The sequence below is a fragment of the Mastacembelus armatus genome, chromosome 11 (genome assembly GCF_900324485.2).
Source record: "Mastacembelus armatus chromosome 11, fMasArm1.2, whole genome shotgun sequence".
In the NCBI taxonomy this organism is placed as follows: domain Eukaryota; kingdom Metazoa; phylum Chordata; class Actinopteri; order Synbranchiformes; family Mastacembelidae; genus Mastacembelus; species Mastacembelus armatus.
The window spans coordinates 8,812,474-8,944,402 of NC_046643.1; the positions used below are offsets into that span (position 1 = coordinate 8,812,474).

At 39.9% G+C, this 131,929-nt stretch overlaps 2 protein-coding genes across 6 annotated transcripts; both read right to left on the reverse strand.

Annotated features, from left to right (window-relative positions):
- Nucleotides 1-38,133: 38,133 nt before the first annotated feature.
- Nucleotides 38,134-56,721, reverse strand: ptp4a2b (protein tyrosine phosphatase 4A2b). 3 transcript variants are annotated; one of them, XM_026300512.1, is made up of 8 exons: nucleotides 56,575-56,686; nucleotides 53,722-53,831; nucleotides 42,672-42,962; nucleotides 42,209-42,317; nucleotides 42,037-42,129; nucleotides 41,802-41,932; nucleotides 40,029-40,103; nucleotides 38,134-39,437 (listed from the first exon to the last, which is right to left on the reverse strand). In XM_026300512.1, exons 3-8 carry the CDS (start codon nucleotides 42,674-42,676, stop codon nucleotides 39,326-39,328), a joined length of 525 nt encoding a protein of 174 aa, XP_026156297.1. In that variant the 5' UTR covers nucleotides 42,677-42,962; nucleotides 53,722-53,831; nucleotides 56,575-56,686; the 3' UTR covers nucleotides 38,134-39,325. The 3 variants fall into 3 exon arrangements, with proteins under 3 accessions (XP_026156297.1, XP_026156298.1, XP_026156296.1); XM_026300513.1 differs by lacking the exon at nucleotides 56,575-56,686 and adding an exon at nucleotides 54,204-54,227; XM_026300511.1 differs by lacking the exon at nucleotides 53,722-53,831 and having other exon boundaries at nucleotides 56,575-56,721.
- Nucleotides 56,722-58,122: 1,401 nt separating this feature from the next.
- Nucleotides 58,123-105,584, reverse strand: col8a2 (collagen, type VIII, alpha 2). 3 transcript variants are annotated; one of them, XM_026300510.1, is made up of 3 exons: nucleotides 105,470-105,584; nucleotides 67,288-67,479; nucleotides 58,123-63,165 (listed from the first exon to the last, which is right to left on the reverse strand). In XM_026300510.1, exons 2-3 carry the CDS (start codon nucleotides 67,448-67,450, stop codon nucleotides 61,262-61,264), a joined length of 2,067 nt encoding a protein of 688 aa, XP_026156295.1. In that variant the 5' UTR covers nucleotides 67,451-67,479; nucleotides 105,470-105,584; the 3' UTR covers nucleotides 58,123-61,261. The 3 variants fall into 3 exon arrangements, with proteins under 3 accessions (XP_026156295.1, XP_026156293.1, XP_026156294.1); XM_026300508.1 differs by lacking the exon at nucleotides 105,470-105,584 and adding an exon at nucleotides 97,736-98,248; XM_026300509.1 differs by lacking the exon at nucleotides 105,470-105,584 and adding an exon at nucleotides 79,156-79,368.
- Between the last annotated feature and the right edge of the window lie 26,345 nt (nucleotides 105,585-131,929).

Genomic DNA, 131,929 nt, shown 5'->3' on the forward strand with positions numbered 1-131,929 from the left:
AAGAGCACAGTACACCCATTCTTTTTCATCTGATCTGACTAACGTTTGTTGGAATTTCATTTCTATTTCTCACTAAAATGTCATATTTGCCTCAAAGCCATTCTATAAATTAACTTCACATTTAATCTTTTTTGGAATTTTATTCTAGTTTAGGTCATAAAATTCAGAGAATTTCTGATATATTGTTTCTTGGTAGCAGGGGGAATAAATTCACTACAATTCTGAAAAGTAAAATAGAAAAATGTACTTTTGTACACTTGAAGTTACTGTCAAGCACTTGAACTACAAAATAGAAACACTGAATGTTTGAATTGAATACTGAATGATGCTATGTAAAAACAGCATTAGACCCACAGGCTAATAACTACTCTGTGTGGATATAGGGGGGAAAACTGCTGTATCATTCTGCTACTAAGGGTGTCCAGGGATGTCTTGCCACTATAATGATACAACATCACCTTTAGAAGAGGAAACACAGAGTCTTGGTGAATTGCAAAGTCAATCCTCTCTCCATTTTATTATTTAATTCCAAAAATAGATATGGGTCATACCAGCCAAAAGTTCCACTTTCTAATGAATAATTGTCACCAGACTTAATTAATTAGCTGATAGGTTAGACTGCCAGCCTCTCTCTCACTAAACCTCTCTCTTCTTTAAGCCTTTCCAGTTTCTCGCCCCCTGTCATATCTCAGCAAAGTCAGTCATGACTGCACATGCTCTCACTACCAATGGCCACATTTCAATCACCCTCACCTACCTCCCTCTGAACAGCACATTCATATTTTTGCTGAAATTCATATATTCAGTTCTTTCTCCATCATCCTGCCTTCCCTCATCATCCTTCTATTATTTCCTTACCACCCCCACTTGTTCCCCACCTCCTCATCTCTCCTCTTGACCTCTACATCCACCACTGCATCACCATGCTGTCAAAGCAAGCTACCAGCAGAGCAGGACTCATGATTAGGACATAGCCAGAAAGACTGGCCTGCAACCAGACTGGCTATCCTGGGCGGCCCGTGCTCAGATTAGCCCCTCCTCAGAGCGACACTGGAGCTCCCCTGTTCCCTCGACTCCAGCTGGAGAAGAGGAGATTAGAGCAGGAGGGAGGAGCAGATTGAGACACTTGACTGTGAAATTGGATAACAGATTACTCTCATTTGTCCTCTAACACTTGATATTAAGCAGAACTAAAAACATTAATCTGTTAAACTTCCAAATACATCTGTGATGCTTTGAAGGGAGTGTATGAAAGTGGGCGTGTCCTTGCCAATAGAAGGCATTGTTGTTTGTACTAGATGTGCTTATTTCTGCGGTTCTTCTTTGTTGTTTTTGCTGTTATTCAAGAGAAATCAAACATGAGTCAATGTCATAATAAGAGGTAAAGCCAAAGAACTCAATTAACACTGCATTACCCAATTGTCTGAATGTGATTTGATTTTCTTTTTGTGTTGACTATCATATATGACATGTACACATGGGTAGGTTACAAAACTGAAGTCCCAAGTTCAAACTCTAATAGCTGCAAGATGAGGGCAGGAGAGAGTGTGTCAGGGAGCTTCTGAGAGCAGACTGCTGCGCAACGACTCCTGCAGTCAACCCTGCCTCCACAGTGTCAGCCAGCCATGAAATGGACTTCTTTTGCATTTGAAGCAAGGGCCAAGGACAGCTGATCAGCAGAAAAAGAAATTTTGGATTATTTGAGGTTGGAGGTGGGCTTGAGGCTCAACAATTTCTCAAACATCAAAAACATGAAGTCCAACACTCTGACCCCACCTAGTGCCCCTGTGAAGCAGCTTTTTAGCATCAGAGGAATGGGAACTGACAGAGGGGAGATAATTAGGTATCATCATTGTTCCACATCAGACCAGAAGTACCTAGCTTGATGTCAGTGCAGATAAACAGAAAAGATGCGATTTGTCAATATTAAGGATCTAGAGATGCTTGCAGCCATTTTTGATGGAGCATACAACTAAGTAACAATAATGTTGTGTAATTCATTACTTTTGCTGCTAATACTTTAATGGTTTGTAATATGAAGATTTATCACCTGACCCTGCAGTTTCATTGTAGTGTACTGAGTCAGTGACAGTTACTGTGAGGAGACAAATTAAGACTCACCAGTTGTGTACGTCTTGAATAAATTTATAATAAGAAGAAAAGAGGGGAATAACATGGACTAAATGTGATGGAATAGACTGAAGAAGGTTAAAAATCAATATATTTACTCTACAGTAGTGGAAAAGATATGTAAATCATGTTGGATTTTAAAGTATGTTCTGTGATTTAAATGATAGAGAAAACGATTTCTTAAAGACTGAGACAGCTGACGCCATGGTGGAGTACTGAACTGTCAGCCATGAGGTCACAGTCACATGATCCTGACTTGTGTGGGCTCCAACATGCTCAGAAACAATGCTCATCAAGCCAGTTATTGCTGGTACTGTAGCAGGTATAGCACAAATGTGTTTGTCTGAATAATTGAGATAAACTCCCTGTACACTTTCAGTTTAGCAACAAAATATGTGACTACTTGGTGACCACAGCGAAACATTTGACAGTTCAGCTAAACCAAATATTTTCCTAAGGATTTGGTTCAGACCAAACCAAAAGATTAATGAATAGTCAACATTCACATTTGTGATACAGAGACAAAGCTCCAAAAAGAGATGTAATGGTGCTCTATGTCACTGGGATATGTACACAGGCAGTTTATTTGTTAACAGTGAGATTTTGTGTTTTTAACTTGTTCGACTGGTGCCAAATGGCCAAAAAAAAAAAAAAAAAAAAAAAAAAATCAATTATAAATAATTCAACAGGACAATTAAATAAAACTGAAATACGCATGTTAAAAATCACTACAAACAGGAATTTTCATTTCACTACTTAGTAATAATTTTTATTGATAAGAATATTCTGTATCTGTGTATTAATCTCTACATATTACATTAACAGCTTTAAGCCAGAGTACACCTACTGAACTCATGTTACTGGTGATGAGAGCTTAAAAAGCAGGAGCTGTTAACAAGAGATACCATGCTTTTCTGGCTTTCGATTCATTTTTAATTTCATATTTGAAAATTTTGTCACAGTTCCTCAGTGAGATACAAGTTGCATCAGGCCAAGAAAAGTAATACTGGCACCCATCAGCTAAGGCAGCTATTCACAATGTCAAAATGTCAAAACACATGCTTGCACCACACACCTCACCTCCCACGGGAGAAGCATCACCGCATCCACAGTGTTCTTCCCCTCCGCAAAAATTAATAGGAGGTGTCAGAAAAACGGCTCCTCATTTTCTGTGGCTAATGCGTTGAGCAATCACATCATGCTATAAAACTAGATGGGCGTCTCTGTGCATTATATATCCTGGCTCTATTTACAGAACAGTCACTGATTTCAGGAGGTCCAGAGGCCAAATCAATACAGATTCTTTGGTGGGATGAATCAATAGGGAGAAGCAAAGGTTAACGTGCCTCTGACTGCATGATGGCTCTGTGCAAGGATCTTGTACCCTTAACCTTTAGCATGGCATCCTTCACTCACAGCTCACAGACATCTGCCCCGGGTTAACCAATCACAACAGCATCTCCCTTGAGGTGTGACTAACCCAACTAACTTTTTATAATGGCAACATTCCAATTACATTAGAGTTCAATCTCCGACCACACTCAAACTCTTATTTCTAAATTTGGCACTGCACGTTTTATCATTATTGCACTGCCAATGCTGTGTAGCTCTACTGTTGATTACAGGTAATTTTGACAATGTATGAGTTAAACTGCTGTGATAAGAGCATGAGATAAATGAGTGAAAAGTGAAATTTAAAAATGGAAATGCACTTGACAGATCTCATAATGTAGATAATAGAACTAAATTTATATCATTATTTATAAAGGAGAGCTAGTGACTGGGGGGGGGGGGGGGATTTTTTTTTTAATTATTAGAGGAGCTGAAGAAAACCTGATTGGGGACTGACGTAGTGTATAGCTTAAAGCATGTAACATGACCTCTGCACTGACTTCTCTGTATTTCTTCATTATTGATTTGTATGTGCATGTGTTGATAGCAGGTTGTCATCAGTAATAACCATTAATGTATTCACCACTGGTACAATGCATAATTTTGTTGTTTCATTTTTCAATGACAATGAAGTCAAACTTGTAAACCTGGCAAAAGGCCTAATTCACTGCAATTGAGGGGAAACACAAAATGCAATGAATGATAGAAGAGAAGAAAAGAGATATATGCCTATATTTACAAAACCACATTTAGAGACATGATCTTTCCCGCAAACTAACCTAGCCCAATCCTTAGTGATGTCACATGATGAATGAAATTTATTTTTTAGTGGTTTGTAAAGGTTTTGAATTGATTGATCTGACTTGGATAGTCTAACCTCAAAGGCACCAAAGGATACATTTAGTGAAAAAGTTCAAATTTCTTTCCTCTGGAAAGTTGCCTTCAAATGGCAGGCAAAGTGGATGTCAACAAACTGGATTATAGCTTTCAGCCAAAGGAGACACACTTTGTGTAAAACTCAAGTAAAGCAAATTTGACATTCCAGCATTGCAGTTCCACCAGAATTAATTTTGCTAATGCATAATGGCCAGTTGTCCTATAATTCATTTGAATGCAAGTCTGGATAAAACACAATGTTTTAAAGGAAACTGATGTCCAGTCAGAGAATTAAGCAAAGCTTTAAAGTTTCATTTCAAAGGAGCAGAGGATTGTTGCAAATATGGCCAGAAATAAAGAACTCCCTACTTAATGTTATGCTTTTAATACCAACTTTGACTTTATTTCCAGTTGTCATACTTTAATACTAAAGTCTGAATTTAGGCAGAAGTCTAGGCTCACTCCTGTGACAACACAACTAACTCAAGCTAAATACAGTGGGTTGACTGTATGCTGTCAGTGCCACTGCACAATAGCTGAATATACTGTAAGTGGAGGCAAAACTGACTACATTCTGCTTTAGAAATGCATCTATTTCTGTAAATCTGTATTGGTATATCTGTGAATGTAACACAAAGTTGTGTCTATCAGCTATAGCATGCTCTATTTTCTTCTAGTGTTAATGTCACAAGACTTGCAGAGCATGCACATGGGAACACTAAATCAACTCAGTCATAGAAGTTTAATCCTGCTTTGCACTGACTCTCCATTGTCAAAGTGGCTCTGGATTCCTTGTAATCAAGTAGAAATTTGATTAATTTAAAATATTTTTAAAAATCAAAAATATTTTATGTAGTTTATATAAATAAATAAATAAAAGCAACTACTGAAACTTTGAGGTGTTAATCAAAGGCTGCTGGAAAAGCACATTAGCTGTCAAGGTCAGAAAAAGAAAGAATTAGACAGTTAAGAAGGCATACTACCTGTGCATGAGTCTTGGCTCGCAGCCTCAGCTTTACTGATGCAATCGAATGATTCTAAGAAGATTTCAGCTGAAAGGTTTAGATGGTTAGCAGCCTTTAAAAAGAACTTTGATGCACCGATACAAAATCTTCCCTTGATTTTTAAACGGTCCATTTTTTTTTTGAAAAAAAAAAAAAAGGAGAGAATATGAAGTATTTTGGTGTGCACTATATAAGTGTGTCAAGCAAAAAGCAGCTCCAGTCATGCAATCACAGAAAATAACACACCTAGAACTCACTTTGTTCCATATAGTCCTCGCTGTAAATTACCAAAGCATTCACCCATGATTATTCCCTTCTCATCTCCACTATGCAATGAAAGAGACAAACCTTCCCAGCAAGCGTATGTAAAACTGGTTACATACCTCAAGGGCAAATGCCACATGTGACCCTAAGTTACATGAAAGGGGAAATTGCATTAATGGGTTGTACACAATAATTTATTAATACTGTGATGGGTGGGCTGATTCAAGGCGCACACCACACAAAAAAAAAAAAAAAAAAAAAAAAAAATCAACATGCACAGTTCAATTCCTACCAGGGGGACTTCTCAGCATGTCATGCACTTTTCTCTCGCTGCAGGTTTCCTGCTTGTCTCTAGATTATCTACTGACCAATAAGGCCAAAATTCCAAAATATGAAAAAATACTGATGTATCAAAGACAAGTAGTTATTTCACATTGCAATAATTTGTTAATAACAGATATGGAACAAAGGTCTTGTCCAAAACCATATGTGACTGTTGAGCTCCATACTTCTCCGCATGACTGTGTTGTTAGTGTGTCAGTGTCAGAATCACACTCTGCATGTCCTTGGTCTCTATTTGCCTAGATAGTCATCCATTATGACACAGACTATAAAATGCTGGGTCAAGGTATTTCTGTCAATAATTAATGTGTGTCCAATTAGTGCAAGAGTGATAAAATATTGTAATCCTTTTCATCTGTTTTGTTTGCGCTTTTCATCTCCCTCTCATGCTGTTTTTCTTCAAATCACAGAGGTCGGGTTTTGTTAGAAGACTCATCTGAAAGTAAAGGGGAGGCTTGACTGGCTATACCCAAAAGCAACCAGCCTCTGACAGTATGAGTCAATATTAAACACCAGCCATCTAAGGGATGGATCGTGTTAAATTCAAGAGGCATACAGAGGGAGAGGAAGAGAAGAAGAAGAAATTAAGTGCCAGAACAAACAAACAGTTGAGATTTTCAAACCAAAGCTGCTAATGTACACCATCAAAGCATAGTTATGATGGGTGAGCAAACATCAACCTGTATGTTTCAGGCAGCAGGTAAAACCATATGAGTACAACCATATGACAGACTGTAAAAAGTCAACGGCAGTGCACTGGTGTTGCCATGGCGGTCACTGTGTATATACAGTATGAACATTTCAGTGTAGCTGTTCCATGTAAAAGACATCGAGCCGCGATGAAGCCAGCCATGAAATTGATCTTAACATTGAGGCCTTAAGAGCTCTTACAGACGTGGTAACTGCTCCTGCATGCACGTACGTGCACAAATGCAGCTGGAGGGACAAGAGAATGCCACAGAAGATGAAAAGAGGACCTGAGGATATTAGTAAAGCAATGAGAGCTGACCTTCCATGCTCAGGAAAGCAATATCCAACTGACACAGAGCAGAATGTAAATCCACAGCCTGAGTAATAACTAGGCAGCTTCAGCTGTGTGCGGTTTAGCTTACATGCACATTCCCATTTATTCAAGCATCTATTATATGGCTGATTTGGCTGTACTTTACCGCTGCCCGCATGCAGCTGATGGCTGCCAGAGACATTTAGGGGCTAATGAAAGTGCAATAAACCAAATGATTATCCACGTATGTAGATTGTGCATTTGTGGCTTTGCTGAGTGGATTAGCATTCCTAACATGCATACTTGCATAATATTTTCTTTGTTGGTTTATATGAAAACTATAAAGAGTTTAAATGTTGATATTAATACTGGGGCAAAAAATGGTTTTACTTGATAGATACAATTTGCCTGAAGATTAAAAAAAAAGAAAAAAAAGAAAAAAAAAAAAGAAACGCATTTACACGTCTCCCAGTCAATTCCTCTTTGTTTCCTGAAACCAATCACTTTAAATATCTTTACTTGCCCTCACAGACATGCTGCATTTATCAGATCAATATTTTCTATTGATTGTAACCACTCACAAAAACATATCAGCCATTACAGTCAGTCAATGTATGTAATTCACAGAAGAAAAAACATACAAATATACATATATATATGTTTTGTGCATAGCCATCACAGCTGTGCGCACACACACTAGGAATTCATTGGTGTGTTCATCAGCATTCTTCCCTTCTTCTTGTCTGCGGCATTGCCTGCCCAAGCCTCCCCACCAGAATAACACAGCAATTTTGCAAAAATACATTATTAATTTCCCGTCAGAAATGACAGCCGCCTCCTATGACAAGTCCTCCTCACATTCTACTTTTTCTTTTTCATTTCCTGTAGTGCACCTGAGACACAAGTACTTGCTCGCTGCTCCCCCCTCTGTGCTCTCGACCCTCTTACCTCCCACCTATGTGCCCACGCTGACATGTCAACTATGCACAAACACATGCTAAGTATGCAGAGTTACACACACAGACACTGACTCAATATCATACCTTGTTATGAGATACTGTGAATATATAGGAAAGCAGGAAACAAGCATAAAAACACAAAAACAAATACACCACAAGCAACTACGATAACACTGCTGTCGGACACAAAACCATTCTGAGATTGAGACGTGCTGGTTATCTTGTCTACAGATCACTAAAAACGTCTGTGACTCCGTCTTCAATCCTGAGCCTGCTGGTCTTTATCTCCGAGGCTCTTTTCAGATCTTGATTCCCTGTTCCAGCCAGGGACACTCAGGGCTTCATGTGATTTTGTGATAAAGAGGTAGCAGTGACAAAAGGTCTCCGAACACACCTAGTTTCACAGAAACTCCATATACTACAACGTATTTAGAAAAAATACTGTAGATATATTTAACACCAACCGACGTTGTTTTTTTTTTTACTATCGTGTTCAAACTAAGATTTCAACTGAGCAAAATTTCCTTTTGTCCTGCTGCACAAGTGACCCAAGAAATCACAACTGTCACTGTGAAAGAACCAAGCCAAGTTATAGAACAAGCTTGGTCAAGCTCAGGATTGATAGCCAGGTCAAACTCAGTTTCACTTCCTGAGAGAGTTCAGTGTGTCACATAAAGTTGAGAGATCATCCCTTCTCTGGCATCATTCGGGGTTAGTGTTTAGAAAGTAGAAGTTTCACAGCAATGACAAAAGAAAAAAGAACATGAAAATTTCTCCAAGCTCAGGAAACAATTCATGTCTTCCTGTTGACCCATGCTGAACAAAGGACAGAACCAACACACATTAATTAAGTGACTTTGCAGAGAAAAACAAGTTTAGCTTGTTGATCACTAATATTCGCACAGATGATTACCTTCAAAATGAATCACATATTTTACAACGGTGCGCAGATACCTAATAAACACTGAAGTGCATCAGAATAAAACAAACTACCCTCAAATCTGATTAATTACATTAGCTTACATTAGCACTGATTACCCTCCATCACAGCTGCTTAACACACAAGGAATTGTTGCTATGAAAATCTAAAACACTCCAGCAGTTCATGCATGACCTTTACTATTGAAATCTTTACCCCTCCTTTGCACTACATGTCTTACATGTTGCTGTTTGGTCACCACAGCTCCCTGGCTGTGCAGCTGTTCCCTGCACAACCTTGTACCTGAACTCAGGACATCAGCACTCCTCTGCACCAAACACTCAGAGACGTGACGTAGACTCTGGTTCATTTAATGCTCGACTTTCACATGTAACGGTCGAGTCCAGGGGGCACGTAGTAGTCAGCTATAGAGTTGCTTCATTATAATGTAGCAGATGCACATTTCAGCCAGGTATTTTGTTAAATATTAATTGAATTAGTTTGACCTTTTCACACAAAGCTCACATCAAACCAAATCAATAGACAGAAAAACAGTGTCAAAGTTATCAGTCTATACCAATTACATAGTTGAAACCTTTGCATCACTTAGAGAGCAAATGGATTGAAAAAGTGTGAGAACTTTATGAGAAGGAGTAAAGAACATATGTACTGAAGCACCAAAAATCTCCTCAAGAGATGTTACATAATATGCACAAATCTTTAATGTACTTGGTTTGTTTAAACTAATCACTGGAATATTATCTGAAAACTGGATAAATACTGAAATGGCAATTTATGAAATGGCATTGCCCTGTTCTGCAAAACATGCTGAGAGCAAAATAAAATAGGTGTTGAAAAGAGAATTACATTTTCATGTTTGTCAGAAATTGGGCCCATAATGTAGTTGTTAGGGCTGCAGTGCACAAGCAAACAAGATGACATGACAGCATCAGCAACCTCACAATAAAGGCAAAATCACACTGCCAGGATTTAATGTGACATGTATACTTCTGCGACTGCATCCTTCAAAATAAAACCATGAAACCACAGCCCACTAAAGTTTTCATCTAACAGGAAAAAAATAATTTGTAATGACATAATTTATGAATATAATAGTCGCCATAATGACATTTTATTGTGACACAAACAATAAAACATTTACCAATATGAAATATATGAATAGATCACTTGCATAAATAGATTTGTGGGTTACACGACCTTATGAATCACACTTACAGGATAATTAGGGGCTAATTAGTTGTCACTATTTGTTTATGACTCTTAGCCCACCATTTGACCAACCATCACAAGTCCCTTCTTTTGCATGTGTCACTGCATGAACTTTGTAACATGACTGAAGTAGAAATTAGATTTAGCCAGCTTGTTGCTCATTAGCATTGCGGTTGTGTGAAAACAAAAAACAAAAAACAAAAAAAAAACAACTAATTCCATAAAAGTTGTAAATATGAATTGACACAACCCACAGCAGTTTATGGGAATATATATATATATATATATAATTTTATAGGAAATCACTGTGGGTTGTGGCATTTATATTAATTCATTATTTATATCTCATTCAATTATTAGTATTCTGTCACTGGCCCCAATAGTGCTGTTGTGGCAAATTAAATGAAGTTTGCAGAAAGACACATACACACTAGCAATGTTGACAACAGTGACAGATCTTCATTAAAATACTAACGCACTGTTTATGCATAAACTCACTGACATGCACACATGCTCTGTTTATCAGAGGGTGTTTTGGGCAATAATGTGATTATTTGCAAGTGTAATGCGGTGCTGAATGTGATGTGTTGATGCGGGGGAGTATGAGGACAGCATGGGGAAGGCGTGTGCATGCTGTTACAAAGGGCCAAAAAGACAGGATAAAAATGGACAGAGAAAGGGCAAAGTCCTGATTGGATAATTGAGCATTTCTGTCTGGAGTTACGCCATAACAATAAATGTTCAAACACATTGCACAGGGTCCAACCCTCCTAAGGGACAGGACAATGATTGTTTATGGGCGATTAGGCAAATTGCTAACTAAAAATATGTGTGTTTAGGAACAAATAAAAAGTGAAAGAAGACTAATGGAGTTGTTAGGGCACATTTTCCAATGGCAAGTTACCATTAACGATTCTAAGAGTTTTAAATGACCTGAGGACAAATGTTTTAAAGATAACAGTGCAGCCCACAACCCGGACTGCCACATCCTTCTTCTCAGCATTTAGTTAACGATAAGGTTAGCATTATTTAAAACAAAGTTCACATGAGATCCTCTATTTGGCTTAAAGGCTGTGTCAGTAGGAAAAGCTGCTTATCCTTCATTGGGTAAAGGACTACAGAGTGAATCCAAAGGCCATTTTAATTAGTCAGGCGTCATTGCTAAAGATTCTTATCTCCACAGAAAAGGTCTCTTCATACAGCACTGCTAAAATATTTTAAAAATGTTTAATACATCTCCCAACAAAATATTTGTCCAACTATGGCAATATATGAATTGCAAATAAGATATAGCCTAGTAACACAGCATTGGGGCGACAACGTCACAAGAGGTGTGCAGCCATCCAAACATTATATTCACAATGCAAGACTAAAATATGCTGCAATAAAGGTGAAAAGAATCTAAGATGAAGTTTTGACACAAACCTTAAGAGCAGTGAGCATATTAATTGGATATATTCAACCAGTTCACACAGGTGAATTCCTCCCTGGGAAATCTCTGATGTCCAGGCTGGTAACACTTAAGGGACTTGTTATTGTAACTAATTATGCAACTGATTGGACACTCAATTTCCATATATTCTGAATGGCTATGCTTAAACCTTTCTCTCCTTGCTGAAATGAAATGGATTTAAATGAGGTGTAAAGTTGTTTTTTTTTTTTTTAAAACAGAAGTTTCAGTGTGTTTCCATCTTCAAACTCCAACTCATCACTTATTAAACTTCAAACAAATAGCAGGGAAAAATAAAACATACCTCAAGCCTTGCAATGATGTATAGAAATGGACCCTTAGATCATAGAAATCAAACAAAGGAAATGTTCCAGGCTTAGGAATATGTAGCAGCATTCATTTTATCAGTATTTTAAAAGGAACGGATACCCACTGTGTTACCTTGGGCTGTAATCATAGGGTGTTTTTTATTTTCCTCCTGCTCAAACTCAGGGCTCAGCTCTGTGCTACGACAGTACAAGCTCAAAGGATGCAGTATTATATCACTGAGGTGGCCATGAAACTATTTGAGTTAGGTAACAGTGAATTTAAAAAAAGAAAAAAAAAAAAAGGAGAGAAAGAGACAGTGACTAACTCTATATTCCAGTAGTATAATACAGTCATGAGAGATTATTGCTTACACTCTTAATTTAGATAAAAATAACATCTGTGAAAAAAATGGAAGTTTTTTTGTATTTACACAAAACTGAAATTTTAACAGTAAAAACCAACAAAACACCTTTAACAATGAAAGAGCTACTATTTTTTGTACTACAAATTATAAAACATGCAGTTGGGGGAAAAAAAAAAAAAAAAAAAAAAAGTTTGGTGTGAGTTACAAACATGACTGTCACAAAGCAGAGCCAACTCTTAATGCTATGGGGGAGGAAATTCCTCATCATGGCCTGAAAGCTCAACAGCCTGAACTGGAGGAATAAAGTAGAGACATGTCGATGCCGAGGTAAACTATATGTTGTGTACTGTATGTTTGATTTTTGTTGTTTTGGTTATTTATTTTTGTAACTAATACTCCAGAAATCACAGTCTGTCTCAAAATGCTTATGTGTATAAGGGCTACTCTAAAAGCCAGCCTCTGTATTATCCAGAGCATACGCCTTGGGTAAGGTGGGGTAATGTTATAAAAATGCAATGCAATATTAATGTGTGTGTGGGCAGCAGGGTCTGTTATAGCTGAGGTGTAGATGTAGATGCTAAGTCAAAGCAGCACAAGCCTGTGAGCCTTCACACACACTTTTTTTTTTTTTTTTGCCACTGAACAAAGTAAATCTTTTCACTGACTCCTTGAACAAGACAGAGAAGCCTTTGTGCAAGTATGACGCAGAACTACACAACACTAGACCTGAAGAATAATAAAGAAAGTATAAAAAGAGACAGAGCCGGAACACGGAGACACACTCACAAATCCGATACACTAATCCACGACCACTGCAGTCTTGACAGTAATGACAAGCCACTCAGTTTAGGTGAGCACACTCCTATAGGCACACTCAATATTGTGGCATTTTGACAAACAGCCTGCCAGAACTGGTCTGTCCACAGAGGGGGGACATGAGCCAGCAGAGAGCGCTCAGAGGCGGTGCTCTCCTCTGGGGATGAAATCTGCTCAGTGCCCTGGAAGGCTGCACTACTTCAAGGACAAGCCTGCATCTGAGCACGAGTGCTGCTTCTGTCAAGCTGAACATTCAACATTGTTGTGGACAAATCTATGACCCAAAATCTGTGTTTTCTGTTAGAGAGACCGTTATAAGCTGATGAAGCAGTTATCAGAAAATGAGGCTTTTCATCAGAGCTGTAATTTTACATAAACTGCTAATAGCAACTCTAGGAAGGCTGTGGTGTTCTTTATGGTCTCATCTCAACTCTGATTATGTGAATGTATTGTGTATGTGTCTTTGTATGTGTGCAGTACCTACTGATCTAACAATTATTTTCTATTTTTCCCATAATTGAGAAAACAAAAGGGAACATGGTGACCAAGAAAGAAACAGTAAAAGTAACTGATGTAAATGGGAAAACAAAAATTTGCTCCATTGGCTCAGCTGTCAACTTAACTGCAGGGTGTATAAAAAGGGAGAAAAATCACTATAATTACAATAATGCATGAAGTTGGATGATTATTTTCCATGCAAAAGTAAAAGTGCAACAAAAAAAAAAAACTGCAGAGCTAATGTATTAGCTGTAATGATTATCTTTGGTAAAATATTTGGATATTCTCAATAGCTCAGGAAAAATGAAATGAGATTCTTAAAAAATAAATCTAAATACCAGAAGAATCCATGATGAGACAGTTGCAAGTTTTTTTGGACAGTCAAAAAGTAAAAAAAAAAAAAAAAAAAAAGTCAACGTTTTCATGCCCACTCTCTTCCTTTTTGTGTCAATGCAGATCATTCTTGCTGAGTGCAGATATTTGGGCTTGTTTGTCATGGTTGAAGTGTATCACTCACTGGAGCTCGGTATCACAGGAATTAATGATGAATGGAAGAAGAGAAAGAATGAGGGAAATGCAGAGAGATGCAAAGAGATGAAAAAAGATGGACAAAAAAAAGAAATGTGAGATTAGGGACAAGAGACACTCATTTTGAGAGGAAAAATGATAAAAAGCATTGGAGAGAGAGAGAACTAGAAGGAATGGGAAACAGCCAAGAAGAGAGGGAGCAGCAGCTCCATAGATTAGATTCATGGTTTTATCTTGCCTGGTTGTTTTGTGGTGGAAAAATCATGGAACTCATTTGATTACAAGAGTCTCATTGAAAAACATGGGTTTTCATAAGTGTGCAGCCAAATGCTTCAATCACATCCACATGGCATTTTGCAACTGGGGTTTGTAATGAGCACTAACTTCCCATTTACATGATTCATCTCATCTGACGCAGTCCTGGTTATCTGACGCTATTAAGTGATTTGTGCTCATTTCCAAGAAATGAATCAAACTGGAGATTATGGTCAGCTTGGCTAAAAACAGAACGATAATGTCATGCATCTGTCCGTCACTCCGTCTATTGCCAACTAAAATATCTCACTAATTGAAGACTAAAATTTTGTGCAGTGAAATGTCTTTAACCATTGGATATGTTGCTATTAAATTTGATACAGACATTACTGGTGCCCAAGGAGTGACTTTGCTGATCCCTTGACAAGTGTCTCCTGCGGGTCAAACTTATAACTTATTCATTAAAATATCTCAACATCAACTGCATCCAAAATTTTAGTGCCACCATGAGGTCATCACTTTTAGTTCTGAGTTTTCTGTTAAGACAATCATTGAATGCACTGCCACATATGTTACTTTATGCATGAGCTGCAATAGCTTTTCTTCTAGCACCATCATAAAACTGTTATTTGTTCACTATTCTGGTTTATGACCAAATGCATTTGGAAACCGTATATTATTCCTAGTATTCCCAATAGTACTAATATCAGCATCAACTTTACGCTTGGTACTAATTAGAAGTTTATATGCCAACTTAATAAACACTGCACTCTAAACATACGCATGTTAACATCCTTGATGCCACTTGGATGGTATACACATCTGAGCAATATAAAACAGTGTTTGCTAAGCTCTGCTACTACTGTCAGAAGTCTGAGTGTACTAATGTTATTTTAGTTTTACTGATTTAAGTGAACTTTGTACTTTCTAGGTCAGTGGTGCCCCAAGGGGGATATACTGTACATTATGCTAGTTCCTCATATCAGTGAGCATCCACGCTGCTACAAAAATGTAGGCATCTGCAAGCATGTCGACCGTACATGCATTAGATCAACAGGCCAATGTGATTTCTAGTCCAAATCTGTAAAATACAGTCTAGCAAGTAAAGTCCTTTACAACCTAACACAGGATTACTGTTATTACTTTTTAGTTATGATGACTGGGAATTTATTTGTCAGTGTTTTTTACGAATTATTTTGGATCTGTTTAGCATTTTTTAAGAAAAAGACAAAACTATTGTTTAGTTAAAGTTACACATAAAAGGGACTTGAGCAAGATTTAGGCATTAGTTACACCAAAATAAGTGGCTTATAAAAAGTAACTACCAGCAAAGTACTGTCAACACTTGTTAGTTTTAATTTTGAACCCAAAACTGCAGTCATTTTCTTGAAACACCCGTCTGTCACCGGTTTCCATTACTGTGGCACTTTTAAGAGATGTGAAGATTTTTTTCTCATTATGCAAAGAGGTAAAAAACCGCCAGCCTCCAAGTAGTCACAGATCATTTTCCTGTTCAAGTGTTATTGTCTTCTTTTCACAATTTTAAGCAATTTTCTCTTTGAATGCTAGTGGAAATAATTTCTTAAATTAAGTCATCCACCTTTTCCTAGGAAATTATTTAAAAACCACTTTGATCTTAGGGACAAAACAGGTCACCATTCTTCAATGTAATAGGCAAGATTTAGACAAATTTTCACAAGTTATTGCAAAGGGTCTGATTTCTTCAAGAAATGTGATACTTCGGTTTTTCATTTTTAATAAATTTATAAACATTCCTAAAATGTTGTTTTCATTTTATTATTACATGGCACTGAGTGTAGATTATTGAGAAAAAATGAGTTTAAACAATTGTAGCATCAGGCTGCAACATAACAAATAGAAAAAAGTGAAAGGGGTCTGAATACTTTTTGAATGCACTGTATATTTGAGAAGCACTATCTGAACAAAGTGTATTTCTATGATCTTAGCAATGACTGACATGACATTTTCAGAATGTCATTCCATGTAAATGTTTTAAAACCCAAGTTATAACACAACTAATAAGAAAGCACTTGTGGTAAAGGTCATTTGTGTTGGTAATGCTGCAGAGATTTGGATTTCAGGATCACAGATGCCACTAATCTCAGGGATTTTACACCCAGTCTTTTCAGGCCCAAATCTGGTTTGCAGAAAAAAAAGCATTGTGAAGAATCTACTTGATGTTTTCTATTACTTTTGCTGCCCTTTGATCAGATTGACAAATGCTAAAAAGAAAAAAAAATATGAAAGTAAGAAAGAACAGGGTTAAAACACGTTCTTTGAATAATATCTACCTATTGTGGACCTTGTGAGTCAGTACAGTCACTGAGCATGTTGTGTAAGTATTGAGAAGGATGTTGAAATAGCCTTATAATAAAATAAAACAGTGAAGTAATGACACAGTATTACAGTAAAATATAAAAGGATATACCGGACATATATACTAAATATTCCAGCTGCTCACATGCTCTATCTGTGTAACATTTGCCAAAATGATCAAAACTAAAAGGTTCTGCTCTAACTGGCTTCAGCCCCCCCTGCACTGTATGGTTTGCCCTGGACACTGATCATACAGTTAGATCAGTTATTAACATGTCCACATCAGAAGAAAACAGACCTAAAAATAAGTCAAACAGTTTTCTTATTCCCAGTATATTAGTCATCAAAGGGACATTCAGGTAGATTCAGGCAGGGCAGCTACCCAGACTGAAAAAAAGTTTGTGCTCTTGTTGGTAGCATCATAAAATCTTTTTTTTCCATTGTTGCAGGGTGATGTCTAATTTGTGTGTGCATGAAAGTGAATATTGCCCTGATGCCTGGTTCTTTCCACTAATCATTGCAGCATGTTCCATTACCTCAAAGCCTACTGGGAAAAACATTCTGCTCAGGACACACTGCTCACCTGCCATCATAGTTTAGACCGCTCCTACATAGATGTCTCATAAGATGAAAATGAAATATGAGCATAATCAATATCAAGGTGTTTTTTCTGTCTCATGAAGAGTAATTATCATAGGCACATCTCGAGGAGAGTGTGATTTTACCAGGAAAACATGCTGTAGTTGTTAGCGTCTCTATGCACAGTCAAGCTAACCTATAAATCAAGTATTTATATCTCAGTAGTGGAGTAAATGAAAGGCTGCTCATATGTATATTTGTTCCCAACCTGTTAATGCAAACATGAATGTTTATGTTCATTTCCCCAAAGGCTGCTCTTATACAGGCTGCTGCTTAGAGTTAGTACAAAGTATTAAATCACACATACGTGGGAGATTTCTGTCCTCCCATGGGATACCATGAAACTCCTTTAGTTAGGACAGGATAGTAACCATTTCCTTTCGTCATATTTCAAGACTATGGATAATTTTGAAGGTCACTATCCTATAATTCAATTTCAAAATATAATTTAATACACAATAACAAAAGATATCACTCTAAAGTTGTGAAAGACTAGGTCTTTTTTCAGCAGTGCCTCAGCGTTACTCCTGTTGAGTTCATTCCATCAGTGAACTGCCCCTCTCGTCATTCCAATAACAATCTCCTGTGAATCTCTCACAATTCATATACTCTTTCATTTGGCTGTCTAGCCGTCTGGTGTCTACAGAAGCAATCCTTTTAAAAGCTTGTATCGGAGCTATATATAGCCAATGCAGCAGGGATGATTAAACACTGCCTGTGTGTCCCATGTTCCCCTCACACAGTATCCCTCATCCTGAACAGTGAATCCTTCCTTCCTTTCTTCCTCTCTTTGCATCTCCTCTCCAGCCATTTTACTGCACTAAGAATGGAACAGCAGCAGATCCAATGAGAAATGCTTGCCATTTGCAATGTAATGACGAGAAAGACTGAGTAGGAGCAGGCAACTAAAGACCCAGCATGATGGTGAAAACACACAAAGCTCCAGGCAATGCTAGAAGCTTTCAGCATAATCAAAAGTGACACCGCAACACCAGCATTATGGATATTTGATCACGGCCAGATATGTAACATGTGCACGCTCACAGGAACACACGCACATACCAATGAATCCAAGTAAGGAAAAAAAATAATAACATGCAGGTGCACATTCATACACACACAAGATACTTAACATTTAGCAACGCTCTTCAAAAAGTGTTTATTTACAGTCTTTTTCTGGCAATGTAGATCTACAACACCACCCACCTCATAAAAATGAATGGAATGGAAAAAAAGAAATAATCGAGGGGCATTTTGAAACATGTTTATACTCATTTTTACACACTGTCAGCAGTATTCCATCTCCATCTAATCAAAATATGTCAACCTTAACATTTCTGTGGTGTCAGAAGCATGGTGCTGTATTCTTTCTGCAGGAAAATAGCCAAAAAAAAAAAAAAAAACAGAAACAGGAATGCATTTTCCCCTGCATGCCATCAAGGCATTGTCATCCTTAAAAAAATTAAAAAAAAAAAAATGGAGAATTCACTGACAGTAAAGTCCATTTTTCCCATCTACCATCAGGAACAGAACCTGAAAACAAAATTCAATATGGTTGCCTGTGCCAGTGTCAAATCAGAATAGGGAGGTAATGCTGGCCATACATCATCATTACAGAGTCCCTGAGGGGGAAAAAAAGTCTGAATAATGAAACTTCTTTTTTGTACTTTGCACTGGTACACCTCATCACAAGATCACTCATCTCTCCCTACTGTAATTGTCTGAAGAATGAATAACTATATATAAGAATGACACACACACACATACATATATAGTGGGTACGGAAAGTATTCAGACCCCTTTAAATTTTTCACTCTTTGTGTCATTGCAGCCATTTGCCAAAATCAAAAAAGTTCATTTTATTTCTCATTAATGTACACTCAGCACCCCATCTTGACAGAAAAAAACAGAAATGTAGAAATTTTTGCAAATTTATTAAAAAAGAAAAACTGAAATATCACATGGTCATAAGTATTCAGACCCTTTGCAGTGACACTCATATTTAACTCACATGCTGTCCATTTCTTCTCATCCTCCTTGAGATGGTTCTGCTCCTTCATTGGAGTCCAGCTGTGTTTAATTAAACTGATTGGACTTGATTAGGAAAGGCACACACCTGTCTATATAAGACCTTACAGCTCACAGTGCATATCAGAGCAAATGAGAATCATGAGGTCGAAGGAACTGCCCAAGGAGCTTCGAGACAGAATTGTGGCAAGGCACAGATCTAGCCAAGGTTACAAAAGAATTTCTGCAGCACTCAAGGTTCCTAAGAGCACAGTGGCCTCCATAATCCTCAAATGGAAAAAGTTTGGGACGACCAGAACTCTTCCTAGACCTGGCCGTCCAGCCAAACTGAGCAATCGTGGGAGAAGAGCCTTGGTGAGAGAGGTAAAGAAGAACCCAAAGATCACTGTGGCTGAGCTCCAGAGATGCAGTAGGGAGATGGGAGAAAGTTCCACAAAGTCAACTATCACTGCAGCCCTCCACCAGTCGGGGCTTTATGGCAGAGTGGCCCGACGGAAGCCTCTCCTCAGTGCAAGACACATGAAAGCCTGCATAGAGTTTGCCAAAAAACACATGAAGGACTCCCAGACTATGAGAAATAAGATTCTCTGGTCTGATGAGACCAAGATTGAACTTTTTGGCATTAATTCTAAGCGGTATGTGTGGAGAAAACCAGGCACTGCTCATCACCTGCCCAATACAATCCCTACAGTGAAACATGGTGGTGGGAGCATCATGTTGTGGGGGTGTTTTTCAGCTGCAGGGACAGGACGACTGGTTGCAATTGAAGGAAAGATGAATGCGGCCAAGTACAGAGATATCCTGGAAGAAAACCTCTTCCAGAGTGGTCAGGACCTCAGACTGGGCCGAAGGTTCACCTTTCAACAGGACAATGACCCTAAGCACACAGCTAAAATAACAAAGGAGTGGCTTCAGAACAACTCTGTGACCGTTCTTGACTGGTCCAGCCAGAGCCCTGACCTAAACCCAATTGAGCTTCTCTGGAGAGACCTGAAAATGGCTGTCCACCAACGTTCACCATCCAACCTGACAGAACTGGAGAGGATCTGCAAGGAAGAATGGCAGAGGATCCCCAAATCCAGGTGTGAAAAACCTGTTGCATCATTCCCAAGAAGACTCATGGCTGTACTAGCTCAAAAGGGTGCTTCTACTCAATACTGAGCACAGGGTCTGAATACTTATGACCATGTGATATTTCAGTTTTTCTTTTTTAATAAATTTGCAAAAATTTCTACATTTCTGGTTTTTTCTGTCAAGATGGGGTGCTGAGTGTACATTAATGAGAAATAAAATGAACTTTTTTGATTTTGGCAAATGGCTGCAATGACACAAAGAGTGAACAATTTAAAGGGGTCTGAATACTTTCCGTACCCACTGTATATATATATATATATACACACAGACACATACATATACATATATATATTACATGTATGTACACACACACACGCACACACACACACGCGCACACACACACACACGCACACACACAAGCACACGCACACACACTTTTTCCTATTTCAAGTTCGAGTCCTCTACCAGAGGCCACAGTATCTTAGCTGCTCCTAGGACTGCACTCTTCTGGACAGAGATCTCAGATGTTGTTCCTGGGATCTGATGGAGCTACTCTCCCAGCTTGGGGGTCACAGCTCTGAGTTTACCACAGGGACCACTGTTGTCTTCTCCTTCCACATCTTTTTGGTTCTTCTTTCAGCCCTTGGTATTTCTCGGGTTTCTCATGTTCCTCCTCTCGGATGTTGCTATCACTTGGGATTGCTATATCTATCACTATGGCCTTGTTCTCCATTACTATGTCCAGTCAGTTAGTCATTACCAGTTTGCATCTGGAAGTCCCACAAGATGTTAGCCTGGTTGTTCTCAACCATCTGCAGGGGTGTTTTCCACTTTGATCCTTGGACTTCCAACCCATACTCGGCACAGATGTTTCTGTACACTATGCCAGTCAGTTGGTTGTGGTGTTCCATGTATGGCCCTGTCTGCATCTTACATCCTGCCTTTATGTGGTGGGTTGTCTCAGGGGCCACTTTACACAGTCTGCATCTGGGGTCCTGCCTCGTGTGGTAGACCCTACACACAGTGTATGTATGTATGTAATATATATATATATATGTGTATGTATATATATATATACATACACATATATATATACATACATACACACACACACACACACACACACACACACACACACACACACACACACACACACACACACACACACACACACACACACACACACACACACACACACACACACACACACACACACACACACAGTCAAGTTTGGACACTTTCTCATTCAATTCTTGTCCAAACTATATAACTACAGTATATATGTATATATATCCTATAGATGCCAGGGGTGGCATTTTGACAGTGTGACGGAAAGTACGATAGAGAGGGGGGAAAAAAAAAAAAACACTCTTGACATGGGAAGATAAATGTATGGCAGAGGTGGAAATGACTTCCACCTGATTTGATATGGAACGCTCTGCCTGTCCTTCTTAATCTCACAGACTAACATATTCATTGGCACTGTCAGACACACTGCTTTATAAGCTGAAGGTGGTGAGTGTTGCTACATAGTCTTTTCTGTATAAACCTATGTGCAACTTCTGGCATTTCCATACAGCCAAAGAGAGTGGGATACAGGTTGTTCAAACCAGGGCTTTCAGATTATGGAGGAGTGGATGTATTATTTGTATATTCAAACAATTAACATTTTGGAAGATGGCTCAGGTGCAAACACATTTCCACTCTTCAAAGTTAACACTGCAGCTGTATTACTGACCAAGTATTAGAGCTAATCCAACTGTCTGGCTGCAGGCATAAACAGATTCACATGAGACAAACTGCCTATATCTGTCTGTCTAAATTTTTCTGACACATACCCAAATTCCCTGCCTCTGCATTGAATGATGGGCAACTTGCTGCTCGTGATATACAGAGGATGCAGAGGCCCCAAATGACCTGGACTCTGCTTTGCTATGAATCTTTTATCACACCACCTCTGCAACTGTGGCTCCCACCACTCAGCCCTCCCCCGTTCTCCTCGCTTTTGCTTTATCGTCACAATGCAGAAATAACCATAAAAATGGCTCCAACATTAGAGAGCATTTTAACATTAATAAAATCATTAATGATGTAGCATTGGTGTCATTTCCATAAACAAATGACACCACTTACTTGAGCTCTACGAGTGAGCATTCAGGTCACATTGCGTTGGCCCGCTCTGGGATAGGATCTTAATATGCAAATTTGTTTTTAATGCAAACTACAGTTATGTGTCTGTTTTCCCATGTGGCTCAATTTAACATCAAGAAGCGACCTTTCAGTATGTTGGGCAGATGTTTTTCTTAAGCATGTGGTCATGCTTTAGGCATTGCATTTACACCTGGCAGAGATGTGATCACAATGTGAGTCAGACATATGTGTTATGACCAAACAATTACAATGCATTCTGAGTAAATTTATACTTTGCATTACCATTCATTTTCCTGATCCAACCGCAGAATCCATGATACAGATTATATATGCCATTTGACCCCATTTTACATATTAGGTCAAACTGTCAAAAGGCTAAAGTAGGATAATCCATGTGGAAACATTCAGATTTCATCTGCAAAACAAATACACATAGGAAGCTACAGTGAATGAACATCTGCTAATATAACTATATTTATTTGATGCCATTGATTTTTTTGTTTTGCTGAACTTGAAAGCTAATCATTTTTGTTAAAAACATGGCTTCCCTGTGCACACAAAGGATGAGTTATCTATCTCACTCATGTCTAATCAAGCAGATGCAGATATTTTCATCTGTACAGGTTGTATTGATGCTGTCTACATGACAACTATGAAATAAAGTGTTTTTGTAAGTTGCTATTCAAATATCTTCAAACTTACATGTATCTACACTGGTTGTGTGTTGGCTGCACAGTTGAAACAGCGTCTGCAAAAATGTATCAAGTGAACTCGAATGACACAGGGCTGAAGCTGCTGCTTTCACTACCTGGCACAAACAGAAAGTGCGAGCCTAAAGCTTGCATTAGAATTGGTAATTTTACTGCATTAGGCAGTAAAATTTCCCTGGAAACAGATATAATTTTTATAATCTGTCGAGAGAGTGTCAGTTTAGATTTGTTTTGGCAGGCACTGCACAAAATCTAAGCATTAATTCTATGCACTATACAGGACCCTCTATAATTACCACAATAAAACAAATATAGCATCTATACTGCATCCACTTTCACTACAATGCAATGCTTAGTGCAATGTGGAATCCAACCTGTCAGACTAGTAGATAACTCATTTTATTAACATTAACCAAACCTGTAATCTAAACCTTATCTGCAATCACCGTTACTGTTGTTCTGAAGTCTGATGTCCCAGCATCTCGTTTCTATTCTAGTCCTTTAACAAACTATCCGAGCAACACACGATTCTACGTGACTGCATGACATCCTACCTTCTACTTATAAAATTTTAATCCTCTTTCAAATGCGGCATCAAGCTGCAGCTTTTTAAAGTCTGTGTGAAGCATCTATTAATGAACACAAACATTCCTAAATGATCTCAGTTTTGTTGACAGTCTATAGCAGGATATTATACAGGCGTGGATCTATGAAACACTGTATGTTAAATAGATGCATTTTAATATGCATGGTATTTCAGACTTTATTTTCCCATCTGTTAGGTTTAGATGAAGGAGATGAATAACGTGTAGCTATAGGTTCAAACAGATAAACTCTGGACGATACACATGGTTAACAAAACCAAGCTCAGACACAATACAACTGAAGAAAATAGTTGCTACCCCAGTGTCAGATGATACAGCCGTGCGATACCGTTTAAAGAGGACCTTTGAAAAAAAGAAAACATAAATCAGGAACACGGTGGACTGGTCAGGGACTGGCAGCATGGTGGAAAAGTGGTTAGCACTGTTGCCTCACAGCAGAAGGTCGTGGGTTTGCAACCCAGCCTCTCTGTGTGGAGTCTGCATGTTCCCCCTGTGCTTGTGTGGGTTTTCTCCAGGTACTCTGGTTTCCTCCCACAGTCCAAAAACATGTATGTCAGGTTGATTGGTGACTCTAAATTGCCCATAGGAGTGAGTGTGAGTGTGTGAGGTTGTTTGTCTCTATGTGGCCCTGTGATGGACTGGTGACCTGTCCAGGGTGGACCCCTGCCTTCCACCCAAAGAGAGCTGGGATAGGCTCCAGCTGATCCCTGTGAGCCTGGTTAAGGAATAAGCAGGAATAGAAAATGGATGGATTTTACATTGGTAAAAGGATGCTGAGGTTAGAGCTGCCAGGAGAATAGGGTTAAATATAGGCAGATGATTTGCTGTGGCGACCCCTGAAGGGAGCAGCCGAAAGGAAAAGAAGAAGAAAATGGATGGATGGATGGTTAGGGACTAGCCTCTCTCTGGTCAGGAACTAAGGTAGAATAAAGAGGTGATGGCCCAGAAGAATATGGTGAATTTTCTCCCATGCGAAGGACTTCTGTTAAGATCCTCTCTTAATATGGTTCTCCTTGGCTGGAAAAAGGGTTAAGAGGAGGGAAAGTAAGTGAGTCACAAAATGACAAGCACGATAAAAAGTCACCCAAAGCCCACACAAAAACTGTATAAACACTTCCGCAACACCAACACATTTCACACGCTGTATTCAAATTCAAATGCCGCTTCTTAACCTCCAGTCATTCTTGACACTGCTGTCACTCCATCTTGTGGCAGTCCGGACAGAAGGTGTGGAGTTCAATTATCCCTACTCTTTACAGGAGGAGTGCAGCGACCTTGGCCACCCCAGCTTAGCTTTAAATGAATAACAGAAAGGGCTTTTATCTGAAATGTGAAACAGTACAGCACATGACAGGCAATTACTCTTGGTGATGTCAGTCTGTCAAGAGGTCACTCCCACTGCCATTGTTGTTATGCACTGCTCCTCCCGTTCACCCGACTTTTGATAGACATTTCTTTAGAGTTTAGGCCAGTGTTGCTGGCAGTTTGTGACTGTGCCTGGACAGAAACTCAATATGAGCCAGTACTAGTATGAATGAACTTTGAGAAGGAGACAGAGGGTGGAGGAAAAACTACAACGAAGAGGGAGGGAGTGAGACAACAGATTTAACAGTGGCACAGGCAAACGGATTTAAAAATGACTCCCAAAGACTTGAGGAATAATCTTTGTTCTGGGGATGTAGTGGAACCCAGCCATGGTTTATTCATGCCACTGTCTTTTAATTGCTATTTACATGCATAACGTATTATTCCACGGTTACCCTCGTTCAAGCCCTCCGAGACATGTCAGACTGCATGATGAAATTTTGAGTGACAGTGGAACACCATGGCTGATTTCAAAAGCACTGCATCATTTAGGAAAAGAAAGCCCTGCTGTTTTATAAATACAAACACAAGCAGGCGTCTTAGAAACTTACACAGCAGTGTCCTTATTTGAATTTTTGTCAATGTAACTCCATCCCATTTCCCTATTGGCCATCAGATTGCTGCTCATCTCTTCCATAAACAGCAGAGAGAATTTGCAAAAACGGGAGGAGTTCTTTTCCCCTGTGCCCCAATTAAAACCTCCTTTGGCAAAGTGGCAGCTTTTTATCCCGTGCTTTTCCCAATGTTTTTCGCCACATCTCTTAACAAACCGAAGGAAAGAAGCAGTGAAAGCAGGCTATTAGACACAGAGAGCCAAGTGAGGGAGGAAGGAGGGGAAGAGATAGGCTAGAAGACGCAAAGAGCAAGAAAGCTATTAGTCACGCATTAGTCAGAAATTATGGAATAATTTCAAATGTTAAAACTCCATATCTAGCATTCAGAGTCATTATTATAGAGTTTTGCTTGAACCTCAGGGAATGAGTGGACTGCTTATGTAGAACAAGAACAACTAGTGAATGAAGTGGAGTTCATAATGCCAAGAAACAGCTGTGAGACATACTTTAAATCGAGCTATTATAGAATACCATGAGTTTATACTGTGTCTAAGGAGAAGAAGTGATTTCTAGCTCAACATGTACATTGATGCTGTCTTGTGTTTTAAATACTGTAAAGATTTTGATCCAGTTGTAAGCTTACTGCTGATCCTGATAGATAGCACATACCCAGATGTTCATACTCACATCTTGATGCTCAAGCTTAGACCGGAACAGCTAATTTTAGTCGACTGATTTAACGCAAGCATATGCAGTTCCTGTCTATGTTTGATGCTTGCATGTCTCACACAGTTACACTTCAAGTACAGCCAACCTAAAATCCCTACATGTTTCTGCTGCTTTGATGAGAAGCAGTAAGCTGTGCAATGATTAGTTATGCTCATGGGGCTGGGATGCATGTTTTCTTTTCACCATCTCCAAGCTCTAAGCCTGCAGCTCAGCTTGTTGGTCCTCAGCATACAAAGTTTCCATCTGGACCAGACCATCAGATTCAATTACTGAGCACAAAACCCATAGCAGCACAAAACCCATAGCATTCAATAACAGATGGAAATAAATAATATGATTTTATATTAAAAGAAAGAAAAAGAAAGGGAGCACAAAGATAGTGGAATGGGCTCACAAGGTATTTTGATTAAAAAATATCCACTGATTGCTTTCTATCCCATTTCATTTTTGTATGATTTGCAGCCATCTCAAGACCTGAAAAAATAAAATAAAATAAAATAAATAAAGAGACTGGACCCAAATATCATTTTGCTCTGATGAACTTTTAGAATTGGACATTACTTTAATCAAGGAAATTACAAATTGGGTTGAAAGACATGACAAAATTGTCACCAGCCTTGTATATGGCTCCCTTATAACTGTGTTTTACATTGTAAATCTATCTGGAAACAGAATAAAATTTAAACATAACATTTTAAGAGATGCATCCCAAACTAAAGAAAATGCTTGGGTTCTTAGTGAGCTGAACAATTGAAAATCATTGGAGTATTTTTTGTATCATATTGCACTGAAAACACAAAAGAAGAAATGACAACCTTACACTTCCATGCAAAAAAAAATAATAAATCTCTATTGTGTGTGATGCATATCTCTAGCCTTTGCCTCAGAGCATCAGTTCTGACACACATTTGGAAACACACATCGAATTCATCAATACACAAAGGCAAATGGCCAAGGAAAATGTAACTTCACTTCCACATGTTTCATTGGGGTATGTGTACATGAATCACAAGAATCAAAGCCAGAATCTGGAGCTTCAAGGTAAACGAAGAGTCAAAATAAAATTCTGGGGTAATATTGGCATAAAAAAAAAAGAAATTCCAACATTTCTGAACTTTTTAGTAACCAACACTTGCAAATGTTGCACAGTAGCTCTTTACAACATGTAAACACTCCATCAATGTGAGACTGACATATTAATGACACTGATCCACAGCTATTTCACTTCAGCACAGATAAGAGAACTACCACTGCACCACATAAATGAAATCAGGGACCATATCTCACCCTGGTACAGGATGCATTATGAAATATAGAGGTGACGGTGCAAGCTGGGTAGGTACTGTGCTTGCACCAAAATGTGTGTGTTGCAGGGAATGTGACAGGACTGATCAGATAGCAGTGAATGCTGCAGACTGGATTTAGAGTCTACCTGATATAAAGGAGGAAGGGGAAGATTGTCTCAGATATTTATTGACTGTAGTGCTTGTAAAATCAGCGGTGGCGCTGCAAGCAGCAAAGAAAACTTTTGTGTTTCTGTAATTCCAAATGTGTACTGGATTGGGCACAGCCTGATGGAACGACGATAGCTTTCGTGCAATAGCCTGCAACACAACATTGTCTGAAGTATTGAGTTTCCTTCCACAACATGTAATCATATTCCAAGTGTGAACTGAGCATTCTCCTCAAAAGACTGTCCCTTTAAGCAACTGGTTTGCAGCTTGCAGATAATTATAGCTGTCAGAGCCTCACTTGATCAACTCATCAGCCAAAGCAAGCAAGCTCTTTGTGTAGGTTCTGCAAAGAGTATTTCAGGACATAAGAGCTCTGAATCCTGTAATTTAAGATTAGTTAATTCCACTTTAGCTTTACTAGTGCTGGGACAGGAGGTCAGACTGGAGACTCATGGAGAAAGACGAGTAAAGAGAATAGAGAATTTAACCTTTTCAGATACAGCTGAGAATGTTATAAAGGTAGCGTGAGAAAAAAGAAACAGTCCAGGATTGCTACTACTGTTGCTTTTCTGCTTGACTGAATGTAATGCATGCAAACTATGCACAACCCTCTGTGTGTACTTGCCTAGGGTAACGACACAGTTTGTCACCAGGAGTTTGTCCTAACAAGCCTTTGTCTGCAGTCAGACTGAGGCAAAGGCCTTGAATGGACAAGCAGCCTGGAGAGAGAGTCTGATTAGCTACAAGAGGCCAAGCCCCTGACAGACCTTTCCCAAGACCTTTTCCTGTCTTCCTTCTCTCTCTACTGGAGGGAGCTGAAGACAAAGCCATAGGTGCCTGGTCCCGAATGTAGAATAGTCATGTAACAGCAAGCACTGTGGGACTATGGAGCTTTATTTAGTAAAAACATTGCATCATGTGTTTTTCATTCATATAGCATGTAGATTTTCAAAGAGTCTTACAGGCTACTCCCAGTTTGACCCGCTCCCTGTAGTTAAACTATGTCCTGTTTGTTTCCTTGTTTGGAAAACTGCCCTCAGGATTTGCATGTCCTACACATCTCACCATCAAGGTAGCGCTCCACACATACATTTGAGGAAATACACAAAGAATATCATGAAGTCAAGTTCATCAGTTAGTCAACCTCTCGTCACACTCCGACTTCCTCTCCTATTACCTCAAACAACAGGAAACCTGTCATACATCTTGACAGTGGTGCATGTTTGCCAATGCAGCAAATGGTTGGAATACTAAATAGCTTTATACAATGCTTCTATATGGGGTCTGCCGCAGAAACAGGAATGAATTATACATGCATTTGGAGATCACTGTGAATATGTGTGTGGAGAGGCAAAGGGGGAGTGAAAAACAAAACAGAGAAGGTCAGAGGCCAGCTATGTAGAATCAGCTATCAATTATGTTGGCCTCCTATTCACTCACTCCTCTCTCTGTCTCAGGTGTCCTCTGTCAACTGTACTTGATTTTGGATGTATTACTGTTTGTTCCCTCTCACCACCTCCTTTGCTCAGTCCCTCTGATTGCAATCGGAGTTCCAACCTTCCGGCATTAAGTATGCAAGCCCTGCTGCATGCGGTGCATTCGCTAACAGCAATCAGTAAATGCCACCGCCTCTTGCCTTTTTAACACACTGAGGATAAAAAAAAAAAAAAAAAAATCCAGTGCATGGAAACAGGCTGAAAACTGAACAGAGATGGGGGAAAAATAAAAGCAATGAATATCAACAAATGCAGACATGCAGAAATGCAATTAGACACACAGACACCTTTGACTGTCTAATGCTTCGAATGAAGAACATCTGATTGAAGCACCTGTGACCTCATTACCTCACTACACAGCTTTAAATCTGCACCTCGACAACATAGGAGTTTAAATAAATTGCTTAAATTGTTTAAAGTTATTAAAACATGCTTTATTAAAATTTTACCTATGGGATATTGTCTTACACTCTGCAGACTTACGGAAGCAGAGGTGTGAGCAAACATTCTGACAAGGTTTCTTTCAAACCTCTTTTAAAAAGCGTAACGCAACAAAAAGCATCTGGTGGCTTTAGAGATTAAAGGCATTTTGCAGACAAACATGTTATCTGCTTCTTAATATTATCACATGCACTTTTATCTTGTGAAAAGCCAGATATCACTAATGATCAGAGGTACCACGAGAAGCTGCAGAGCTCTTACAGATGTCTTAATCTCACACACTGATGAGCTCAACATGTACCTCCGACTGTGCCAGCTACAGATGAGCCTACATTTAAATAACTTTGCTTCAAAGAGACACAGCTGAGTAGGTTAGTGCACTTTGTTCTTTAAGGTCTTTTTATTCACTGCATGGGGTTTTTTTTTTTTTTTTGTGAAAGCAAGTTACACAAGATGAAAGTTTCCTAGTTCCTTGATGAACAATGCTGTAACAGGTGGATCCTCTAAACTGCAGGAAAAAAAAAAAAAGGTCTGATGATGCTCTTTTCTTTCAAATCCATCCAGTAAATATGAAGTAGCCAGTTAGCTTATCTTTGCATAATGACTGGTAACTGGGGTAAAGTATTTGCCAAAATGGAAATGTCAAATAATGCCCTTCAAACACAACACCCTTATGAATGTTGCTGATATTTAGTGCTGTGATAACATTTCGTTGTTCATTTGATTGCTTAAGGTCTGATTAGCCCTTTTGACCTTTCGTCTGACAGTTTTGACCAACAACCATTCATCCATTAATGGAGAGGCTTTCATACTTAAGTGTCCTGCACTGCAATGTGGCATGCACGTTTCTAGAGGCCTAGCAGATATACCACTTTGATCTGCCTGCAACAGGAGAGTAGTAGGGACAATAGTGAGATCACCTCTCCAACCCCCTCTCATCCAGTTCCTGGCATATCACTCTGGCAGTAGTCAATGAGCAAAGCATTGTACTAGGAGTCAATAGAGGAAAAGGGCAGCACTGAAAAGAAAAGCATTACTCAGTCAATGATTTGACCATTACCGTGAGATTAGCATTACTTGAATCATGTAGTTCAGTGTGGAGTCTAAACAGGAAACTATCCCAGATACGTGCTCTGAAACAAGGTTGTAATTCAGCAGGAGCAGTGTTTGTTGTATGCTACAAAAAAATAGCTAATGCCTTTGTTCTGATTAGCTGTTTGACCCCAGAGATGGACTTGGCTCGCTCATTGTCAGAGAGAGACTGGAGGGGAGCGTTGGCATTCAGACCAGATTCTTTGGCAGCCATTTCACTCAGCAGGGATCATCTGCCAGAACAGATTACGCCAGGGATACTGACGCCATCTCTGGAGACTGTTTTGACAGCTGACCCAGAGAAGGTGATTTTTAATGGCAACACCAGTGTACCACTGAGGACTGGAGTTAATATAAAAAACTAACGCAGATTAGGTTTTATCATCCACATAAGTGTGAGAATTGACTATGGACACATCTAAATTAAATTAATCCTGGAAAGCCACCCTTGAAAATATACAGAGCACATTGAAACGTGCTTTAAGAACTTATTGGCAAAGGATGTTCAGTGTTTTCCCTATCATTACCCTCTCCAACACAACAGGCACATTATGGAATTAATATAATATATATGTACACTCATTTTATATCAGCAATGAATGAGCTTGTGTTCTGCACAGCTCTGCTGTTCCTACAAAGGGCATGGCTTATTCATGTATCATACACAAAGCAAAGTAGAGGAGGTGGGTTAGTGAGAGAAGCCAGAGGTGAAAGTTTTGTGCAGGAACAAAAAGAAGAAAAGAAGAAAAGAAGAAAAAAAAAAAAAAAGATGGACAAAACATTTTTGAAACATGACACTCACCCTCAATAGAATAGCTAAAAGAAAAATATCTGGAATCTATGTTCTTAATTGATAAATGGTTCAAATTATTTTTTACATCTGAGTAAATAATATATATTATTATATATAAATATATTTCACTTGACACTTTTGTCTTTTTTTTTTTTGTTACATTGTTTATTTCCAAAGCTTGTCTGATACCTGTTGAGGGAGAAAGACATGCTGTGGTAGCACAGGACGCCTCCTGCTAATCACAGAAAGGGACAGTGCTAAAGTTAAAAAGACAAAGATAAGAGAGAACAAAAGAAATCCTCACACCTGCCTACTGGAATATCATGACCCTAACTGCTAATGAATAGAAAGCTCAAACACAAGCAATTAGTAGCGCTGCTTACTAAACCAGCCACTTAACACATGCTGTGTCAGGATAGATTGGCCTTTCATGGCTGCTTTGGGGCTATTGATAAGGCTGCTGACAAATGCATTAAAAGGGGAAAAATGCTTTGGGCCTAACCAGGCCCCATTCTCTACTGTGCTTTTCTGTGCTGGTTAACCATTTCATTTGAAGCAAAGAAATAGATGAAGGATAGTCAGACGCACAGCAACCACACACTACTAATCTACAGTCTACTTGCTGCTTTAGATCTTGTCATTCACCAACTTTGGAACAAATGAAGAGGGTGGAGCGGTAAGCAGAGTACCTGAGGGGCAGAAATAGATTGCTGAATGAGAGCTATACAGGGTTACAGGGTGAAGCTGTGAAGTCCTGCAGAGCAGCAAATCCACAGGAAAAAAGAGGAAGATGGAAAGAAGCAGCTGGAGTTGAAGATGAGAGCTGGGCTGATAAGCAAACAGGTGAATAAAGATGGGATAAAGGAGGTAAGTGAATAGAAAAGAAGACTTCCATAGAGATAAGCCAGAGGGGATGAATAGTGCAGACAAACTAGCATGAAGAAGTAGAGATAGGCAGGGAGGACTTGGCACAGTAAAGGAAGGATAGAGGCAGCACCATGGTGAGATGCCTCATGGGAGGATGACACATATCTTACCCCCTGAGGAATAACGGAGTGGGGCCAGACAACCCTGCTGATTGACTGGCATTGTCTCAGCCTGTCATTCACAATTCACTCACACTCATCAAGTCTGGCTAAGCTCCCAGCAATGAAGCCAAGGGCAGAAAGCAGCATAGCACAATAAGATTCACCCACATAAAGGTGGCCTGTTGTAGGCCAAAAGACTTTGTTGCATAAATGAATCTTTTAAAATATGCACTTCTCCCCCCTCCTCAGCTATTTTTCAATAAGCATCCATGATATTCTGGCAAGACATCTGCGAGCCTATTGATATAAACAAACATTATATTTGGTGTCCTTGGAGTTTCCAAGGAAATTGCAGTTTTTATAACTTGTAAAACATAAATACTTCATGTGCCAAGTCAACCTGCACACAGCTTCTATTCATACAAACAGAAGCATATTTTCCTTGTTTCAGTCTCCCATCTGAGTTAGAGAAAAAAAAAAAACATGCTCCATTTCCCCTTCTTTCCTTGATCCATGAACACTAAATATATGCTTATTAATTATTGCACGACCAGTGCTGCTAAATCCAAACATCCTCAGTACAGTGGCAGAATGACTCACCAGATTGGTGCTGTCCAAGGTGCTGCCAGAGAGAATACATCACACTTCAACACTGCAGCCCACCTGTGGCATTTGAGGGACTGATGTACTTGTACTGCACTCTAGTGGTCAGCTCATGCGTTACTGTGCCGCTCATATAGGTCTCTGTCACCATCTGGTGGGGAGCAAAGACGTTGCTGTATTTAAACTCCAAGGCCTTAAAATATGATTGACAGAGGGGATGTGTGCTTTACCCGTCATTACAGCTGAACATTTACACTTGAAACATTCGAAGCATTTATGGAAACATTAACGTTCTATTGGAAGTGGTACTCTAAAACCTACTGAAGGACCCTGAATTGGAAGTTAAAAATGGAAGTGCTTAAATTGAAGTTTTTCTAATCCATTAAAAAAAAAAAAAAGACAGGTTTCTACATTTACATGTATAAATGGCTGGACAAAATTCACATTGCTGTTCAGTGCAATACTGTATTCTATTAATTGACGCCTGCAGTCTGAGTTAGACAATCAAGTGGATATCTCTTAAACTGTTCCTCTGTTTGTTTCCTTGGACAATGTTTTGATCTTGAGCAGCAATGACTACTGTACAAAAATAGATTACCTTTGAAAAAAAAAAAAAAAAATTCCACTTAATTTGAAAGCTACACCTGTTTTGACAGTCATGTGGGCATCTATTGCTTACAGACAAACCTGAAAGTCTCCATGAAGAAGCTGTTAGTTTAAGTCAAAGTGCTGAAAGTAGTTGAGGATTTAGTTGAATGTGCAGCACTGAAAAGAGGTGAACTGTGGGTGATAAATTCAGCTCTAAGTGTTGGCTCAATTCAAGTCCTGAAAGAAATACGTTCAACATACAATATAAAGTCCCTGTAAAAAAAAAAAAAAAAAAAAAAAAACAGCTACGAAAACGGGGATGTGGGGTCACAAACACAATTTTATAAATACTGAGGTCACAAGACTTACCCAGTGGGTCTGCGATTAGTCTATAAAACTGAAATTGTAAAATATAAATTCCCTCATGGCCGCTTAAGACACCAAATTCCCCTGACTTCAGTAATCTTGCATCAAGCTACAGTCCTGTTTGTGGGCCTCTAAAGCAAAATCAGTTCCCAGCTGTCAAAATTACTATCTGCAATGACATATTTGTGATTTGTACATCCCTATTCATTTATCCTTCAAGCAACACATCCTAATGTGACAAACACCCATTTCAAAAAGTCTGCTTCAACACTGAGTGAAAATTTCTTTGAGTGTGCACAGTCATAAAAGATGCTAAATCCCACTTTGAAGATTAAATGGTTTTGCTCTGAAGCACCAGAGAATGATATGCACCAGTGTAGCCTGTGGGGAGTTACTGTGCGGAAATATTCGGTCTGCATTAGACAGAGACAATTGATCAAAACAGACTAATTAATGTATGTGTTTTACATATATTCATTTCCGTATCAAATATTAATGAAAATAAATGTATTTGTTTTTCAAATGAGCACAAGGCTATCAAATATTTCAGACACGCCTCATTAAAGATACAGAGCCAAGAGCGAGCATGCATTTTTAAAGGGCCACGATTCACAATGGCATCTCACAAAGCTGGCTGCTTAGTATTGTGGCCTAGATGAGCCATGTAGAGGACGGAGTTGGAACAGATCAAGGTCTTCTATTGGAAGAGCCTAACCATCTTGCTCTTTTTCCCTAATGTTCTTTATAGCAAACATAAAAGGAAGCCTTGGGCTCTTGATGTCCAGTTAAAAGTCATTCATGTCACTCTTTAAAAGAAGCTTTACAGGATAAGTCCAGGCTTTACACAAAGCATTACCACAATTACACCACTGCCATTATTGATTCTTCAGCAGTGAATGTTCTCCACTCAGGGCACATGCAGACGGTTTTTAAACCCGTTTCTTATTTACATGAGCACAGAGAGGAAACGGTGTAAATGCTGTAATAACCTAAAGAAAGGCCAGCTAAACCGTGGAGCCATTCTTGCCAGTTTGATAGCTGCAACCTATTGCAACAGGCCCACATCCAAACATGCTTTCATAAAGCTCAGAACATCCAGTTATTAAAATTAGTCTAATTGTTCTACAAGTTCAATTATATTGAGAAGCAAGTTTAGACAGACAAACTTCTACCTCCAAAAACAGCCAGAGACTTCAACAGCTCTTAGGAAAAAAATAAAAATAACAGCATTGTGTGTTCATAATGGCAGGTTTGAATACACCATAGCCCAGTCAATACTTCACCACAGCCAGGACATCATCCTGCAACACATGAGCATTCCCAACAAATGAACAGCAACTGGTTTCACTTGCAGACATTTCAACTCAACAGCACACAGACTGGCACGGCAGTCAACACAAACAAACAACACAACAAACAAACAAACAAACAAACAAGGGCTTGCACTTACTGTTTGTCGATGTTAGGTAACTTTCCTCAGAAGCCAGGGGGTCCGTGCGCTTTGGAGTGAATCACCTGAGGCGTCGATTGAAAACGTCCACTCCGTTAAACATCACATGACTTTCATTCCAACTCACGAAAAATTCTTGTTTTTCTTTCTATCCAGATAGAGCAGAGATGGACAACGTTACTAAAAAAAAAGACCACGGTCCTTTTTTTCCCCCCCGAGTATCCCTGCCATACCTCCTGCTGATTACCCGGGTCAGGTGTGGTCATCCAATCAGAAACTGGAAAATACCAATTCACTGTGTCTTCCTCCCTTCCACCCTCATTCGAGATGGTATCTTCCACCTTTAGACGACTGAACACACCTGATCCAGGTAATCAGCAGTGGGTAGGTTCACCATACACAAAACATGCTGCACTTTTCTCAAGAAACAGTTCTTTATACAATTACAGAAACAAATTATTCATTACATCAATTCACCATTGTTGCATTACATTACATTTAGTACAGCTTGGCACTACTGCCTCACAGCATGGATTCATATCTACTAGCTGTAGGGAGTGTGCTATCCCTGTCTGTGTGGGTGTTCCTCAGATATGACCTGCCTCAAGTCAAGGTAACCCGAATACATAATTTTGCAAAGTTGACGTGATTGTTACAGTGGTTAATGGTATCCATAGCAACCAGCAGCGTCACTGTGTCATGCAGTATAATGCAATGAATATGACTGAGTGGTGCATGTGGCACAGCAAGAAAATAAAACATATTGTTTTTGAAATGTTTGATTCAATTACAGTGTCGGTTGACATCTCTTGGCTGACGACATCAATAAAAGCTAACTGGAGTCAAAAGTTAACAAATTTTATGTCTAATCAATGAAGCAAGATTGTGGATGAGAGCTACTTTGACTTATAAAACTTACTCAAACTTTGTTTAGTGCTCACAAGGAAAATCTGCTGGTGTGAACCAAGCCTCCTATAAAAGAGCTCTCAGAAGACAATACCTCACAATCAGGAATTGTTGATTTGTGTAAAGCTGGACACTTACAAAAATATGTTAGAGTTCATTCTCCATGTACACAGGTGTTATACAGAATGATGGCAAGGTACAGGTCTGCAAGCTTGTCTTGGTTTCAACCCATTATATAGCATGTGGGTTTGATCCTTGTCTTATTCAGTGTCATTAATCTACTTGACACCAATAACAGCACCACTAAGATCCTGTGAGCTCTTAGTGGTACCCTGTGGTACACGGCGACCATCTGCAGCTGTTGGTAAACCCTTATCTAAAGACACATTTCTGTATCAATATAAACCAACAGACTCCTGTTGTCTAGAATTCACTTATGTCACCTAGAGGATACATTTAAATCTCTTTAAGGGTAATTGGCCAAAGTGTTCTACAGCGCTGATGCTTACACAGTGGATGTTCTCTACTGTAACACTGAATAAAAAAAGTTGGACTAAAATCAGAGGCTTCAATATTCATAAATTGCAACGCTGACATTTGCATTCAAAGCAGACTATCCAGCAACACAGGATAATTTGTTTGTGATTCAGCTGCACTTGCAGTGACAACTGACATATTGTGTCAGTGCTTATTCAGTCCAAACAGCCAGATTTCATTATCATGTCAATTTATTATGGGACTTTTTTCTTATTGAACATTTGAAATGGTTGGATTCTGGATTAATTAGTAAAAAAAAAAAAAAAAAAAAAAAAAAAACACTCCCAATCTGATAGATGCCTTTGACTGCACTCCTTTCATTGCACCTTCCAATTGATAGTCCCCAGTCCCAGCCTCTACATAATTGTGTTGTCTATTTTTTGGCACATTGAGTGTTTTCTCACTTTCTTTTGCTATGACATGAGTTAAACAGAAGAGGGGGCTCTTTCAACTGCTTCAGGTAAATGAGTCCTGCTTACCAGTTGTGGATGTGAGTCATTCCTCAGTACCACACTGTCCTGTGTCTTCCACGTGGTGGTGAATCACTCGGCTGGAGCAATGATACATTAGGCAGGCTTTGACTGACAAGCCTAACAAGTACAGTGTTTTTTTGGAAACACTGGACATTTTTATAACAAAGTGCAAGGTATACAAAAGTGTATTGTAGCTCAGCTTTAAAAACAGGGTGAAATTATATTTTAGCCTGCTAGTGCAGACAGAGGTTTATAGCCATAGAAAAATATACATAAGGAACATCATCAACAACTCCCAAAATCATTCCCTCTTTTCAAACACGAACTTTCAAATCTCATTTAAATGTGATGCAAAAGAAAAAGAAGAGACATCTGCTTATTTCAATTTATTTATTTTTAAACAACCAATACGAATTGGGGATGTTCTCAAAATGGGTACATTGATAAAAAACTGACCTTTATCATTCTTGTCCACTTTATCTATCAGATTGGATCATAGGCTCTGGGTATGAGTTTAAATACGCATATTTGGGGAAGTCCTATTTTAGCCCCATTGGGGAGAATGAATGAAAGCAGAAGAAGTACCTGTTGTAGAAGATGTTACAATTTTCGTTTTTCTCTTAAGTACTGGATGTGTGTATGCATGCCTGTAGGATCCTCAGCAGGGCATCTTAGGCTGAGGTGGACTGATTATTGCACTCCAAAAAAAAAAAAAAAAAAGACATGGCTCTCAGATTTATAAAAAAAAAAAAAAAATTGGATAACAAAGTGTCCATATGCCTGACAAACCAAACCCTTCTATTCATAGCATTTTCTGTGAATAAATATTGCAGACATATTTAAACTCTGTGAACCCAAAGTGACTAAGAAAGTGAAAGGTTAATGGAAACCTATAATGCATTTTTAGGAGAACCTTTGTATTTTTGTGCAACAAAAAAAAACAAAAAAAAAAAAAATGGATAAAGTGTCCATATACCCACCAAACTAGACACTGCCATTCATAGCATTTTCTGTGAATAAATATTGCAGACATATTTAAACTCTGAACCCAAAGTGATTTAAGCAAGTGAAGCTGAAATGGAAATGTATACTGCATTTTCAGGAGAACCTTAGTTTAAAAAAAAAAAAAAAAAAAAAAAACGTGTGTCACATTATATTATGGCCTAATCATAATAATGAATGGAAATAAATCAGGACATCATGAAACATTACACATTTTGATCATTGTTTGTGTAAAAATAAAAATTCACAAAATGGCAAATGTTATTTCATGATTACATTAAAAGAAAAGATACAGGATGGACTCAAGTGGAAAAGTGGCCCGGTTGAGCAATATAAGCAGGAGGCGGGCCTATCTGTGTGCTTTGACCTTCCATTCATTGGTTCGGCTGGTGGATCTGCAGATCTGAATTCATTCATTCGATCACTCGCTCTCTGATCAATTAATCATGACTCAGTGTTGACAAATCATCACAATAATTACTGATAGCACTCTTCATTCTTTAATCTCCACTTCTTGGTAGATTTCCACTAGATGCACATAAAGATGCACTGACTGACAGGCAGCCTACTGCACACAGCAGATGGGGCCGTTGGAATCCTTGAACCGCAAACGCATTTTGGGTCTGTATTTCTCGAGGTAAAGAAGCTGTTTGGAGTTGAAGGCTCCACGTCTCTTCCTATAAAAAGCAGAGAAAAAAAAATAAAAATTATAGTAGAAAATGAAAACCATTAAGTGCTAAAAAGACAGCAAATGCATCTATTGTAACAAACCCTACAATTATTACTGAAATGATCTATATTTTAGATCCATCCATTCATTACCTATAAGAAGCAGGGTTACACCCTGGACAGGTCACCAGTCCATCACAGGGCCACATAGAGACAAACAACCTCACACACTCACACTCACTCCTATGGGCAATTTAGAGTCACCAATCAACCTGACATACATGTTTTTGGACTGTGGGAGGAAACCAGAGGACCTGGAGAAAACCCACACAAGTACAGGGAGAACATGCAGACTCCACACAGAAAGGTCCCTGACAGGTTTCATCCATCCATATTTTATTTCTGATAAGATCAATACACCTCTTATGTCTAAAGCTACAGTAAGACTGGGAACAAGGGAGAAGCACTAACCTGGCTCTGTTGAAAGGCAAATAAATTTGCATGCTAGCAACCTGACTAAAAGTGTGAAGTTGAGCTTCAAATTACAGTTTAGTAACCTTAAGGGACCATAAGCAAAAAAATATGTTGTGGGTACTTACTGCCTTATGAACTGCACAGCATCCTCATACTTCATCCCACACTCAATCAGGGCTAAGGCGACCAAGACTGGAGCTCTGACAGGGAAAGAAATCCAATGGACCAGTTGACGACAGTGAGGGTATCAAAGAAAGAAGAGAATGGGAAGAGAAGATTAAATGCCAAGGTTCACATGGTTCCATAGTAATATGGGGGGGTGGGGGTTTAAACCTGGGAAACTTGCCTGGGAAATCAACAGGGGTGCATGAGTTCAGTGTTGCCCTGCTGGGGCACTGTGTTCACACCCTGAGCCTTTTCACACGCACAGATGCACACAACTGTGATAAGTTTCAGTGAAACAACCTTCTCCTTTCTCAACAAAGTGAGAAAAAAAATAAATTAAAAAAAAACTTTTCTCTGTCACCTGGCAGGTCAAATTTCAGTGCTTACTGAGTATTTCCTTGAGTTTTCTCTCACAAAAAAAAAAAAAAAAAAAAACTCAGAGCAGTATGTGAGAAAGAAAGGACATAACACAAAGAAACTGTGCTGTGGTGTGAAAGGAGGGTGAGAATATTGTTAAAGAAAGCACAAACAACAACAGGCCACATAGCTGCAGACTCCCACACTAAAGGCCTTAAGAGAATGCTGGCTGGTGTAAAGTAGATCATAAGGGTATGGAAATCCCAGACTACTGCGGTAAACACAGGACAGACAAGAAGGCAAGATTAATTCAGAAAATGCCAATCTAACCAGCGTTGTGAATTACACAATCTCTGGAATGCCTTCATAACACCAAATGCTGGAAGCCACTGAAGAACTGATCAGCTTATTGTGCATTTGTGGTCAGGAAAGACGTTTTTACACTAGCTCACCCACGTCATGTCCCTGTCTTCTTTCTTTCTAGCTTACGTTGTTTAATCAGCAGAACCTGGTACTTGGTCATAATTCACTGTCACGCTGGTCTGTGAATATCCGCAGATCGCCTGTGCAACCTCATGACCAACAGATCACATGCAAAATGCCAATGTTCTTCCTTTTCCAGTCTGCCAAGGAAACAACATCAGACTGTTACTAATGATAGATTAAGCAGCTGATTGTCTGTTTACAGAGCAAATCGGGGGCAGGAAGAGAGGACAACCATTCAAGACACTGAATGAATCATCCATGTATATTTAAGATGAGTCACATAAGACCAGGGACAATATAGGTGCAGTGCAGCATGTTCAGCTAAACCAGCCTAAGCTGTGTGATCAACACTGAAGAAACAACAAATGGTAACGGAGAAGGAATGTTGACAGGAGGGCTAGAAAACCTGATTTAGACACTTGTAACATTTAATTAATGATAATGCTTTCTGTTGGATGTGTGTGTGTGTGTGCTGAGCACTACAGGTGGCTGACATCTCTTTGCCTATGAAATAGACTGGTCTGTCTAAGCACCAAAACAGCATCATCACACTAACCACATAATACAAATAGGAAGGAGAAAGAGGATGACAGGTCATATGGGCCACATTACACTGGGAAAAAGCTGATACTTTGTGTCACCAGCTTCTATTTGATGTTAAGACTTCAAAAAAAGATGCCAGGACTAGGCTGCTAACATTGTGACTTGGACCTACATACATAATAAACTATTAGGAGAAAGCACTTATGGATCTTCTAAACACCTCACATTTATTGTGTCCAGTTCTGTATTTCATGCTCCTACTGGATTCATATTACAATGTATGTCACTCTCATGCCGCTCGAGTTATGGTCGCATCCCTATACATACAAACGCAGCTAGCCACTCACCGGCCAAGCCCTGCCACGCAGTGCACAGCAATGCAGCAGCCAGGTTTCTCTCGAAACTTGGTGTTGAGCAGCTTGAGCCAGTCGTCCACAATCTGGGTGGGAGGGGGTGCACCATCATCAAATGGCCAGTCCTAGTGGAGACAAGGACAGAGTATTACACTGGAAAAGATCAGCATAGAATAAGTAACTAATAAGAGTAAGGTTGCCACAAATCTGTGTGCAAGTCAACTCTTACCAGGACCTGTATCCCCTCCTTCTCCACAGGAGCCTTATCATAGGTGGCATCACAAACTCTCACCAGTGTGTTCACCTCAAACTTTTTCAGCTCCTAGGAGAAATAAAACAAGAGGTTTGAAGTGGAGGGCTTAGGAAAAGACACACAGGGATACAGACAAACAAGGGCATACCTCTGTGAACTTGTTAAGTGTGGCATTGGTGGGGTTGTGGGTGATGAGGAACCTCATGCACTCGTAGGCAATCTCAACTGGAGCGGGGCGGTTCATGTTGGCGAGACGGCTTAAAAAAATAATTACAATACAATACTCTTACAAAACAAACGTGACTTTTGGCTCAGAAGTCAGCAAAGACTGCTAGGAGACTTGAATTGAAAGAATTGAGGAAAGACTAGAATAAATAAAAATGACAATATATGGAAAAGGATGGGTCGGGAGGACAACAGGTGTTCAACTATGGGATGATGTACACAGAAAAGGGATTAAAAAAACAAAAACAAAAAGGATAAACTAGTCCACAGTACTCCGGGATGAAAAAAAAAAAGGAATTAATACAAAACCAAAAATTTTAAAATAATAAAAAAAGAAAATGAAAAAAAGATGGAGAGACTATCCAGGAGTCATCCAATAAGTTTACCCCATTCAGGAGAGCTGTTTGTGATTGGCTGTTCAAGGAGAAAGTGGAAAGCAAAGATTTTTTTCGTATTGGTGGACAGGGCTGGGCAGTCGGGCCAAGGACTACGCAATATCCAGGGGCCTTTGAAAGAGTCAGCAGTTCCTAGGGTGCTGGCAGTCAGGGGGGTTTCTGGGTAGCGTAGTCCCTCAAGGGGTGGCCGATTCACTTCTCCACAGAGGTGAGGTGCTGTGCCTGGCAAAATTCTCCGCTCACACACGCCATATAGGTATGGCTCAAGTCAACACAGAAACCCTGAGGGGAAGAGAAAAGCACACTGAGATTATTAAAATGTTAATGACATCGCACATCACCTGCCTCCCCTAATATCAAAATCCAAAGAGTCCCATCTTTTAAAGATGAGAGCCACTATCAATAGCATATTAACCTGTGTCAAAATAACTGTTCATTAATATTAATTCTGTGTGTTAGCAAATATAGTTTGTCTGGTTAATATGATGTACACTGAAGACTGGCCAATGATAGTTTAGTAAAACAATCATCATACAAGCAAATAAATATGTAATATTTTGATGTAGTTTAATATATAAATGCTTGAAACAAACAATCTGTAGCATGCAGCAAGTTTAATTACAAGTTTCCATGTCTAAAACTTTAGCCTTCTGTGCATGTGTGGGTAGAAACCTTTGTACCTTCCAGCCTTAGTTGTATGGTTGCGGTGACCTGACTACACCTTTGGATTACGTCACTGAATTCAACGTCCATCACCCAAACAGAAACTAATATTAAACACACTACGGAGTGTGCACACATGCTTCACAAGGGTGTCTAACAGAGCAGGTAATGTCTGGTCTGGAACTAGCCAGACAGCAGTCAGTCATATTGTGCCAAGTCCTTGACAGTCTAAACCCAGCCGCCACAAACTGGCTGGAACCATCTCAGAGCAACACAGGAGGGAGGGAGGTAGGAAGGGAAGGGGGGGGGGGAGTGAAGAGTGAAATTGAATGATGAGAGCTGGTTATCACTATGCCAACTACGCACACAAGGTAGTGGGAGGGAAACAAAGGGAAAGGGTTTGGACTTTAGCACTGTGTCATAGGCAATAGTCACAAGGCGAGGATTACAAGGTGGGCAACGCTTCAAACAGATCCAGCATTTCAGTCCCATGCTCCTGCTTTTCACCTCCTTAGGACTGAAAACACTGTACTCTCTATCTCTGAATTCCTAATCCAATCAGGATATTTGTATAATGGTACAGACCATTTTGATTTGGTCGCAAACTGCTTGATTTCTACCACATCTTAAAAAACAGCCAGTTAAACACATACTATTTTGCGTCAACCCACTAGGTTTCTGTCACTTATCCTCTCAGTTAACTGCCAACCACAGAGCAACTCTCAGAGAGATGTATCAACCCACTCTCCTCTCTAAATCTCTTTCCTCTTCTCCATCTCTTTTACTTGGCAACAGTCAGAAGGGCTCTCAAAACAGCCTTGATTTTTTGTACTTACGTGATGGCTGAGAGTCTCCGTGACGCCTTTAATTACCACCTCTGAACAGTACTGAACACAATGTGGCATTGCTGCATGCAGACAACTAGAACTTGGACAAAGGCTAACCACATTTTAAAAGGTTTGTTTTCATCCAGAAATGAAAGGATAGGCAGGGGGTCAGAGGGAGCACTTAAAACGTGCTTTCCACCTGTTAAGCGTGACAGTGTAAAGGACAGCTGACATTTAAGTCAAACTTTAAAACTGGAACACTGAAGAACAGAAGAGCCAGCAGACAGACCGAGGACACCACAATGACAGCCTTTACTAAAAGATGAAAAGCAGCTGGATTGTCAAGGGTTGCCCAGATGCATAAAGTGACTTCATACAGTCTAGGGTTTAAATACAGCCAGTGCTGGGGTCACCAAAATGCAATAAGGCAGTGCAAAACAACTGACATACACTTACTGAGGTATGTATGAGCAGTACCTATGAAATAGTCAGCGTGGGACTAGGCTACATCACTGCCTATATTGGTTGTCGTCTCATCCCCATGTATTATTTCTGACTTTGAAACAATACATGTGCATGTCTAACTTACTAGTGAACTATTCCTAAATGCACATAAAAGACTGAGGTAATGCAGTTTTATAGATCATCTGACACCTATAGCCTAGGGTAAGCTCGACAATAGAACTGTGGTAATGGCAGGCCTACCATCACAGCACTGTCAGACAAATAAGCAAATCTCAGAAATTTGCAAACTGGCTCTCAGTTACAGCACAGACGCAGGAAGGACAAAACAAACACACATACATGCACAACTAATCTGGTGCTAGATGCACAAACATGTTTAACCACACAGGAAATAAGTAGTGTGTAGAAAAAGCCTTGAAGACAGAAAAAGTCAGCAATCTTCAGCCAAGTTAAAAACAAATAGTTGATATTCCACTACTTAGTTTTAATGTAACATTAACAATGTATGTTAAATCTGCAAATAATTAGCACACACTCATCTGCTGATAATTCTATAATTCTCTTAAATGGTCTGAAATGCAAAAGATTTTCAGTTTACTATAGAAGTCAGAAACCCAAAAAACATTCAGGATACTGTGATGAAAACCACAAATTATCGCGCAAAGCAGAACGTCACAACGCCTTACATTTGCAATGTGTGAAAGGTTTAGTGGCCTCTAGCGGTACAATGCAGAATTCAACCTTCTGAGCACCCCTCACATACCAAGCTCCCCCATTTCCAGGCACAAAGGAGGGTACATTGGCTGCCAATTAAAGATTTCATCTGTATGAATACCACTAATGACTCTGCTCATCAGTTCGATTCTGTTACTGATTTCTGACCAGTTTTCTGTGTTTAAAAAAAAAAAAACAAAAAGCTCTACACAGGCTTTTAGTATCAATGCAGTGTGCTGTTCAGTTGGGAAGCGGTGGCATTCATGCATTTGTTGCATCAAAAAAAAAAAGAAAAAAAAATTCTCAACATGTTGCAGGCACTATGTACCAATACTGTCATATTTATTCATGAAATGAAGCCAGGCTTTCTAAAAATTCTCCTGCTCTGCCATGATTCCCTTCTTGTTTCAAGATTTCACAGGCTACACTGCAAAGTAAGGTGCTGATGGAAGTGCGACTGCCTGAAAACACTTCAGCATTCATAAGAGGAACACAGCATCCGATCATCTCCATCCATCATATCATAGTCACAAGTAGCAGCATCATAGCTGCAGGTGCCATTGAGCCTACTTCTTTAAGAAACTGCCCAAAATATCACTTATGTACTTCTGTAAAAAGGCATGAATGTTACATCTGCTTTTTGTGCATCGGTGCTCATGCACAAGTACATATACTAAAGTGGGAAAAAAGTCACTAAGTAAAGACAGGGGCCCACACAGTGGATCAGAGAAAGCTCCTTTGGTCACTGGTTCCTCATCATGTGTTTTACTGTTGTAGTGCTGCAAGAGAGTTGACGGAGGGAGAGAGAGTAGGAAGGGACAATGGCTTAGAGTGGAGTCAGACGGTCTGTCCCAGGAATCTTCTATAGTGACTAAGGACAAAGAACAGTAGGAAAAAGAGTGAAATGTGAAGTGTGAGAGAGCAGGGAGTAGCAGTACCAGGTGATAAGGACTGTGGTATCTTAGAACAGAAAAGGACACACAAACCTAAACAGGTGATAAAGTCACAAAAGAATGGAAACCTTGGTCAGGGTGTTCTACATCTGCTAACTCATCATTTTTGGTTGTTTCATCAGTTTCTCCTGAAATGTATAATGTCATGTCAATTTTAATAGCAAACTAAATGAAAATTGTAACCTGTGTGTTATTCCCGTGTTGAGTATTAGGGTTTTTCAGTAGCAGATTTTATGACTTCATATTTTCCATTACGAAAGCTCATATTATCAAGCAACAGACTGAAAAACTGCCAGAAGTTGTAAAGTTATCACAGCTAAAGTGCACGGAGAGTCACAGAACCGCTCTTAATTGAAAGCATTTCATTGTGTTAAAGATTTTCACTGTTGTGTGACTCCACAGTTGTAGAGCAAAGGATGTGTGCAGCTTGCGTAGCCACCGCCAGCTGTCAGGTGTTCTATCCCCATCAGTCTTCAACCACCAACATATACAGTAAACACAGTGTTCACACTATGGACATAGTGTAGTTAGCTACGCTCTGGCTCAGGTAATATATTTCCATAAGGGTGAGAGGGTTTGCTCTAAAATTAGGAGGAAAATCACACGGGCACACAAGCAAATGAACTCCAGACATAAAACAGACTACAAGGACATGGTGGCAAAATGTCAAGCTTTCACACAAAATGTGTAATGTCTGAGTCCGTCTTCTTCCCCCATTGTGAAAGATGTTATTACTCACAAAACTGTCTGGTGTCCTGAGGTTGTGCATGAGTCTCTCTGATGTTTTGTCTGAAGCCACACTGGGCATAACCAGACTGTACTGTCTTGAAGCAGCTAGAGGGCTAATTTGCTTCGTGGAGCCGAGTCAAGGAGCAGAGGGAGCACATGTCGCCCATGACAGGATGGACAGTTAAAGGAGGAGGAAGGGAAGGAGAGAGGGTGCCCTGTTCGCCTTGAAGTGAGAGCAGCATGGACTGCATGACAAAGATAAAGGCCCTGACATGCTTGCCCCACACACCCACCTGCTTGCTGCACCCACTGCATGTAGTGTCTGACTCATACTGTTTACTCTGGACACATGCTTTCACAAACACAAAACACACACGGCTATACACAAGGTCACAGAGAGGTATTTTCTCGCAACTGATCTCAAAACGAGGAGACAACTGTCGCAATCAAACTCTGTGTGGTAGGAACAGAAATGGGGCCAAGTGTTACAGGACTATGTCTTCATTCCTGTGGCTTCTGAGTGCCAAATAAGAGATAATCATATGGTCGGAAATGTCAAGGAGGACAGGGGCAAAGGTATAACAGCACAAAGAAAGCCGGTAAGAAGAGAAGAAAGAACCATCATGAGGACATAACAGATAAGCCAAATTAAACAAAAAGAGAAAGCAAAAAAAAAATTAAAAGACAAAGAAAATCAAGTCAAGAGCTTGGGAGTGACTATGGCTGAGATAAAACAGAGGATCACACCTGCCCAATGGGCCAGCTGGGTCCTCGAGGTGACGTCAATGCTGTAGATAGGCTAGGTGGGCGGATCGTGCTTCAAATTGGACTTGTCCTAAGTTAACTGTGTTCACACCAACCAGAGACAAAGAAACCTGTACTCATTCATATGAAACGTGTGCTGGAATACATGGAGAAAAAGCAGCAGGTGGCTGGTGACACAGAAAAGCTAACTTATAAGGACAACCCTGTGGATCACACACACATACAAACACACACGGACATTTAAGATGTTTTTCACAGCTGGGCCAATAGAAAAGGTGTTTCTGGATGTGAGGGTATTTTTAAGGATCTGGTACATTTGGTTAAGTGTGAAACTTGGTGTCAAAATTGGGTGTTAGCCAGACAAGCAGTCTCTGGTCCACTTCAGAATGGCAGTGTGGGATGACCTACTAACTTGCACACACAGCAAATTAATTAAGATGGATGGCTGAAAGAGTCACACTTCCGTCTACCGTTCAACTCTATTGATAGTGGATCAAATTAGCTAAAAACAGCAACAACAGCATTAATACCACAACACAAAACACATGCCAGGTGAATGCCTGCACAGTTAAGAAAAACAAGAAATTAGCCTAGTGTGAAGTTGCAGCTGCAGAATATGCCACACAGGCAGGCATGAATGGTTCTCATCACTTCTTGCATGTCAGTGGGACACAAGTAGCAAAGTTATATAAAAAGCACCCAACGCTTCAAATGTTGACAAATGCGACAATCTTTGTTGCCATCAATCCACAGGATTCATATACGACACATTTTGGTTTAACTCAGGTATTTGCGTCTGAAGAGTTTGAAAATGTCCTTAATATACCATTCAAAGCTCTTAGTCGTAGTGCATGAGATTTAACTTTATGCTTTATAAAAGCTAGGTCAAGACAGCATTCAGCAAACAGTACACATACAAACAAAGCAGTGGGAACAAGTCTTTCTTGCCTTCAGTCAGGCTTGAAGAAAAAAAAAAAAAAAAAAAAAAACAAAACAGGCAGGCAAGCATCAAAGCAAACACGCACAAAAGTACTTTTTTCTGAGCATCTCTGTTGTAATAAGCAAAGCACTAAAATCCCTCAGCATGCCTGGACAAGTAGGCATTGAGACAGAGGCTCATAGGCCAATCTGAACTTCAATAAAAGATACCAAATAGGATTTGCAAACAGGAGCTGAAAAGGATACTTCGATTCTGTAGATTCTGTGTGGCTTCATGTTTTGTTGACTGAATTTTAACAACATGTCCGCCAATGGGTTTCTGAGAATGTGGTCACAGATCAGAGATCATTCATTCAAAACGTTTCTGAGAACAGTATCATTACTTCACCTGCCATGAGGGTAGGGAACGGTGAAACTTTAGCATAGCAGTGGGAAGAAAGCTGGTACCAATACCAACACTTTGACCGAACCTCAGACCCCAGATTGCTGTTTGCGCTGCTGCAAATAGGTGAATGTTGTAACACGCTGGACTCCCTTCATCATTATTATTATTAATTTTAAACCAGAAATATACAGGTTTTGGGTTTGGAGTTCTGTGTGTAAAATAAATGATCCTGAATACCCAATGGTGGATTCAGCCTAGTGAATTCAGCACTGGTTGGACTACTGTAAGTTTATGTTTTGTTTTTTTTTTTTAAGAAAAGCTGCTGACTTCGAACTTCAGGAAAGAAAACCAAGATGTTTGCAAATAACTGAATATAAGTCCTACCGGTCGTATTAAAAATAAATGGATTATGTAAAAAATGTCTTTTCAAAAGTATTAGGTTTAAAATAACTTTTTAGCAAATATACATCAGGTTTTGGTTTATATTTTACTTGGGCATAGATTTCAAAGCAAAAAAAATTAATCAGTTAATTCTGGTCTAAATATGGTGTACAGTTCATGTGGTTGTGACTCCAAATTGGAAATCTTGTGCATTTTCATGGAAATACAGATTTAGTATTTTTTCACATTTATGAATTGGGAAAAAAAGAAATGCAACAAATACAAGCGAGTGAATATGAGCAAAAATAACAGGTTTCCTGCCCACTAGATCTCGTCACTTCATAACACTTATAATTGGAACATGAGTCACAACTGGTCATGTCTGGGTTTACCTGTGTCAAGGTGGAACCATGTATAGACAGTCTGACTCAGGCTTGTGGACGTCTCAGTTTGAAATGTAATAAACCTGTGTTTTTCACAGTGCTTTTACCACAGACCCCCTAAAATATACAGACTCCCCACTGTGGACAGTAGTACTCCGAAATGAATTCAAAAGAAAACCACAGGGTAAGACAGAATACTACACTTAGTGCAATCCAATTCAAATATGGTAACAAAACCACAAGCACTTAGGACAGTGATTGGGAAATACCTTTCAAAGTCAAAAGGTATTGGATACCACGACAAAAATGCTAAGATGTTGCATTGCTGACAAAATGCAAACCAAAACATGACCATTAAGTCTAAAAGTCTTTATAAAGACTTGGCTTTTTGATTAAGAAATGCCTCCTGTTATAGCCTGTGTGTGGGTGGACTGTGTTTGATCAAACCTAGAAATAGGTTGGGGGAACAAAATGGTCCTTTATAATAGAAAACCTTTAACGCCAACAAATGCACAGAAATTCCTCAGGGTTGCCTACAAGTTGGATGCCTCCAGACAGAGCAGGCCTCTTTGAAGCGTTTATAGATTTACCACAGCGTCTCACCTAACCTTGCTCACATGCTCTTAATCTGCTCAAAACTGTAGTGAAAGTCAAGTAAAGAGGACATGCAATAAAGGAAACATAAAAGGTTATACTGCAGTGATAAATGACTTAGCACTAAACTTACACAACACAAGTGCTGAATTGAGGTGTGGGTGTGTCCTTAAACAAGAATGCTACTTTAGGACAAAAACGGTCAGTGGTCCATTTTCAATTTTAGTATTCTGCCTTGGACAAAACCCCAAAGAAATCTGAAAAGCAATTTAAGTTTAAATGAGCATTTTCAAATCAAAATGAATTGAATTAAATGAATGCCTGTAAATAAAGACCGTCGTGACATAACATGGCATCCTGAAAAAAAAAACAAAAAAACAACCGGACTCTTAAGTACAGATGTAGAACTTTTAAGATGCCAAGAAAAATCTAGATATGTTTTTCAGTTTATGGGTAGTGTAACTGCTAGAGTATTTCATTAAAAGTGACTCAGCTCTGTTGGTCTGCCTGATCCACAGAAAGAAATACTGAAGCAGCAGACTGGTGTTTCTTTCGCTGAAAATGATTTGGTCAAGAGTAGATACTTTACTACTGACGCCACTCTGCAGAGAGCACTGTACCTAGACATGAGCCAAGAGTTTTTTTGGTCAATTTACAGAGCCTTAAACTTTATGTGCTACAGCTGATGAAAACAACAGCAGCTTTTATGTCAGAAACTGACAAACACAAGGTAATGACAAACCAGCCTAAACCTTTCCAACACATTTTTAGGATGTCTTATTGCTTAACAATTGTACAGGCTGAAATCCGTGTATAATTTTTTTTTTTTTTTTTTTTAAACAACATATATGTACATTAGAGATTAACACCAACATTAACAGTGTGTAATAAATTTGCAGTTACTGACTTATAGTGTTTGTGGCGCTGTGCCAGCCTTATACTTATATCATTACACTAGGCTTATACCACATTTCCATACACTTTGAGGAAAATATTTAGGTGATATCAAAATTGAAAATGATCAAAGAACACAGTAAATAAATATGGCCAGCTCTCCAACTTTTAATAGTTCAGCTGTTAACATCCTGACAAATGGACTCCCTCTTTCAGTCCCTTACTCACTACAACAGGTTACCTTGCTCTGCTCTCAGAGGACAGCAACTAACCAAGCTTTTTGAGCTTTTTGAGTAACCTAGGCTAGAGAAGAGGAGTGCGTGAATATCTAAGCCCCATCCATTTTCATTAACAGACAAACATCCCCTATGCACACCCTTGTACAGGGCAAAGCCACTTATCGCACTGCTTTGCAGCTTCTGAGTGCACACAGATAAACAGTATGACTATCAAAGGCTTCTGATAACGCTTAGGGGCAAACTAGGAAGGGACAAGGACTCATCCATCTCTGGAAAGGCCTGGAAGGGGCCAGAGATCAGTACCTTTCAAATGGGAATGAAAATGAGAAAACATATGCAGACAAAAATATGTATAGTCCTTTTGCACCTTTAATCACACTGCATTGGAAAGAGAAACAAGGTCAGATGTAAAACTGACATTTTACTATAATTTTAATAAAGATTAAAAATAAGAACACAGAGGAAAATTGATTCTCTGCTGACAGTGGAGCCAAATGAGGTAAGAGACTCTGAACACAAACAAGTGTTCCTGCCAAAAATATGCTTCAACAAAAGTTGAACACAATATTAAATAACTATATATTTGTGACAGTTTCAAAATACAGCAAATACTGTTATAACTGTATCTTTCTGCACATATTTACAGTCTGGTTTAAAGACAAATTTAATTCTTAGATTGCTATTGCTGTAGCCCTATCTTGTAATTGGGGAAAAAAAAATCAAAGGCTACCTCAATTTGTGTGGGAGTAATTGCAACCTAGAAATTGCAGCTGCTATTGACAATAAGCCAACAACTGAAAGAGAGAAAGGTTATGACCAAGACTTTGTCCTTTTAAAGTCTGAAGTTATATAGAAGAAAGTAATTATTATATAAAATGCCTACAGATGTAAAAACTGTCCCGTCGTCTTAATTGATCACTCAATCACTGTATAAACTAATCATTTTGCAAGGATGGATATGATATCATGCATTCACAGTAAGGCATCAGGTAGATGCCTTTATTTCTTGCATTGTAATGTGAACTAACACAGCCGTCTATATTAACATATATCACAAATGTTAACTGGCTTTCAGCGCTGCTGCAATCTTGCCTGACAGGAAAGCAAAGTGTTCTACTTTGGAACCTGGACTGACGGACGATATCTGGCCATCTCTCACATCCTTTGATAAGTTATAATAATGTCTCACAGTCCTCAAAACGGCTGTAGGGTGACAGCCTGGACAAACACATACATCATAGCAGTGAGCCACACTTTTACCCATTCACTGAAACATCAAGAAAGAAACTGAGAATAATTTAAGAAATCAACCTGAAAAGAAAAATCCTCAGATCTACATGGCTGTTTAAAAATTAGGTTTCAATAGAGGAGGCTGACACTGCACCTTTCAGCAAAAATGTGAGCAGACATTCTCCAGTCTGGGTCTGTCTGTTGCTGAGTCCCACTGCGACATCAATTCTTCTGACATTTGGAAACTAACTTGGGCCTCTGACAGCAGCATCACAGGATGCCTGTTGCCATACCAACAATTATCTCAGCGGTAGCAACAAGTGCTCCTGTAGGGAATTTTGGTGTCCCTTGTGAAGAGATCAGAGAAGAGCAATGGTGCTCTCTAAACGGTCACAGAGCAAAGCAGTCTAATCAGTAACTGGTTGCACATATACAGTGTAACAACATGGGTCTATTAAGTCTTTAACCATGAAATCCAACTTGCTTATCACAAGCATAACATATAGCCACTGATCTCAGATGAGCTCCTAGTAGCAAATCCATCTTTTTAAAGATCATGGCCACAAAGAACACAGGTTTGAGGTCATGCTGTGAAAGGCTGTCACATACATCATGCATTAAATAAGCTGCTTAATAAAATAAAGAAAAAGCCAAGCTCCCGTGAGAAACAATATAGTGCCTTGCCAAGATGAAAACATTATAGTTGCTTCAGAATTACAACTGTTAGATCAGTACAGGTGAGCAGCCACATATGAACACAAACAGCTCTAATAATAACAGTACACTCTACTATAGCATGTTTTGGCAAAGCGCTGTGTTATGCCCTGCTAACTGCAGCTCTGTAGCTGTAAACACTAATAAAGCAAGATCCTATTCTTACCTGTTGCTATCGTTTCAGCAGGCAGACTTGCAGCAGCATCTAGATGAGTTGTCACAATCTTTCAGACACTGCCAGTGCTACAGAGCCTGTGCCTATCCTTTATCCCAGCACTGTGGCAACAACAGTAAACGAACACCGTGCAGACAAGCACATGATTCATTAACCAACACAAAGCACAAGAAATACACAAGGTGCCCATGACTACTAATGCATAATTATATATGGCTTTCCACATAATGGCATGAAATGAGAAGGGGAAAAAAGCAGTGTGGGCATCTAATCCTAGCTTTCCACTTTAGGTCGATTTCAACACATCAAAACCGCTTTGGAGCCACGGATCAGATCATAGCAAACTAACATACAGCAAAACCAAAGCTTGTATTCCATTTTCACCAGAGCCAAAAACCTGGGAGCATAACTGGATTCTAAATAGGCCAAATCTGTTAAGCCAGTCACTGTGGAATGAACCTCTTCAACCTTACCTTTCAACACTCACAGCCACCCTGCAGCTAGATGGGCTGAATGCCTGCAGGCTACAACATAGGTGGTGTTCTCCCCCAGTAACCCTTCTTGGTAAGTTGGTGTCATGTTACTGTAAATCGGGTTCGCTTTTTTAAATTACAGTAACCAAGGCTGAGAACTTCCCTACTTGTCACACTGCATTTTTAATGCTATATATAGACAAAAGTACCAGCCTTTTCTTACTGTAAAATATCATGTGATCAACAAGCTATACTAATACTAACTATCACACTTAACCATCCATTTACACCAGCAATTTATTCACAAGTGAAAAATTATATGTAGCTAATTCCTTAGACAGGTCTTTACAAAAAAAAAAAAAAAAAAAAAAAAAAAAAAAAAGCTCTTTTGTGCTTCCTTCAAACACAAAGCCAAAATTGGCTTAAATGTAGATTCATATTATATGTTTTTTCCCACTAACAAAGAAATTTACCTTGTAGTCTCTGTTTTTCAGTGTTACACATAGCAATGAAGAATTCACCTAACATTTTTGTACAAAACTAAACACTACCCATAGTGACCGGAGACAAGTAATGAGAGTTTGACTTGCCATGTGGTATCTCATTAGGGTTTCTCACTGCAGGCTTTGCTCCGATTGGAACTACGCTATTCCCTGATTGGGCTGCAGGTCATCAGTATGAGTGACTTCCTTCCGCAACGAAATTCGTCAGAATTGTGAAATTGAATTGTGTACTTATGTGGTACAATTATGTTATTTACAAAAACATAATTACAATGAGACATTTCTGTTACTTCTATTACAAAAATGATCTAGCCATAGCCTCTATTTGTTTTGATAACTGTCTCTCATCTTCTATTCTGCCTGCAGGCAAATTAGGTCACCTTCCAATGACTCATAAGCAGGAATGTATAATTAGCTTACCTGTTACACCAGTTACTCATTGACTCATCGACTCATGCTCAAAAGTATTCACTTAGCTTCCCACTAGAATTTACTACTAAAGAAAAGACTGAAACCACTGGAAGATCATAAATTGAAAACCGAGAGGCATGGGAATGTGCAGCGGCCTTTAGTGTCACAGCTGCTCTAAGTCAACTTCCTCCCCAAGTGCATTTCCTCATTTCACTTCAGCCCACATGGCTAAATGGTTTGGTGCTTTCTGTTTTAGGAAACCAGACAAGACTAAATTATAGACCCATCTAACCCGAGTGTGAGCTACATTTCTACATGGCTGCCTGACTAATTTACTGAATAAAACCGAGTGGGTAACAATGAAGACAGCAGTGTGACACTACTAACGGGGACCCAAGACAAGCTCAAAATCAAGACAGGAAATATCCGGTTGCCTTTCTCTTCGCGGTGCTGTTAAAATGTTAGCCTGACATATGGCTTTAAATAAATGGGCCAACCATGGTGTGGGTCAAGCTTTTTACAAAGGGCGGAAAGCAGCTCAGTCGCCATCCACCTCTATAGCTAACTAAGCTTTTCACAACTGCACTCAGGCGAGACCGACGCCAGACCCTTAAATAAGCCGCTAATACTGAAAGGTGACAACCACTCGTCATATTTTAAACATTTAAACTGGGCCACTGTTCCGACCTTAGAACATTTACCAACGCACCCGTAAAGTTAACTTAGATATTGTCCATGAGAAATGCCTCCTTCACTGACACACCGAGAGCTCATCGTACAGCTAACATTAACGTAAACTGTTAACGTTTGCTCCTATTTTATGCAATATGGGACGCCGTTCAGTTTGAATATCAACATTGTGTTTTAAGATACCCACCGGGCGGTGTTTCGACATGAAAGTGTTAAAAACCCACTACAGCACGCTGATATAACGTTAACACGCAGTGTTACATATAGCTATTGTCTTTACTCTTCTGGGAAATAGCCTTAGCGTTATTAGCAAGCTAACCTAGCTACATTAGCTAGCAGGCTAGCTCTGCTCCGTACTTTGCTTTTCCCAGTACTGCTCAGTAACCAAACCAGATCTATGTCAACACTTTCTACATCAGACTAAACTAACCCGAGGCAGGTTGACAGTATTGGTCAAAACAAGGAGGGTTAAGATTAATAAATGGTAACACAATTTTGAACAGTGTAACGCTACGTAACCATCGTCTTTGCCGACCAAGCTTTGGTCTGTCAGCTAACGTTAACGTGGCTAACTACATATTCGTTTGTGTACTTCGACACTCATAAAAGTTAGCTTCCTTATGCTGTGCTAATCATCTAAAAATAAGCAAGTTAACTCAACTTTTAATCATGCTCTAGGGCATCTGTAGTATTGTTGTCGTGTGCAATCATACCATATCAAGTCCCAAAAGGTCAGTTGTTACTTAATTAGGTTATTAGGTACTTACAAGGAGCAAGATGAACATTGAAATCCCGTGACTACCCCGGAGAAAGTGGAGGGAGTGCAGAAACCGCTGTCAGATCGCCTTTTTGTTCCTCCCCAATGTGGCAGCTTGAGTTCTAGTCGGCGGGGTCGGCTGAACTGATGTTGAGGAGGAACCTCCCCAGTTTGCTGGCGCATTCGCGTACTGTAGGAAAGATTACCCACGTGGAAATGTAACTTGTGGAAATTTTACTTTGCAAAAAGTTGTCATTTTGAATTACTAAATAACGAAGGGCAGACTAGTGTGACCACAAGCGTCGTATTTCCAGGAAAATAAACACATTAGTAACCCTAACCCTGCACCACTGCAGTTTTCTGTTCTTTTTTTTTCAGAGATGCGCACAATCATGTTTATAACATTTGAGGAATAAGCACAGTATTTTGGAGAAATAATGTGAAATCTGTAACTTTTATTTAGAGAAGAGCATGAAATGCGAATCATTGCGCTTCTTCCTTTACCTCTTTGCTGTAGCAGAGTGCTGAACTTTTTGCTTCATTTATTAATTATCCGGGTATTATCTATAACACTGTGTAAATAAAGACAGCAGTTGTTGTTGTGATGATGTTCTCGTAAAAGCCTTTATTCACATGCCGTTGGGCTAAATTTGTGTTCACCGTGATTCTTTGAATGCAGCACTCAGTCTGGCGTCAGTACGACGTCAGAAGAATCCGGGTGCATGATGACAGCTCACCATGGTGACGACAGTTCCAGAAAATAAGCCCATGGGTTGTTTTGTAGCATATTTTTTTAATTTAATATCTTCATACTATCAAATTTCAAGTATGTTCTGTTGCTATTGCACACCAGTGTGGCTCTACACTAGTCGATCTATATAAATATCTAGTTATTCTGTTTGTATGTATATATTTAAAAACTTGCTATTTTTTAATCGAAACTCCAAAATACTGCACAAGTACCTTATCTTAAACTAAACTATTTTGTTGACCAGAAGAGAAAACAAAAATATTTAGCACAATAAAGCTGGACACAATTTCCTCCTTTCAAGAAATTCCTCTGAAATAATTTGTCCTTATACTGGTGACCTGTCCAGGGTGTACCCCTGCCTTTCACTTCATTCAAATGTACCAAATAACCTATATACCATTTTGTACTAGAATTGTATATTTCCATTTCCTGTGCTTTATTTTACTAATAACAGATATTAAAATCAAAAGTGCAGTGCAATCATCTATAATTATATTAATAATTAATTCCTGCAACTATACAGGACCTATTGTATTAAAACTACAAATAGAAATGTCAAAAATGGAAATGTGACAGTGACTACTATCTGTTCTAGTGATTTAAAATTTTTAATATCTACATGCAGATAATGTAGACAGAAAAGGGAGCCAGATACCAACATACAAGAAAGTTTTTATTGATGTGGTATCAATACAATCAAGTACTGTAGATTTTGTATAGCAGACAAACACTTTCAATCAAAAAGAGTGCATTTTATACCCAAATTCTATTGCATAGAATGCACGCAATAGTCTTGTATGACAAAAATCCTATATGTTGATACGTTGCACATTACACAAATAGAAAATAAAAGTCCACAAATATTCCTTCACAAACAATGCTAGAATGCTAACTACATATTGTAAATGCTCTTAACTCATCAATGCTGTTAAATACCATTTATACGTTCTAGGCTTCGGTGGTCAGTTTTGGCATCCCTATTAAATTATCATAAATGTATAAATACATCTTCATTAATTTCATGTGCAAATGGGAATGGCCGTTTGTATCTATTGAAACTAAAACAAACAAATATCCCTTAAGAACCGAAGCAAGTCTTTTTTGAAAATCTTTTGTTTTGTTATATAAAAAGACAAAACACTTAAGCAATTTGTGATGATCAAGACAGTACATGGGTCTTACTGACACTTGTTAAATGAGTTGCACACAGGGCAAACTGCAAGCAAGTGACATTGTCTATGAAAAAAATAAGGACAGAGAGTATTAGCCACTTGTAGGTCACATCATCATTTCATATGTTCAAAAATAAAAGGCAACATACAGTACATAACGAGCCTTGGGCTGTCTTGTAGACTCACATAATAATGATACATAGCAGTTGTATGGGTGCTCATATTATGAGACAGAAAGGGCAAGAGCAAGTGCACTGTTTGCATTACATAGATGTAAAATACTGATTAGGCCTTATACTAGTACTGCTGTTATAGAGCGACTTGAAAAATGCCTGTGCTGCAGTATGGTATGTAGAGACTATAGAAAATCAGTCAAACAGTATACATTCATTCTGACTGCAAAGCTCAATATTTGGCACAATTCTCCTGAACTGTACATCAACATTCCTCCATCAGGGTGCAAGGTAGTCATAATTCAGTGTAATGATAGTCTTTGGGTGGCACAAGTTAGATTGGAATTCTGTCTGAGCTGAGGCATGTAAAGGCACGAAGACGGTAAACACGATTTCTCTTTGTTAATTCATAACAATTTTGCCCAAAGCTCTTTATCATCTGTCTCATCGGACCACTATGCAAAATAGCCTGTTCAGTGTTGACCAGAAATGCTATCTTCTTATCTCATTATGTCAGTTTAATTTTAGTTTTTTCTGTCTCCCATAAGCTATTCATTACATTCATCACCTGTTTCATAACCTCTTCTCCTACTTTGCCAATGCACACTGTGCGGCATTTTCCTCAAGGAGGCTGAAATATAAATGAAATTTCTTGTGGAACGTTGACAGGACTTTAAGCTCTTCCTTACATTTTGTAACTTCATTCAAGTTTCTTATCATCTCTGCTGAAGTGTTCATGACCTGAATGCCAGGGGGACAATGTGACATAACTACACACACATGCGCACACACACACACATATTGACACAGCTCAACCAGTAGAGAATACAAGCACACACATCCATACACAGCGTGTGTCTTTAATGCCTCATCCAACAGAAATAAGTAAATACATGAGTCTCACCTCTGGCCCCCCACCTCTTCCAGAAATCTGGCAGAGGTTTAGTAAATGTTACACAACCTGTATTTCACAACCTGTGGGCCTCATTCTAGTCGTTCTACTTATTCATGGAGTAGATTAATTCCCATTTCCAGTTGTACACTTTGACAGTATTAGTTTCTGAAATATCCTATCCTTGTAACCACTGATGTTAAGCTAAATAATAATTCAGGACAAAATGGCTTGTACTGGATGACATGGCGGTTAGCACTGTAGCCTCATAGGAAGGAGACACTGTGTTTGAATCCCATTTCAACCTGGGGCATTTTTGTGTCCTGTGTCCTGTGTTTTTGCCTTACCCAATGTCAGCTGGGATTGGCTACAGCCCCCATTCATTTGCCTCCTTATTTATAAGCAGAAATTAATTTACAGCATCTTCACATTCTGAAATATGTGGTCAGAATGGGACTTTCATAGTATGGCAGCACAGATCACTTACTTGAAATGTTAATGTCATACTGATTTATTAATAGGTAGTATACCATTAGAAAGCAGTGATGGCATGGTCAGAGCACGTAAAGACCATGCCTACAGCACCATGATGGGATTTGCAGTGCAAATGGGAAAAAACAGATCGATACAAGGAAACGGGTCATCGATCAAGCCATAACTGTGCCCTCACTATCCATGTGCACTTGTCTCAGTATGTATTCTATGGCATGTAAACATTGACTGTATGGATATACATCATTGTCAATTAATATGTCCTGAAAGTTAATAAGGCATTGTCCTTGCATGATGCTGTTGATCTGCTTTAGAAGGGCAAATAAATCTAATATTGTAGGGTCATATTTATTCTTGGATTTATTTCCTGGTTTGTATTTCTGGACAGTTCAATAAATTATAAAAAAGACAAAGACCCATCATCAATTGTTTGCTACTGAATTCAGAAAAAAAAATCACCTGGCAGATGCTCATGCCAACTAACTGTCAAAAGATATATCCCACTTTCATAACAATCATTTCATTCCATTAACTGTTCTGATGTTACAGTTGTTGAAAGTACCAGAAAGGTGAAACAAAAGTGAAAAGCAATGATATTTCAGCACTGAATGGCTTTTTCCCTGCTGTCTATATGTTGTATTGTTGCTCTTCATGTCAGTATTGCCAATCATGGTTTTAGTCAGAACACAGGGGGAACAAGATTGCAGCTAAATAAACAGACCCCCCCCCCCCCACCCCCCCCCCTTAAGGTGATGTTATCCTTATGACCTTATGATGTCAGAGCATGTGGAAGAATGTGCAGTCACATGGGAATGTCTGTTACTAGCACATTACAAAGTAAGGCACTTGATAGTCTGAATCCGAAAAACAACAACAACGATGACAAGGACCAAATAATAACAATAAAATTATGACAATATAATAATTAAAATAATATAAGCTAAAAAACACCAACATAAAATATAACCCAAAACAACATTTGAAGGACACTGAATCAAAGAACACAGTATGCAATTCCTTCCCCTGCCTAATAACTTTCCATAGTTCATTCACAAAGTTTGTTTGCTTGTTTTTGTTGATGGTGAGACAGATAAAGATGTTGGCAATAACATTGAGAATTTTATGGGTTTTGTGTTTCTATTATGGCTGCAGGTATTTTAGGTTTGGGTCTGCTCTGAGGTGCCAATATAACAACATATTTGAAGGAAAGGATAGGGTTATCTGGGACAGAGCAAGAATCCTGAGAAGGAGGAGTGGATATACTCAGTAGAGTAGAGGCCATTTGCCTGATCTGAAGGCATCTGGACCCATACCTGGTCACCCTCCTTTAGCTCTAGGACAGCACTACCTGACGCTTGGTCCATGTAGCCTTTCTTGTATTCATCATAGGTGTAAGTCGCTGGTACATTGTTCATGTACAGTGCCACCCACAGGCTAGTTCCCTTTACATGCATGTGGTATGCAAAGTAGTAGATACCAGATAAAGGAGCAATGAAGATGCCAGTAGTAGAGCTGTAGGCATTTTGCCCGTTGTACAGGGTCCTGTCAAATTTGATTGGCATGCCAGAGGGAGGGAATGGTGTGGTGAGGATGGCTGTGAAGGCTGGTGCTACAGATGCAGAGATTGGAACCTGAGTGTACACAGACCCCTTCCTGCCCCCTGGCACTTCATCCCCTTCCAACTCTGAATCTGTTGGCCCTGCAACAACTGTTTGGCCATTTCCTGGAGGACCTGGGGGCCCAGGAGGCCCTGGAGGGCCAGGGTTGCCATTAAGCCCTGCAGGGCCTGGCTTCCCTTGAGGACCCTGGGGACCCATAGCTCCCTTCTCTCCCACTTTACCCAGTCCAGGAACCCCAGGAAGTCCAGGTTCACCCTTTGATCCAGGAACACCCTGTGGCCCCATGGGACCCATGGGCCCCTGAAGACCAGGAATGCCTGACTGACCCCTGGGGCCTGGTGTTCCTATAAATCCACCCTCACCTTTAGGCCCTGGAACACCTGTCAGCCCTGGATTCCCAGGTAAGCCAATGTGCCCTGCTTCACCTTTGGGTCCAGGTTTTCCAATAGGACCATTAAGCCCAGGGATGCCCTTTTCTCCAGGGATGCCAGGTTTTCCAGGGGGTCCATTGGGGCCTTGGTCCCCTCTGAAACCTGGCAGTCCAGGAGGGCCCTGGGGCCCCACTTCTCCTTTCAGTCCTGGCATTCCATGTTTTCCAGGGAGTCCCATTGGTCCTTGAATCCCTGGTGGTCCTGGTTGTCCATTGAGACCTGGCTCACCAGTTGGGCCCACCAGTCCGTGCTCTCCTTTATCCCCTGGGAGACCAGGTAACCCACTGTGGCCCTTGTCTCCTTTTGGCCCACTCAGACCAGGTTTTCCATAACCAGGAGTCCCAGGAAATCCAGGAGAACCCCTGGGTCCTGGCTCACCTTTTGGGCCTAGTGGACCTGGTGCTCCTGGCTGTCCATCTAGCCCAGGTTTCCCTATCCCAGTTGGCCCTGGTAGACCTTGTAGACCTGGAGGCCCAACCTCTCCTTGTTCCCCACGATCTCCTGGGGCTCCTTGATCACCTTTAATACCAGGCAGTCCAGACAAACCTTTTGGCCCTGGCTTGCCAACTCCTGGAAGACCAGGTGGTCCTGTACTACCTTTCAGCCCAGGAGGGCCTACTATACCTGGAAGCCCTGGCTTCCCATTTCCTTTCTCACCTTTGAGCCCACGCTCACCTGGTGGGCCACCAGTTCCATGTAATCCTGGTTCTCCTTGAGCCCCAGGAGGGCCTCTAACACCTGGAAGTCCAGGTTTCCCATTCAGAGATATGCCAGCTGGGCCAGGGAGGCCAGGCGACCCTGGAGGACCTCTAGGACCTGGCTCACCATGAGGGCCAACCTCACCCTTAAGCCCTGGTATACCTACTGGCCCAATCTTTCCTGGAAGACCTGGAAGTCCAGGCTTACCAATTCCTGGAAAGCCAGCAGGTCCCTGAGGACCTGGTTGGCCATTTAGACCTGGCTTCCCCACTCCAGGTTTTCCTGGAAGTCCTGGTGGCCCAGATGGGCCTCTTGGTCCAGGTTTCCCTTGAGGGCCAGGTTCCCCCTTCACTTGCATCATAGGTGGCATATCTAGAAAAAGAGAAGGTCATAATATTGTTAATATATAATGTATTTCAAAAACAAAAATAATAGACAAATAAAGGCCAGATATAGTTAGTCTGTACATTGTGTATTGTATGCATTTAGACAAAAAAATGAAATAACCAGTTTTCTAATGAGAAGGCAACATGGCTTTATGCTCATATAAGAATAAAGGATGTTTGGAAGCTAGAGAGGAATGCTTTTACTTTTAAAAAAAAGTCAGAAGACAGAAAAATAGGGACAAATCATTTCCATCAACAAGGCTTTATTAACACAATGCCAGTGACTTTGCTGGGGTAGATATCAGTAGATAAATCTATCTAATGTTTCAGAGACTGACATATTTTTCAACCTTTTCACCAAGAAAATGATGGCAAATTGCTTCTAAATAAATCAAATCATAGTTCTGTGTAATATTAAACATTCTTTATGATAACTATACTGTGTGTGTAAAGAGAATTATATCTTTATTATTATATTGTTGTAACCGAACATGTGCCAATGAACTAAGCAGCTCCAAAGATTGTATATTTCAATGCCATTATATTAAGATCACAAGTTAAGTATTGCATTATCTCAAGACAAGAAAGCTTGTTGTCCCATAACTGGACTTTATCTTGTTATCACAAGATAAAATAACCATTATTTCGACAAAATCTTTTTTTTTTCTTGAGATAATGATTTGAAAAATTATTGCAAGCACAGCTTCTCAGCTTTCACGCATAAGGAATGTGTGTATAAAAGATATGAATTCAATAAATGTGTACAAGAAATATCTTAAATTGTAACATAATTATCTAGAAAATAAAATTAAATTCAAATTTCAATCATGTCCAATTAAAACTTGGAAACTAACAAGCTAACTAGGTTAAAATTGAAAACATAATGTCAGAAGCAAACATATGCTAGAAAGAATCTTGTGAATTCCTTCTTATATGATTTTGTGACAATTTAACCTTTCGCTCTAAGGCATGGTAGGTTTTGACTATTCAGGTCATCAGTTCATCCATCCCTCCCATCCATTATACCTGCTAATTCCTAACCAGGGTCATCAGGATCTGCTGGAGCCTATCCCAGCTCTCTTTGGGTGTTAGGCAGGGGTACACCCTGGACACTTGTCATCAATTCATGCTTTTCTAAACTGTTTTTTCAGGGTCAAGCTGGGCTGAAGTCTATCCCAGGACAGGCTGACAGGAAGGTAGAGTACTTTGCCAATCCATATATAAAACAGCACTCAATATGTTCCTGAAATAAGCAGTTATGTTATTAATAAAATTGGACAGGTGTTAATGCTTCTGTTTTCTGACTAACTGACTTGGTCATTGTATTGGCTTTGACAATATTTGTAAAATATATGTTTGTTTGTTTTTTTGGATTATGTAATAGAGAGAAAACTAGAGTGAATAAGTATGCCACATATCATAAACTGTCCTTTCATTTCTTTCCTACCACACTTAAGCACAGCACAATCAGGCCAGAAACAGGAGCTTTGTATGCACAACATTATAATGCACTCCTTGCCAATTTCAGACCCTTATTTACACCCTCAGAATGTCAGCACCAGTATGTGAATGTTAGTTACTCTTGATTGACCAAAGGACAGCTCATCATGTATTTATTTTTTAAATAAGAGAATATAGATGCCTCTGTGGAGCAAGATTATGCCGTATCATAAAGGTCAGCCTACACTTCTGACAGCTTAACATAACGTAATTCAACATTCACTTTTGAAGACACCCCAAGCCAGTTTATTTAGCTGCGTGGATAAGTTCTCTGCATTTTTATTTCAGAAAAAGTCTTGTTGCTTCTCAAACCTGGGAACTGCAAGTGCACCCACAGCATTTAGATATTTCCTGTTGATCACTGAAATGCCTCTGCTGTCTTTTTCAAGAGTGCCTCAACAGCATGCATGGAAAGAGGAAAATCTTATTCTTCCCCTTTCCATGTAACAAGCTTCAAAGGAAATTAACTTAGGGGATGTAATGGAAATTCACTTTTCCATTTCATCCACTTATGTTACCATAGGTCACTACTTCCCTCTAGTGGCAATTAATTATACATGCAGCCTTTTTAAGCTCAATATTTGGAACACAATGTTGAGAAACATTTAATGATACTGAATTAGTATTTGGGTAATGGTATTATAGTTATGTCGAAGCTGACATGTATGTCAGCAGGAGGTAGAAAAAAAATGCAGTAGAATGAGCTGATAAGACTATTCCTGTGTTCAACAAACATGAAATGATCCTGCATCGTGGAGTGTAGACTGACATCTGAAAGTGTTTTGGGAAGTTTAAGAAGACCTGTACACATTTTTATATTACAGTTGCTTTGAAAGTGGCTTGAATTTAAATGCATGTATGTTCATGAGTGTGAGGCTTGGTAAAAAAAAAATTATAAAACTGAGATCACCTCAAAGTACAGTTATCTTTTAAAAGTTGGATTGTATTTTTTCACTTGTGGCCTTTATTCTATTGTTCATGCTTAACCACAAATTTATTGCTAAAATCTGTGAATGGAACACAATGTCCAGGATGTTGATTACCAGCTAATGCTCAGGTTTAGTTTTCACAATAATACGATCTTGGATATGCTCATTTCAGGTGCAACTTACAAATAAACATTTTAGATATTGTGTCTACATCAGTGAAAGCAGCACCTTCAGACCAAACTACATTTTACACCAAAATAGATCTAAAAATAGCAAGGTTGTTTCTTTAGTCTTGATTTTTGATCTACCTACTTAAAAACAAAAACAACAAACTTCCTACTGCTGTGTAGGAAAAAACAGAGTAATTTGGAAATGGTACAATAATAATATTATATACCATACATATGGTAGAGCAGGACTAGACAACCAATGTTCCTTGAGGACCACAGCTTGTTTTCCAGCTACCTGTGGCCTACCCACTGCTAATTACCTGGATCAGGTTTGTTCAGGTGCTTCTGATTGACGGATGATACCTGATCCAGGTAATCAGCAGCAGGTAGGGCACAGGTAGCTGGAAAACAAGCTGTGGTCCTCAAGGAACATGGGTTACTCTCTGTTGCATTACTGTATTTCAGTAGCAATGCAATAGTGACATTTGACCACTGGGTGGCAGTGAAAGGACTGTATTCAAGTGAGCCACCAGCAATTAGGTTTTACTCCTTTGAATCTGAATCACATTTATACTATACTCTGTGAAAAACTATTAAAAAATAACTAACTGCAACTGCCCAACTTCTGTTGTCAAACATCATTTATGATACTGAAATTAAAACTTTGCTTTGAAGTAGGAATCTCTGATCATTCAAGACACATGTCACATGAACCCAGATTTGTAAGTGTAGTTAGAGTCAAATGTGATAATGATGATAATGATAAATGCACATATTTTCAGAATGATTACCGTTCCCCTTCTTTTCCTGGTTCTCTTGCCTGAGCCTTTTATTTAATCTGTTTTTATTTCCTTCACACTCCAACCTCCATCCTACAGCAGAAAAATATGCTAAACAGTGGGAGTAACAACATCCAGATGGCGAGAGAACAACTGGCCCTGTGGAGCTCAGCAAGCAGTGGGCAATCAGGCCTCCATTAGGCCCCAACTGAGGTCCTGCCAAAAGCTGCTGGATGCACAGGACAAGGAAACACACACACACACACACACACACTGTTGTGACCTCTGTCTAAGTTGCTGCGATGGTATTCATATCGATCCAATCTTAAACTGTAATGCTGGAGACTTCTCTTCTTCATACAAGTTTGTTTTTCTTTGTAGATTTGAGCTTGTTGCACACCAAAAAAATCCACATCTTGCCCACTTTGGTTCAAATAGTTGGAAAAAGAAAATCCGTTTCTCAGGCTATTACCAATACTGTCAGGACATATATAGTGTCTGCAGCAAATAACTATACTAAGACTTGACTAGAGCTTGTGAATTTGTGTGAGCATGAAATTATATCAGATAGACTCAGAGTCATAGGGTTAAATCACGTGGATTGAGTTTAAAATGGTTAGCAGTGTTTCCACTAACCCAGTGGACAGTGGCTAAAGTGCATGAGAGGAAACAGTCTAGGGTAGAATGAGACCTAAAAGAGACACATTCTACACCCACAGGGATTACTCACCAATGTAATGCCCCTTGCCCTCTCGAAATGGGGGTCCAATAGGCCCTTTCATCATGGGTTGCATGTATTTCACGTGGGGCACGGGGGCATAGCCTCCAGCAAGAGCACGCCCCCCCAGCATCAGTAGCACACAGACAGGAGCCAACAGCATGGTCATCAGCATCCCAGACTTCAGGTATCACACACAAAGAACTGCAGGTAACAGAGAGAGAAGGCAGGGGGTACATGTTAATATGGGTTTTAGTCTATATGCTACTGTGGAGTGGAGCTCACATCATACAATACAATACATTTGTGAAAAACACTTCTTTTAAATACTTAAAGTCGCAAGACTTATTGTAATTCACTCTAGTAAAATGTGTTTATTGTCTTTCAGCTAAATTAATCTACTTAAAGAACTCTGAAGCCAAGCATTGATGTAAAAAATAATTAATAATTGAAAACCAGGTATGGACAGTTGACCACAAAAAAAACAAACAAAAAAAAACAGCCAAACCAAGGAAACATATTGTCTGAACAAAAAGCATGGAAAATGTTTCATATACACAACACAAGATGCAAACACACAAAATCAGAACCTGCTGCACAGTTACAGTATGTGGTAAATACTTGGCTGCAGCAGTGATGGGTTTAGATGGTCCTCAGAAAATGTGTCATGCAGATCTGTTGACTTTAACTTAATCCAGGAAGAAATGACCACATCACTCTCTGCTCAGTATTTTTACAGCGGTCAAGTACAAGCAGAAAAGTGTTAGACAGTTAAGACAGTTAGTGTTTTTGTGTATCATAAGTGAACACATGTAGGTGTCCTGCACCTGGCTTAGCTGGTGAAATGATGTGTGAAAATGGCATAGATTTTCTACTCGAACTCTCCCCTGAGCTGTTTTTCTCTGCTCTCTTCAGACTGATGAATGTCAGGATTTGTTTTTTTGATAACATGGAATGTAAAATGTGTAACTCAGGTTTAGCTGGCTCCTGTTTAAATGCCAAAACCGTCACACTTACATTAGGGAAGGAAATTGTGCAAGGATGAGTGATGCATAGCTATGGAAATGTATTTGCTGATTTAATTGATGCAGAGTATCATCATATGCACATCAACAAAGTCACATCCATAATAAGTTAAGGTGACCTTTGGCACACCAAGTGAGACACCAGAGAGCTACACTTTATCACTCTGGCAAATTTCATTCCTGATTTTTACCTCTAACTTAATAAATTGTTAATATAAAGCAGCCTCAAAGACCACTATGCAGCACCAAATGGAAGAACTAGACTAGGGCCCCGGGACTGATTATTCATTATTAATACATGCTACATTAGGTCTCCAACTCCCTATGCTGCATGTTCCAGCTATTTCAAGACCACAGTCTGTTTATGTTTGCATAACAGATCTCATAAAATTATAATTTTCACAGCTTCTGCATGCCGCATGGTACTCATCTTGTTCCTGTGTGTAACAGGCTTGTTTTTCTTTGTAGAATGAGACATTTTGGACCTTGAAGGTGACATGAGAGTTTATTCTGAAAGTTTGGTGATGCACAGCAGTGACACGAACATAAGTTGACATTTTCTAATTTGAAAATGATCTGACATTTTCTGAAAATTACCCCAAATTACACACTGCACTTAATTGGAAACAGGGACTGGAGTAGCCTGGGAGCCCACAGCAGACTTTAAATTACAAGTATTTAGAAAAAGGTGTGTTCATTGCCACCATGTGTGCTGAGATCAGGTCTGTTTTACAGTTTCACTCTCACCATCGTCTGTGACTATTAAGCTATCACATAGCTAGGCAGTCAACATCTTCTTTTACAACCATTTACCGAAGTGTTTCTGTCTGTGTTGGAGCTACTTTTCTGTAATTAGTCATAGGGATGTGTATGTGCCTGTCTGTGGTATCTGTTTATGTCTGTTTATGTTGCTGCATGTTGCCAGAGTCTTTGTCAGGAAGAATAAAATATCATTTCTGAAATTGTCACACCAAAGCTTAATCAAAAGAAATGGGGAAAGCGAAGACAAAGCTGTTAAGAGAAACAAACAAGAGAAAAAGCCAACAGTCCTGGTGAAGTTGTGCTGGGTCTTTGGCCGACTTGCTGGCTGGCTGGCAGTGAGGCTTGTCTGGTGTGGGGGTCTGTGGTTTTGGTGTAGTTCTAATTTAAAAGGCAGCTCTGGATGCCCACCATTCTGCAGGCGTCAAACTCTCCCAAGAACCAGACCAACACCCACACAGACACACAAGCTGTGCATGAACAGGGATCAAGCACAGACAGGCTGTCCACAGACCTCAACAATATGTTTATCAAATGTTTTTGTTGAAAAGCTCTGCAGACATTGTTACAGATCTCACGCAATCCTCTCTGGCCGGCCACCATGAGTCACTTCTAGAACAAGAATCATACATGCTGGTGCACACAGGTTTGACCATGTAACAGAAGGTACATTCTTGGTATGCATGAGAAAATGACAGTCTATCTCTGATAATTGGTTACACAGCTTGTCTTGAAAATACTCCAACCTGTTAACCTCCTTCAGTTTTCAGACAAAATTTGTTTGTTCAAAACAAACCATAACAAATGCCTAGGTTTGAGGGGAGAGAAGAGCTAATGGTGAATCAATGCTTCCCTCAGTCATCAAACAACAGCAGCAGCCAAAGTCTGAGTAGAAAAAAAAAAGTCTCATCTGGCAGGCCAAGTGATGCTTTATATAAAACAGATTTACTGAAAAAAAAGGAATCACCACACACATCACACTAACAGATCCACAAATCCCAAAAAAAAAAAAAAAAGCAACAGCAGGACAGAAAATCAGCACTAATGAGCAAATAAGGGACAGCCTATCCCTCAGGTGTAAAAAGCACAGCCAACTTCAGCATGATATTATTAAACTTATCACTTTGTTGTTCCAATTCACAGACAGCTCCTGAATCACTGACCGCTATGTCTGATGCTCACATTTTGAGAAACTAGGGCTCTGATCTTATGTTAAAGGCCCCCACCACCCTGCCCTAAATGTGTTGTGTTATAGTCATTGCATGTCTCTAATGTTATTTTGTCTCTCTTCATAATTGTTTTTTATCTCTTTATAGTTGTTTTGCAGAATCTATTTGTTGTTGTTGTTTTATAATCATTTTTGCATCTCTTTGTGGTTGGGTGTGTCTTTTTAGCATCACTCGTTTGTCGTTTTGTAGTCATTTTCATTTTCTTTAAAGAATTTTGTTTTGTTTCTATGTAGCACCATATAGTACGCAAAACACTAAGCACATTAAACAAAATATTATAGGAAATCATCAAATACCGGGTTACAGGTTACATTTGTGGTTTTACTATAATTTAATAAAATGTTAATGTTGAAAAAAAGGGGAAAAAAATATGGCATTGTATTTGTTTGGCAAATGTTTGGCAGCTATCAAAAGACTTACTTCTGATAAAGAGTGGGAGCCAAAAAAACAAATAAATAACACAAAACAAAAGACAGGATCAGGACATATCTGTGAATTTCCAACAAGAAATAAAACAGTTACTTTGTACAGACGCTCTGGACCAGGGGCCCCCTCAGTCCTTGCCCATTCTGTAATCCATCCAAGCCCACATCAAACACTAAGACACATGCTGGCATGTGCACATAGACAGACATCTACTTCCCCACATGCAGTACACCTCACAGCTCTTTCTCCAAACCTCAGAGTAATCTGAGTCATGAGCGCAAAGCAAACTCAAGCTTGAAGTTGTCGCCCTCTCGAACATATGTTGGATGCCATTTTAACAAAACTAAAATGCTAATCTGTGTAGACTTTGGGCTGCCAAAGCAGACTCAACAGCCTCCAAACCCAAACTCAGCAGTATCTGAAGTGGCCTGCTTCCACAGTGAGAAGAGACACAGATACTGCGGCTGAGCAGAAGCCAAGCACACACCGACGGCACCGATCTATCCACTAATAAAATCAACAGCCCTGCATGGGGAGGTGAGGGGAAAGGTGCTCTGCCATCACTTCCCCGACACTGTACATGTGTGGATCCAGACTGCTAGGCATTTCCTAAACCACTTGCCACAGAGTGATTATAGTGACACAGTGTGAGGATTCAGTGTCATGGAGGGAAGAAGAGGCCGTTGTTTTTGTGGGGAACATTCGATCCTGCCCTTGAGTGCGGGCTTCATCACCTGAACATCATGCACTATGTAATGTCAGCTTTTACAAAAACATCAAATGGTTCAACAACAACCAATGCTGGTGTTGGTTATATAGTTTAGTTACAACCACAGGTCTCACAGAGAACTGCACTTAAAACCTGACCACATGTTATAGCTGATTCATCCAATCCTGACAAACCTTAGCCACAACTATGACCATAACCATTCCTAAGTGTAACCATGGACCAGCACTGTTTTTTAACCAGAGCCATTTTCCTTCACCAAACTCTCTCCTTGTAAAGTCAACAAGCGCATGATGGAAACATTTACAGCAACAATGAAGGCACACTTCAAAATAAATTAAATTTATACATCTGTCATGTATTATTCTATCTGCAGTCTAGACGGATGAGCATAAGCAGATTTTACAGATTTGTAGTACAACGACATGCCCCTTCAGACATAAATCAAGCTTTAAACTTACAGAAACAGGCCTTAGACTTTTAATGTATCATTCTGAGAAAACTTAGAGCTCAACTGACCGTTTGCCTTTGTGTACGCCTTGTTCTATACAGTCATAAGTGAGTGAAGGAAGTAAAGAGCAGGGAGAAAGTGACCACAACGGTTACACAACATGTTTGAGTCCAGAGCCACACAGCTCTTTTTTAGCCCGAGGGCATGGGTGTGTGTAAGGATGAGAGGAAATTGAGTGTGGGTGAACTTTATTTTGAGAATCAGCTTCTTTTGAATGAGGTAATCCTTTCTTCAGGCTGAATGGCACTTATGCCTTTCCAGTGCCAGCCCACTGTGTAATATTTGAGTAGTGGCTACAGTTTTTCCCTGTACCATGTATTACTGAACACTGTGCAAATAGTGTAAGCACTGGGGAAACAGTATGGCTGTTCACATAATGTGCTGGTGAGTGTAGAAAAGTGGCCAAAAGGCTAATATATGATGCTATTTTAAACAGCCATTCATTAGCAACCAGCTGGTTTTAGGTTTTGTTTGGTTGCTTCTCAGGAAAAAGTTGCACCTTCTGCATCACCACAATAAAAGCTTCTGTGTTCTCTTCTTGCTATTTCCACTGAATCATTGGTAAATTAAAAAAAAAACAGGCATTAAAACTAATGTAAGTGATTCTTTTTTTATGTCTAGACATGATGTATACTGTTTACACTTTCACTGTAACACAGATTCACACACTGACTTCCACACAGTTAGATTATACATTATACAGTATAACTCACTAATATACAGACACACCAAATTTTCCTTTCTTTGATAAAAAGGCTCATAGTTCTACTACATGGCCAAGTACATGTGAACAGCTGTGTCAACTACATCAGCGTACTTTTATAAGAGGCCGTTCATAGTCTGAGCTAGGACCTGCTAGTTCTAATTAAGGGGAAATCTAAATGTAACATCTGGAGCTGCGGCTAAGAATTATTTTCATTATTGATTATTTCATAAAGATTCTGTGAGTATAGAGTGTCTTAATTTAGTCCAGCCTGCTTTATTTAAGCCATTGATACATTTCATCACTTCATCTATGTCTCTTTTTTCTTTCTTGTAGTTTACAGCAGAAAGCTGGGGATTCCTGTGAAACTATTTGGTTTTCAAATATATCTGTCTTTGTGTTCGTGGGAAGAAGCGAAGCAGAAGATGAGTCAATGATTTACAAAGGGTAATTTGAAGATAGCACTGAAAAAAGTTTCTGTTTGCATAAAGAGAGAAACACTCCTCATACAACATAAAGGAGAAAAATGAAAAGAGACTCATCAATTCAGGATTGGTACTTGTGAAGGAGCATTAACATCCCTGAAGGTCAGAGCAGGCCTGAAGGCCCAGAGACAGGCAGACAGGGGAAAGTTTATGCTGATGAAGTGGTTAAAGAGGGAATGGTCAAAAGGAAAAGGAGAGTGCAGGTGGCCGTAAGTGTTGGGAGTGAGATTGGCTAAAGGGGTATGAAGAAAACACAAGCAGGGGAAAGAGTGAAGAGGTCAGAGAGAGGACTTTCATTACTTGATGACTGCATGCAGAAGAACACATTTAAAACCCCTGGGCATTTTGAGTGCAGAAGCAGATGTGGCAGTCATAAGATGTGGGTTAATGGCTTGTGCATATGAAATTGCATATGTGTGTATAATCATTTACAAAAGGTGAAGCAGTTAAAATGAGGCTAATTAGTCGCATTTTTTTATTAACCTATAAGACTTAACATGTGCACAGCTGATTGTGTGCCTAAAAATGCTCCTCATAGAGGGCTTCAGTTACGATATTTTAACCAGACTGGCCCACTACCGCTTTACTGATTCATACTCTATCACTTCATCTTTCTCTGAAGCATTAATGCTCAGGATATAACCAAGGGAGGCAGACTCAACGTCTGCAAAACATCCTGACAAACCTCTGACCTGCCAAGAAACAAGTTACAGTTAGAGGGATCTGAGAACAGGAGAAAGTGAGAGTCTGTATGTAGCCACCTGACCTGTCGGTGCACCTAAACCCAATATGAGCTGCTGAACAGGGAATCAAGGGGAAAAAAATTTCATAGTCTGTTTCCACATTTCCACAGCAATAACTGATGTGTTTCTCAGTGCAGCAAGACATATATGTGAAAGCACATATCATAATTCCCAAAAACTGACATTATTGCCTTTGTAGCATTGTCATCATGTGAAAAAATATAAATCAGTACAAAGAGAGAGATGGATAGGAATATATAACCATACAGAAACTGTACATGAGAGGGCCCTGTAAAGAGAATCCTTCTTCAGAAGGAAAAACTTCAATGAAACTAGTAATATAATCTCCTGTAAACCTGAATAATCACTCTATTTCTACGTGCCTCATAGGTCTCAACTGACAATCCCAGCATTTTTCTCTCTGTGTCCTATTCCCCCTTATTGTCTCCTCCTTAAGCATCATTCTCTCTGCCCCGAGCAGAAACACTCCAGCACAGTACATATGCACATAAAGGAAACTTAAAAGGCACAGAAATGGGTCTTCAAGCAGTATACAGAAGCTGGTTCAACTCCAAGCACTTTGTATATTGGTCTTATTAGAGCTTCATGCATTTTGGTATTCGGAGCTATCCAGAGCTGCCAAGCCCAAATTCAGCTGCATTGAACAATTACTGTTCAGGGACATGGTTTAGAGAATGGTCAGTTGTTCAGTAGATGGACAGAATGGTGCTGTGTTGGACCAGGAACTGGATGCAGGACTTTGTGGAGCCCTAATGTACTGGGTTGGGCTTGCTCTTGTGTTTCTGTGCCATGTCTCCAAGTAGCTGTTACCCTGTTCCATTCCCTGGGTGGGTGGCTTTGTTCCTGCCAGAATGGGGCCTCTGAAATGTGTAGTAGACACACAGGCCAGGGAACACACAGACAACCAAGGCAAAGAAAAGAGCTCAAAACAAGCTACTGCGCAAATGAATCATAATTTTCTCTATAACGAGTTTCACAGTGACAGGGTTTTTTGTTTTTTTTCACGGTGGCAGGTCGTCCAAAAGCCAAAGCTAGCTTTAGCCCAGGTTAAGAGAGAGTGCGCAGGTCTGTTTAAGATTCAGTGCTCTGAAGGTGAGAAATGTTCTGGGGCACTGAAATAAGGGGGGTTACCTGCAACAATTGCATAGCATCATTTGTTCCATTGTTTTAAGCCAGGACTGGAAAATGTCCCAAGCAATACATAGCTGGGGCTCACTTCCAGAAGGGAAAAGCCCAGAAAAAATGTCTTATAGTCTGTTTCTATCAAAGGGTTCCACAGTTTAATAGTGCATGAAAACACTAAGCTATTGCAGATCACATTGTCAAAGGCTACTGCTGGTGGTGATGGAAATTTGATTCAAGGGACATGGAGAGGAGGGAAAAAACCAGAGGAAAGAGCCTTATGACCATAAATGAGATCGAAGCAACAGAAGGGGAGGAGAATTCAAAACTCCATGAAGGAGACATGAAGTCATTACGACAAGCATAAAGAAAAACAGGGTGATGGAGAAAAGAAATGAACGGGAACAGAAAATAAAGCTTTAGCTCTTGATCTCCCTGTTGACCCACTTTAAATGCGTGCCCCACCAATCATCTCACACACGCCTGCTGCTGGAAGCCGAAAGCTTCATATATATACATGTTCAAATCGTGCACACACAAACACACACATCAACTGGCAGTAAAACAGAGAGGGAGGCCTACTTTTCTGTCCAGAACGGAGAGCAGGGGAGAAAGAAGCAGAGGTAGAAGGGAGATTATAATTTAATAAGGGGCAGGAAATCTTGGTCAAATCCCCCTGAAGGAGCTGAAATGCCTCCGTTCTGGAGGCTACTGGACTGAAGACTGACTGAGCTCCATCTGAATCAGCTTCTCTGCCACAAGCAGCGTAACAGAAAACCCTAAAAAAAAAAAAAAAAAAAAAAAAAGAGAAAATGGAGCAGGAGGAGAGAAATATCTCTCTGCCATGGTTTGGAGCAATATTCTTGTATTTAATATCAAACCAAGAATTTGTATGATTTCTGCTGCACCAACACTAAATAAATTTCATTAGCAGATGAGTGAACAGGACTCAATGCCCAAAGGTTTAAGAAGTGCTCTTTCCCGTCTATTGCCGAAAAAGGTAAAGCAATTTCATTTCCACTTGTGCCTTTTTCTGCCTTGATCAGTTTCACAATTTGATGTCAGTATGGTATTTAAGTTTCAGTGCTTCAGTTGCTAACTTTCCATGCATGAGAGATTTAGGACTTGAAACATTTTGATCAGTACAACAAAAGTATTGATGTCATTTACCCGGGCTAACTCTATATGCATCATATTAGATGCAACACAACACATGAGGTGTTTCAGTCAGAAAAAACTGACAAACAGGAAGCGACACATTGAGGCATTGTGTTTATTTCTGACAGATTCAGATGAAACAGGACATAGAATGACTAACAAAAATCATAAAAACAATAACATCACAACACTGTAGGCTTTGTCAGTGCAAAAAAAAAACAAAAAAAAAAACAGCACTGTAATGACCACTCAGACAGTGAAACAGTGCATTTACAGTGATTATGGCTTAGGAGATCAACTCGAACATTCAGGTAACTGCTGGGGCACAGGTAACAGCATGAAGTGTATTTTTGAACCAAAGTGTAACGCTCCCCAACTTCTTTATTTTTCTCTTCTCTAGAGAGCAGAAAGGGATGTGCTGAATTCCTCTCTGCTCACTTGTAAACCCCCCCCCCCCCCTCCACCTCACACTATGTTTTAAATGGAAATTCATTGGATGAACTGAATCCCAGTCGAAGACCATTAACTGTTCATTGGCTTCCGCTTGATTGATCACTCACTTAAAGCACTTCTGGCCCCAGCTGGATGTTTCAGGCTGCAGGCCTAGCCAGCAGAAAAGAAGCCACAAAGCACCTCACACAGACACACGCACACACACAGAAACACACATGCCTGCATGCATATTAACCAGACCACCAGCATACAATACATAGCCATAGTCCTTAGCTGAAGTCCTCCCCACCCATCAAGATCAATGTAAGTCTTTATTAGCTGCTGGCTAAGTGCTCTGGATGTGTAAGAGGAGCCTGCCAGTTCTGGCCTCACACCTCCTAGAATCCAATGCTGGATTATAAACACAGCTCTGAACATGTGTGTCTGTGTGTGTGTATAGTGTGAGTATATGTTCTGTTGTAAGGATTGTGTGAAACTGCAAAATTTAGGAAACCAGAGAGAGAGGTTTAAAAAACAGGAGTGCATGGACGAATGAACAGTAAAAAATGAGAATGAAATGTTAGGCAGGTGTCAAAACTGCAGCTGACAGCATCAGACACAGTGCAGTAACACATAATGCAATAACCTTTCAAGAGTTTATAAGTAGTTTCTAGCACTGAGACATTTGTGGCTACATCTGTTCATTCATATTGAGTATTGCTTTTGTAGTATGACACACATTAAAAAATTAGTTCACTACTGTATTGTGGGCTTACAGCAGATAGAAAGAAAGAAGGCTAAAGGAGCCACCAGAGAGCAGCACGGGTCAGGCCAGACCAGTATTAGGAGTTCAGGGAAATCTGTCTGTCTGTCTGTCTGTCTGTCTGTCTATCTATGTATTTATTTGTCTGTCTGTCTATCTATCTATCTATCTATCTATCTATCTATCTATCTATCTATCTATCTATCTGTCTGTCTGTCTGTCTGTCTGTCTGTCTGTCTGTCTGTCTGTCTGTCTGTCTATCTATCTATGTATCTATCTATCTACCTGTCTGTCTGTCTGTCTGTCTATCATCTATCTATCTATCTATCTATCTATCTATCTATCTATCTACCTATCTATCTATCTGTCTATCTATCTAGCTACCTGTCTGTCTGTCTGTCTGTCTATCTATCTATCTATCTATCTATCTATCTATCTATCTATCTATCTATCTGTCTGTCTGTCTGTCTGTCTGTCTGTCTATCTATCTATCTATCTATCTATCTATCTATCTACCTGTCTGTCTGTCTGTCTGTCTGTCTGTCTGTCTATCTATCTATCTATCTATCTATCTACCTGTCTGTCTGTCTGTCTGTCTGTCTATCTATCTATCTATCTATCTATCTATCTGTCTGTCTGTCTGTCTGTCTGTCTGTCTGTCTGTCTATCTATCTATCTATCTATCTATCTATCTATCTATCTGTCTGTCTGTCTGTCTGTCTGTCTGTCTGTCTGTCTGTCTGTCTATCTATCTATCTATCTATCTATCTATCTACCTGTCTGTCTGTCTGTCTATCTATCTATGTATCTATCTAGCTACCTGTCTGTCTGTCTGTCTGTCTATCTATCTGTCTATCTATCTATCTATCTATCTATCTCTCTGTCTGTCTGTCTGTCTGTCTGTCTATTTATCTATCTGCCTGTCTATGTCTATCTACCTGTCTGTCTGTCTGTCTATCTATCTATCTATCTATCTATCTCTCTACCTGTCTGTCTGTCTATGTCTATCTATCTATCTACCTGTCTATGTATCTGTCTGTCTGTCTGTCTCATAAGTCATTCATTGCAAAGATAAATTTGTATCAAAGTATGAAAATCCAATGTATTGAACTGATAAAGGAAAAAATTGTTCAGGCTCCATAACTAATCTAAACTAATAAAGTTCTTTAAACCCAGTTTACAATCTAAATGCAGATAGCACATTGCTCTTGAATCAGCCTGCCAACCACTGAAACATAAGCTGAATTAAAATAAGACTTTTTCATTCAACAGTCGCCGCAATTTTAGGGACAGTTAAAGCAAGAGCAGTCTTTCTTTAGACCCTGGCAACTAACACAGACACAGTGATTTTAGGGATTTATCACATTGAAAGACTAGCACACTGATTTCCTGTGCTTTCCAATGAAAAATACATGATAAAATACATTTAAAAACACGATGTTTAAAAATATAATAATCAAAAAAAGCCTGTGAGGTTTCTGGCTCACATTTGATAACCTGAACACTAAAAATACCATGAGTAGCTACTTCACAGTAATAACAGAGACATTTCCTTGTGGAAGTACACAGTGTTCTCCAGGTCAGTCAATTAGAAACAGGCCGACATGTAAACTTGGCAATATCATGAGAATAAATTTCCAAGAGAAAAGAAAAAACGTCTAGCAACAGCCAGTATAATCATTAAAATATCTTAAATCAGATCTGGATTATTTACAGTCATTAGCAGAGATAGTCCTGATTTTAGACAGAAGACTTGGTGTGCAGTTTGCTAATTACCTTGTGATCCAGTTGGCCCAACAGACGTGTTTGGTAAATACCAAGGAAGGAACGGAGACAGAGACATGTTATTTTTCCAGAAGCACTACATCTTGTTTCAATAATCACACTTTGCAGACTGAAGAGGAGAAAACAAAATGTGGCTAAATGAGATGATGCAGATCTGCAGCTGGACCAAGACAAAGACAGAGCGTGACCACTGCCAATAAACAAGACACACTGTTTCGGGAATAAAGGCTGTGATACATCTCAAATTGGCAATCACAAACCATAATGAACTTTATTAGAATTTTACTTGATTTATGCATCAAACCTGCAGAACAACAACAGTGACATCACAGTGTATCATATCTCATTATTACTGCAATTCTCCTGGCTGTCTCTATGATCTATCATGTCCTATTTGTTCCACTGAAACAAAAACGTGTAAATGTTGGACAGTGTTATGTGGGAGGGAAGACAGAAGAGGAAAGGGAAAAATAAATCAATCCAAGCCTGGAGCAGGACAGACAACATGTGCCATGAGGATTCAGCAAGGGGTTAACTCAATATTTCCTCCGTAAAAATTTACGATGTAGATGGGATGGAGGAAGTATGTCTTCTTTTCTCCTTTTTTCTTCTCCCTCTGACCTTCCCTCCCGTCTTGTCAACACTCCCCCAATCCCTTGACACTAATTGGGGTGACTCCCTATTCAGTTCCCCTTTGTGTGATTGATTTCATCAGGGCTTCTTTTTTATATTAAAACCAGATCTGCTCACTCTCCCTCTCTTATCGGCTGGGCCACAGTCATCAGGAGGCGATCAGAGATGCACAATGGAATGTTCCAGTTGCTATGAGACAAGACATAATGATGAAGATCAAAGGCAGCATCAGTCTCCATTGTCAGTCTGGGACAGTTTAGCAAGGCTGAGAGCTGGCTGCATAACAATCCTGCACAACTTATATAATCTGAATATGACTTTTAAAGTGTTCTAAAATGTCTGCATAATATGTGACAGACTGTATGAGTATGATTCAATTTAGTGAATGGTGAATATTTGCAGATGTTACTACCATAAACAAAAACAACAACAACAACAACAACAACAACAAAAAAAAAATCAGGACACATTTATGGTTAATGGGCTGTAAAACTACCTGTCTGCTCCCCAAAATGTTAAATGTGGGTGCTGTTTATCAGGGAGGAGGAAAATAATAAGTGTTTAATAATGACAACCATTCAGATAATTGCATATTATTGAAGGAGCTCCATTTACTTGTTCACCTGCCTTATGGAATTTCTTCAGTGCTGCCAAGAGTCAATAAACCAGCATACCCAACCTTAGTGAGAGCAGACCCAAGAACAATCTGCTTATTATGCACTATGTAGCAAATGGTTGAAATTAAGTGGAAATAAAGAAACACCGAGTAAGTATTTTGTTGTTTTTGAACAGTGGGATCTGTGCTCCATGTTTTAATCAGATTATATCATTGTATCAAGCATGACGGAGCACAGTTTAAGAGGTTATGATAAGACTGAGAGATGTTACATCAGCCTGAATGTATCTAATGATTCATTACGAGTTGCTTCTTGAGATCAGATATGTGTTTATCTCCGACCTGGCACGCAGAAGAAGGGGACATTCTTCAGTGTCTGGAGTGAGTTTAGATTGATGGGTCCTCGCTTAGATAATCTCCAGGCCAGTGGAGAACTGCAGCAGCTTTTTTGTCTCCACTTGGCGGCTTGAGTGGATGAGAGGATTGGCGTGAGGAATGTGAGCGTTAGAAAGAAATAAAACTTACACCACAGACGTGCATGAGACACATCCTTCGACACTGTGGGGGACGATGGACGCTGAGAGGAGGGGGAGACCAGGTTCCTTAAACACAGCTTGTCCAGGACAAATAAATCTAAAGGCAGCACAAGGTGCACGTGTTGTCAATTAAAAAAAAAAAACAAAAAAAACTGGCCCTTTGAAACTGAGTGACGCAGCTGTTGTTCTGTCTGAGCCTCAGTGGTGGAACGTAACTACGTACATTTACTCAAGTACTGCACTTAAGTACAAATTTGAGGTACTTACACTATACTTCTACTTTCACAGTTTATAAAGCAGTTAAAATGAAACAACTAAAGCAGTAACATTCAGCATATACATTAATGCAGCTGTAATATTAATCCAAAAATATGAAACCTAATAGTACTAACATTCTGAGGCACGAATTTGTACTATTACTTTTCAAGCTTGAAGTACATTGAAGTGCTAATAATAAACAGCTTTGCTTAGCTAGGATTTAAATGCAGGGCATCTACAGAACTTGTAGATGAATGAGGTATTTCCAGTTCTACTTCAGTAAAGGATCAGACTACTTCAGAGAGTTTTTATACCAAAAATGCATCAAATTACTGGTTGAATGTGAAAATGTATTCTTAGCAGTAAACCTACTGAGTATCAACACCCAACTCTGAAATTACGAGTTGGGTGAGTTTATATGTGTTAAGAGTTTATATGTGCTATTTTTCTGACCGGTAACTTTATTATTTATTCATAACAGCATTTCAGCCAGTTAAATTCCACAGAAACCACTGAAAACATCACATGTACATTATTTGCCAAGCACCAAACAGCAGATTATGTAAATCTGGGACAAGCAAGCAGGTATCACTGAACACCTACTGTAGCTGCTGAAAGGAAACCAACAGAGATAAACAGCCTGAATGTTGGCCTTTCATTGATCAGGTGTCAGCAATATGACTTCAGATCAATGCTAAGATTATTGTCATATCTGTTAAAAGCATAATAGGTAAGTGTTTGCTAATAGTAGCCATGTATTGTAGGTGATATAAGTGTAGTGATTACATCATGTTTCTGCTGCCCCCAAGTGGCCATGGTACATTCACTCTATTACAAGAAAAGCTGTATCAAGTATTTCATATAAATGAATAAAGAAAACAGAGTGAAAGGTATACCTTCATGAAGTCACATTCAGTCCTTTCAATAAACTAAAAATCTCCCAGGGTGGGAGTCTCTGCACTGTTATTACTCCAAACAAACTTAAATGCCCGCTAAAATATGGAATGCCAGGGATGAAGAGAACGACTTGAGGGAGAAGTAGGTGTTGAGTGACTTCCTTCACCAAGTTTGTTTACAACATGTCAGTTGGCAAATAAGTGCGAAGTGGAGCAAGGGGATGCAGAGCCAAGTGCGGTCGAATAATGTGGCCCGGCAACAGTGAGTCAGATCAGGCTGACTATAATCTTGCCCAGCCCAGGCAGATGCCTCCAATCTACGTGCAAGTGTGTGAATGAGATCATAAATGAGAAAATGTGTCACTTCCTCTGGGATACACTCTTGTTAATGATCTGTCAAATTTTACACACAGCAGATTTTATGTTCTGTTAAACACCTGATGGTTTAACAGCCACAGACAATGAATAAGTGAGTTCTTCACTGATTTATCTGGTGCTTTTTATAAATGGTCTCTCTGATTTGCTCTGAAATAAGAGGCAGTAAACCTGGTCTGCATAATGGACACTTTGCTATTTTAAAAGTCAGGGCAGAAGATATCTGCAGACTGATTAAAGGAGCTTCCATTGAACCAAGCAAAGTCCATACTGACTTACAGTTACTGACAGAGCAAGGACAACAGCAGGAGAGGATGGGGAGAGAAAGGGAATAAGTGAAAAAAGAAAAAGAGAAAGTTGCTTGAGTTCCTCATATGACACAGAGCAGGCTGTTGTGAGAAACCTCAGCTCCTTCATGCACTGTGGTCTAAAAACATAAAAAGCACCACATCGTTTGATCTCAAGAGTTGAATATGTCTCTCAGCTTCATGAAAAAACAACATAGCCTTGGAAACTATATTCTTCAATTATTGGCCCATTACTCCTGCCTCTCTCTACCTCTGTTCCATTCCTCCCACATTAGCAATTCTGTCTTTGATATCTAAGTGGGATGAAGATTAAAGTATGGATGAGAGGTAGAGTTATGTGGTATGGGGCAGTCCGGCACTTTGCCACAGCTTTTAGAAGGGGCTTGATCCCTGGAGTTATTCGCCCTCGGTCTGCCCACTTTTAGCTCTGTTCTAGTGAGCGAAGATGGCTGGGAATAAGGAAGGATTTCTGCATCCGCTCACCCAAGCTGACATATTTAACACAATCTGACAGCCCTGGATTTCAACTCATTAACTCATCATTTCAATATTCTCTTGTGCAGAAGCCTCCATTATCCATTCACACCTTGTCCTCAAAGATCTCTGGAAGGATTGGAAAGTCTGTATCTAGGAGGAATGTGACCCTTTAGCACTGTAGAAGCAAGCAATAGCTAAGCTTCCCTTTGAACCCACAGCCTGCTCTCTGTTTTTGCATTTGTCAGCCTGCATCTGCATCTGCTAAGCACCCATCAGTCAAAGTCCACCAGAACATCATCACCCTCTCACTTCCAACTGTGTATGCCCTGTCACCCACCGTGACTTCGGAAATGGCAGCAATTATGAAGCAGTTGGGAGGGTTGGAGGGTCAAACTCAAATGTCAGTCACTCTTAGGGCTCATGTTTGCTACCCTTGTCACCTGTCATTCACCAGGGCAGGTTCTTTACCGCATACACAGGAAAATAGTGTTTCACTCAGACCTGGCTAAGAGTGTATTAAACATTTTAGCTTTTCTGTAGCTATGCAGTAGAAGGTGACCTTTTGCATTCTGGGCTTAATCGTTGCCTTTATGAAGACAAAGCAGGTGAAGTTTGAGTCTCTTCAGGTAATAAGGTTGCAGGATCCATCCAACCCTCACCCCTCTATTTACATTTTTACTCAATGGACTTTTCCTCAATGCCAGGGCTGGAGCATATATATATATATATATACTGTATATATATATATATATATATATATATATTGAGAAAAGGTCACAGAAATGACTAAGGTTTAGCTTTATTTCATTATACATAACATCTATCATTCTCCATAAGTAACAAAAACCCTTGGGAGCTTGTAATAATTCCACTGAATGCCCTTTTACAATGTGAGAGTGCAGTGTTCCAGAAATAGTTTTCAAAATAGCTATTTTGGACAGACAAATAAGCAATAAATGACATGCATATTTTGCATTGTGAAAGACCGAATCTCAGGCCTAATAACTACAGTTCTCTCCCCATTAGTAAAAAAGACTTAAGGACTTTTGAGATAACTTTGCCATTGCTGACTTCAAAGAAAGAAAGAGGGAGTAAAAGGGGGAGTGTTTGCAACAGTGGAAAGCCTCGACCAATCCAAGGCCTATTTCCATACCGCATTCTGGCTTCTTATCCTCAATGACCTCATAAAACCTTTTTTTTTATTGTTGGATGCAAGCAAAAAGAAGAAAAATTGGGTTTTTAGTTTGAAAGCCTGACATTCTTTAAGTAATTTAATTGACTATAAAAAGGTTTCATGCACTACGAAGACACGTTTCCCAATTCATAAAACAACTTTGAACTCTCCAATTAGTTATAGATGTTCATTAGAATATTATGTTTTTGTCCATTAATGACAGTACGTGTACATGTAAAAAAGCATGCATACAGCTACTGCAAGAATTAATACATTAAGAATTCACTGACTTGATTTTTAGAGCTGAAATATAAGCTTAAAAACAGCAACAACATGATTAGAAATCGTGTTTTCTTCTGAGAAACTCTGCAGCACATGGACCACAGCGCGTCTGTGAGAAACAGGGATCGAGGAGACGATGGGGTTCAGGCCGAAGACTCTGCTACAGCAATTATCTTGTTCCTCAAACCTGCCGTTTAATGGAAATTGTCGGCCTTAGCCAAACTACACGCCTGTCTTTAGGTATGAATCTCCAAACTGATCCACGCCCACTTCTCCCCCTCGCTCTCATTCCACCAAATATTTTCATAGGACATCTGCCTTCAGTGGCTCACTATTAGTTCCACAGATATGGAAGGACAAACTCTATTAAAACACCCCAGGACATTCTGTACATGCCATGAGCCTAATGCATGTCATACTTTCTCTTTTGCTCATCATACAATCATAGAATTCATAACTTTAATGTCGTTTCAAGATCGCTTTTTGTTCTGTCATCCCCCTAATAGATTTGAAAAACTGTATCAGTTTAATACGTTTCTCTGTGTATGAGAATGTGTCTGTATCTGTGTGAGTGAGTGTGTTTATTGCTACAGTAGCTGGAAATATGCAACCAGTCTTCGCGACTGTGAGCTGTTGTTGTTTTAAGCCCCTCAGAGGTCTCAATCACTCCCACTGAAACTGGCATGGGATACAAACTGCAACCAGATGGAGGACTTCTGCCATTGTTTTCCAGTTGAGCAATATCAGGCTTGTAGCGACAGAGGGGAGGGAGGTGGATAAGATCATCATCGACCAAATATGAAATCTGTGCTCTAAGGACATACAGTTCACAATGGAAACACATTATATGTTTCATCTTTTTGTCTTGTGTTTCCCTGTTAAATCCTTTTTAATTCCTTTTCCAATACAAGCATATTTCCCTCATTTTCTCTCTTGAGGTGGGAGATCATAATAGAAAAGCAGTGAAAGGGCATATATGTGTGAGGGCCATCAAGCAGAGATATGATAGTCTGTCCACAGCCAGAGGAATGGCTGCCTGAAGCCCGCAACTGACCCCTAAATGACTCCAAGTCCCGCATATGTAATTTACCCACAAAACCTCTCTTTCCTTTCAAATCACTCATCTGCTGCTGAAAAAGCACAACCCCAGGCCTCGTCTGACGCGTCTCCTTAGTATGGTTTGGAAGCCAGTGTGTTTACTTAGGTTTGGAGAGGTAGGAGTGAAAACCCCAACACTTTTGGTGTGTGTGTGTGTTTTCTTTCTGAAAACTAGAAGGGGACAGGAGACATCGACTCAAGCTCTAATCACAAGAAAACTTTACGCGTGTTGGAGGTGGTGCATGTCGAGGGTGAGGTTTGCGGTAGGTGAGTTTAGCAGAGAACAAGCTTATATGTGTTCTGTAAATCAGGGGTAATGGCTTTTGAATGGTCTGTAAAAATACTCTGAGGTCTGAGCCATTGGCGTGTTAGTGTAGGTGAGACTGTGTATATGTGTGTGCGTACGTGTTTGTGTGCATGTCTGGATCAGTGTGGATCTGCACCACAGACTTGTGAGTCTCAATGAGAATTTCTACCAAAGAAATGGTCCCAATGAAAACCTGCTATACTGAAATATCTGGATTATCCAGATTAACAAACTAAGTTGTTATTAAGTCACGTCAAGTCAAGACCAACTAGTTCTGTGTCAAGTCATAAACTCTGTAGTTGTATTAGTAATGTAAGTAATTTGTTTATTTGCTGCCCTGTCTCGTATTCCTGCTCATATAATGGGGTTGGCTATTTGACACATTATACCTGTTCTCAGAAAAAATGGAACATTGATTTCCTGCACATAAGATTTTAAAAACTTCTCTTAAAATGCTATTAGTATGTGCACCACAAATAAAACTGTATTTACTACCATCAACGGGGAGACAAAAACCTCTAAGATAGAAATTACAAAACCTGGATACGTAAAACTAAAACTATTTGCATGGCTAAATACCAAAACAGGTAAGTAAGAATCTTTTTTTTATCATTTGAATAAAGAGGTTTGAGAATTTGCAAGCTCCAGATGCTTACTGAAGATGAATATAAAGAATCAACACACTAAAAAATGAAGAGCACATCCCATGAAGTCGAGGATCAGTGATTATCCGACATCCCCATCTTTCGGTTCCATATGTGCACTCGCTTGGCTATGCTAACACTGGCCAGGATCGCATGGTATGAGAAAATCCGTCTAAACACAGCCCCTCAGTTGAGAACAGTGCAAATAGACATAATGCCGAAATAACAGTCGTCGGAATGCAACACTGCATTTGCAGTTGTTAGCCTTGGATGGAGATTTAAGGGTATGAGGCAGACAGATATACTCCCCCTACTTTCCTGTTACATGTTGGTCTGGCCTGTCATGTTTTCGGAGGACATCGTTTTCTGGGGTTTCAGTGTGAGGGGTGGGGTGGGGCGTGGAGCCGTGGAGTCCAACAACAGTAGCATATAGGTCACTGGTTACATATGAGGATAAATAATTATAAGCAATTAGCAAAAGGTAGTGAAGTGCCCCACAGGGTCAAACATCCTGTGAAATGTTTCCTGGTAACAAGTTGCCAACATGATGTCAGTATTTGGGCTCTGTAGATGGTACAGTGTTCAAGCCCACTGAACTAGACTGATGGGAAATATCACACCTTAGATGAGACTGGCAGGAATATAAACCATTCCCACATTCCCACTATGAATCGTTTTCCCAGAATGAAGAAGAGAAAAGCAGTGAGGGAGAATGACATGAAAAAGATTCAAAGTGCAGACTTAAAAACAAACATAGTCTGACTTACTTTTCCTGCATTTTCTTTCTCGTACCCATTACCCTTATCCTGCCCATGCCATGCCTCTCCCGCTGTCTCCCCTGGACGGCACATTATAACGGCTGCGGTTTTTATTGGAATGACTTAAATGGCTCTTAAAACGCTGTTTGAATGATGGGCACTGGTGTCTGTCCTCGGAGAGTGCGCATGTATATGCGTATGCGTGAGTGCGTGCTGGCTCCAGACCCCATTTCCATCAGCAGTGCCAAATTTCTTTCACCCACCCAACCAACTCTCCCCTCAGACCTCCACTTCCATCCCCACTTCTTGATGTTCACCACATCTCTCACAGTGGTCACACTCATTTTTGCTTGAGTGTGTGTGTCTGTGTTTTCCCCCTCGTCTGCCTCTGCTTCTTTATCCACACCATGGGGAAAATCACACAAAACAATTGCCCTCTCACACTCATAAGGTAATGGCTACAATTTGCTTATCGCACAAGCACAGATGTGTAAACAAATGAAGTCTAGACTGATAGTGGAGACAAACCCTACCATCTGGGTTTAAAACTGGATTTCCCAAACCATCGTAAGTCAACAGAACAAAGATGTTTTTTGTTCTAAGACACTTTTGTGAAAGCAGTCCGGGCTTAATTTCTATATCTGTAGATCTGATGATTTTCTCAGCTAACAAACATCGCCATCCATTACTTCACTTGCCTCTCTGTGCAGTCTACATCGCTGCATATGCTCCCACCAGCCAGACACTTTGTGTTACTGTCTAAGCTTCCCTCTTGCTGCAGAAAAATGTGCTGAAAATGATTACAGACACATTCCAGACGCCCTCTGAATGAGAGGATATGCACAGAAGCCATAGGATAAAGTGCATCTGAGGTTACAGATGACACATGATAACTCTCCTTCCTCCCTGGAGCTAAGAATATGCAAAGCACTGAGGAGACACAAAGTATGAGTCTATGCATGGGAACATGGGTTTGGCTTATATGTGTTTTGCAGAGTATGTAGAAAAACAACAGCACTACCATGGCATCCCTTGACAATAGACGAGACATGTAGGCAGTATCTTAGCAAAATACCAAAATTGGACACAAAAGGCAGAACAGAAGACACAATCAAAATGTGCCAGACAGTACTGAATTCACAGACAGGCCCAGACTGTGAATGTGCTTGAGAACTATTTGGACAATTTTGGACCCTGGCAGAATTACAACCAATGCTTTTCTTTACCCCCTCCTCTCTGAATAATCGTATTGAGAGCAGTGTAATGGGTAGGGACGAAAGCAGGAGTGTCACATGGAGTAGATTAACAGATTAATCAATGCAGACTCCATGGAGTACATTCCTCAATGTTGTTCTCCCATTTGTTTGATATGCATCACTGATCAAGAAGGAGAGCAGTGGTGAGAAACCTTGGTGCGCAGCTTCTGTTCTGTGAAGTTTTGGTCCCCCAAGTTTCTTTTCATACTAGTTCTTTTTCAACCACAGTATACAGCATATGTGTCTCCAGAGGTGTGTGTGTGAGAGTACCAAATAATAATGGTATACATACCAACTTTAAAAAAAAAAATCTCTTTCTACAAGTTCTGTGCATGGTACCTAAGGTATAGTATAGGGAAAACATTGTATTTACTGATACACACATATAATAACACATGGAAATTGTGGTCCCCTATTTGAAAATTGGATATTCCATTTATGTTCTCTGAGGTCTGTGTGTGACGATACTACATTTAAGATGCCAACAAAACTACCGTCACTGGAAAGGTGAAAATACAAATTTTCAGTTTTTGATTTTTCTCCCTATCATGTGACTACCATAGTACAGTGTGGTACTGCAGAAGCATTATCTGTCTTTGGGAAGCCTGCTGCATTAAGACAATCAAACTATCAACGCTTTTTCTCACTGAAGATACCTTTCAACAAGCAAAACTCTGATGAAAACAGCAAGGAGTGTGATCAACAGAATTGGAAACAGAAAAGGAGACTATAGAGGAAAAAATGTTAGCGAACCTGACTTTTGAATGACATACACATATGTCTATGCACACTATGTCCAGAAGTGTTGAAGCATCCGTGTGTTTCCCTGCTTCATTATGCCTGGCTTGTCTCAGCTTGGCCTTCCTCAGCAGCCAGGAAGAAGAGATGTTCTGGCTGCTGAGATCTGTGTCGTTCTTTATGTTTCTGATATTTAACACACAATACAAATGTTTGTTTTCATACTGTGAATTGTGAACATCCCACAACCAAAGACAAAGTTCAGTCTTCCAAAACTAAATTTCAGCATATCTGGATGGCTCAGTGTTGGCTAGTTTCACAGAATAACACCCAGCATGAAAGGTTTTGTATAAAGGAGTTGTTTTCATATTTCTTAATAAGTGAAAAGTGCAGCAGTCTGGGTATAATTTAAATCCTTTCAAAGTCAAATGAAAATGTATACAGACCTAACTTTAGTAGAACTCCAAAGATGTTACCTCTCTGTGGGTTGATCCACATGAGCGACCACTTTTACATCACACAGTATTGGCAGTTTAAGCCATGAACGAACCTTTTCACTGTCTCTGCTCCCAACATGAGGTTTGAATCAGTAAACTGTCATATGGCAGCAACACAGCATTCAGGACACATCCTCTCACTGTAATGATGTGGCGGACATGTCTGCATCCTCCTCTTCCTCTTCCGCCTTCTTGTTATCCCCCCTGCTTCCTTCAAGACTACAAGAGATAGAGAACATGCCTTGTCCCTATGGTGGAAGACAGTGAACTGGACTAAAATGAATGTACTGTACATAATGATATTACCCTCTGTTGCTGAATAAACTATAGACAGCACTGTCTATCCTAAGTACCAAGACTATAGAAATTAACAGCATAGAAATTTTAGCTGATGATGACAGACTGATGATTACTGAGCTTGTTGCTTAGCTTGAGAAATGGGCCCAGTGTTCCCAACAGGATAAACAAACCGTGGATTAGTAAAGAGGCTGCAGCAAACTGAAGCAGAGTAATTTATAAAGGACTGATTTGTGTCTGGGAGCAAACAGGCGGTTCCTCCATGTTTCTGTTGATACTGGTTCAATTCCTCGACCAGATCAAAGGCGCCACATGGTTGCTACAAACAGAGAAGGTGCTCTTCACCAAGCTTATTTTCACGTTTTAGCTTCTTCTACCTCCAAATCTTTCTATGCACTTTTGCGTCCCTCTGCCTCTTTCTCACAATCACTGCCTCTTCTACTTTCTCCAGTCTCCATTTTCATCATGCCCTACTTTGATCTTTCTTTCTCTTCCAAATGGAACAATTGCCATTTCCTTTGTCTAACACTCCCTGATGTTCCTCATATCCCTATCACACTTTCACCACATGTCAGGAAGACTTGGGTTTGTGTGGTTTCTGCCCAGCTTTGCTAGCTCAGGCTGTACTGGGCTGGGTTGTCCATTCATCTTGAGGAGCTGACCGGGGCCCACTGTTAGGAAATGACCACTTCTCTGGTTCAAATTAGAAATGAGGCAATGCAACAGGGCTTTTTGCTGGCTGCTCGAAAAGGAAAGAGCAGAAAATGTTGGGAGAGAGAATGCATAGCCATCTGCAAACCACATGAAAGTGAGTAGTAATTGATTGAAAGCCCTCTATAATTAAGTATTATGTTGGTTGGCCAAGGAACATCCTCCCAGAAGTGGTTGTACTTTTGTAGCATTCACTGTCCAAATAATCGCAGGCCTGAATGGTTAACATCATGCAGAAGATGTTTTATTTCCATCCATTTGTTCTGCAATCTATCATTCATAGAATATCCACATTTTTAATCAGGTCTTGTACATATTTGACCTTCCTCAGTTTTTAATAAGCCAGTTCATATCCATGGTCCTTTATGCAATCACAGCTGTGTTCTAATGGCAAACAGCAGTTTCCTAATCTTGTTCTCATACATAGAAAGAAACAATGCTGAACCAATATGGATGAATAAGACAATTATTGTATTTGTTTTCCAAAAATATACTTAAGGCCATCACTCTATATGGCTATTCACCAATGCCTGTAAATGCTTAGCTTTGTTGTCCACTAGACAGAGAAAACTGAATAAATGAGTGACAGAGAAGCAAACCATAAGGCTGTCATCCAGTTAGTATTGTGTTTGTTTATCTTGGTCTTCAATGTACAGCATCTCAAATGTTCCCCATGTAACCCTAGCCCACTTGTATCTTCCCTTAACTTGTTTTAGAGCAATAACCCTTTCTGACTTGTAAGCATGAAACAAAATAATTCTTCTTCAACAGCTTCCTTGAGCCCGTAGGAATGCCGCCAAACTGCATTGCCTCTCTTGTCTAACTCCGGAAAGAATTACATATATTACAGGGATAAAAAGAAACAAGAATACTGTGGTTAAGACCATGTACATGCACGCACACTCTCAGCAAAGCAATGCTCGCACAGCGTTCGCCTCAAACGAGCTGGACTGAACACAAAGTCGTTTTTTTTATTTCGTCGTTACTTTGCTGCTGATTACAGGAAATAATTAGCACAAAAACCTTGAACAACTGGTTGTGTTGCACACCAGCTGATGCCTCTGAGCCTTCCATTATGAAACACACATTGCTCAATGGGCTCAAAGTCTGTGCAGAGAGGATTACAGGCTTGAGAGAACCAGGCCTGATACAGTCTGTCAGTGTATACAGAATAGTACGAACCACTGCAGCCATTGGTTGTTCTCTTCTGATGCAAAATATGTGGCATAATTACAAAAAAAAAAAAAAAAAAAAAACATCTTAAAAGCAAAAGTCGTCCAATGTAGAGCATAAATCCTCTTAAAACAACCTCTTTGAGGAATAATATAAGCCAAACTAAATTTGAGGTGTTTATCTGGGCAGAACATGGCAACCCCTGCTACTTGTTTAAGGTTGGAAGAAAGAGGGTTTTAAAGAGGTTTGTGGCTGTAGGGTGGGCACCATAGACAGTAGAGTGATTTATATGTGAAAGGGCACCAGAAAACACTGACACCCTGTGTGTTTTCATTCATATCATACCAACCAACATCTACATTATTATGATAAGCCAAACAATCACGCTGATAACACTCTCAGTATGTATCAGTATACCTCACCAATTAATGTCTTGTATCTTGTTTGTTTAATTAGTTAATGATTTGAAGAGCAAAAAGTAAAAACATTGTTTAATGGTGGGTTCTATAACAGACTATTCTTCTTTATTAGTGATACTTAGAGGTGCTGGTAGTCCAGTATGAATCTCTTATATGGATCTCTACAAGAAAGTCAATAATAAGTGTATTTCTCAAAGTGTTGAGCTGTTTCCTTAACAACTGCAGGTTTATCTATGAGGTCACTGGTGGAACAAAACTTGCTGATGGATGGTAGATGAGGTTGCTGTCTGCTACTGAAACTTGGGGGGAAAATCCACTGTGTATAAGCATTCAATACATGTGTCACTTAGTAAGCATCCATTTCCTCCAGAAAATCTGGCTCTGCGAAATAAAATGCTTTTTATTATCCTGCTCCTCAGGGACCATAACACCACAATAACCCCAGTCTCTTTTCTCTTTTACGAACACCTACACACACATCTAAATCAAGCTCAGACTGAACAATAACAAAGTCTGGAGCTTTTCAAATGGTCTCAGAAGAGCTGTTTCTAACCCCTTTCTCAATATTGACCCATCAGAGAGAGCTATATCCATCCTGCATCTAAAGTGAAATAATAAAAACAAATAGTTGGCTTGGGAAGTACGTCTGTAACAAGATGAAAAGAGGGATAATGTGAGTTTTATACTGAGGACTTGACCCCTGTTAACAGTTGGCGCAATGTCCAGCTTTTGGAAGACCCAAACAAAATTTTTGCCAGATCGTAAACTTGAGGGGCAGTGAATAAGAGGATATAAAGAGCATATAAATTCCCACACATGTACTGTACACATACTGTATGTTCATTTGAATTAGCTAACCATTTCGTACAATCTTCCTTTGGCACATTAAGGATTTCCCCGCTTTTTTTTTTTTTTTTTGCAAACATGAGAGGTGAGTGGAGAGGTCATACACATTCCCCAGGAGACACTGGGAAATGCTTGCTTCCTTGCATCCAGAGCTGAAACAGGGAAAACTCAGTCTCAGAGGAAGAATGCAAGATGTCACATCATATTAAATAGGAACAGCACCATTACTGGATGAGTCTAAGGCTTTCATTTGTGTTTGTTCCTGTTGGATTCACTTTGAAAACACAAGCTGTGGTCCCAAATAACCTCAGCACACCACTGGAAAAATATAGATTTGAGTCCAGAAAGCTTTGCTCAGTACATGTTTTGTCCATGGTTTCGTTACTGCACCTTGTTCAGGCCTCAGTGACTAAAAGCAATGTTTGGCATTGGAGATACTTTATCACAGAGGTTTTAGCTTGAGTCCAGTTAAGATCAAGGACTTGATTCAAGAGCAGTTGTAGTCTAGACCAGTAAAAATGATAGAAAGAACAGGAAGAAGGAAAACAGCAGGGACTGACTGGAAAAAGAAAAGAGAACGTTAAAAGAGGAAAAATATCGTTGTAATGATGAAAGGTCCCCCACCTACCCCTGCTTCTGTCTCATAAGTGTGCCTGCGATAAGGTCCTTCAGATAGCTATAGAGGGTGTGTTATCATGGCCCTCTAAGCTTACAGGCCATTCTACGACTGAGCCACTGCTAACAGAGTCAATGGGAGGTGAAGGAAAAATAACAAGGGGCGCCTGCCAAGTCTCTGCTCTGCTTGTCTTGCTTTCTCTGTCCCCCTGTTGTTGCCAGCCCAGTAGAAAAACGCTCTTTGGTCCAGACACAGTTATGAGAGCAAGTGGGAGACAGATAAAAACAGATAAAGTGAGGCAGACAAATAAATCAGGGAATGACAGAAAGACAAAAAATAAATAAGCTGCCTAAATTTAAATTGACATAAAACAGAATTAGAATAATAGAGCACTCTCTATTGTTTTGTTTTCCTCACCCTCTCAGTGTCCTGTAGGTCATCCAGAGCAAAAAGCAAGTCCTTTAGTTCAAGAGCCTGATTAATAACCTGCTGCTCCCTTCACTCTGTTGTTTTCTGTATCTTTATGCAAATCCACTCTCTCCCATTTAGCTGACTGCCTTCCACATGTATCAGCTGCATGTCCAGGCCAAGATGGCTACTGGTGATGTGCAAACAAGCTTAAAGAATAAAAACACATGAGACAAAAGGAACGAAATGAGATAAAATACAAACCTTAATTCATCAGCATGCAAAAATATGTTTTCTGTATTTCTAATCTCCACCCCTTTCTTTTAACTGAAAAACAAGTCTGTCTTATTAATCTTGGTTTTTATGGTCCAGGCTCTGATTAAGACCAGGACCTGTATTCTGTTATCACCCCCCTTCACTGTAGTCCCTTATTCAGAATATCAGCAACACCAATTACCAAGTCTTATAATGCGTGCTGAAGTGTAAGTGTGTGGGTGTGTGTGTGTGTGCGTGTGTGCGTGCGTGCGTGTGTGTATGTGTGTGTGTGAGAAATAGTCTTCTGGTTGAAAAGTGCACTTTAAGGAAACACACTAGCAGCCCTGAAAGGAGTGTCCAATTTTCACACTATTTCCTCTTTATATTAAAGTACCTATGAAACAAAAGGCTCTGATAAGTGTGTATATGTGTACAAGCCTGTGTGTGTGAGGGTGTGTGTGTGTGTGTGTGTGTGTGTGTGTGTGTGTGTGTTCTGAAGATGTTAGGGTTCCAGGAAAGTAAAGGAATAAATGGGCGTTTGCTTTTCCTTGAGAATGAGTGGCATTCTCCTTTATTTCCTCCAAACACGGCATTAGGCTGAAAATAATTAAGGCGAGTATGTAACCACACGCAAGCAAAAGCATATACAAACATGATCTGCGAGCCTATTAGGACGCACCTTGTACCACTTGCAAGTGAATTTCTAGGTATTCTGCCCCCTCGTGGCCACAAAATATACACCGTTGTACAAAGCAAAGAAAAAGTGAGACAGAGAAAGAATAAAGACATTGGCAGCTCCCACAAGTTCAGTTAAAAGCCATTCACCTGTTTTGTTTAATTCACTTTTCACTCTCTCCTCTCTCTCAAATGTATGGTAGGCATGTATCCACTATAACTCTGTCTCTGTGATGAAAAGCAGAGTGAGAGTTTCAAACAAAGAGTAATAAAAGCATCACAAGGATAAAAAGGCTCCTGCTTGATATATATAATGCCTCATATCAGGAACATCCAAGAAGACTTTCCTTCCAATCCTGTCTGTCTCTTGTTGAAAAGACCTTATTTAACCTTGACATAAGAACAGGGTTTATCCACAAAAATCAAAAAGAAAGAAAAAAAAAAATGAAAGAACTGGTGTTAAGTTTGAAGTCTTAAAACATGTTCTGGCATATAAAGTAACTGCAGCAGGACGTGAGAAGCCCAGTGCTATATGAGCAGGCGGTTTGGCAGCGGACAAGGTTGTTCATCTGTTTGAAATGTGTGTGCGTGTGCACGTACGGAGTGTTAATCCCCTGCACTGCGCAGGGCATAAAGTTTGCATGTGTGTGCCACTGTGCACTCAGCGTAGCTGCTGTTTGTATATGGTTGGTCAGGCTTTGGCACCTTGTATCTAAACCCTGAATGGGCAGCCGCTTGGAGGCTGTTAGTTGTGGTTAAATAATGTACCGCAAACACACACACACAAACACACTCAAGCTGCTTGTAACCACCAGTCACGCATTTACTGACCGGTCACCACCCACTGGAGAACAGAGTATCCCAGTCAGTGGCATAGGATTGCTGTGGTTACAGCCCATCATGCATGTGCCAGTCATCGAAAAACATGCCAAGAACAAGACCGGTGATGCTCAAAGTCAAAGAGATGAGAACAAATCTTTTAAAACATAGAGAAGCAGGGAGGCTGACTGGAAACCACTAAATCCATATGAGAGGCCCTGAACTTTGTAGTAAAAACTGCTGTGAATGGTAAACCAGACACTGCTGCGCACCAGCACCTCTGCAGACTTGAGAACGCCTGCTGTACCTCTCTGCCAGTAGGGATAGTTCACGCTTTAGTGTGTGTCCATTCACCCATTCCCTTTGAAGACTGTGTAACACACTTTAATAATCACACAGATTCAGTCATCTAGGAGCATGTATGTGTAGCTGTACACACACACAGATACAAATCCAGTTCTTTTTCTTTGGTGTAAGCCAGTGAAATAGATCGATGCTGCCAAATGTTTTTAGATTTCAGAACTCAAGCCCACTGTCTTTTCCAGACTTTCTCCCCTCTCTCTATCTTACACTTACTCTACACCTCCTTCTTTGTGTCTTTCTCTACGTCTCTCCTTCCTAAGAAAACCTGCTGCGGGTGCACTGAAACACATGTGATTGAAAAATGTATCTCGTCAGCAAAGCATGCATTTTGGAATCTTATTTTTGGCCATATTAGCTTCACTAATGTGTTCCTGTTGCTCTTTTCCCATTTCACTTTTTGCTCATCGCTTCCTCTCTGTTATTTTGTTATGTGCGATACCTGAGGAGTCATGGCTATCTCTCAGCTATCTGTTTGTGATGGAGAGATGTTGTTACAATGGAATGCAGTGTCGCTGGCCAGGGGCATCACAGTGGATGGACATACTGAAGAGGAGGATGAGAAGTGGAAAAAACAGCATAGAGCTCACTTAAAAAACTATCAAGCAATTTGCAGCCCATGCCCACAGAACATATGAGCAGCAATTCAGAGAGACAAACACAAGATGCATCCACATGGAGGACACTCCTCTCAGAACAATAATCAGCCTATCTGTTAGAGAACCAAACCTGTTGTACATATCCCACTGCCACATTATCCCACGCTCTGAATGCACACCACTGTAACATCAACAAAAAAGCCTCAGATGTGTGTGAGTATGGATGCATGGACACTCTCTAAGAACAAACACCTGAAAATCCACACACACAAGGCAGAATCTGTGATTTTGATCAATACCATTTTCCATAAACTGTACCGGTTCTTTCTAATCTGCAAGTTGTTGCTCCGTGCACTAGATTAGGTCTGAAGAGAATTATGCAGGTCCCATGACTAGGATATTGCACCATTGGTGTTTTTTTTTTCTTACCTGATTGCTCCTTCTGTTTCTTTTGGCCACATTTAGCCATATGTGATAAAAGTGACAGGACATAAGGATGCTAACAGACTCTGAGCAAACATGAGGGCAGGTAGGGCTTACCTTCTCTCCTCAGAGTGCACGGGGTGCACTGGGCAGGGGCAGTGGTAGGTGTGAGCTTCGGTGGGTCTTTCTTCTACCTCCCTCCTTGCTTCAGCCACGCGTGTCTCCCATGGGGTGCAATGGCATCAGATATTCAGTGATGCAGCCGAAAAAGAGGAGTGCTGTCCTCCTGGGCAAAGAGCTGGCACTTTGAACTGGTCCAGTTCTGCTCACAAGTGCAGGAAAAGAAACCCAAAACAAAAATAAAAAAAATTGGGAAACTTTCAGCTGCAGGTGTAGCAAAATGTCTGTTTAACTTTTATTTTTCTGCCTCCTCTGAAAAAGCAAAAACTCCATCCATGTGCTTTTTGGTAGAGACCATAAAAGGTAAGGAGAGGATGAAAGAAGAGTGGAAAATCCTCTCTGTGCTGTCTTCAAGCTGTCCAGACACAGGTCTGAGGAGCACCTTCCCAATCTGTGCACTCTCGCTCTCCAGAGTGGAAAGTAGGAGGGAAGGAGCGAGGGAGCAGTAGAGAGAGTGAGTAACAGAGTGAGACTCAGTCAGTCAACTCAGTCAGGCAGTGAGGCAGGCAGCAAGGCAGCGTATATTGAGCTAAAGGCTGTTGGTCCAAGCAGACTGCACTCCCACTCTCAGGACTTATAACCAGGGGCTGTGCACCTCTCTGCTCCAATCTCCCTGGCTTATTCCATGATCCCCTCTCCCACTGGCTTATTTTGGAAAAGACAGACAGGATTGTTCATTGGGTTAACCCCCTTCATACAAAAAGCAAGTGTCTGTGGCTGGCTGCACTGAGGAAGGAGGGGAGTGAGCAGGATGGGGTGGGGTAGCAACCATTCAAAGAGGGGTGGGGTAGGATGAAGAAGAGGAATGGAACGAAAAGAGACGAGAAGAGGGGAATTCGGTGGAGTATCTCCTGTTCTGCCTCCCTCCTCTCTCCTCTCCTTCCTAAACTCACCTTCCAAGAAATCAAACTCTTCTTTATTCTTCTGCTTTTCAAGTATGCTCATGAATCAAACAATCAAATCAAGCTCAGCCTGTAGATACTGGAGTGAAAAGCCCCAGAGAATTGAATGTTACAGCCTCCAACAAAAACAGCAAAAATCTTTTTTTTTTAACTTGCCTTGGAGCTCTTAGTGACAATCTGTGTGAAATAACACTGGATACATGCAATGCATGAAGGTGCACTGTGTTGTCACCTGAAACCTGCCGCAGTTTGGGTATAATTGCTGCATGATAGCACTCTCTTAGGGCTAATCACCAAAGTGCAGCATTAAATATCGGCACACATTTCACGACCACAGTCCATCCCTTCACTGCTAGAAGATGCATTAGAAGCATCAAATAGACCTTACATTTTAAACAAGCCAAGCACTTTCACTAATTCTCATAAACATGTGTAATTGGAAAACATGTTATGGACATTAGCTAATAACCTGGATGATCTATGGTTCTATCTTATCGTTCACCAGGTAACTTCCAACAGAGCAGAGGTTTAGTAAGACCACTACAGGCTTAGCATTCAGTCTTTCATTGGCAGAGTGTTAGCTGGCCTTGTGGTATGGTAGTGGACCTTGAAGAGCGTGATGTTCCATGAGTTTGATTGGACAAGCCAGAGGAAAGCTGGCCTAGCCTTTTCCTGAAAGACCTACTGGGAGTAAGCCATTGGCTGTGTTAGAGATCAGATTGATACTGTGATTCCAAGTAGAGCTTAAAACAGTAAAGCAAGAGGAGAGAGAGGTAGAAAGAATTAATAAAAGGATCAGTGTCTGACATTCGTTCATGCTCCTGTGGTTTTATTCATCACCTCATTGTACGTGTTGGGTCTGCTGTTTTGAAAGGTTTGTCTTTTCAGCAACAGCCACAGATTCATTACTTCAATCACTGCCTAAATTCCAGCTAGTTATCAAAAGCTGGCAGTCCAGCTGCACTCCTTTGGTTCATGTTTTGCTCATGAAGACTAATAAATGTCTCCAGACTGTGTAATCTATCAACCATTAGAATGAAAGTCAGGCTGAAATGAGCTTTTCCTTGCATGAGAACTATAGGCTCCATCTCAAAAAGGCCATATTTGGATAATGTTTATTATATTTAATTGGACCCGCTGTTTGAAGACTCATTATGGTCAAATTTATGATGCTGATGGGTTTTTTTTTGGTTCTTTCGCTCTCATTGGTAAATTCCATCAATATCAAGTTGGCAAAGTGATCAAATATTGGAAGAATAAAACATGAAACTCATTTTATTTCTTTCTTTGCACAGATGTCTCTATAGTACTGATGGAAGGTCATTGTTGATTATGCTGTTAAGTGAACAGAAAAGTATTTTCGTCGCATCTGGAGCCAGCTAAATTGAATAATCTCTAAAACATAAGCAATAGGCGTCGCGTCTATGAAGGAGCTATAGTACAGTTGAAGTTGGCTGAATGGCTCTCTGAAGATGGAAAGGGTGGAGTGACCAGATGTCCAGCAATGATGTCATCAATAGGAGCCCTGTGTGGTAGTCAGTACTGCCATTCATTCATCCCCCAGGTGTGTGTTTCTGTATAAGCACCCATGCATGTGTGTGTGTGTGTGTTTTTTGATCACACCCTTACCACAAAAGCAAGAGCTTTCTTAGCTCAACGAGGAAAAAAAATAATGACAATAAATCAATTCAGATTTGGTTGGCGGAGGCTCACATACAAACACACTCATGTTACAGTTCCACTTACAAATTCCGCCGTTGGCTGCTCAACTATTTCAGCTCATCCTCTAGTACTCTCACACAATACAGATTCATTCTCACTCATACCCTTTTGGTCAGCACACAGCCCCTGAAAAATCCCAAGACCATTCAGTTCAGCACAGTACACAAGTCCCCTCCCACTCAGTTGCTTTTACAAGGTGAAACATTCCCGAGAAAAGGGAAAAAACACCTGGTCGTCATAAGTTTCTCTTTTTTCACTTCATTTTTTCCCTTTGCTCCATTCCATCAGTAAGAGTAAAAACAAACACCAGCCTTTTACTGACTGGAAAACTGTTGCATTGCATCACGCAGACTTTGTCCTTGATGTTCGTCAAAAGCCCAAAAATAAGCTATGAAAGGCAAGTTGGCGTCACCAATACACTCCACCCAACACCGCACCCCATGTCACCAAACATAGACCCACTATGTGTTAACGCATGGGGGTCTGTTGTAGTCAAAGGTGGTGTGTTTAGGGTGGGCTGAGTTTGTTTGCAGTTGCATTGAGCATGTATGTGCCTTTAGTGGGTTTTGTGAATGGTTAGAGTGTGCTGAAGGGTGGAGTTTGTGTTTGTGAGCTTGATGGGTATTAACTTTTGGGTTGTAATATGACCTTGTTTATATAAGTCACTGGCCACTTTCAATAAAACACTGTATGGTGGTAATTGCATTGATAGCATGAGCTAATATGGTTTTGACAGGGTTAAACCTCATTACTCTGATGCACAAAAATTCCTTTAAAGGCTCCTCAGTGCCTCCATTTTCACCACTGCTTCAGAGGGTTACACCTACACCTGATGGACTTTCCAGCAGTTAAGTCCCTTTTATTCAAACAAGACAACATTATCAAGTAACAAAGGTCAGAGTTGAGGGTTCACACAAGGACAGCAGAGGACAGGGGGGTCTCTCTTGCATCTCTCTCTGTTCTCTGCTTTCATACTCAGTCTTTTCTTCACTATCAGCCTCCCTTTCCCTCGGTCGATGATTCAAAAGACTGTTTTCTCTCAGGTGATGTGGTCCACCTTTGTCTGTTCTAACCTTACAAAGGAATGCCTGGCATTCACCAGGCTGTGCCTACACAGGGTCCTTAAGGAGAAAGAAAAAAGACGGTGAGGGAAGAAGGGAGAAGAGAAGGATAAAAGCTACACAAAAGTGAATACAAAGAGATAGGTAGCTGAAGAGCACAAATGTAGTGAAAGAAAAAGAATAAATAAAGGAGAGGACAGAAAAGGAAAGGAAGAAACATTTATATAGGGCAAAAGACAGAAGAGAGGAAAGAATGGAAAGTGCTTGCTGGAAGGAGAAGGGAATTTCAGTTTTTCACACAGTGGATAAAACTTGAGGCCTCTGAAATTGATATAAATTTCAACAGGGAAATTCCTCAGAGATGGGCTTGGGAGTCTGCCACCACATTCAACTGGCACAAGGGCGGAGAGTGTGGGTGGAGTGATGGAGGGCATGAGAGAAGAGGGAAGGGAGGTGGATGGATGGATGGAGGGAGCAGCTAAAAAAGGAGATGTTTCTGGCTGGACTCCCCCTGGCTCACCTGAAACATATTGTTGCTGAGCTCAGTTTCCCCTAGGGTAATCATTTCACACTGATAAAAGGGGAAGGGGAGACAGAGGAGAGAAAAGCAGTGGCAGTGTTTCTACCCTGGGAAAAAGCTCTTCTGAGGTATTAGAGGACAGCCAGGGTATTCTTGTTCTGTGTTACAGCTAGAAAACGAAGACAAGTTGCAGGTAGGAATAACTGGAGGATGGCTGTGCATTTAAAAAAGTGTTAGCAAATTAATTTCCTCTACTTTCCACACACACATCACATGCACAGCTAACGGGACAGGAGAGGGGTGGGTGCCCATTTGTTAAGGTTTCCAGAGTAACTAGTCCACTTTTCTTGCTCTGGCACATACACACCTATGTGCATGCATGCACGTGCACACATGCAAGTTGCTGCAGCACGTGTAAATAGAGGGGTGGCGATTGAATGGTATTTTACTGCTTCTGTATTCACGACAAGTTACTCTGACCTTGGGTGGTCCCTACTGAAAGACTTCTAGGATCATTAATCACCAGTCAGGAATCAGATGTCAGGTGTGTGAGCGCATGAGAAAGAGGAGACGATTGGTGTGTACCCCAAGAGGGAGCGAGAGCACCTACTGCACCTACTGCATGGTAGAAACAGTAGGTGTGCAAGTGTGTGTGAGCATGTCTGAGGTTAGCCTTGCGTACCAATGGAGATCCTAATCAGCTGAGCTGGTGGTGGGATGAAAGAATGCGAACATTATTGCCTGGTAATTGTTTCCAGAGTGCAACAGTGCTGCTATATCTCAAACAGAAGAGCTTTCATTGCAGTGTGTGTGTGCATACACAATTACACATCTACTGTTCTATAGGTCAAGGTTATGGGATACATGCATGAGCAGAAAGCACAGTGACAGGACTCCCAAAGGAGTGTCAGTGATTTGAGTTAAAGCCATTGCAAATTTTTAGTAATTCCCAAAAGCTAACTTTCATTTTTCCACTTTACCTTTCATTCAAAAATCTCAAAAGAGCATCCATTCATCATCTATACCCACTTATTCCTATTTAGGGTCAGAGGGATCTGCTGGAGCCTATCCCAGCTCTCTTTGGGTGAAAGGCAGGGGTACACCCTGGACAGGTCACCAGTCCATCACAGGGCCACATAGAGACAAACAACCTCACACACTCACACTCACTGCTATGGGCAATTTAGAGTCACCAATCAACCTGACATACATGTTTTTGGACTGTGGGAGGAAACCAGAGTACCTGGAGAAAACCCACACAAGCACAGGGAGAACATGTAAACTCCACACAGAAAGGCCCCTGATGGGTTTCTAACCAGGATCCTTTTTGCAAGGCAACAGTGCGAACCAACAAGCCACTGTGCTGCCTTCAACAGAGCATACAAACACAAATACACTTTGCATTTATAATTCCCCTGGCTACTAACCTAACCAATAGTCTGTCAATCTTCTGTGAAGGTTAATACGCTTGCACACAAACAATATAAACACACCCAGAGGTCTGTAATCAGCTGTTCATCACCCTACCAGCTTCCTTTTTTCCTGTTATTAACAGACAAGAAATCGGTTTCATTGACAGGACAATCGGTAAAGATGATCTTTCACAAACATGGAGAGAGACAGAGACATGCTTAAGTTTGTTTTGTTATAATTTTGAAAACCACATATCTTTTCAGAACCAGCAAACAAGAGAGCAGTTTCCTTCACAGCAGGAGCAACTGAATCCCCAAACCCAAACAATCAGGTTAGAGTAAATAAAGTCAACTGCCAGAGTTTAGACATCCTGGCAGCACATCCGAAACTCCACCCTAGATAGATATGAGGAGCTGGCACTGTACTCCAAGGAAGTTCATTCCTATGTGTCTTAACCTTCAAGAATAAATGTTAATACAGGAAGCCTTCTGAGTGCAGCACAGTAGATTATTGGTTGAGCCAAAATTTAATGAAGCTCAGAATGAGAAGAATGACTCCAAGTGTTTGTTGCAAGTGTTTTATCTCGAGATCATCTTAATTAATTTATTCACTCTAGTAATCATGGCTCAATTATCTTGTTATCTTGATATACAAGATTATACTGTTGCATTTCCAACTGTTACATTTTATAAGCCTATTAACACATAAGACTTGAATCACTGTGAAATGTCAAACATGCTGACAGGATGTTTTCTTGTGATTATTTGAATAAGTCATTGTGAAGTATAAGTTATAATACTGACGTCACTGAATTCATTTATTTGCCAGCAAACCAATAAAGTTGTGCTCCCACTACTTTCTGTTCAATGAGAAGTTGCAAAAACATGTTGCCCAAAGACACATTGTAATTTCTGCTACTGTAAGGCCTGGATTAAATGATCAGTGGTGGTCTCCTCTGACTGTGTCAGTTATGTTAGTGTGACAGATAAACTTTTAGGACATGAAAAAAAAAAAGTAAAACATTGTACAGGGAGACGATGTTGTTTTTTCCTACCAACAATGCAAAACCCAAACATAAAGCCAAACAAATTGTAAAGGGACCTTATGGACACCTTGTATATCAGTATATATATCAATAAACAAAACAACAGCAAAACAGCAAATCCTCACATCTGAAAAGCTGCCAGCCAGAGATTTTATTTTTGCTTGGATAAAGAGTTGTAACTGAAAATCTGTTGCTAAATAGGCAATAAGTGGCTCATTGATCAATTATGCAGTTAAATACTTCAGTTAAATACTTCAGCTCGTCTATGTAAAATAAAGTTGGTGTTATTAACATTTTATTTTTGATGCTACTCATCTTATGTTGCAAATAAAAGTTGTGATAAGCAATTAGGTTACAACTCAAATCTGTAATGTCTGTATACTGCCAAGGAGAAAGCATATAATCAATCTTTAATTTGAGCAAATATTAAAAGATAAATAACTTCCATAAGGAGTTGGAACAGATTCAGAAATAATAAACAGATCAGTACTGGATCCAGCTTCAATGAACTGCTAATCTTAAGTTACACATCAAACAAGCTGAAACAAGCTTCCCAGCATTATCAGCCTTGTAGCTTCTGTTCTGCAAAGCATTACAACAACTTAGGTTGTGACCTCTTGAGTGGCAGCAATCCTTTCTGTGACCTTTACCCTCTATATTCACACTAAGTAGTTCCTGTGTTCCCAGCGCAAATGCCTCAGGAGGTCAGAGCCGTCCTCTCAAACCTGCTGTTGTAAGTTTAGTCCTATTATAACAAACTCATTCTCTCACTTGACCACTGGCTGACCCTTGAGAACCTTCTGGTATTGTTTGTTTTGAGTTACAGCCCGTTTACTGCCAGATATCCCCACTGAGCTTACACTGTGAAGCTGTCAGTAGTGCTATCTGTAAAAAGGCGTGCACACACACATGCATCCTGCTAAACGCACACTCACTCATATTCACATACAGTAAACTGGTGCCTTGTCCCACCTGACTTCCTATATAGTTTTGTGGATGTGTCCTGACCTTGATGTTCACAGGAACCTCCTCCCTAAACAGCTGTTTCCATGTGTCCCAGCTCCCATCCTACAACCACAAGGAAACAGAGAAATTCCATTGTGCTGGTTGTCTCAGAGCTCAGTCTGCACTCAGTCTGTGGATATCACAACATGAATTTCACATTCTGAATAGCTAATGTCCCAATAATGCATCTGGGAAAATGGTTTGAGTAACACAAAATTGGCTCTCAGCAAGACATTTAGATATATTAACTGTCGGAAAGGCTCAGGTTTCATCTTTGATCATTTTGGGAGTATAAATAGGGAACAATATGACCTTGTTCAGAATGAAGGAAATTAGCCATAAAATGCTGTTGACTGAGGGACTGTTTGATACATAACACACCCTTTGGGGAAACACCGTTTTCTTCATACAAAATTCATTCCGTTGATGTATTCCTGTGAAACTGAGAAGACAGGGCGATGCGGGGATGGAAATACGTGTGTGGATATTACACAAAACAAGCTGTCAAAATGAAGCACAAATAATGAGCCTGTCAACATGTGTGGCAGACCTTAGCCAACAAACCACAGTTTATGTCAGGGAAGCTGGGTTAACACTAACTCACACATGTAGCAATGGAGAGAAAGTTGCAACTCAGTTTGAAAGCCGCTGCTGTTCTGCTTCTCTGATCTATCTCTGTTTTTTTCTGTTTTTGCCCGATTTCAACTCAAAAGCCTGCAGATGTGTAGCTATGTTTAAGAAGAAAAAAAAAAGCATCAGGCCTTTGGTTTTGGTTAACATGGAGAGACACGCCAGAAAAATAAAGTCCTCTGAACTGTACAAACACCACAGCAGAAAAACTCCAGCATGGACCACCCATGGAGGTGGCAAGTGAGCAACCAAGACCAAAACCAGCCTCTTGGATGAAGGTGCTAGTAGATAAAGAGCATAACATGCATGGATGAATAAAGAGTCAGATACAGATGTGTTTCTAACACAGCTGAAAGGATGAGAAAAGATGGAGGACAGAATTGAAGTTAATGCAGCCTTGTCATAATGCAGCCCAGTAGCTGTGAAATTTACCATGGTCCCTGTGGTAAAGATCATTGCGGACTGATATTACAGAAAACACTTGTCAGGGAGCTATTTTGACAGCTATTCAACAGAAGAGCAACAGGTGAAACTGATGAAACAGGATTTTATCAGCAGTACCTTACTACAGCTCTGATAGAGCATTAGGGGACTAAAGAGTAAGGCTCACATCAGTAAGACAAAATCTTCTGGATTACATACATGCATTGTTCCCTTGTGTAGATGAATGTAATCTGAATCAGTATAGCTAAGGAATTGCAGACCCCACCACAACCAATAAAATCTACTACTTAGAAAACAAATTATTTATGAATGGAAATACATTGAATTGCAATTGCTGTTACCTACCTACCATAAATATTATCAGAAACTGGGTTTGATTTCATGAAACGCTATAGTTTCTTGACAGATTATTTGGCTGTACCACAGTCTTTTCCTAACCTCAACCATACTGTGGAAATCATCCTCAGATATTGCAGAAAAAACAGGAAATCTTAGGTTTTGCAGAATCACTGTCAATTAATGTTAATGTTCTTCTCTGGTGGTCACATACTGAAGATGAGACCTGTCAAAGGTATTTATCATCTCCAGTCTTTTTCAGTATCATGCGCCCAAATCCTTCTCAGGCCCAAGAAACCCACCAATACTTAACCCATTAACGCCTTCCTCACTTCCAGTTGCAAGCTGCAGGCCTGAGGCTATGGATTGTCTCTGTGCACGTGTCTGTCTGTTTCGTACATCTACAAGTTTTTTTATGAGATGCAGTTTGATGCCTGTCTGACACATCTACATTTCACCAACAGATTTCCTGCTTTAACTAGCTGCAAGCAGCAGCTGTGCCTTTTCTTTCCTTAGGCAGACAAATAAACATTATTGTTGGAGCTTGAAGAGGACAAGGTTGTGACTTCTGTCAGTTGTGTGTGTGTGTGTGTGTGTCGGTTCAGGAAAACACAAAGAAGATGGGCTCGATAAATGCATGGAATAACATAAAAGAGAAGATAAGCAGGGAACATACAATAAGCGACACTGCACATGAATTGTTCATTTCAGATGCCAAATAAATGTTCTTTACAGCCGTGTAACTCAGTGAGGCTTTTTCCTGCTGCTAGCCGCTACCTTGTCTTGCACAGCATGCCAACAAAACCACTGTTATCACTGTGTTACATGTGGCCAAAATCACCAGGAGAGTAATCCGGTCAAGTGAAAATTCCAGGACAAACAAGCGTTCACACACTACATCCAACACCATGCTACTTTGGAAAACACAAATAACTTCTGGCATGACAGACTTGGGCTTGTGCTCATTCCAGGCCAGTTTCTCATGGGACAAGAAGCAGAATGTGAATTGCAGAGAACATTTTGAAAAAAACATATTAACGACTTGTTAGTGTTACAATTACAGTTCAATTGCATACAATTGTCACAAATGCAGTCATTGGAACTTATGAAGTCTCACATTTAAAACACAGACAGGAAACAGGGCTTTTATGATGCCATTTATAATGTCTGAGTATGTTTTAGCATCTGCACCAGATGTCCGTGTGATTAAATGCCATGATAATGAAAAATCTAACAAAATATGTCTGTGTGTACTGCATGGCCTTTGGATCTTTTTTATATAGATGCTGCAGTAAATCACACCTTGTCCAATACCAGCTGAACACACATATAAATACAAAATATCCAATGATCTCATCTATAAAAAGCCCAAAAATTTTTATATAAATTTGCTTTCTTTTTTTATCTTTTTTTTTTTTTGCTTAAGGCTAATCTGTCCTTTCCCATCCCTATTTGCCTTGCAAAGTTGAAGTCATGCTATCCTGGAAAAGATATTAGCCTGTGTTTTGTATGAAACCAGAAGCCACATCAGTAAATTTATCTGAACCTCTACTACAATTTAATATCATGTAATTCTATATTCATGTTAGTTTATGTCCATAGCAGTTGGAGCAGATAGGGAATTGGAAAATAGGGGCAAACATGTATGCAGTGCACACAGAGAAATACATATGCATGTGGTTAACAATGGATTAAATCCCTCCACTCGATTCTGACCTTTAGTTAATCATCTTTCTCCTTCTCTTCTCATTCTCCAACTCCAGCCTCTTGCCCTCCATCCTCAATATTTTTTCTCCCTTGGTGTGTCTTTTAAAGGCTGAGCCCTCAACTCCACCACTGGGCTGTGGTTCTGTCCTAAACCATTCACATGGAACTGGTTAGGAAGGCATTCCTTCCATGGAGGGAATGTCTGGCACCCAGCGCCTGTAATACAGAAATCATAAATGAGAGGTCCAGCCTAATCACATCCCGTGGTACTCTCACCCTCTCCAAGCTCTCTCCTCCTCCTTCCTCTTCCTCTCATCCTCACAGAGGAGTTAATAAGAAGGGGGTGGGAAGATGAAGAGTGATAGCTGAGCTTTTCCTTATATAAAGGTGTAAATCACTTGAGGAAATAGGACAGATCTGATTATGGTGGTTGGTAAATATTCCTGCTTATCTGACCCTCTACCTCCAATCCCAGAGAAAGAGTGTTTTATATATTCATATATAAATAAACCCATACAATGTTACACATTTTGGGCATAAAAGACAATAACAAGACAATATGTTTTGCAAGACAGACTCCAAATTTCTCTCAACAATAGGGAAGTAAGGCCATGTTGAATAGCTTATGGTTAGTCATATGTCTGCAGTGGATTACCCTAAAAATCTCTTTTTTGCACAACACCCTGATAAGAAGAACCTGACTTTATATTTCAGTGATGTACAATTGTAACACAAGATAGCTAAAAACCTTTCTTTATTCTGTTACGTCATTTAAATCAGAATTTGGCTGCATTTATCTCAGTAGCTTCTTTCAGTGAATTACCTGTGATAAACCCCCTGCATGCTACCAAACAAATGACAGATAAACATAGCTGGTGAACATAGCCAAACATACAAGAGCCAGGAACAAAAAAGCCAAGTTTGCCAAGGTTGCATTATGTTTAACTGTGTGCTGCTGTGTCTTTTTTTTATATTACCACTGGGAATGACTAAAGTCAGACATTTTCTAATTCTACATGCAGTGGAAGAAAAAGGAAAACTAGAAGAAAATGACAGAAGACACATAGTTAGTTAAGACCTCCTGACAAAGGGGCATACTGTATACAAATACTGAGATACAGGGAAAGAATGAGCTGCTGTTATAAATGCAGCTACTGTATCTTACAAATCATCTCCAAAACAATATTTACAATTTTTCTTACAATTATTATAAATACTCCACTATATTTTCCAAAATGGTGAATGGGCAGTTGCCCACTGCTTTGCACCTCTTTTCCCCCTGTCATGCTGGAACTGTGTGTTCTGCTTCATAAGCTCCAACAAGTCTCCAACAAATGGTCTGGCTTGGTTTAGGGAACCTACAGATGTGCCTGCCCATGTTTCATCTTCCTGTTTCACTGCTGCACTTGGCCCTGATTCCTCTTGTTGGATAGAGGTGATGAGAAACAAGGCAGCGGAGGATTGCCTCTGTCCCACTGCCTCACCCATGAGGACAAAGTGCCAAGCAGAAGCCTGGTGTTTTCCACTTCACATTCCATCTGCTGAGGTTTATGGGCTAAAATCATGAAAGAGAGAAAATCAGGCCCAGGCTCATTGTTACCTGACGTATCTTTAATTTGAAATGACTACTCCAGGCTTTTATCGGCTGTGAGTAAATATTACATTAATAGTGCATAAATTACTTGAGCTGATCAAACTATCAGACTGAAACTCTTAATCCAGGACTGTGCTACACATGCCATTAGTACCATTATGGTACACTATTCTCCATTGATTAATTAGCCCATTGACAGGTCCACCTTTTCTGTCCCACTTCTCCCCTCCTGTCACTCTGATTCCAGGTCTTTCTCTTTGTTTTTTATTAATACTGTAAGTGGCACCTTCACATCTCTCCTGGTTTGGATTTCTAAAAGAAACACTCCATCAATGGACCCCTGAAAAAATGGCTGAGGGAAACAATGGTGCCCTTGAAATTCTCCTGCTCATTTTGCATGTAACGATATTGAGATTAAACACAATATTATTGTTGGCCCATGCAAGCCAATCACAATTTTCTCTAACCCATGCATCAGAGTATGGTGCATGTGGAAATAGTCTGTATTTCAAAACACTTTTACTTGCTGTTTTCTGATGGTAGTTTTTGGGTAGAGGGTAAGAAGGAGGGAGAGGGTAATTATAGTGCTGGGAGGAAAGTAAGAGTGGAAAAAAAAAAACATCTCCAAGATCAAGTGACAGAGGAACAATAGTCCAATACTTTGTGTTAGTTCACTCCGACATCAATACCAGCTTTTTAATAGTTCAACAAACAGCATGACTCTGGTGTCAGTGAGCAGTCTGTGATTAAAGCAGCAGTTCATTTTCAGATATGAGCTGCAGCCATAAACTTTAAAACTCACCAACTAATGCAATGGAGTGAGAGAAGTCTCAAGAGACTGGAACTTTTCTCATTTATTTTAATGAAGGCAGATCAAGAACAAAACCCATGGACTAACTTGTTAAAACATGCACAAAACAAGTTCTGAATGTCTGCATTGAAACTGTCTGAGGTTTATGGACATAGTTCTCATTTTTCACATCCTGTATCACTACTAGTGGTATTCACATTATGTTCTACAACATTTCCACTACTTTCACACTTTACCAGACAACAAAACAAGGTGAAATAGAGGCTTTAATGGCATCATTTACTCTGAAATAATCATTCTGTCTTCTAAATAAAAACAGACATACTGAAATCATAGTTTACAGCATATCCATTATTACACTGAATATAGACAATTGGGGTTTGTGTACAGGTAATTTAAGTATCGATTTGCCTGTGATCTGACACTGGGCATTAGTTGGACACCTGGTAGGTTTGTACGCACAGCACAAAACAAAACTCTTGAGATAGTGTAAATCCAAAATCCAGAAAGGTATGTAAGACTCAAAGACAGTAACCACAGTGATGCAGCTGCTTGCTGAAGTTTGCTGATGTCTTTGAAGGATAAAAACTATATAGTCACTGATGAAATCTTTATACAGGTCAAAAAGGATCAGCAAAGTGATGCATAATTTCCACCTCTTATTTGATGCTTTGATGTGGTGAGTCCAACAAGGAGTTTCACAGCAACAGGAAGCTGAATGACTTGTTTCAAACCATTTGCACACAACATCTCATCTCCAAACAGAGCCTTGTAAGCTGGAGGCAGTAAGCATTTGTAGTTTTACTCCACCGTACAGTGAATGCATCATCTTTACTATCAACATTCTTCCTTCAACGTCTCCCCTCTCATCTCTTCATATATATTCACCTGTAATCTGTCTGGGCCAGTGTGCTGGGCTATTCGTGGGCTCATGTCAAGGCTGGTCTAATCACCTTTCGGATCAGCACGGAGAACAGAGGAGGCTGTACCTTTTATCCCGAACCAAAGTCAACAAGGCAGGATTCCTGGGAAACATTGCAGACATTCTTGAAAGGAGAAAGCAGGGGTAAGCAAAAAAAAAAAAGAGCCACTGACCTCTGTCTCTTAAACTTAAGTGAAACAGAGAGTGAAGAATGAGTTGGAAGGGCATGTCAAAAAAACTCCAAATGCTAAGTTTACAGCTTATTTGCTGTTTTGTGGTCAGTTTCTTGCTGAAACAGTTCTGGTGAACATGGGAGAGTATGGCTCCAAACATCATCAGCTACCCCGCTACCTGCTTTTCCTGTTCGTTGATTACTTAACATCCCCTCTCTCCACCCCTGCACTCTTCTTCCTGTGCTGGCCCACAGGTTTGGCTGGTGACCCAGGGTAATTAATAACTCCCTTAACTAGGTGCTGTTTGCACAGATGGACCACCTCCTTCAGAACTGGCCACCCTTTTTGTCAATGCTATTTCCTCTCTCCTGTTAGCCAACCTATCACACGCTGTGTAAACACTGATGCTTGCTGAATGTGCCAAGCACAGCAGTGGTCCTGTAAGAGTTTGTGTTACCTGTGTAAGATTTTTACCCTTACATTTTCAATTTGTGTGTCTCGTAGCCTTGTTAGGAGAGTATGTGCTCTCTAAATCATAATAACAACCATATTTTAGAAGTGAAAACAAAAGAATATGAAAGAAAAAAGAAAAGAAAGATGTGTGTATGTGTTAGAGAGAAAGTGGAATGTGGCGGCAGTAGGAGGATGGGATTGGAGACATTTTGGCCAGGGATGTCAGAGAGGAATCAGTGAATAACTTGGCTTGTTTCTTTGTGGTGAGAACAGCATGGGCTGGAGGCTGGAGCCAGAGCCCACAATGTCTAGCCTGGAAGGTTCTCTCATTAGAAAGATTGGAGCGCACAGCCTCCTGGGAACCGCAGCGCTGGAAAGCAGCACTCATCAGAGCCCTGGGAACGCTCACTCTCAAGAGCATCGCAGGTATAAAGATAAGGAGACCGTAGATTCTTGCATCTTATTTTTCCTTTTAATAGATTGTCACTTGTCATTTGTCTCCGTGTTTGTGGTGATGCTTGGAATTGCCATGCAAATATACATCCCCTCTATGTTTGTCAACTGAATGCCTCTGAGAGTATCCGACATGACACGAGTGGAGTCTCAGTACTGTCTCCAGTGGAGGAAAAGTCCCCTTTGAAGGAGTGAAAATGCATGCCAGTGTTTTTTCTTAAAACACTCATTTTATGGCTTTCAGGGAGCTAAGCTGTGCTGATTGGAGAAGGAGCCAGAGAGGAAAGGGGAGAAGAACGGAACATATTCCAATGCGGGGTCCTCGATGTAAGGCTCGTCGGACCATCTGCTGTAAGGCCTAAGAGGCAGTCCTGAATGTTCCCCTTTAAATGAAGGGGAAAAAAAATATTTGAACCTGTGTACTCAGCCGGAAACCATAAACGGTCAGGACTCTTAACAAGAGCCATGCACATGTAATTGAAACAATCGAAAAGTCAGGGATACACATGTAGAAGTGTGTTCTCTCCTAAATTACCCCTGGCACATAGATCCAATAGCAGGTCATAAAATACATGTATGTTTGACTTTACAGAATCTCATTTAATCTTTTTTAAAGCGGTGCCTGTTTGCATTGGGGATAATGAGGATTCTTTTTAAAGGTCATTATTGAGTCTGCTGGTGAGTTTGCATGTGCGTGGGTGTCTCTTTGCCTGAATAACTGACTGTATGATTTCTGTGAGACCCTGTGTCTGGGTTTCTCCAGTGTGTGTGGCTTTTCAATGGCCATATTCAGAAATTCAGGAACACTTTTATATGATTACTGTATGACTCAGCCCAAAAGCTGCTGTACTCTACATGTGACTTTTAAATGTTCTCAAATGGACCTGAACAAAAACAGGCACTAGTTAACAATACCAACTAAAAGGTTTAAAGTATTGTGGTATGGGTTAAATCTTTTACTAAATGCTGTTCCTAAACATAAATATAAAAGATCTAATAATGCTAACTATGAGAGATCCAATAACAATGTGAGTATTGTACTGCATATTCTGTGTAAAATAAATACAAAAGTGTATGTAAATTTAATTTCTAGAATACACGGTTGACAAATTCAGCTACGCTACACTAATTTACCTTCAGCAAAAACAGCTTTATATATACCTGGGACTTTTTAAAGCAGTTACACTTTATTTCTCAGACATGTTTTGAGCTGGTTGTGAGTAAAAGCATTGGGTTTGGGAACTGGGTAACACAAGTGAACAAGCGATTTTTAGAGTCGCAGCCACCTAGAAGCCATAACTCAGCACTCCGACATGGATTCCTCTCTGGAGCAAGAAAAACAACACTTGCCATGATGAAACTGACGTTTGGGGCATGTGCTGAACAGTCAAAACTGTCATTGACATTAGCAGCAAATATAAGAAAATTATGCAGAACACCACTTATGACTCTGTGCAAACCACTTTAGCCCAGTGTTTGCTGTTTTTCAAAATAACAGCTTGGCAAACTGTGCAGTTGCTACCCTCCTCAATTTCTTCTACGTCAGTCCTGAAAGGTTAAGTAGTTGTCCTTTCCCAGAATAACCAGCCAGGGCTGTTTCAACATTTACCTCATAACTTCTATGAATGAGAAGACTTCCTGTGTGGAAAACGTGGTGATTAATTTTGCCCCCAGCATCATAGCTGTGTTGATTGTATTCACCCTGCAGGGAAACGTATCCAAGTCAGTCTGGTCCAAGTGAATGGTTAGAAACTCCCACTGCAAACAGAGCTTTCTGAAAACACTCAGCAAACTGCCAAGATAATACAGAAAGCTTTTCTTCAATGAAATGGTTTTGACACCTGAGAGGCTGGCTGCTCTAATTGGGCCATGTGCTAAATTGCGGCCCTTGTATCCTACAGCTGTAGCAGCTGACTAACACTGCCTTTTCACAAAACAAATACTAGCTACTACTTTAAACTGCATGCTACTGCTTAAAATGTCAATCTCTTGCTTTTATTTGTGACATTTTTCTCTGACTGAGAATGGATTGTTTTTATAGAGTAATACAGCTTTAACTGAAGATTATTATTATTATTCAGTAGCATACTCTATTTGGCAATACACCCACCCTCATGCAGATTATGTATGCTGACCACACTCCACACCAATGGCTAAGGCCTGAACAAAATCCTACGGGAAATCCACAGAGGTTGCAGTGTCGCATGAAGAAAACCATCACCAGAGAACGTGGCAGTAAAAACTTTATACAGTTAGACTGCATGAGTAGATAGAGACCATGAATTTATGTGTTACACAGTAGGAGACTAGGGATTATTGACAGGTTCATGTCTCTCCATCATCATGTATTATTGGTTCGCTGAACCCTGTTTTTGAAAAAAATGCAAGGGGCTGCATGGGTGGGAGCCTGTTGTCTTAGGTACATGAAATACAACATGGAAAGTTCCAGTCTATGTAACAGATTCATGAGTTTGAAGGATAAGTAGATGCCAAAAAGCCTGCACCAGTTTATAATATTAAAAGGAAAGGTTTATATGTTTGGAAAGTTATAAAGGCAGGAATCAGTTTTACTGTCTTCACAACAATTGCCGAGTAAGCAGCATAAACACAGGGTTCATATTAATGAAGTAAGTATCATCTGCTAATTGATATTGCCTTATATTTTTGCCAGAACCATCTACACGTCTGCCGCATTATGGTGGTCCCACTTACATAAATGAGATGGCTGTGTTTTTTAAAGTGCTGTTGTCTCTCCAAAGTCATGGTAGTAGATTTCAGTAAGTAAGTAGGAGACATTTACAGGTTACTAAATAAATACACCACACTGATGCCAGAACAACCGTGTTTTTGAGGCTTTCTGTATCAGTTACAGAAGCTTTGCTGCAGTTCACACTTCATACACAAGCTTTTCTAAATTATGAGTGAGCAGGTGTATTTTCCAACTTTTCCTGACCTTGCACACCTTACAGAGAGGACATGCTGATACTGTAAATCAAGGCCTCTGATCTCTCAGCCAGGAATTCCAGACTGCCTGGGCCACACCGTTGAGATCAGTGAAATACGGAAACAGCAGCTCCGTAGACCAAGAATTCAAAAAATGCTATTAGACTTCTGGTTTTCTGCAGAGGTGACGAGGAGAAGGAGTTTAGGGGCTGGAAGATATTTTCTAATTTTTGAATAACTGAAATAATCCACTTTTAACCACAGCCACGTGTAGTGGTTTGTGAGGACCACACACAAACTCTAAGACGTGCATAAATTAGAGCTCAGCCACATGTAAAAGTATGGATATATACACTACTGCAAGGCCATGAACTATGAATGAATCACAGACAGACAGGCAGCCAGGAGCACACATAAACACACACACACACACACACACACACTACATATGAATCAAAATAAGATATGCCTTTATGGCATCCCCAACAAACTTTACGCAGCATCAGAACTGATTTTTCTCAAGCAGCTTCTATCCCATCTCACCGGCATCAGCCAGCTCATTAGAGGGACTGGTGTACTGTTACATGGGGATAGACAGAGTGGATGGAACAGGAGAAGCTGCACAGTATCACAGCAGGAGAAACAGCCTGCAGCTGCAGCCTCAACAGCTATCGTCATACCTTCTTCATGTTTTCTGTGTATACATAGCTTCTGAGGAATGCTCCAGGTGTTTCATGGGTTTCCATGAGGTGAAATCACAAAAAAAGATGTCGAGTGGTCATGATGAAGATGTGCTGAAAACCTAGCTCATAAAGTTTTTTTGAATGGGGCCACCAAGCCGCACATGCTGCAGGAGCTGAACAGCATTTCACACCAAAGGGGCAAGATTTTGCCCTTTGTGTGACTTAAGCGTTAGTTCTGATTAGCAGTGAAACAAACAAACAAAACAGTTAAACTGGTGAAATTCAAAGCCAAATGTCTCCAAAAATCTGCTCATGTTTGAGAGAGAGAGTGTGTGGAAAAATTAAATGAGACATCATGGGCAGAGTAACACAACTGGTATTTGCAAAGAGAGGAGCTCAAAGTATAATCTAATACCTCTGATCAAAAGCCACCGAGAGGACATATGACACCACAATACGGGTTAGGAACCCACAGTTTCTGGTTGATTCTTTGTTGTGGGGCCCCTTTCTCCTCCGCTTCCATTTCTTCATATCTTTTCAGGGACAAAACAAAAACACTATTTACACATGACAAACTGCAAAGCACTTCCCACTGTCAGGCTGTGCGAGGTGAGAAAACAGTACAGATGAATTAGAACGCAACAGGAAAGAGTGAGAGTGCCAGAGACGCACTGGTTTAAATGTTATTCTGTGTGCTCGCGTGAATTTCCTTTTTCAAAACAAAAGAAGCCTTGTCTGTGATTTCCGAGACCAACAGTTTATCTCATCCTGATCAGCCAGCAGGCACCTTCACCTTGACCAAATACAAAAGATTCTGAAATCAGCTTTGTTGATTTGTAAGGAGCCAAACCCCAATAAAGGAAAATGGGATTCTCACCACTCATCCTCATTACCCTTTAAGTATATGTCTTTCATTACAAAGACAGAACTAAAAATCCACGAAGTGCATTTAGAAGAAACTACAAGTCATTCATGCTTGTCAGGCAATTGCAAAAGGCCAACAGTGAATGAAAACATTGGCCATCACAGTATATCACTGCCTCATAACAAGAGAAGGAGTTGGAAGCTCATCAAACTGCAGTTTGTGGGAAAAATCGGAGAAAACATTTCCAAGTATGTCATATTTTATTGACACCGTATCAAAGTGAGAAACAGGTACAAAGGTGAAGTTCTGAAGGAGACAGGAAGTTTGGATGGACTAATGGTCTCAGGAGCTATACTGTAAATCGAAGGGCATTTAAAGGCAGTTTACCTGAACAAAACTGACTACTCCTTGCTAATCCAGTTAGATGGTTTTTTCAGCCCCTTAGAAACAGAAAAAGACATTTTGCCTAAAGATGTAAACTTACATTTTGGTTCAGCTCCACTTTAAGAGACTAGCGAGTGGTTTATTTTGGCAGTTTGAGCTCTTGAGTTTGAGCTAATGGTCCAATGTAAGTCTATATTTTTAACATTTAAAATTTTTACTTTATGGGTTGCGTTCACAGATGGATGAAGTAACTCTACCGTGTTCCAAGACAGCGCCCCATACACTCCCATGAAAGTTTCTGCCATGTGCTTAGACCAATAAAGCATAATGTTGATCCAGTTTGACATCCCACACACATGAATATCAGCAAAATAGATTAATGATATTGTTCTTTGTTAGTTTTTGGTTTCCTACAGTACAGGAGCACTGCATGAAATAATCCAGTTCATTTAAATGGGGTCACTGTGCTGGTTCTGTGGTGTGCGGATACAGAGGGTTCCCCCTGAAAATCAGGAGGATCCCTCCACTGTGCTCTCTGGTAAAAATGTTAAAGTTTCAGGCCAACTCCAGTCCAACATCTTCCAACAAGGTTACTTCTCAATTTCTGTGATGAAAGATAAAAACATAATCACTGTCTTAACAAATTAGCCCTCTTGAATAATTTAGCCTATGAGATGTGACTAAACTTCCAGAAGAAATTTCAGCAAAAATCCAGTTTTATATTTATAGTGCTCATGTTCTTTATTGTTTTACAGAAACTTCCTTCATAATAATTGAAAGGACAACTTCAACTGTTGCCATCAAGCCAAAATTGTAGCACAGCCAGTAGCTGTTCTTGGGGGTTTTTCTGGAATATTTTAATACCAATATTCAGTTTAGGAACAAAGTTTCTCTGATCATTGGAGCTAGGGAATTTCAAAATACTTTTTGTTAATCCTTTATGATGAATGTTTTTGGCATTTTATGCCTTTCTTAGAGAGATGTAAGCATGGAAATAAAAGTACAGAGAAATAGCATCCAGCAAAGGTCACCAGCTAAGGCCAACTTGGGGATGTTGCCATTTGCGTCTTTAACCCCTGTGCCACCGGGATGCTTTTAACATCTTCTGAACGGTTTTATTTTGAAATGTATTTTTATATTAATGATCTGTACCGTTCTCCTAAATGAAATGCTTTGTTAATAGCAGTTATAGGAATGTTAGTTTTACATGCATTTGTACAGCTACTGTAAATGTTAGGGGGAAAATGACTTTTTGCTCTTACATACAATCAGAAATTGCTCTACTGAAAATGTTGAACTTAAAGTACAGGGTGCAGTACATAAAATAGCTGAGCCCTGTGAACGTCAGTGGAGTTTTTGACTAGCTATTTCTTTAATGCTCTTTTAATGAAGTGTGGCTGGAAGCCTGGTCTCAGTAAGATGTGATTAGTTTTAATGTCAAAATGTCAAAACTGAGACTAAACTGACACCATGTCTTTATTCTGCCATATAACCAGCAGCTCAAACACAAAAATGGGGGGAAAAAAAAATCAAAAAGCACATTAAGCGCTATGGACACGCACACACTGGCATGTCCACATGCAAACCCACAGCCAGGTGTATCCACTCAGGAGTAAAAACACACCTTAGGCCACATTTTATAGGCCCTTACAGCTAGTATAAGCTGTGAACGTGTCTATGGCAAATTCCTGCCTGCTTGGAGACAGAAAAGGACGTGCAAGGCATTAGGTCATTTAGAAACAATGTCCAAATTTTGATACTTTTATTTGAGGTTCGTGGCTAATAGGTCTGAGTCTGTGCATCAGGGGTCTCATATCTCCTGTGTTTTAACACTCAGTTATATTTTAATATCCAGATGCCCGGCTTCTGTTGAATATCATGCTTGTTGTTTCCAACTTTGGGTGGCCTCTCTTTGACTTTTCCCCTTGCTGTCTGTGGCAAAGAGACAAGTTTCGTGAGGTATGCCAGTGTGGGCAAAGTATGCTGAAAATGTGGAGGAATCGCTATGATAGGATCGGAGAGCGCAGTAGGTGAGATTAGAATTCGCTGCCATTGATAACATCTTACTCACAGCACAGCTGGGGATTTTACCATATGTAATTCAAACAGGAAAAGGCAGCTACAATATGTACAACACAACAGGGTGAACATTGTAGATTTATTTACGAAACAGTTAGATGCGGTTGTGCTAAAATAAATTTTCATTTTCACGGATCTCTGACCCCCTCCTTTTGCAGTGTCCTCTGAACTACCTCGGAGAGTCCCTGATTGATGGCTGCAGGTCAAACATTTTGGAGGAGGATCCAGCGATTAAAGATCACCATGGGTGCTCTTTCACCCTGTTCAAATTTCTCCCACTTTAGTGAGAACAGCCTGGGGCTACTAAAATATATCTGACCCTTGCCCCGTATTTGACCCAGCAGTTAAAACAAATACATCACTCCTCAGACAGCTTTCCCTTTCTATCTCCCTGGGCTAAATAAACGAACAGATAGCACATGTGAGTGTCTTCTTCATCTTTATGTCCCCTCCCTGATACGTTTGTTCTCTCACTCCCAGCATTTTTAGATTCTGTTCTCTTGCATATGTAGTCGAGCGCCACTGTATGCCAAAGGCCTGATGAGAAAGGGAGAGAAAAAAAAAAGCAAAGAACTCCATCGCACCCCATTGCTTTACAAGTACAGTCATGGGGCATGACGAGTCCAGTTGGGATGATGACATTATTGGCCTGAAAAGAAGAAAAAAGATGACTGATGGAGTTATTTTATCATCCCAGAATCCCCTAAGGTCTCTCAACAATGCCAACCATTCCAGTCGTCTCGCTGCCCAATCCTTTCACAACAGAGCAATTCAGACTCAGCAGCGTACCTTTCCACTCCATCTGCTCCTGCACATCACCCCTGGATTTATTTTGACTATATCTCTCCACAGAAGTCTAGACATGCACCTCATCACTAGTGATTCTTTTTAAATGAAAGGTGGGGGGAAAAAAATGGAGCATTCCTCACAATTCCTAAAAAGGGAACACAGAGACATTTTTGCCATAGTTCAGGATGGGGGAAGAAAAACCTGAAAGACTATGATAGATAGCTTTTTTAAAAGAAGGGATTATGGGGTGCATGTATGAGAAAAGATGAGTGTAAAGAGAGACAGAAGAATGCAGTGTTTGATGAAATAAATATTCATCATCAATCATTCATCAGCCATCATTCGGCTGTCGCCAAATCAAAGACAGCTTGAGTGTTGCCGAGTTCTATGATGAAGCTGTTCCAAGCGAACAATACACAGATTACCACTGAAATAATGTTTCGGTTTTCCTACTGACATTACTGCTGCATACTGGGAGTGAGGCGGAGAACCTTAGCTGACGTGTGTCTATATTTGTAGGTAAGAACCTACAGTATCCATAAGAGCACAGCCATTATGTGTCATACACACACATATATATACATATATATATATATATATATATGTATATATATGTAGATTGTGAAAAACTTGATACAAATGTTTCTTCATTATGCACCCATTAAAGGATCATGCCACCCAAACTACAAAAAGGCACATTTTCCTGTTTACCTACATAGCTGTGTAATTTTGGTCTCATATGCCCAGGTTTAGAACCAGCGGTGTCTGACAGTTCTGCTGCAATTTCAAAATGATGTAAATCAATGAATTTTGTCTTGTGTTACTTGAGATTTTGAAAAATTATAAACAACTTGCCTTTCCAGGTACAATGTTCAGCACTAACACTGGACAGCTTTAAACCTCAGCACTCAGTGGCTGCGTACCACTAGAGGTAGAACAAAATTAGGTTTTATTTGTGATTTGGGTGAACTTTTTAAAGGAGAATTTTGGTTTATTTGTGTAGTTTTGGTAATTGCTTCCATCTGTTATATCAATAGCCACATTATTTAAAGAATGTTGTCTGGACGTATAACTAAAACTGAACTCAAAATAACCCATAACCACAGCAAGTCCAGTAGTTTAGCTAATAATGTTACCATTCAGCATTGTTTTCTTTTCCACTCTGGCTACCTGATCATCTGACTGGTTGTTTTTCTTGCCTTATCTGCTTTTTTCTTTTTAACTTTGTTTCAGTGTTTAGAGATTCCAGCAATTGAGTTCAATGTTGTCAATATGAACACAAAGTCAAAACTACAAATACCAAGGCTCTATGAAGCCTGACAAATTCTAACACGGCATGCCAGCCTTTTTTCACTTGGGCCAGTCAAAAGACATTGGGTCAGTGGCGTTCCTGTCCTGTCCCAGCATCTCTGAATCAAGTCTGTTGCTGACCCTTTGCAACACGTCAGCGGTAAATTCCAAAATCCTGTAAAATCCCATACCATGGCATTGCTCTGAACTTCTTCCAGATACATCAGTAAAACCATGTCTGAGGAAAAACATGTCCTAAGTCAGAACTGTGAGCACAGCTACACACTTGTGACTACTAAAAAAAAAAAATGTGACACAGGAGGGCACCCAAACTGGGAAATAGTAAATATTTATCCTAGTTCCCTGGAGAGGAGGAAGTTAAAAATGATGTATGTGGTAGTAGCAAAGATCATAAAAGAAGGATAAAGGAAAGAACAAAAGGAGAAAAATGCAAGACTGTCCTTGAATGACAGAGAAAGGGAAGATCCATCCATCCATCCATTATCTATACCTGCTTATTCCTATTTAATAAGCAGGTATAGATAATGGAGCCTATCCCAGCTCTCTTTGGGTGAGAGGCAGGGGTACACCCTGGACAGGTCACCAGTCCATCACAGGGCAGAAAAGGGAAGATGTATTTTATATTTGCAACCACTGTACTAAAATGTGCAACTGACTTCAGCGTGTGTTTTCTCACTTTCATTTTCCCTCCTCTGTTTTGGCTTAAACAAATTTTCTCATCCTTACTCAAATACACAACTGTCACTTCTCCAAATATTCAATGTCTCAGGGAGAAGAAATGTTCACGAGTTCTCCAACAGCAGCAACCCCATCTCTTTCATGCGTCATTTCCCATTTTTACAGGAATTCATGGCTATTGGTTTAAGTGGGCCTGTTTAAGCACATTGCCGAAATTCCCTTTGTGCACATTTTAACAGTAAAATAAACATATCTGATCAGTTTATCAGTGAGAAATGATCAACAGCAGAAAAGCCACTGCAGAAATGCATAAGCTTTGGTAGAACTGATCCACAATCATGTTTCTATCCAACTGTGCATGTAATTGCAAATAAACATGTAACAAATGTTCGGTATGCTTTGACTGGCAAAGAAAATAGAAACAAAAAGAATGTATTAATGAAATGCACTCCATTGTTTTTAAATGTAGAAAGTCATATAGCATCCCTTTCAAGAACAAACCTAATTTTCTTTTCCTACTACAATGATTTCTTTAGTTTTGAATAACACTATAAAATTGTAAAAACAAATATTATGGAAATTACAGCCATGAAGGTGATGGTATAAAACATATGTGTTCACAGCTGGACAAAAATACAGATATGTTTCAATGAATACACTTGTGGCCCTTGTTTACATCCATATTTACTTGCTAGCAGTCTTCATTGTCTTTGTTGGCATGTTACAGCCACCAACTGGTGATCGATAGAATTACGTGACACTGACACCAGGATGAGTGTCTGTGTGCTCAAAACACTCCTAAAAGAAATTGTCCATAACGCAAGCACTAGTCAAAAATCCAACACAATAGGTTCAGATCCACACGTGTCATTACCTCATTTATTTTACCAGTGTCAGTAAAAGCAAGTTTAGGACATTCTGTGTCATATTTGTATTTGGCTAATGTTGTGAGCCAAGCTATGTTCATGCCTGTCTGCTCTAAGTAGTGTAGACTCTGGAGGGACAGTCAATGAACGTGCAAGGGTGAATGAAGTGACAGAAACAGCACTGACTGGCTGTGTGTACTAAAACGTTGTATGTCATAGCACTGCCACCCAGGATGCATCAGTGCTTCATAATACAAGCATTGTTTCATAAATTCACTGCACTTCACAGTAATGTATCTCATCTTCCAACAAAATGCTCACCACCCACTCCAAATAGACCCATAGTCCTGAATTATAATCACACATATAAAAATATATACATAAGCATATAAATAAACACTATTCAGCATGGGCTTATAGTTAGATAATAAATCAATCCAAAGTTCCTCAGAGATAGGAAAGGAGAACAGCTGTTCAGACAGAACAGGGTACCTCAGGGTGCTCTGCAGTCATGGTCTGTTTATTGGCCTCACTCTGCTCAGCTTACGGAAGCTTTTACTCTTAAAACCTGGCTGTTCACATGCTAGTATGACGCCAACATTACTGCTCTGCGAGCTTCAGGGACTTAGGGTGAAGCCCCCTGCTGTGTAAACGGACAGTGATTGATGACAGGGTTGATGGGATACCTGCTGGACCCCAAGACCTCCAGGTGCTCTGGAGTCTGGGGGCCCGCTGAACTACAGTATGCTCCTCTGCATGTGGCAGCATTAAATCTCTAACACCATAACTTTATATTATGCGGCTGCACACTCAAACACCACAAGCAGACAAGAACACATGCACACATGCTCCCAGATACACCAGTTAATTCTGATGGGCTGCATGTACTTTGGTCTTGGACACCAACTCTACTCTGGTGACAAATTATCAACAAGGAAAAGTGAAGTAGACTTTTTCTAAATGACTGGAGCCAGTTCTTTTCACACCGTCAAGCATGGCTACTGCTGGAGCTGTGTCTGAATAAGTTTGGCACATCAGCTCTAATGTTCTCTGTCTGTTTGTTCTTTTTCTTTTCTTAACATAAGGCCAATATGAATGGTCCCGCACCTCCTTCTTATAAGCATCCTTTTAAGTATAATGCCTGCTGAGTATTTTTGCATTTTTTCTCTGTTTTTATTGCACCAAGGAACATCTAAAGTCAAGCTGTCTTTCCCGCAGACTCTGCCGGCAGCAGGGAGAAACAGTGGGCCAGCTAATCATTTGCGGAATGTGGCGTGGATATAAGATAGGGCCAGATTGGGAATGCACAGAGCCAGAGGAATGGTAATTACTGTGGAAATCAAACACCATCAATTGTGAGGTTTTTCAACAATTCACAGTGTCCCTCTCTCCCTTTTCCCTCCCAAAGCCCCTTCTCCTCTCACTCCTTCGCAAATGACCCTCGCTGCCACTTCCTCAGGCCCTCAGCCGTCCCTCCTGCTCTTATTTTTTCACTGCTTTCCAACCTATTCTGTTCCTCTACTTCTGCTTGTCTCTCTACCCTCCCATTTATTTTCCTTTAATTCTCTCCATCTCACTCCACCCTCTCACTTTAGCTATCTTCACTCTGTTTTTCCTGTCTTTCGCAGTACACCCATTTATACCTAATCTCTTGACCGAAATTGTTTTGTTTCCCATCCTTTGTGCTCCGCCCACACTCATTTACACACACTGGCACTCACAGTTGAACACATAAGACAAATGACCCTCATCACTGTATGCCTGAAATGTAAAAACACTGAAAAGCAGTGCCCAAACCAGTAGTTATGCGTTTAGAGGCGCACATACTTTGAGCTATCTAGCAAGCAATTTACAAGCTATTACAAATTCTCATTCTTGTAACTAGGATGATAAATGAGTTTAAAGCTGCTCTACTTAATTTCTTGAGACTGAGAACATGTGAATGTTTTGTGAACTATGGATGCCTGTTTGTGACAAACTGTACAATATGCTGTGTCTGGTCCAAAGTCCTGTAACTGGGAATCTAAGTAGAATGCTCTGGTTACTCTTACTGTGACATGAAGCACTAGATGCCATTATCCACTATGAAATAACTTAAAAACAAAAAGATAAGATAAGATATTAACACATATTAAGAGCAGTCCTTTGGCTGCTTTTAATACTCTATAATAATATAATAATAATAAAAACAAAAAACAATCTTAACCCCGATTGTTGCTTTTTCTTTGTCCCATTCTCTCTGTGACCAGCCTGGCAGGCATAGCAGCAGTTTTTCAAGATGTCCTTCATGACCAGCATATTTTGATAACAGAGTTTTTAAAAAGTGCTAAAATAACAACATAAGGACTGTAAGTAACACACTATCACAGAGGGGGGTAGTATCACTGACTGATATCACATCCTGTCCTGGTTTCATTTGATGATCAAACAATATGTAATTCTTAATTCCCATGTGTCTATCTGCCCTGTTCCTCAGAAAACACACACACACACACACACACACACACACACACACACGCACACGCACACACGTCACCTTAAAGGTAGTTATAGGATTGTTTGGTCACAGGTGACTAGAGGTCCAGCAGGTAGTGAGGCTGTCAACCTCACATATACAGTACCTACACTGTTCTACATGACACTAACCAGCCCTAGCACAATCAGAGGCACTTTTTGACAGGTCGCTGCATGTGTTTTTCAGCATGCCTTCTACTTTGTGTTAGGGTTATGGGTGTAGATATCACATGCACACACACATCCTGTCTGTCTTCAGAACATCAATCTTTTTCCTTTTGGACAAACAGCAAATGTGAATTGAACAAATAGGGAGTCTGTCAAGGGTGATTTCCAGGGGTAAGGAGCACAGGGGCCACCAGGCCCACACTTCATCCATTTTCCATAGGGCGCCCGTAAAGCTCACAAAACCTTGCCAAACCCAGCCCCAGTTGGCTGAGCAATGCTGTAAATCACAGTTCACTTTTAAAAGTTGAGACCCTATTGATTTCGCATCAGTAATTATGCCTCTACACGCCACAAAAGTGCCTGAAATTTTGGCCATTTGTCCTATATTCATTTGGTACAAGCTGGACTGATACTGACTGATGTAGAGGTCTAAAGAGGTTCTGTAAAGGGCAGAACTGGATGAGTTGGTCAATGAGGGGAGCAGTTTATGAATGTTCCCCATTCACTTAAAGCTGAGTTCCCTGTGCACAGGCAAGTGCCCATCTGTGAGAAGACAGACGGAGGAAGCAGGCAGGAAAACTCGCACAGGAACGGTCACATGCACACGCGTCTGTACATTCGCAGGGTGGTCCCAACGGTAACAACACTCTTTGCCAAGAGCCACTGGGCAGTGTTTGTCAGAGCATAACATACACACTGCGCCAGGGCAGCAAGCACTTCCTGCTTCCTCCTCTCACTGTGTGATCAGACAATTTGAGGAAATTTTTCTGCAGTGGTGCAAATCAAAGCAAAATCACAAAATAAACTAATAAAAGAAACCGAGATGCATAGGTGTAACAGAATGAACTGAAGTAGATGGAGAGCTCCACATAAAACTGTTCAGACATGACAAAAAACAGAGCAATATAATGTGTGCATACACATTTTGTGTACAGTTCATGCCTAAAAAGTAACTTTTTTTCCATATAATTTAATGAATATTACATGAACAAATCAAGGAGCAGTAAACTATACTCTACCAGGTGACTGTGTCAACTTGATATAATGTATTAAATAGATGCTTTTACAGGATAGGCCTACAAGTAGTTGTAAAGTAGTTGGTTTAATTGACATAGCAAAACAATGGTCTTTCAGTGTCAACAGTATCAACCCAAACACCGTCTGATAAAGAAATCTTTCACCACATTAAATGGATCCAACATCCATGTTTTGTCACTTCAAGGAGCAAACAAGTGTATCAAAGTAAATCAGGCATTTGCATACAATACTGTTGTGGCGAATGTTGCTGAGGTCTAAAGAAATCCTAATCAAAATAAATTGCAATGTTGCTTAGGTCAAAATACTTCCTGTTTGTAAAAGTAGGCCTATCATAATATCCTGTCTCTCACGGGGGGGCAAACAGCAGGCTGCACGTTTAGTTACACAAACATTTGAGAGGCAAAGCTACTCAAGAGACAAATGTGACATCACTGGTTTTAATTCGAAGACTCATATTAGCAAATTTTCTAACTGGAAAAGTAAAGAAAAATATATTAATGTATGGAAGGAAACAGAAAAATGAATACATTCAATGGGAAAGATGTTCTGCTTTCAGTCATTACCATATAATTTATAGTCTTGCTAGTGGTGGCTAGCCTCTCCTAAATAAATTAAATAAACTACATAGCTGTGGTCTTGGATTTAGCTTTTTTTTTCAGTTACTGAAACAGAAAAATGCTTAGACTTGGTAGCATCTTCCTTGCCAACTCTCATGTTCAGCGAGCTTCACTCTTACATTTTCCCAACATTTTTTGGCATCGGCAAGTGACTGACAGACACAGTAGCAATCTACATTCACTTAATGTCTGTATTAAAATCACACTGTGGGCTGGACATGTTCCTCATATCAGTCTCATCGCAATTTTGGTGTCCTCCCCTATTTGGCAGTCACCCAGGGTCACAGCCAATGACTGAAGAATGTGCGTATTTGAATGATGTAATTGACATACAGTACCTCATAGTGAAGAACAATAATGTTGACTGTAAAAACATTTGGAAACTCAGACTGAAACTCCGAGTCCATCTAATCTGCAAATTGAGCTTTTCAATGATTGGTCCATAGTATGCTTTCTTCAGTTATGCAAATAAGCATCTCTGTACCGTCTCTGGACTTTATATTTCTAAATGTAACCTGACAATATTTATGAGGATACAATTTAACTCTATAATCTCATAAAGTTATGTAAAAATACATGGGTGACAGAATGGTTTCCTCTATTTTGGACTTCCTGGTTCTCTCCATCGTCCATGAAGGCTGGTACTGTTAAGGTTTGCAGTTGGTGCGTATTTTAGGGTGATTTCCCTTAAATAAAATAATATCTCCCCGGTATTTTAAATTCTGTCATGATCCAGGTTTTAGCCTTCACCAGAAAACACAGAGACTCTAACCCCTAGCTTGTTAAAAGTGCCAGCCCATGCAGTGTACTAAGCACAGCATGCAGTATATTGTGTATATTTTTTCTGCAGGGTGTGTGCCTGCTTGGTATTGTGTCGCCCACGATGTCTGTAATTAAGTGCGGGAAGCCTGTACTTAAAACCAGAGTGCAGTGACTAAAAACCTTAAAGATGCCCCAACATGTCACTCAACCTTTACGGATAACATTCCACTTTAATCATGGAAGATGCAAGCACCGATAAATCAAACTGGACACATACATGCACCTACACACACTGACACAGAGGCAAACGTGGGAACTAATAAAGGAAATCAAAGCAGAGAGCTCCAGCAGGTGATGACAGAGTGCCCCAGGCCTCCGTCACATGACCCCTAGATGGTCTGTCTGCTCCCATGGTAACCCCCTTAGCACTGAGCTCATCTCACTCATAAACAGCATTCAATACTCCAGTAAACACAAAAACTGAAGCCAGCATCCATCATCCAGTGGTCAGAACACACTCTTGATTTACAGTTTATTACTTTGTTGGTTTGTTTTCCCTTTTGCTTCCAGAATTCCTTCTTTTTTTTTTTGGTTGGTTTTGCATGCCAGTGTTATGACAACTTGCGTTGAAAGTTTTGTGTGCGTATTTGTGTGTGATACAGTGAAATTTATTGTTACGAATGCCTGGCTGACTGATATGACACAAGGGTAAACACAATTTTGGTCTGGTTTATTCTGGACTTCAGAGGTGTATTCCTTGACCTCTGCAGCATGTTGTCGACACAAACACATATAGTAATAAAGGACATGTGAGTAATGTGTTTGTGTATGTCTGCGTCAAAGGTAAATGATTGTATTCATCCATCTTCAGTTTCCCACAGTTTTGAACAGATTAAACAAAGTACATATTTGATAAGAAACAAAATCTACAGAAATCCATCTGTGAAATGGACCATTTCAAAATATGGGCCATGTTTAAATTAGAGCTGAGAATAAATTTAGGACATAAACCAGTCAGTGCTGCCAAAGGCTGTTCAACCAGCTATTGACTCCAAGAGTTCACGCATTTTTCCTCTAGGACTGGGAGTGTTTAATGGGTGTATTCAATAAAGACATAAAAATTTAATTGTTGGTGTGTTATCAGCTTAAGGACACTATGTTTGACCAGTTTAGTGAAGATCCAATCACATTTTATGGCAAATTAAAGGGTTCACATACCTTTCCTTGCCACTGTAGTATCTATAACATATACTGACATTTATTAATTTCATACATATCTTAGCAGACAGTTCAGCCACCATAGGAGGTAATGCAGGGCCCCTTTTCAACAAAGTGCATAACATGCTGTTCGTTCATTTCAATTTGGGTGTATTATATATACTGTAACACCAATCCCTGTTCCCTTCATTAAAACCAAATCAATGGCTATTACTCAATGGAATCATATATTTAAAAAAAAACATAAGGGATCACAGCACAGACTTCACTCTGCCCTGTTTTCTTGTTTCTCTATGCTTGTTTCATTCACAACTGTCATTTAGCAGTTAGTTTTGCTACAGGATGAAGACATGCTAGTTGCAGTTGACATGACAGGTTCAGAAACAAGACACAGCAGTGCAGATTGAAAAGACGTGCCCAGTGTGCACAGCTTGCCATGTTCAAAAGCAAAGTGAATTTTAAACTTTGCATTAACTCAGTTTGACATGTCACTCTAAAGCACAGTCTTTGTTCTGCTGTTCTGATCTTTATCACTTAGTACCAACTTGTGAAAGTTTATTCCTTAAAATCAAGTAAAATTATAAATAATAATACTGCAGCTATTGTGCCTGTTTTTCAAATTTTGAAAAGAGTGGGTACAAACACAGGTTCCAGCCTCTGCGTTGACATCCCACAGCAGCGGTTGACTGCATTTGAGAGATGGTGTCGCTTTGTGGTTTGCAACTGGCTGGAACATTGCATTTTGTATTGACTTCAAATGTTGATACAAGATGTTATTTTCTCTTTTTCACCAAGCAGAAGTACTGTTGGTTATGTATTGTTGAGTATTTAAAATGCCTGTAACTTTACATCATTCAGCTTTTGGGAGGACCTAACATCCTATGTAGTTTATATTTTATTGAAATACTTGCAGTCAGCAAACTAACTCATTTCAACTCTAAAACCAGAAAATATTTAGCTACGTTTGCTAATCCCGGCACTGATTTCTATTACTTTTCATTAACCTAAGTGTAACACCTCCGAGTCATCAGTAACTTTCAAACACAGTTTTGTGTCAGTCCCACATTGAGAGAGGGCATCTAGTTAGGTTAGTTACTTAGTTCATGTTAGCCTTATCTCTTTCATGGATCCAGTTGTGGAGGTGGCAAATCACCAAACTACCAAAAACGTGTAGTAACCTATGGTGTCACAGTGTAAAGCAGGAAAGGCTCACAAGATTTGCAGATCAGGCTAAAACAAAGACCAACAACACCACACAACAATTTAATGCTAAGTGATTTAAGTTTAAAAACAGCAAAGCCAATGAACCACATTACACAACAGCAAACATGCTCCTAATTTAATCACATTAAAGTATATTTGCTGCAGCTTTGTATTGTTCTTAAACTTAAACTTGTAGACCTACTATTTACTCACAAGGCAACACAAAAAACTGAGACGAAACAACCAGAGCAAACAAAGTCATTGTGCATTATATGAGCCAGCCAAATATTCAAAACAGGATCCCAGTTTTCACAATTTCATATGAAATAAACATAAAGCAAACCCCACATGTTCTGTACTGATACTAAAGATATTCTAGCAAATCTAAATTATCCGCACAAATAAAGAAGCATGAATAAAGAGAGTTATCTGGGGGCTGGGGTAGTAAACACAAACAACCTCTTCTGTTTCTTCATATAAAAAAATATTTTTACCTGAGCACAGAGAAAACACACAAGCAAAAACACAATCACCTGGTTTAACTCACACAGGCCGTGATGCCTGCCAACGACTTGAAGCTAGCAGGAGAGTCTTAAAGCTGAGGTGTGTTAAGTTATTCTCTAAAAGACATTACTGCTGTCTATGGACCTTGGTCTGATCCTTCAGCTGGAAATAAAAGAGACTGCAATGTAGAGTTCCCCCATATCAGTTGTGTTTGGTTATCTTATGAGATATTAGATCTGCAGGGCGCTGGAAAAGTATAAAAGCTGTACCTAACTAGGGGGGTGAGTGGGTTCATAAAGCAGTGATATCCACCTGTGT

Bases quoted from the DNA above. Each gene is read 5' to 3' on its own strand.
- col8a2 (XM_026300510.1), bottom strand. From the start codon at position 67,450: ATGCTGATGACCATGCTGTTGGCTCCTGTCTGTGTGCTACTGATGCTG. The intron at 63,166-67,287 runs GTGAGTAATCCC...CTCTTTTTCTAG, and splicing joins GGGCAAGGGGCATTACATTG to ATATGCCACCTATGATGCAA.
- ptp4a2b (XM_026300511.1), bottom strand. The intron at 40,104-41,801 runs GTGAGTGGCTAG...TTTCCCTGTCAG, and splicing joins TGCGTGGCAGGGCTTGGCCG to AGCTCCAGTCTTGGTCGCCT. The intron at 39,438-40,028 runs GTAAGTACCCAC...TGCTTTTTATAG, and splicing joins GCTGTGCAGTTCATAAGGCA to GAAGAGACGTGGAGCCTTCA.